The 142,173-nt window shown below is 50.8% G+C and overlaps 2 protein-coding genes across 4 annotated transcripts; both read right to left on the bottom strand.

The window, feature by feature from the left end:
- Positions 1 to 16,698: 16,698 nt before the first annotated feature.
- CMTM7 (CKLF like MARVEL transmembrane domain containing 7) lies at positions 16,699 to 50,942 on the bottom strand. Of its 3 annotated transcripts, none has more exons than XM_058657038.1 (5): positions 50,734 to 50,939; positions 25,067 to 25,240; positions 22,179 to 22,277; positions 18,812 to 18,893; positions 16,892 to 17,168 (listed from the first exon to the last, which is right to left on the bottom strand). In XM_058657038.1, exons 1-5 carry the CDS (start codon positions 50,893 to 50,895, stop codon positions 17,161 to 17,163), a joined length of 525 nt encoding a protein of 174 aa, XP_058513021.1. In that variant the 5' UTR covers positions 50,896 to 50,939; the 3' UTR covers positions 16,892 to 17,160. The 3 variants fall into 3 exon arrangements, with proteins under 3 accessions (XP_058513020.1, XP_058513021.1, XP_012783314.3); XM_012927860.3 differs by having other exon boundaries at positions 16,892 to 17,174; positions 50,734 to 50,938; XM_058657037.1 differs by lacking the exon at positions 18,812 to 18,893 and having other exon boundaries at positions 16,699 to 17,174; positions 50,734 to 50,942.
- An 11,699-nt stretch (positions 50,943 to 62,641) lies between these two features.
- CMTM8 (CKLF like MARVEL transmembrane domain containing 8) lies at positions 62,642 to 119,458 on the bottom strand. The gene is made up of 4 exons (XM_004588254.4): positions 119,172 to 119,458; positions 68,062 to 68,235; positions 63,973 to 64,089; positions 62,642 to 62,941 (listed from the first exon to the last, which is right to left on the bottom strand). Exons 1-4 carry the CDS (start codon positions 119,316 to 119,318, stop codon positions 62,858 to 62,860), a joined length of 522 nt encoding a protein of 173 aa, XP_004588311.1. The 5' UTR covers positions 119,319 to 119,458; the 3' UTR covers positions 62,642 to 62,857.
- Between the last annotated feature and the right edge of the window lie 22,715 nt (positions 119,459 to 142,173).

Below are 142,173 nucleotides of genomic sequence, written 5' to 3'. Positions count from 1 at the left end.
CCACTGCCAGTTTGTTTGTGTTTTATAATCCATAGGCGTTGGCTCTTCACCTGTAGGAGCTGCTTGCTTTTCTGCCTCCTCTATCGGACGGCCGTGGGCTTCTGCTTTTGGTTCTCTTTCCATGGCCTGGAATGTGGGACCCGTTTTCTTGCAACCCTGGTGTATAGCAAGAGCTATCCTCCATGTTCAAGTGAACACAGAGCCCTGCCCAGATCAACACTGTTGATGTTACCAGGAAGTGGACAAACCTATCTCAAGAGACTTCCTGGCTCATTCAGACAATCTAGAAACATTGTCTGTTGCTACCAGGCTGTCTTGGAGCCAGCCGTGTGGAATCCTTGGGTTGGGAGCTTCCTACCAGGGTCATTCACAGGCTAGACCTTCCTCCTGGAGTTTCTTCCTTTGGCTCCAGTGTTAAGGTGATGAGCCACACGTCAGGTCCACTGGTATCTTGGTGGAAGTCTCCCAGGGTAGGTTTTCTCTCTGAACAGAATCATGTTTCTGCTGATAGAATGTAGCAATCCCATCCTTCCACTTTTCTCATCTGCCACGTGTATGCTGGCAGTGGGTTTTCGTGGAGTGAATGTGGCCAACGTGGGCCTCAGGCACTGGTCAGCATGGCACGTGTAGCCGCTGACCGTCTCGGTGCCTTGTCCATTTGTCAGGATTGGGATCCGCCTCACCACCTCTCTGGGAGATAATGAAACCAACTCTTGGATGCTGTTGATGGAGGAGCGTGTCTTCTAAGGAGGATGGGCAGGGTGGCAGGTCCTACAAGAAGGGCAGAGTTTATGATAGGTCAGTTGTAGAATTTGCCACCAAGCCATGCCCTTGCCATTCCACGTGTCCCCTAGACCCATCTATTCACATGCAAATCACTGGGCTACCTCAGGGTCACACCACACGCTGCTGCTGCGTTTAGTGGAGCTCGACAGACCGAGGCTTAGCTGTGTTGGCATTGAACTTGAGATGTGCTTTTTTCTGAGGTTTTACCTCCATTTGTTTCATTGGTGCAAAAGTGGGCCATTTGCCGGCCGCTTACTAATCCTGCAGAAAGGCGGTGAGTTCACTGGTCCCCGTTAGAGCCTCATGCTGTGTCATGGTGGCCAGGAGTGCCAGCTCTTCTCTTCCGTTTTGGGAGGAAGTAGTGAGAAGGAGACTTACCGTGGTAATCTTCTCAAGGAGAACTTGGGACCAGATCACTTTTATGTACGGAAACGGGCAACCTCAGTAGATTCAAATTTAAAATTTAAAATCTTTTTTTTTTTTTTTTTTTCTTAGCAGGTAGGGTGAGTTTCATGTTACATTTTCTGCATATACATTGTGTAGTGGTTCTTAAAAATTCTAAGGGAAGTCATGCACTTTGAGGATAAAAATTTTATATTTACTTGTGTTCTGTCGGGGACCGAGAAGTGTATTTTTACAATTGTTTATAGTTTTGTATAGCCAAAATTGATCCTCTGGGCCTTTTTTTAAAAATCTCTTTTAACTACAGATTTTATAATCATCTTTATAAATGAATCTTGATAAATAAATCTATTTAATGAAATATTAATACGTTTGCAGGTGTTGGTTACAGAAGCGTGGGTAGAGCTGAGCAGTCACTCCATAGTCACCCGAGCTGCCTCTGCAGGCTTGTTGGTTCCTCTGTGGGAACACTGCGCTGCGGGTCAGCCCGAGGCGGGGTGGGCGAGGCTGGGATGGAAGTCCACCTTCTATCCCTGCGCTGATCTTCTTTCTGGAAAGTTCAGATATGCGTTTAAATAGCGTTTTTTAGAGAGCCACGTAGGAAGAGCTACAAAATGCTTCCAAAGACGCCACATTGGCCTTGCCCTCGCGTTTCTCCATGTACCTGACCGTTGCTAAAAATAAAACAAGCACACGTTGTGTTTCAGAAGCACCCATGATAAGGAGAGTGTGACGCCTCACTAGGGTGGTTCCGATAAAGCCACAGTTATTTCTGTCGTCTGCAAAAATCCCTGCCTCCAGTCTGTAGGAGAACAAGTAGGACTGTATCAGCATCCAGAACTCACTGGAATCCGTACATTTTTGCAGGGCTTTGTGTTTTGTGTTGATAAATAACACTGCATCAGGAGGCAGGCAGCAGCAAGCCTAACTCATAAATGTGTCCGAGGCTGCGAGGCACGCTGTCCGCTGGAGGGCTGGGGGAGGCAGCTGCCCGGCTGCTGAACTCAGGGCTCAGGGTGTCCTCCGGGGCTGAGTGCCCGCCGTGTGTCCCTCTCCTGCCTGGAGGTTCACCCTCAGAGCTGACCCTGTGTGAGCGCAGCACCATAGTGGCAGGATCTTCCAAGCATCATCTGCTTACACAACAGTGTGCCCGCAAAAGAAGGAATTCTTTATTCTCTCTCTTACGATGTTCCTTTTTGCTGCAGCCACTTCATCTAGTTATTTTACCCCCTCCCAAAAAATGTGCATTTCTTTTCTTGTTTGTTAAAGATTTATTTCTATTGGAAAGTGAGATATACAGAGAGGAGGAGAGACAGGAAGAAAGATCTTCCGTCTGATGATTCACTCCCCAAGCGGCTGCAATGGCTGGAACTGCACCAAATCCAAAGCCAGGAGCCAGGAGCACCTTCTGGGTCTTCCATGTGCAGTGTCTCAAGGCTTTGGGCCCTCCTCGACTGCTTTCCCAGGCCAAACGCAGGGAGCTGGATGGGAAGCAGGGCTACCAGGGTTTGAACCGGCACACATATGGGATCCCGACACTGGCAAGGTGAGGACTTTAGCTGCTAAGCTACCGCACTGGGCCCCAAATGTCCATTTCTATACTACTAATTGATATACAGAGTGGAATTACTTAAGATGATCACAATGTCCATATTTTAGGTTGTGAACGGGGTCTAGCTTTTTAACATGCAAACTTCTAATCGCTGAACAAAGTTCTGTCAGCAAAGAAAGGACCCTTGCCTTGGGGATCAATGGTGTGTGTCAGCACGCTAAGGATTGTACCTCTCGTAGAAAAAAAATAAAACTGCTGATGCTCTTATGAGAAATGAAATTCCCAGTTTAAAAAAAAAATTAAGTAGGGCTGACTAGGCCACAACAAAAAAATAACTTCAGCTTTATGATTTAGACTAAAAAAATGACTCAGTAATTTATATCATAGAAAATTTATATCATAAAAGGTGAAAAATACTGCTTTTCTCCTAAAGCTTTTGCCTTTGGCGTCTTGTGTCGTTGCGTTTTGAAATAGTCCGAGCACTGCACATGGGGAGGCTAGCCCCTGTGGTAGACATTACCCCACGGTAGCGGATTTCAGGTCATTTTCATTGTACTGATTTTAACCTTTCGTGTCTGAGAAAGAAAAGAAAGTAGTCTTTTATTTTTTAAGATTTATTTATTTTTATTGAAAAGTCAGATATACAGAGAGGAGGAGACAGAGAGGAAGATCTTCTGTTCGATGATTCACTCCCCAAGTGAGCCACAATGGCCAGTGCTGCGCCGATCCGATGCCGGGATCCAGGAACCTCTTCCGGGTCTCCCACATGGGTGCAGGGTCCCAAGACTTTGGGCCGTCCTTGACTGCCTTCCCAGGCCACAAGCAGGGAGCTGGATGGGAAAGTGGAGCTGCCGGGATTAGAACCGGCGCCCATATGGGATCCCGGGGCGTTCAAGGCAAGGACTTTAGTCGCTAGGCCACGCCGCCGGGCCCTAAAGTTGTAGTCTTAAAGTATCTCCACCTTTAATCTTACTCTCTTTTTGCAAGGGTAAACAGAGTATTAAGTTTAGTAGGTATTCTTTCTGTCTGTCTGAATTGTCTGCATACTCTATGTGCAGGTGTATTTATCGATAATGTATATATCATGGTATTTGTAAGATATATATGTCTTCATAAGATATATATGATATGTGTGTATTGGTTTACCTATTTTGAAATGATCTGATGCATGTAATTCTTATTTGTTCCCTTTAAAAATATATTCATTTTTACTTCTTGGAAAGGCAGAGTCAGCGTCTTCCATCCGTTAAGTTCTCTCCCGCTGGCTGCAGCCGCTGGGGCTGGGCTCGAAGCTTCACCCACATGGCTGGGGAGGTCCAAGCCCTGGGGCCTTTTCTGTGGCTTTCCTGGGTGCCTTAGCAGGGAGCTGAATCAGAAGTGGAGCAGTCAGCATTCAGACCGGCATCTGCATGGCATGGCAGCCACTGCGCCATGATGCCAGTCCCCTGGCTCATCCTTTGAAGTGCTATTGTGTATTTAGATGATATATCATAGGTTACTTGCCATTCCCCTGCTTGTGGAATAGATTTAATGTCGTTTTTCAGTTTCGGAGCATTTTAAGCGTAAAAATGAACAGACATTGAAACAGCTCTTTTTGTGCCTGTGTGGGTGTGTGCTGGGGAGGTATTTGGAGTCAGGGTGTGGTTGGCAGGTGTGTGCTGGGTCCAGTGAGCAGGGCTCCGCCGAGGGAGACGCAGCCTCTTCCCGGCCAGCGGACACGGGGGTGTCGCTCCCGGCTCCTGCCCTTCGCTCATTGTCACTTCAACGTAGCAGTGTTGCTTGTGGGAGCTGCATGGTCTGGTATTGTACATTCCCCATGTTCCCGCTCAACACAGCCGTCTTTCCACTTGTTTGTAGACTTTTTGTGTCTTTGTATTTCTGAGTTTATTCATGACCTTTTCCCTTTTTTCGTGGTGAGTTCTTGGCCTATTGTGGGTGTTAACCTTTGTTAGAAATGTGACTGGGAGGCATTTTCTGGCGTTCAGTGGCTGACGTTAGGTTACCTCTGTGTGTGTGTGAGTGTGTGGCTGCCTCTAAGTCAGAAGCCTTTACTTGGTCAAATGTCTAGTGATTTCTGTCTTATTGGTTGGCACTTGATTCTACCTTGATTTTGTGTGTATCGGACATCTCATACGATATAGTTTGTCAAGTGTGTGTATTTGCTTGCGTCTGCTGCTGGCTTTCCTGGGTTATTTTCCTGTAGCTCTATTAATAAAACAGATCTAATAGAAATCTTTATTTTTTTAAAGATGTATTTTTATTGGAAAAATCAAGTTTACAGAGAGGGAAAAACAGAGGGAAAGATCTTCCATCCGTTGGTTCATTGTCCAGTGGCCACAATGGCTGAAGCTAGGAGCCAGGAGATTCTTTGGGGTCTCCCATGCCATGCTTGTACAGGGTCCCAAGGCTTTGGATTGTCCTCGACTGCTTTCCCAGGCCACAAACAGGGAGCTGGGTGGGAAGTGGAGCAGCTGGGACATGAACCGGCGCCCATATGAGGTCCCGGCATGTGCAAGACGTGGACTTTAACCACTATGCTATCGCGCTGGGCCCAAGATTCATCTTCTGCTTAGTGATTCATTCCCTCAAGCACTTGCAACAGCCAGGAGTGGGACAGGTCAAAGCCAGAACAAGATCTCCATCTGCTTCCTGTATGGGTGGTAGGGCCCAAGTACTTGAGCTGTTCTCTGCTGCCTCCCAAGGTGCATTAGCAGGAAGCAGGGTGGGAAGCAGAGTAGCTGAGACCCAGACCAGGCTCCAGTATGGGATGTGTGTATTACAACACCCACCCCAGCGATTTATTGTTTCTTAAAGATTTATTTCTTTATTTGAAAGAGCAGAATTACAGAAAGGGTGGAGGGAGAGAGAATAGATCTTCCACCTGCTGGTTCATTCCCTAATTGGTCCCAATGGCCAGGACTGGGCCAGAGATTAAATCCACTAGTCAGGAACTTTATCGGGGTCTCCCACATGGATGCAGGGGCCCAAGTCCTTGGACTATTTTCCTCCACTTTCCCAGGACTGTTGGCAGGGAGCTGGACTGGAAATGGAGCGGACAAGACTTAATCCGGGTCTCCTATGGGATGCTAGCATTACAGGCAGTTACCTAACCCACAGGATCACAACACGGACTTTTTAATTTCAGGCTCATTTTATTTGAAAGGCAGAGAGATATCCCCGTTTATTCTGACTCAAATGTTGATTGTCCTTTCGCAAGAATTTGAAAGTGTGTTTGTTAAATAGCTAAACTGGGGGCCCAGTGTGATAGCCTGGTAGCTAAATCCTTGCCTTGGATCCATCAGTAGTCCATATGGGTGCCAGTTTGTATCTCAGCTGCTCCACTTCCCTTAAAACTCCCTGCTTGTGGCCTAGGAAAGCAGTGGAGGATGGCCCAAACCATTGAGACCCTGTACCCACATGGAAGACCTGGAAGAAGCTCCTGGCTCCTGGCTTCAGATTGGCTCAGCTCTGGCCATTGTGGCCACATGGGGAGTGAACCAGTGGATGGAACATCTTTCTTTCTGTGTAAATCTGCTTTTCCAATAAAAACTAAATCAACCTTTAAAAAGCAAAAAAAAAGGCTGAGTGTGCACAGTTGTGTAAGTTTTCACCGTCCTATAAATGACACTGGACACCAATGGACTGTGTGCCAAGGGGGATGCTGCTCCGGGGAGCTCCGCATGCTTATGGGGAAGTTGGAGCGGACAGCAGAGCAATTATGCAACTTTATAAGAATGGAAGCTTCCTGGTAGAGGAAGTGGCCGTCCGAGTAAAAGGAACCCTCAGGAGTTCAGGGGCTGATGTCAGTGTCTTTGTCCATTGGGCTAACTCAGAACTTTGAGTCCTTGCTCTGATAAGCTGTCAGAATGAAGGAGAGAGAATGGGCCAGGCCACTGTACTCGGGCAGGTAAGCAAGGAGCTGAGATGGAGTGGTTTACAAGAGGGAAACTGGAGGGCATGGCTAAGTCAGGCCCAGGCACCCACCCACAGGGCAGATCTGGGCTAAATAGCATTGCTCACTGCCTGTGAGCACATGCTAACCCACTGGGGAACACGAGAGCTGAGACTGGGAGAGGGCCAGGCCAGGTAGGGCTGCAGCACCTGTCAGCATTTTGTGTGTGCCAGGTCTGGGGAGAGGCTGGGCTAGGCCAGTCTGCAATACCCGCTATCTGCTATCATGCGTGAGAGCCAGGACAGGGTATGGGCCGTGCACAGTTGGGCTAGGCCAGTGATGGTGGAGACTGTGGGTGAGTCATGCCAGGCTGGGTCAAAGCACCCACCAGTCTTGGGACTCCCCTGCTGGGTTGCAACTCCCACTGGTAAGTGCGAGAGCCAGGGCTGTGGGTGGGTAAGCTTGAAGCACCCATTGGCATATGTGTGGGCTCAGTCTAGGGGCAGACCAGACCGGGATAGGCCTCAGCACTTGCTGGCACTTGTGAGAGTCAAAGTGAATGCGGGACTAGTGGGGCTAGGCCACAGTACCTGTTGGGTCACACAAGAGCTGGGTATGGAGGTGGGCCAGGTTGTAACACCCACCAGTGGGAGCCGGAATGAATGTGGGTCAGTCAGTCTAGGCTGCAGTGCCCACTGGTGGAGGGTGGGCGTGTCAGCTTGGGCAGCAGCACTCATTGACACACACAAGATCCAGGGCTGGAAGCAGGCCTGATCAGGGAACGTAAGGAACTCCCCTTTTAGGCTGTAGCTCCTGCTGTTAAGTGAGAGCTGGGGCTGGATGCAAGCTATACCAGGCTGGGCTGCAACACCCATTGGCATAAATGTGGTCCAGGCCTAGGGACAAGCCAGGCAGGATCAGTGTACAGCACACACTGGTGTGAGTTAGAGCCAGGACCAGGTGCAGGCCAGACTGGGTGGGGCTGCAATTTCCAGCAGTTCACATTGAGGGTCATGGCTGGGGGTGGTCCATGGTGGGCTAGGCTGCTGCACCCACCTGTGAGGATGGGACTGGGACACAGACCGGGCTGAATGAACAAGGCTATAACCAGCAGTGCCTGCTGGCAAATGCGAAGACTGAGTCAGAGCATCTCAGACTAGACCACAGTACTCCATGGCACACATTAGACCCAGGGCTGGGGGCAGACCTAGTGGGAGAGCCTCTGTTTCCACTGGTGAACATGTGCGCTGGGTCTGGGGATGGGCCAGGCTGGGCTAGGCTGCTGTATCCACTGGTGTGAGAGCCAGAATGGGTGTAGGCCAACCAGGCTAGGCCACAGCATCAGCTGGCAAGTGCCGGGACTGGGTGTGAGTCATGTAGGCTGTCATGTAGCATGCCTGGCAGGGAAACTGGGGGCACTCCCTGCTAGGCTGTACTTCCTGTTGGTGAGCACGAAAACCAGGCTAGGGATGGGCAAGGCTGTACAAGCTAGCATCACCCATTGGCATACATGTGGACTGGGTCTGGGAGTGGGTTGGACTGAGCTAAGCTGCAGCACCCATGGGTGTGCACAAGAGCCACATAGGATGTGGGCTGGGCCAAGCTAGGCCACAGCAGAGGCTGGCACATGCAAAAACCAGGGCTGAGGGTAGGCCTTGTGGGGGTTATTGGGGTTCACCCTGACTAGGCTACAGCCCCCAGTGGTATCTGTGAGGACCAGATTTGTGTTTGGCTGGCTTGACTGGACCGCAGCACCCATCAGTTTACATGAGACATAGGGCTGTGACCAGGCAGCTACATCCACCAGTATTTTCATTGGCTGCTGCAGGTGACATAGCGACCCTGACCCTGCAATGGCTCATGCACACAAAAGTCAAGTCTGAGGTCACCCTAGGCTAGGTTTCTTGGGGGACTCCCCAATTAGACCATTGAATTCAGACCCTGGCCACAGGGAAAATCACAGGATGTGTGGTCTGGCCTTGGAGTGCACGTATTGGGACTGGGCCTCCTCAGCTGCTGATGCCTGTGCAGTGGACAGCATGCCCAGATGCACATGGGGAAAGTTGACTACTTCCTCAGGACGGAAAGCAGAACAGGTTGGACAAGTGTCCTGGCCAGTCTTTGCAGCATGTTCTTGGCTCTGTGGATGTACTAAGGTGAACTCCGTCAACCAGTAGACCTTGGAAAGACGTTCTCAGCTCTGGAGCGACAAATCCGATGACATCTCAAGTATCAAAACCACTCTTGGCACAGTGGCTCAATGGCTAAATCCTCACCTTGCAAGCACTAGGATCCCATATGGGCACCAGTTCATGTCCCAGCTGCTCCACTTCCCATCCAGCTCCCTGCCTACAGCCTGGAAAGGAAACAGAGGATGACCCAAGACCTTGGGACCCTCCACCCATGTGGAAGGCCCAAAGGAAGCTCCTGGCTTTGGATTGGCTCAGCTCTGGCCATTGCAGCCATTGGGGGAGTGAACCAATAGATGAAAGATCTCTGTGTCTCTCTTTCTCTCCATAAATCTGAACTGCTTCTCCAATAAAAGTAAATTGTCAACAAAAGAGACATCCTCACATCACTCTCCTACATCAGGGTCTCTAGGGCAGCATCAAAGGACCAGCCCCCATCCCCAGGTGCTGATGTAGTTTGACAACAAGGAGAAGCCCCTACCCACTCCTCCCCTGCAGACACAGGAGAAAAAAAAATATAAAAACTAACATTTATCCCAGCCACCTTTCTCCATACCTGATCGACTCCTCTGTAATCAGAGGCCCACGTGGGCATGCATTCCTCTCAACCATGTAAACAATGTTAAAAAGAAAATGTTTTTAAAACGAAGGATAAATGAACTTCAGGATTTTCCAAATAAGTGTTTTTTTAAAGATTGATTTATTTTTATTGGAAATGCAGTTATATAGAGAGAAGGAGATACAGCGAGAAAGATCTTCCATTCGCTGGTTCAATCCCCAAGTGGCCATGATGGCCAGAGCTGAGCCAATCTGAAGCCAGGAGCCAGGAGCTTCTTCCAGGTCTTCCATGTGGGTACAGGGTCTCAATGGTTTGGGCCATCCTCCACTGCTTTCCTAGGCCACAAGCAGGGAGTTTTAAGGGAAGTGGAGCAGCTGAGATACAAACTGGCACCCATATGGGATCCTGGAGTATGTAAGGTGAGGACCTTAGCTATTAGGCTCCCATGCCAGGCCCCCAAATAAGTTTTAGTAACTCCCCTGTCCCTCGGGGTCCTACAGCTGGCTTAGGTGGCATGACTCAGCAACCTAAGAAGTAGCAGAGTGGTGGGAAGACATTTCAGACACCTGTAAGTTCCACGAGCTTCCCCACAGCCCAACAGGGTTCACCCTGGACCAGCTGAGATCTGTCATTCCCTTCTTGCAGCTGGCATCCCATATTGGAGTGGCAAGCCCTGATTTCCCCACTTCCCTGCTAGCTCTTAGGAAGGCAACAGATGAGCAGGTGATGGCCCAAGTACGTGAGCCCCTGCCAGCCAGGCACGGCACCTGGACCGAGTTCCAAGCTCTGGGCTGTAGCCCCGCCCAGCCTCGGCTCTCGCAGCCAATCGGGAAGGATCGTTCTCGCTCTTGCTGTCACTCACACTACCTTCAAGTTTGTGTGTGTGTGTGTGTGTGTGTGTATCCACACACAACTTATATTTTTTCTTTCATGAGCCACATTTCCTTCCTTTTCCTCCCTGGATCCAGAGATAGACATCTTGTACCATCAAAAGACAGTTGGCAAAGGAAGCTGCCATAGAATCTGAGACAAGATATCCAGGTTCATGTTTTCGTATAGATTTTTTTTTTAAAGTAAGCCATCCATCTATTCATGTGTGGAAGTCAAAGCAGGTGCAAAGCCCTAGTTTATCTTTTTTTTTTTTTTTTGAAGACTCCTTTATTTTTATTTGAAAGACAGAGTCACAGAGAAAGAGATCTTTTATCTGCTGGCTCCCTCCCCAAAATGACCCCAAATAGGCAGAGCTAGACTGGCCCAATGCCAGGAACCAGGAGTTTCCTTCAGGTCTCCCATGTAGGTACAGCAGCATAAAGCCCTTGGGCCATCCTGCACTGCTTTCCCAAGCAGGGAGCTGGATCCTAAGTGGAGCAGCCAGGACCCAAGCCAGCACCCATATGGGGTGTCAGCACCATAGGCCAGAGGCTTAACCTACTACACCACGGCACCAGCCCCCCTTGTGAATAGGTGAAGATGATTCAGTTAATCCTATGGCATTCAACACTGAGGAGTCCGGTATGAGTGACAAATAGTACTCTTTGCAGTTGAGCGACCTCTGTTGCTTCTTACTGGGCGACCATCCTTTACGGTGGTTCCCTACTTTTGGTGGTTTTGAGCACAAGTCCTTTGGTCTGTGGTAAACATGTATTTTTAGCAAGTACTGACTTTCATTACAAAGTTACATGTTTCCAGAGTGTGACACTCGACGTGTGGTACCTTTATTTGTCCACACCTGGTCGGCATGAAGATCTGCCCATACATCTGAGCCGTGAGATGGTCAGTAAACCTTGGCGCAGGGCAGTGAGGCCAGAAGCCCCGCCCTGGGCGCTCCCATTGCACAGCGCCCTCTGCTGGCAACTGGTACTGAGACTCCTGTCGACTCTCCAGTGTGAGATGGCCGAGGTCCTTTGAGGATGGGAGCAGGCTGAGGCTTTAGGGCAAGGTTGCTTTTGCTGCTTCCTGCACAGCTTTTGAGATTGCTTTTGGGGTGCCCCCTCACACGTGGCCGCAGGACTGATGGCGGGCTGAAGGCTATAGGGTTGCTCTGTGCAAAGCAGCCACTTCGGCCGTGAGGCCACTTCCTCAATCTTCAGTGGCCTCCACAAAGCTCGTCCTCATTGGCCTGAGTTCCTACTTGGGAGTGGGAAGCAGCTTTGTCTGCCGTCGTTTTATTTTTGTTCAACATTAATTTCCTTTTTCTTGTTTTTCGATTTAGTTTAGTTGGTGCTGGGGTCTCCCTTCCCATTCCCCCCATCTACTTTTTAAAATAGTTTTCATTTTATTGGAAAGGCAGATTAGCTTGACGGAAGGAGAGACAGAGAAGATTTTCCATCTGTTGATTCACTCCCCACGTGGCCACAACGGCCAGAGCTGTGCTGATCCGAAGCCAGGAATCAGGAGCCTCTTCCAGGTCTTCCATGCAGGTGCAGGGTCCCAAGGCTTTGGGCCGTCCTCCATCCACTGCTTTCCCAGGCCACAAACAGAGAACTGGAGTAGCCAGGACATGAACCGTTGCCCATATGGGATGCTAGCACTTGCAAGGTGAGGATTTAGCCATTGAGCCATCACACCACCCCTCCCCCAACCTTTTCTTGTTTGATCAGCTGTGCTTACTTGGCAGGCAAGGCTGTTTGCTGTGTGCAGAAGCCCGGATGCCCAATGGCAAGTCCATGGTGCACTTGTTTGTCCAACACACTGACACTGCATCGCTGGGGATTCCAAGCAATCAAAGTGTCTGCCCTACTGGGTGAGAAGACAGCTCCCTGCCGGAGCACCTGGGACAGAAAGCCTTGGTGATCTCCCAGGCTTTCACCAAACCCCGGGTGTGACGGCAGCCGCACATCCATCCGCTTTGATGAAGTCAGGCACACGAGCTGTCGGACTCCAGCCATTTCTTCAGTCAGTGTTCCCGGTAAAGTTCCCAGCATTGGTGAGCCTGTTGGGGATGTTCCCTTATAGCAAGCTTTGCATAGCTTCCCTGTCTGGGCAAAGCCTCCTGTGAAAAGACCAGGCATTTTTAGAAGTTTATTTTCATCGGAGACAGGATGGTTGGAGTTGCTGATAAGCTTTCTCGAGGAGCACTCTCCTTGGTTAGGCATCTCATTGGTTCCTCCTGCGTGCCAGCCACAGGGTCACGTGAGTGTTATCCAGTGAGCAGCTCATTGCTCAAGCCAAAGCATGCACAAAACTGCAGCCAGTATCCAGTAAGTTTAGGAATACCTGCAGCTTCTTCCTGGGCGGGAGTCCATCCGGGGACTCCATCCTGCATTTGATTGTCATGTCTGCTGTGGTTAGTTCTTTGCTGCACGGGAGAGCTATAGAATCCACTTCAGGTTTTCCATCAGCTCACGTGCTGTGAGCCCCTTGCAGCCTTCTAATTAGTCTAGCTCGCCTGACCCTTGAACTCCAGAGTCCCCTGGCTTTGAGTCATAAAGTACAGGCACGTATGCAGGCTTTGTTCTGAACTTTAAAAAAAAACTGGCATTCAGCGGTCTCATTACTCAGAGTTTCCACTTAATAGAAAAAACCAGCTCCTGTTCAAATGAGTTGCTTGTTTGGGAAGTTCAAAGGTTGAGTAAAAGTCCATCTTACCCACGTCTCTGGGACCCAGAGATCTTCCTGTTTGCAGAGCCTTGACCTATTGGCCAAGCCATTTCCTTCTGGCTCCCCTGAGTCTATATGTTGCTTTTCCCTGGGCCACTTCTACCCAGTACACACTGCTCTTGGAATGTATTTCCTCTTCCCTGCCATTTTGCAAGGCCGCTCCTCTTGAAGGTGGGTAGTACACCTGCCACACATTCTGAGCTTTACTCCTCAGATGAGGCTGGACCGTTGTTGTTAGGAAAGGGCCAGGTCTAGAGAGGGAGCCAGGAGAAGGATGAACTGGCCAGCACTGTGTGCCCATCCTCTGAGAGGACAGTCTATCCTGGGAGAGAAGGGGATGTGTGTCCACAGCCTCCTGCCTCTACTCTCCTCACAGGCAGGGCACGGGCTCCCCTGCACCTGCAGCTTGCCAGGGAGTCGGGGCTGAGCTGCACCCACGGAACGCCCTCTGGTGGGAGCCCAGAGAGCAGCTGGATGGGCGGGTGCAGGACTAACCCGCAGCTGCACCATGAGAGGTGGGGCCCTGAGGATGCACAGGGTTGCGTAACAGGAAGAGGGTAAACATCCTTTCCATTTGTTTGGAGGCCGTGTGTTAATATATACAATTACAACACAACTATATAACATATATATAACAGAAGTAGGTAAGAAAAGCAAGTTAATGGTAGTGCCAGGTTCTGGGGGTGGTTGCTGTGTGTGCATATGGCAGGGGCGGCGGGGCAAGTGGGAGTAACGTGGTGGGGAAGCTGCAGGTAAGTCAATGCAGGCTTTTGTCAGGATTCTAGCCTCGGTGCTGACCATACCAGCAGCAACTCATCAGAAGGGAGGAGGGGGGCCATGCCTAGAGATTGGAAGAATGTTATGAAATGAGGGTTTTCATGAACACCTGAGGGCCCGGCACAGTGACTCCGTGACTAAATTCTCACCTTGCAAGCGCTGGAATCCCTTACAGGCATCAGTTTGTGTCCTGGCTGCTCCACATCCCATCAAGCTCCCTGCTGTGGCCTGGGAAAGCAATCGAGGACGGCCCAAAGCATTGGGACCCTGCACTCATGGGGGAGACCTGGAAGAAACTCCTGGCTCCTGGCTTTGGATTGACTCAGCTCTTGCCGCTGGGGCCACTTGTGGGTGAACCAGTGGATGGAAGATCTTTCTCTCTGATTATCCTTTTCTCTGTAAATCTGTCTTTCCAATAGAAATAAATCTTTAAAAAGAAACAAAAAAATATGTACACCTGAGATTCTAACAGTGCCAGTGGCGCTTCTAATTCAGACCCCCAAGGGCTTTCCAGGGCCAGGGCTGCAGTGCTTCCCGCTGGCCGCCAGAGGGCAGGCCCTGACAGGAGAGAGGGCCCTTGGCACGGCCAGCGGCCATAGTTTTGGCCATAGGGACGCTGCACCAGGCTTGGGGCAGTTGGCCGCAGCCGCGAGCTGGCACAGCTGTTTGCCCGGGGGTGGGCTGAGGGGAAGGGTGTCCCAAGAGAGGGCCTTCTCCCGGCTCGCTGCCTCCAGTGAGGGAGGAAGCAGCTGCCAGCCCCGCACAGCTTGAGTGCCCCCTGGCCACAGCCCTGACTTCCTTTTGCTGGCCAGCTGGTGAGTTTGGTCACATGCGGGGTCAGAGCTGTGTCCAGGGTGGTCTCAGTGGCCGCTGCTGCCCGCCACTGGCGAGAACCGAGCCTGTGAGCACACTTCCCACCACGACAGTGCTTCCCTCCCTGCACAGGCGTAGGCAGTTAGGGTAGGATGAGGCTCGCCGCAGTTTTCCATGTGGTTTTCTGTTGTTGTTGCTGTGGACAGTAAGCAATCCTGTCTGTCCACCAGTCGTCTCAGCCTTCCCCAGGTCCTCCCGGTGGGCAGGTGCTAAGCGGGCAGGCTTTGGCCTTGGGGGGAAGCCCCCCTGGGTGGCAGACAGCTCCCCAGCCCTTCCCAGGCACCTGCTCTCTTTAAGCACAGGGGTTTCCCAACTTTGGCTTAGAGCAGAAAAATCCCCATCCCCAATCCATCATCCATGAAACTGCACCATGTACAGCAGGGAGCGGGGATGACTGCGCATGGCTAATGTCTGGCTATACCCTTGCGTGCTCACTCCAGGCGCCTGGCAGAGCAGCGGGGTTAATGTGAGAAGCCCGTAGTCAGGAGGACTTTCTGTCCTCCATCTGGCTTGCTGGGGCAGGACTGACATCGGTTTCTCTTTTTTCCGTTTTGGTTTTACTTGAAGTACACAGAGCGACGGACAGCCCATCTGCTGGTTCACTCCCGAAATGCCTGCCAGTGAGCCAGGAATGGGTCAGCTGTAGCTAGGAGCCAGGACGGGACTCCGTGCTGGGATCCACAGCAGTGGAAGGCACCTAACTATACTCGCGGCACTTGCTGCTCCCCAGGTGTGTTAGCAGGAAATGGGATTGAAACCAGAAGGGCTGGGACGCAAACGAGGCACTGTGACCGGGATGTGGGCATCTCTCCAGAGGGCCCCCACCTTGTGGCAGGATATTCAGCACCTGGCTGTGCCCACCCCGGCCTGGCCTTCACCTCAAGCAGGCGGGGCACAGGTACTGTGGGGGCAGGCTCAGGGACTACACAGGCTATCTCCCTATCCCTGATGTTTCCTGTTTGTTGGGATGGCTGGGAGAGGAGGTTGGAAGAGGTTCGCATGAACTTGAACTTCGACACAGTCAGGTGTTGGTGAGCCCCGAAGCACCCCCTGGGAGTTAACAGGATGCAGCAGAAACCGCCAGAGGCTGGGGGTAGGGGCAGGGAAGTGGTGGCTGCTGGGGACGCCCCCCAGCAAGTCCTCCTGTGTTTCCACGGCAGGTGGACAGGGGCCTGGGAGCTTGTAGGGAAGGGGAGTCCTGGGCTTGGTCCCTTCTCCCTCACCTCTGCCCTCTGCCTGGGATGGTGGCCTGGCTGGTGACCCAGGAGGTGGCTGGGCCCAGCCGCTGTCCCAGGCCCAGGTGCAAAGCCCAGCTCCTTCACCCACTTCATGTTTATCCCCCATTCCTTTGGCGGAGCTCTGCTGGCCGCGGCTCGCTTATGAGGCTCTCAGGGGCAGGCGGCTCCGTGGCCGTGGGCCACAACCATGGAAGCTTCCTCCAGGCCCCACCAGCTACAGGCTCCACGCTGGAGGGGTGGTCCCGGCCCGGGGGGGGGGGCTGCATCTCCTAGAGCTCCTTGTGCCCACAGATGCCAGCACTAGGAACCTCAGGTTGCCGTAATGGGCCAGAGGAGCTGCTGGTCCCTAGGGAAGGCCCCTTGACTCCCTTCTCTCCCACCTTTGCTCAAGCCCACCTGTGACTGCCCCCTCCTCCCCGCCACCTGCCGGAGGTGGATGCTGTGCCAGGCCACTGGGCGGGGCTGCAGGCCTCACACTGGCTGAGACAGAGCCGTGGGGCTCTCCTGCTTCAGCTTGGGTCTAATGTTTGTTCTTTCAGCACCTGGGGTCCTGCACTGCTTTTTGTCCACCCCCCCCAAATCACCATCAGGTACATTTTTTTAGGTAAACCATCTATTTTTAGGGGTGCAGTGCAGAGGCATGACGTATGCCCAGCTTGTCATGCTCTCAGCAACATGTTTACCAAAACCCTAAAGCCCAACCCATGACCATCACTCACAAGGGAGAAGACGGTGGGCGTGTGACAGGTTAGCAAGGTGGGTCCCTGGAGCTTGTGTGCAGGAGAGCTCGTCCCTGGCAAGGCCGCCTTCTAAGACTTCTTCCGGTTGCCTAAGAAATCTTCTGCCGTGGGCCAAGTCAGTATTTTATTTAAAAAAACAGACTAACAAAAAACACAATGAAAAACACATCAAGTCCACAAATACAGAGACAAGGAAAGGAGATGAGAGGTCTTCGTGTGGGTAGGCAGGCCACGCTGCACACCTCACTCCTGGCCCAGGTGAGTTCAGGCCTGGGGTCCAGCCGGAGGGACCAGGGGCCTGTGGGATGCCTCAGGATCCCTGTGCTGTTGGCACTCCGAGGTGGGAGTGAGGACAGTGGATTTCCATGGCAATGTTCTCCAGTGGCTCTGGCCAGCGGAGGAGGAAGCTGCAGGCCCAGCTCCCTGGCACCTGCCGGCCCGGCTGATAGTTGAGCACAGGAACTGTCCAGAAGTCTTGCCTGGGGCCGCCAGTCCTCCTGGCTGCTGGCCGCCCGTGCTGCAGAGCCCCCGGTGCGGGGACTTGTGGCCTTGTCAGACAGCTGGATCTTTAGAAAGAGAACAGCCAAGTCAGCACAGCTTCGAGCCCACCACCTCCCCCAACCCTGCCACGCCAGCCAGCTTCCCCTGGGGTCCCTGCTTCCTATCCCGCTCCCTGCTACTGCGCGTGGGAAGTGAAGGAAGACTCGAGAGCCTGGACCTCGGCCACCCACGCTGGAGGCCTGGAAGGAGTTCCTGGCTCCTGGTTTTGACCTGGCCTAGTCCTGAATGCTGCTGGCATTGAACCAGCAGATGGAAGATTTTTCTTTCCACCTTCCAAATATAAATGAAAATTGGACACAAAAATTTTTTTTTTTTAATTAAGCATCCAATTTAAGGTTGGTCTTAGTGGTTAACCAAAAAAAAAAAAAAAAAGTATGAGGCAGGGTGAGGTTGCTGCTTGGGAGAGCCCATGTCTCCTAGCAGGGGCCTGGGTGTCGGTTCCAACTCCCCGTCCACCTTCCTGCTCCCTGCCAGCCATGGGGAGATGAGTTCCCAGCTCCTGGCCCTGCCTGGGCTGTTGAGGATGTTTTGAGGGGAGAATCAGAGAACTGCACACTTCTCTGTCACTGTCTCTCCAACAAAAATGCATAAGAATGAAAGAAAAATGAGAGAGAATTGCTCACAACAACTGGGAGATTGTCGATGAGAGCTGAGTAGCAGAAACCCATCAAGTTACGGACAGACGCCCCATCAGAGAACACCCCGTGGGGGCCGGCATCGTGGCGCTGTGCGTTAGGACGCTGTGTGCGATACAGGCATCCCATATTTGTGCAGTTCTGGCTGCAAGAAGCAGGCATGGCAAGGCAGCAGTAGAGAGCTCAGGTCTGTGGGTCTTGGCCGCCCATGTGGGAGTCCTTGGTTCAGGGCTGCAGCGTAGTTCAGCCAGGGCTGTTGTAGTCATGTGGGGAGTAAACTAGCAGATGGAGGATCTCTCTCTCTCCCTCTCTCTCGGCCTTCAGAATCGATCAATCTTTCAACATAATAGTGAAGCAACATGTGTGTCTGTTTCTCAAAGAGGAACTACTGGGAGGCCAGACACCCAGGTGTTCTTTCTGTGTAGGGTTTTTAATAAAAATATATATACATTTTTTCTTTCACTCTTTGGCAATGTTATTTTATTTTTACTGGAAAGTCAGATATATAGAGGCAAGGAGAGACAGAGAGGAAGATCTTCCATCTGTTGATTTACTCCCCAAGTGGCTGCAATGGCCATAGCTGTGCCATTGTGAAGCCAGGCACCTGTAGCCTCCTCCGGGTCTCCCATGCAGGTGCAGGTTCCCAAGGCCTTGGGCCATCCTTGACTGCTTTCCTAGGCCACAAGCAGGGAGCTGGATGGGAAGCAGGGCCTCCAGGATTAGAACTGGCACACATATGGGATCCTGGCACGTGCAAGGCGAAGACTTTAGCTGCTGGGCTATGGCACCAGGCCTTGTCTTTGACAATCTTAAAGAAAACTCCAGAGAGGCCTTCAGAGGCTGAGATGTCAATACACCCCCACACAGGGCACTCCCTCATCCCCCAGTGTGAGGAGGTGGGACCAGGGCAGGGTCCACTGTCCTGCGCTCATACAGCAAGGGGGGTTGGTCCCTCCGTGTGCATGTGACACCCCCAAGTGCAGTACACCTGCACAGACTCAGCTCACCTGTGGACTGCATCACACATGAGATCTTGTAGGACAACCATACGCTGGCTGTGCAGAGGAAGGTGGCCATGAAGCCGAAGACCTGGAATAGAGAGGGGAGGTGTGTTGGCTGCCCCATCTCTTTGCCGCTGTTTGCTGTTTTTCCTGGCTGTGGCCAGAAGCTGGGAGGGAGCACAGTGTTTGTAGGACCTGACCAGTTTGTCCTTGCTCTGGGGCATAAAGGAAACCCCAAGGGGCAGGTGCCCTGCATGGGGTTGGGTTGGGCCAGCAGCCAGGCCTGAGTCTCAACCCTTGGCCCTTGTCTCTCTTGTCCAGGCCAGTGCCCAGGTTTGGGTTTAGAGCTGAGTTGGGGCCAATTTAAATTGCAACATCCCAGACTAACCAGAAAGAAAAACAGGGAGGGAGGGAGGGAGGGAGGATGTTCAACTGCTGTTTCCAATGCTGAAAGCCCATCTGGCTACCAGTTCAAGTCCCAGCTGCTCCACTTCTGACCCAGCGCCCTGCTAATGCACCTGGGAAAGCAGCAGCAGATTGTCCAAATAGGTAAGGCCCTGCCAACCACACGTGAGAGCCAGATGGAGCTTCTGGCTTCAGCTTGGCCCAGTCTGGCTGTTCAGGCTATTTGGGGAGTGAACCAGAGGGTGGGAGAACTCTGTTGCTCTGCCTTTCAAATCAGCCAGTCAGTCTGAGAAAGGAAAAGGAGGGATTCTACCTTTCGAGTGTTCAGAAACAGGCATGTGGCACAGCAGCCGAGATGCCACGTGGGACTGCTGCACGAGGCCTTGTTCGAGTCCCGCCTCTGCTTCTGATCTAGCTTCCTGTTTACACACACCCTGGGAGACACAGGCGATGGCTGCAGTCCCTGGGTCCCTGGCACCTCTGTGGGAGACGTGGATAGAACACCTGGCTATGGTCCGACCCAGTTCATGCTACTGGGGGCATCTGGGACGTGACCCAACAGATAGGAACTCTGTTCTGCCTTTGAGAGCAAGTAAACATAATAACTGAACATTTTTCTCCATGTTCAAGTAGGTTTTATCGGCATGGCAGCATGGTTCACATCTCTATCCTGGCCTGATTCTGGAGTTGTGTGAGAACCCAAAGCTGGGCCTCTCTTAGTTCTGTGGTTACACAGATTTGCATAGTAGGAGGCAAAAAAAAAAAGTTTGAGGCACTGTTCTTGCCCTGTCTCAGGTCTGCCCAGAGCTTAAGTGCAAGGGCAGCTGGCCTAGTCCAGCTTGGCACGGCCTCCTCACACAGAAAAGGGTGTCTGGGGAGGCAGGCACAGACAGACACAGGAGTCCTGGGGACTTGGTGGCCAGCAGTTACTTTCCTTGCAGTGCCCACGAGCAGCCACAGAGTAGCTAGGCCCTCCGAGTACGCGCTGTGTGCCCACGGATGCTGCGTGCTTTCCCGCACTCTCACAACTCTGCAAGGTGGGCGCTGACTCCCCAGCCCCCTGCACTGACAGCCAAGCTGACAGCAGGCCCACACGGCAGCCAGAGCAGGGAGGAGTCACACCCAAAGGCATCTGGGTCGCCCATGCCACCACCCACCCTTGTGTGACTGACACCTACAAGACGGCTTTGAATAGCTGTTGGGAGGGGAGATCAGCTACACGCCCAGCTCCTTACCCTAAGTCAGCCTGCTGGGTGACACAGCAGCTGCTCCTGGCGGCCCACACCCATCCTTCCCTAACAGCATCCTCTTCCCTTTGGTTCCTTGGGTACCAATGCTCTGGGACACAGGGTCGGTGTGGGCAGCCTGTCAGCCAGTCCTGACCCCATGCGGCCCAGTTAGTACCCTGTTCACCAGCCCGTCACCCAGCTGTCTGCGCTGCATAATTGAACAGCTCATTTCTGCATTGCTACATCATGCGACACCAGATGGCAATGCGCTGTGTGTTCATGGCTGCCACATGCCCTGCCCTCGTCTCCTAAGTGGGGGGACCATGTTCTCACAAGGAAGAGGCTGCATCTTCCAGTCTCCTCACAGCCCAGCTGTGGTCTCTTGCACAAAGGCAGTGCAGGACCAGCGTGAGCTGCGGGGATACCAGGGGTGCCTGCAGTTCTGGGCAACATGAGCTGCAAGTGGGAGTCTTCATGCGTGGGCCCTGAAACACAATGGGCAGGGGTTTCCCCATGCCTCCCCCACCCACCACCCCACAGCCTGCCCTGTCACCTGCGGGTGGTGGGGGATGGCGAGGGGGCTGTGAGGAGGGAGGTATACTAGGGCCATCAGCATTCAGGCATTTAGACATCTTCACAGTGACACTCGGCCACATGGCTGTCCCAGTGCCAACCTGGGCAGGGACAGACTGATCCCTTGGTGGAATTCCAAGGAGCTGATCCGCTCCAGGGCCAAAGTCTGTAGGATTTTGCTAGTGTGTGACTGAAAACTCACTCTAAAGGTCCTGCCTGTTTGCCAGTGAAGCAGATCAGTAGCGGGCCACAGGCAATGAACCGTGCACGGTGAGTGAAATCAGAAACCAGGGGCGGGTGTTGGGCCTGGTGGTTAGGCCCCTGCTGGGGACACATGCAGCCTGACCCAAGCTCCCGTGTTTGAGTCCCAGTGCCAGCTCCCAGCTTCTAGCTTCCTGCTCATGCAGACCGTGGGAAGCAGCAGGGCAGGATGGCTCAAATGGCTGAGTCCCTGCCACACAGGGGGGTGACCCAGCTCTGAGTGCCTGGCACACAGCCCGGGTCCAGCCCAGGCACGGCGGCTGCAGGCATTGGGGGTGGATGAACCAGTGGACGGAAGCATGGCAGACCTCTTACAAAAGGCAAAAAAAGTTACAGGATGGCTTGGGCTGCATATCTTTAAAACATAATGCATAACATACCTGTCTCGCAGTATCTGTGTGTATTTTTGTTCATGTCAGTCTACCCATGTTCATGGTTACCGCAGCATGGACCAGGTTGTACCTCTGACCCATGCAGGAGTATTATTTTATGGCCCGGCTATTGTTAAAAATCACAAATGGCAAAGGTAGGACAACACTGATGGTTCGGAGTTCCTCTTTCCTGGGGCCCACAGGGGGCCCCTGCTTTTTTTTTTTGAGCAGCTAGCTACAGGCAAATGCTCAGTGTGGGTATGTGGCTTTCAGCCCACTTCCCCCGCAACTGAAGTCATGCCTGTCACAGACGGGCCAGGGCCACTCAAATTCACCCCCAGCCCTGACGATCCATCTTCTGGGGCCCTCTGCCATGCACCCCTAGCTTTAGGTTCCTTGGCTGGGTGTGAGCAGGTGTGCACTGTGCAGAGAAAGGCAACTCCAGAGAGCAAACCTCCCACCTCTACCCCCCAGTAGGATGAGGAGCAGCCTGCATGCTGAGACCCCTGAAGTCCCCCGGGGGTACAGCCTCACCGTTCCAGCCACCAGGCTGCTGTAGCTGTCCCTCCTGGAGGCGACCACGATGCAGGCGATGAGGAGGAGCAGGGTGCCAATTAAATAGTGCAGGAGTTCCTGGGGGTGAGAAGAAGGCACGCAAGTCAGGGAGGGGCTCGGCTGCCAGAGGAGAGGAAGGCAGACGATGCTGCCGCCAGGGGCTCGGCACAGCTCGCAGCAAGCAGGAAGAGGCCGTGCAAGGGAGAGGCGAGGCCAGGCAAGAGAGCCACTTGCAGACCGGCCGGACCTCTGGCTCAGCAGCGCCTGGCAAAACCCGGGCTGCAGGATTGAATCGCAGTAGTGGAGCCAGCAGCTCCAGCAGCATCTGAGGGACAGGGGCACCTTTCTCTTCTGCTTCACAGGAAGTTCCTGGCTGCCCAGCACTTCTGTGGGTGCAGGGCCCAGGGCTCGTGCCTCCTGCTCTGTTCTCATGCTGCGGCTTCCTGTCCTCATTGAGCCCAGCTTAGGCCATGCTCCCTGCCCAGGAGGCTGCCAGCAGGGCTGGCTTTCTCTCGCCTGGGTCTACCGCCATCCTGGCCACCCCTTCCACTGCCTGTGATGGAAACAGGCTGAGCTGGGCAGGGACTATGTCAGAAGCAGCTGGAGGCTTGGCATCGTACGGGTCAAAATAGGTCCATATGGCCTTCAGACCAAATGGCCAACAAGTTCCTGCAAGATTACCGCCATCAACAACCTAGCCATGTAGGACTCCTGGTGTCTCCCTAATCCTGGGAACTGCTCCAACTGGAAGTGGGAGAAAGGTCGTACAGACAACGGTGCAGCCTCAGCACGGAATCACAGGAGGTGGAGACTGGCGAGACAGGACCTAGGGCTACGGAGACCACGGTGGAAGTCTAACATAGGAACCCAGACCTGAAACTCGCTGGAGGGAGTGGCACAAGTGACTGCAAACTAAGAGCCGTGTACCAACCACAATAAGTAAAATCAAATTGTAGACTGGTGAGTGACACAACCTAGTAACCTGCCCCAAGGAGAAGAATCTGCTAACCAGAAGTACAATGAGCAAGAGCAAAAGAGGAGACAAAGGCACAATGAATATTACTGAAGACTCCCCTGCGAAGGAGCTTTTGCCAACCTGAGTTAACTGAAGAAGACATTGAGAAAATGGGGGATACAGAATTCAAAACACTTGTTTTACAGCTTCTTATCAACAACGAGTGGCACGTAAAGCCAAAGTTCAAGGAATTTAAGGACTATGTCACACAGGAAATGAATCAAATGAAAGCTGATCTATCAAAAATGAAAAATACAGTAGAGCAAATTAAAAGTGCAGTGGAGAGTCTCCAAAATGGAGAGTCTCCAAAATAGAATGAAGGAGGCAGATGAAAGAACCTCAGAATTGGAAGATATTTCCTGTCACCAGGAGGCAACAAACAAACACCTGGAAGCAGAGCTGGGTGAAGCTAAGGAAAGTATTCAAGAACTGAAAGACACTATTAAAAGGTCAAATATCGGAGTAATGGGAGTCCCAGAAGGTGCAGAGAGAGAAGCTGAGCTTAAAAAATGTATTTAATGAAATATTAAAGGAAAATTTCCCTATTCTAGAAAAACAACTGGGAAACAACATCCAGTTTCTTAGCAGAAACTGATAACAGAGAAACGCCAAGAACACACAGAACTTTTCAGAAAACTCTGAAAAGTTCAACAAAATCAATATACCTGTGGCTGGAGATACTTCAAGGACAAGAGGTGGCAGGGAGGGGACTCAAAATGTCAAACTTGTACAAAGACACTATGAACAGCTACAGACAAGACAGATGCTTAACTACATTGCTGAAATGGGGGCCTGTGCTTGGTCTGCTGCCTGCACGGTCAGCATCCCACAGGAGCATCAGTTAGAGCCCCGCTTTCAATCCAGCTCCCCGTTAATGCCCTGGGAAAGTAGTGGAGGATGGCCCAAGTTCTTGAGTCCCCATGACCCACGTGGGAGAGTTGGAAGCAGCTCCTGGCTGCCCTGGTTTCAGAACACCCCAGCTCTGACTGTTGCATGCATTTGGGGAGTGAACCAGTGGATGGGACGATCTCTGTCTCTCTCCGTCTCTGTCTCTCCTCTGTAACTCTTTCAAGTAAAAATAAGTAGATGAGTAAATCAATTTTATTAGAAAGTCAGGTAAGGGGGCAATGCCGTGGCACAGCACAGTAAAATGCCACTTGGGATCCCTACATCCCATACTGAATAGCCTGCCTTTGGTCCGGCAGGGGATGGATGGTGGCCCAGGTACCTGGGTACCTGTCACCTGCATGGGAAACTTGGATTGCATTCTGGGCTTCAGCCTGGCCTGGAAGTGGACACTGTAGCCATCTGGGGAATAAGTCAGTGGATGGAAGATCTCTCGTGACTCTCCGCCTCCTCTCTGCCATTCTACCATTCAACTAAATAAATCACCCTTAAAGCAAAAGCTCAGATAATAACAAATATTAGCAGGGATATGAAGAAACTGGAATCCTCATACACTGTCCAGAAAAGAAAACGGTACAACCAATTTGTCCCGAAGTCCCAAAAGCCAGACATGAATATTCATAGCAGCACTGTCCAAAGGGGGGAAAAATCAAATCCTGAACAACTGTTGATGAGAAATAAAATAAAATATTGTATATCCATAAAGTGGACCATCGCTTCATTGTAAGAAGGAAACTTATTCTTTTTTTAAGCTTAATTTTTTTTTTTTTTAAAGATGTACTATCCATCAATAAAGGTGGTAACTTGTGACTTGCCTCCTGGGCAGCTACCAGTATGTTTCACTGGCAAATCTCATTCAAGGCCAGTATTCCCATTAGCTCAGCCAGCTACAATACCTCCCCCATACAGTTCCTCCTCCAAGGTCAGGACACACCAGCTCCCTTACCGACAGGGGCCAGCTGATACAGGTGAGCACTCGGTGGAAGCGGAAGAGGTAGACCAGGTAGAAGGCCAGTATCATGATCAAGTCGCACATGGTGACCACTTCAAAGAAATTGTAGGCACTGTAGTGGGTCCCGGGGGAGCTCCGCACACACAGGAAGGCAATGAGCAGAGTGACCTGAAATACAAATTATGCCACCACCATCAGAACAAGGCGCACTCAGGGCGGACGCACCAGGACCCAGCCGCAAGACCCCTGTGGCCAGCAGGGAAGGATGGAGGCTCACACACAACCGGCTGCGACTCGCGTCATTTCTGCACAAGTTGGAACAGTGTGATGCCCTGTGGTATCAGACTCCTTTAAAAGCTGTGCCGCCTGTGAATGCTGCAGCCACCACCCTGCAAAGCTGGTTACGCTGCGCCAGTGGGGACGCCTCCCTAGGGCAGAGAAAGAGACCACGTGGAACCCTCCCGTTTACTTGCCTGTCCTCCATGGGGCGAAGGCTGGAGCTCGGCGTGAGGCTGGGCCTCGGGGTTCTCCAGCAGGGCTGTGAGCTGTGGCCTAGTTTCCCAGCACTCAGACCCACACAATGTAGCCTCCTCAGTTCAAGGAGGCCCCTCGGAACTCTGCCAGGCGGACAATACCATCCCTGTTTTCATCAGGGGAAACCAAGGAAAGGGGTTCAACCATCAGTCCAAGCCTACTGCGTTCATAAGCAGCGGGGGTGGGTGGGGAGGTGGAGCTTGAATCCGCGTCTGACTCCAGACGCCCCTTCTCCCACGTCTCGTGGCTTTCCCTTAAAACAGCTATTCTCAGGACACAGTAACACCCCCAACACACACACACACACACACAGAGCTAGGCACTTGACCTCATGGTGAAGATGCTGCCATGGACACTTTCATTCTGCATTGCAGACCCTCGTTCAAGGCCTGGTTCGAGTCCCGGCTCCACTTCTGACCCAGCCTCCAGCTGACATGCACCCTGGCAGGCAGCAGATGGTGGCTCAAGTCCTGCTGCCCCTGTGGGACAGCCAGACTGAGTTCCATGTATCTGGCTCCGTGCCACCCCGCTGGCTGGTGCAGGAGTGAACAAACGCAAGGAAGATCTGTCCCTCTGCCTTGCAAAGGAAATGAAAACATTTAAAAATACTCCAAAGGAAGCCACGCTTGCTTACTGCTGGGCAGAGAGAACTCGCACCCAATTATTGGGAGAACAGATGAGTTCAAGTGCAGATTCAAGGCCTTCCTGTTGAAGCTAACAGGCCATGAAAATGTTCCTGGTAGGGCATGTGCCCACATGCATGTGTGTGCGCACACATTGGCTGTTTTCTGAAATCCATACATAGGCTTTTACACTATGCATTCCCACTTTTTAAAGATTTATTATATTTGAAAGTCAGAGTTACAGAGACAGAGAGAGAGAAAGAGACAGAGAGAGATCTATCCACTGGTTCACTACTCAAATGACCACATGGCCAGAGCTGGGCTGATTTGAAACCAGGAGCCAGATGTCTGTGCTGGCTCTCCCGTGTCAGTGCAGGGGACCAAGGGCTTCAGCCATTCTTTATTGCTTTTCTAGGTTACAGGCAGGCAGCTGGATCAGAAATGGGTCAGCTGGGATTCGAACCAGTGTCAATATGGGATGCAGGCAGAGGATTAGACTTACAATCCTGCCAGTCCCTCCACCAACTTTTTGGAGATGGCAGATACAAGAGTGGTCCTCAAACTATGTGTGTGACTTTGTGTCCGATAGGACTTTTGGCAATGTTTAGATTCACAGTGGGTATAACGAGTGGGGATTTCGAGCAGTGGGTATAACGAGCAGGTAGAGGAGGAAGGTGCTGTTGAACACCCCACAGGCCTAGGACAGCTGCCAGAGGATGCCAGCACCTGACCCCAGTGTGGCTCCCAAAATGTCAGGAAGGAGAATTTAATCACAACATGAATCTGGTTCTGGTGACGGCAGTCAAGGCTGAATACAGTCTTAGTGCATGAAACCTTCCAGTCCCATCCAGCACCAATCCAGATCCTTAGGGACAAACACAACGGCCAGCAAAGAAACTCCCACAGCAAGCGGGGCAAGGGCCCGAAGGGCACGCTGCCGAACGGGAGGAGGGAGGGGTGAGCTCCAGATGCCCTGCCACCCCCACGGCTGCCTATTTCCCTTTTTAAGGGAGCAGCGCGAGTATTCTCATGTTCTCAGTTCCCCCTGGAGCCAGCCAGCTATGGTGACAAAGGCTTCTGCTTCCACATTGCTTCACAGAGCTGCAAGGGAGTCAGGCTTTGGTGGTCCAGTCAGTCCCGTTGGGCAGGCCTTTTTGATAGGCCTTGGGTTGCGTCTCCCCACTCCCATGCTGACACTGACACTCATCTGCAGTGGGGCAAGCCTATCTTAAAATGCAAATATTGAGTGCATGGTACTGTGACATTGCAAGTTAACCCTCTGCCAGTGGTGCCAGCATCCCATATGGGCACCAGTTTGTGTCCCAGCTGCTCCATTTCTGGTCCAGCTATCTGCTAATGTGCCTGGAAAAACAGCACAGGATGGCTCAAGTCCTTCGGACCCTGCTCCACATTGGAAACCTGAAGGAAGCTCCTAGATCCTGGCTTTGGATCAGCTCAGCTTCAGCCATTGTAGCTATGTGGGAAGTGAACCAGAAGATGGGAGATCTCTCTGTGTGTCTCTTCTCTTTCAAATAAAAATAAATCTCTATTAAGAAAAAAATAATTATTTCATTCCTTTGCAAAGAGGGAGGGACAGAGAGAAAGAGATCTCCCGTCCCACTGACTTCATTCTCTGAATGGCTGTAATGGCTGGTGCTGAGCCAGGTTAAAGCCAGGTAGGAGCTTGGAACTTCTATGGGTCTGCCATGGGGGTGGTATGGACCCAAGGACAGGTCATCACAGCGCTTTCCCAGGTGTGGAAGCAGGGAGCTAGATGAGAAGCTGAGCAGCTGGGACTTGAGCCTGGGTCCTTTCTAAACACCGTTCTGTGGGCTTTCCATCCAGAGAGATGACTTGTGTGCAAACAGGAGTAGGTTCCAACTTCACAGGAGGCACAGTAGAAACAACAGGCCCCTGAGGACTCCATACCCAAGCCAGCCCGGCCTTGGCCCTCGGGGGACGATACCAGCCAGGTGTCCCAAGGGCTGGCCTGGGGCCTTAGCCTGGGAGTGCGGCTCTTGGGAACAACAGCAAGCATGGAGATTTGCTCAGTAGGCCTGAATCCTCACCCCTGCCAAGTCTGGTCCACAGAGCAAGCCTGGCTCTGGCTGAAGATGCCACCAGGTGCTTTTTGGTTTGGGGACACCGGATGCTGGTCAGTTGCTCTAGCCTGCTTCTCAGTCCAGACGCTGGGATGACGCTTTCCCTTGCTGTGTCAACGAACAGCCTTCCTACTGTCACCCATGGGACTGACAGCCTAGACACCTGCTCACTCGCCAGCATCAGCCTGGCCTGGCGTCCTCCCTGCAAGCACAGAGTTTTGGATGCAGAAAGAAAAATCCCGTGCAAGCACGAAGCAGAGAGCACAGCCTAGAGAACTAAGCCAGGGCGCTGGGCCTGAGGCCGGCTAGCGTCTGTAGCGGCGTGGCCAAGTCAGCAGGTGGTGCCCTGAGAGGCACAGCGCGTCAGAGTCCACACAAGTGGAGGAGTGGAAGGCTGCTAAGCAGGCTGCCTCCGTGGAGGGAAGTGAGATTTGGTGGTTTTTAAACCAAGTCACTTGCATGATCAGGATCACAGCTGAAGTTTGCAAAGAAAAGGCAAATTTTAGATGACACATTTTTATAGCATTTTCATGTCAACTTCACAGGTTTGGGCTGGAGGGCTTCACCTTCTCCCTCTAGCTCCAGTGGCCCACGAGGTGTCCAGATGCTGTCCTGTGGGTGAGCAGACTGTCCCTGGCCGCCATCCACTATGCAAACAGTCCTTTATGGATGGGCATTTAGCACAGCCCCAGTTTTTGACTAAAACAAATAATCCTTCCAAAACCCGGAGGTGAGTGTTCATCCTGGTGGTTAAGACCCCTCTACCCTATGTTGGAGTGACTAGGTTCTATTCTGGGCTCCACCTCTGGATTCCAGCTTCCTGCTGGTGTAGACCCTGGGAAGCAGTGGGGATGGCTCAAGGTCCCAGGTGCTTGCCACCTGACGTGGTAGAATGGGACTGTTCCCAGCTCCCAGCTTTGGCCAGGTTTACTCTTGGTTGTTGTTGGGCAATAGGAAAGTGAACCAGAAATAGGAGCGTTCTCTCTCTCTCAATAGCCATAAAGACAGGAGAGGGAGAAGGAAAAGAATTGAGATTTGTAATGATCACTCTTCCTGTTAAAAGCACAAGGTTAAGTTAGAACATCATTCCTTTTTCTTTTTAAACTTGCAGCATAATAAACCCCATGTCCTCAGGTCTGGGGCAGCGTGCTGCTTGGGGGCTTCCTACACCAGCAGGCAGCCAGTTTTGGTTTCTTCCACGTAATGGAATGTGAAAAACGCAACCGTTCACCCCCAACCGCAGCCACACCTAGCAACGGGGGCTCCCTTGTTTGCCAAAATAAACGAACAAATAAATAGAAAAGCTCTTGTGCCAATACCATAGTGGCCGAGTCAACCCTGATGGACGTCAGACCGGGGCGTCAGGTGGGCAGCTGTGTTCCGCAGCCTCCCCGGAACCCTCAGGGTGCAAGGTGCATCAGTGTCTGCAACCCAGGCCAGAGGAAAGCCCCCATGGGGGCAGGCTCAGCTGCACAGGGAGCGGAATCACCCCAGGGGCTGAGGTGCAGGGAGTTGTAACTCAGCACCCAGGTGAGCTGAAAAGGGGTGGTCTCCGGCCCCCTCCAGCCCACGCAGGCAGCTGCCACAGACCACACAGCTTCATCCCTTCTTAACCTTTTCTTCTACCTGAGCCTCAGTTTCCTGCTCTCAGCAGCCTGCCCCTGGCCACCTCTCCCACTGGACACTTCGTCAACACTCCCACTCATCCACTGTGTTGCATCTACATAAGGCGCCGGCAACCCGGGAAGACCTAAGGCCAGGCAGGTACTCCAGGGAGCGCTGAGACGCCTTCGCCTACTAGGGTCCATGCAAAAGGCCACGGGGCATGTTGGCAGACCCTCGTGACAGGTGCCTCTCACATCCTCCGCAGGGCATGCCCCTACCAGACAATGACTCACTGACTCACTGAGTCACCACTGCAGCCAAGAGACCATGCAGTCTCTAGCCCCCGCTGAGTGATGAGGACTCCCCAGTCTACACTGATGGCAGGTGGCACCTGGAATAACCCTAGGCGCCCTCTCTGTTTTACTTTCCTGTGACCATGTGGGCATCCTCACCTCAGGATGCCACAGGCCACTGTCCTTTCACTCTCATTCCCCCTGCAGACCCCTGCCTGGAGGCAGGATTCCAAACTTTCATGACAATGGAAATGGCCCACCTGCGGTCATGGAGTACTTGTTAAGGAACCGCAGTCCTCATTTCAACAGCCACAGGTGACCAGTGGTGCCACAATGATGGATTCTAGACACTCTCTGCAAATCACTCTCTGCCCTCGTGTTCCCCAGTTTGAGAGTGTCCACTACTCATGCTTCCCTCCCCATGTCCTTCTGGTTTTCATGCCCTCAGGGACAAGAGATATTTATGCAGAGGTTCTCAGAAAAGGAGCTTGCTCTGCACATGTCCTAGCTGAGGGGACCAAGCCTCCCTCCCTCCTTGGACTAACAGCTGGGCCTCTAGAAGGGATGTTGGTGTGGTCCCAGAAGCATAGCGGCTTTCCACAGAGAACGGCCAAGGAGGCTTCTGGCTCGGCTGCGGCCACTGTGGTCATTCAGGGAGTGAACCAATAGACAGAAGGTTTTTCTCTCTGTAAATCTGCCTTTCTAATAAATTAATAGTATTTAAAAAAAACAATCATTGGGGGCAGATTAGGCCACTCGCAGCAGTGCCAGCACCCCAATAAAGGGTGATGGTTTGAATCCCAGCTGCTTCACTTCTGATCCAGGTCCCTGCTAATGCATTTGGGAAAGCAGGAAATGCTGGTCCAAGAACTTGGGCCCACGTCATGCCATGGAAACCCAGAAGAAGCTCCAGGCTTCTGGCTTTGATCTGGCCACTAGTAGTCATTCGGGCAGTGAACCAGTAGATGGAAGATCTCTCTCTCTCTCTAACTTTGCCTTTTGAATAAATAAATCAATCTCTTTTTCTCCCCCAAAGTAAGATACCACCAAGTGCTATAAAAGTGGAAAAATTGTAAAAACTCTAAGCATGCAAATTGGAAAAATTCTAATCATACAAGTTGACTAAATAAATTACAGCTGTTATATGTATAGTATACATATTTATAAATACAGACATTTATAAATATAAATGTAAATATTTATATTTATAGTATAAAGCCATTAACAAAAAAAGCAGGTGGAAAATCGTAACTGCACGCTCCTACCACCCAGCTAAGGCACCAGACAATGAATGTAAGGGCCACAGCCTGGATGAAATGTTCCCTAGGAATACTGTGGAATGATGGATGGCTTCACAGTGTTCCCACCTCCCTTCTGAGCTATCTTAGAAACTTACGTACCCAAAAACAGGATCACTTTAAAACAAAAATCACAAAAATCATAGTGTCAGAAAATGCTGCCTACATAGCCCGGGAGGATATTCACAACACAGTACTAAATATTTAAAACATCTTAAGAAGCGAGTCATAATGTGAAAATACACCCACGAGTGTACTGGGGGTGAAAAGGGAAGAAGCTGCGGCGGTGACCTCGGGCTGTAACTCACGCTGTGGGTTGGGGGACAGATGGTCTCATTGGTTCTGCATATCCAGGTCATGCACACAAACCCCCAGAGCCCGGCCAAGAGCTGCACGTCTCAACGCAACAGCCCCTGGAGGTGGTTTCTGGCCCTGACTCCAGCTTCTTGCCTGTGCTGGCAGGATGCTGGAGGAACACGTGATGGCTGGAATCACTGAGCCACGTGGGAGGCCTGGATGGAGTGCTCCCTCCCAGGCACTGGCCCTGCTCTGGCCTCTGAGCGCAGTTGGGGGAGTGAACCAGTGGATGGGGCACAACCTTTCAAAGCAAAACAGTCAGACACCCAACCTAACTGAAAGAGGTTCTGACAACTGACATCTTGGCACAATGGGATAAAGCTCTGCCTGAGATATCCGCATCCCATAGGTGTGGTATATGAAGTCCTAGCTGTCCCACTTCCAATCCAACGCTCTGCTAATGTTCCAGGAAAAGCAGCAAGGGTGGGGTCTGCATTCACATGGGAGACCCGGAAAAAGCTCCCTAGCTCTTGGCTTCCGGAAGGAACCAGTGAACAACAGTTAAATAGATCCTCATATTCCTGTTTGTGTTTTCTAGGGAGTAGGACAGCACCTGCCTCTGTTCTCCTTCGTGCTCCTTCCCCCACATTTGAATGCTGTTGAGACTGAGTGGGGCTCTCCCCCAACCCCCAAGAAGTTACACCATCAGCGGTCAGAGTTGTGGGACCTTAGAGTTGAGGAAACACAGCGTGCTAACTTAGATACGGGGGAAATACACAAGATAATTAAATGCTCTCGGTTAAAATTCTGAGAGCCAGAGAACCGAGTAAAATCAGATGACCGAGATGCTGTGCAGCCAGGGTCCTTCCTGGGGCCAAAACCCAGGGCTTCCCAGAAGCATTCTGATGAAGCAGCTGAAGAAATGAGAGACTCGGGGGCTGGGGCAGGCCCTCCAGGGCTGGCCAGGATGCATGTGTGTGTCACAAGAGGCTGCGATGACCCCAATGCTGGCAGCTCATTCTTACCACACCTGGGTTGCTGGCCTCAGGGGTGAGTGCAACTACTCAATCTACAGATGGGGAAGCCGAGGCTATAGGGCAGCACACCTGGGATTCGGTCTCTTCCATCTGGATCTAGAGTCCATTTAAGCAGCTTCCTACCTCTTGTGTGGTTGAGACTTTGGGCTGACTGCTGAAGCTGTCCCCGGGGACTCAATCGTCCAAGGGGGTGGGGTGGAGGTGCAGCAGAGGCTTTGACAAGCTCCCTGCAGCCGCACATGCCAATTCTCTTGGCCTTGGGAACAGGGTACAAAAAGCATGTCCCAGTGCGTTAAGCTGCCACCTGCCATATAAACATCAGTTACAGATGCTGGTTCAAGATCTGGCTGCTCCACTTTCCATCCAGCTCCCTGCTTATGTCTTGAGAAAGCAGTGGAAGAGTGCGTAAGTGCTTGAGCCCTTGCGTGCCCTTGGGAGACCTGGCTCTTAGCTTCGATCTAACATAGTTCTGGTCATTTTGGTCATTTTAGTCATCTGGGAAGTGAGCCAGAGGATGGAAGATCTCTTTTGTTCTCTCTCTGTAACTCTACCTTTCAAAAAAAAAAAAAAAAGTGTCCCTCTCTAAGAATGCCTCATGGCTGGTTCAGTTTTCCACAGCCAGTGCCCCATGCAACATGAGAGAGGGGGTGACTTTGATATGACCCTTGTCCCAGCTGAGGCCCCCCACAACTGTGCAGGAAGGACCAGCCAACCCCACTGCACCCTGATCAAATTGCAAACCCACAGAAACAGTGAGAATAAGTGAGCGAGGGCACGCCCCTCGACACTGGAGCAATCTCACACATGCCAGGTGCAGGGACCACCAGCAGGCCGGAGAGGCCTTTGTACTGAAAGTGACACATGTGCTGCTGTGGGTTCCACATCTGGATTCGGAGCTCTGTCCAAGAGGAGTGTGACAGACGCAGGTGACGGTGACAATGCACCTGTGGCCTGCACCTGGGACTCTGGCTTGCAATGCACCCCCACTCTCCGCAGCAGTACTGCTCCTGGGAGTGGGCTCAGGGGAAAGGCTGTCTTTGCCTTCGAGAGGGGAGCCACCGGTGAGCTGGAGAGCAACCTGGGAACGCCAAGCCTCTGGGGAAGGGCTGCTAAGGGGCCCTGCAGTTAAGGACCCCGTGTCCACACCTGGCACACCTGCGTTGAATTCTGGGTCTACATTCCAGATTCCAGTTTTTCTGGAAGCTTCTGGGAGGCAGCAGGTGTGAATGGTTCAAGCATTGGGTCCCTGCCACCTACTAGATTGAGTTCTCCGGCCTTGGCCTTGGCCCAGTGCTGACCACTGTGGGCATCTGAGAAGCGAGCTAGTGGATGGCAGATCTCCCTCTCTTTCTCTCCTCTATCTGCCTTTTGAACAGCTACAAAAGAAAAGAAAAGAAGTAGGAGGGAGAGAGAGAAAAGGAAGGGAGGGAGGGAGGAGGAGGAACATACGTGAGCTCCACCTGGATGCTTGCTTGGAACCGTGCAGGAAGGTTTAGCACTGCTGGGCCCACAGGGACGTTTCAGCATGGAAAAGGCCAGTGACAGTGTGGTGTGGGGAGTGGGGGAGGAAGGTACCTGTGCAAAGCTCCTGGTTTTGGCTTCCCAAGAGCCCTGGAGGCCTGGAGGGAGCAACAGGAAGACACAGAACTGCTGCCTCCCCGACCCTCCCCACCATCAACACCATGACAGGGCCACTTACTCATTTACTGGAAAGTTCCATCTGAAAGGTGGCTCCTGCCCTCCTCAGACACCTTCTATAAAGTTTCTTTTCATTTTTAATTTCTTTGAAGGGCAGACAGACAAGAAGGAAAAACAGAGGGAGCTCCTGCCTGCTGGTTCCCTCTCCAGATGCCTTGCACCAGCCAAGGCTGGGCCACACCAAAGCCAGGAGCCAGCCTGGAACTCCACCTGGCTCTCCCACATGGACGACAGGGGCTCAAGAACCTGTCATGCCATGACTGCCACCTCCTGGGACACACCTTAGCAGGAAGCTGGACTGGAAGCAGAACCAGGACTCGAACCTGTGATGCACTTGTTTCAGTGGTAGCTTAAGCCGCTGCACCAAACACCCACCCCTGAAACTCTTGCCATAAATGCACAACTCTTCACAGTGCCACAGTCCGGGCAGCTCTTGGGTGGCATGTGACAAGGCCACTCTTTCACTGCTTCCTCATGCCACCAGCTGCTGGTCCCAGAAGGGCGAGACACACAGGGACAGTGCCAAGGCAAGCCTTTGTGACTATCTGTTTTCAGTTTCCCTGGCTTCTCCAGTCAGGCCACCCCAGCTCTTAAGAAGGAATGATGAACAGTCATTCTGCTGCTGCTGCTTTGCTGGGTACCAGGTACATGCCAGTCCTGTGCTTGGCACCAGGAACACCAGCCTACACTGGTGCTCATTTTGCCTCTCCCTCTCTCCCCGAGAGTCCTAAGGCAACTGGGGATACAGACGGACTGTCAGGCTGCCTGCCCGCTGGCCACCAGCCTGGAGGGCCAGGGGGAATGAAGAGCTGTCAGCAAGAGGCCTGGCACTCGGCCCTGGGCACCTGCCAGCAGCCAGTGCCTGCTGAGTCCTACCATTTGGGAATGGGACTTAGAACCCCCATGTGCCATTCAGAGTAGGGCCAGCATGGGGCAGAAGAAATTAGTCTGGGCTCAGAAAAACACTGACAAAGTCAGGACACTGATTAGTACCTTAAAGTGTTTGTAGGCTTATGTCTGGGCTGAAATCCCAGATTGCTAAAACAGCCAGTTTCCCGGAGGGTGCAGAAGGAAGTCTGTGGGCTGAAAGCTGGAAGAGGAAGGGCATGGGAACTCCCAAGAAGCAAAAGAGGCCATTTGCTAGGCACCCCCTCCCCACAAGTCTTTTTCTTCCCCTTTCTAATTAATGTGGGGCTTAGGGTTAGGGGAGCCAGGAAGGGAGTCAACCCAGAAACAAGATGGAACCTTACAGAGCTGAACACCTGGCAGAAGGCAGAGGCTCTGGATTGCAGTGTGAGAAGCCCTTGGCAGAACAGCAGCAGTGCAAACACCTGACCCAGCCCCGGATGGATACAGATGCAGAGACCACAGCCGGCAGAGTCCTCCGGGCAAGGGAGAGAATGGGTGTGAGGTTCCCCCCGCGACCCACAGCTGCCTGTGGGACAACATGGTGAGGAAAGGCGTGCCCCAGCTCCACTGCGCAGGAAGGGACGCCAAGCTGGAGGCTGACGCTCAGGTGGCAGGGGAGCCAAAATTGCCTTCTGCAGGCTCCTCCCACCTACTCATGGGTCCTTGTGGTGTGGACTGCTCGTCCTCTGGCTCACCTCTCCTGCGGCCACCCTCTCCCGGCCTTCTGGCATGTTCTTAGTTCTGACGCATCACAGCTGTGACCTGCGCGCCCAGGTCAGACAGGCAGTCGCCTCAGCTGACAGGCATGGATGGAGTCAGCAGCGTGCCAGGGGGAAAACAAAGGGTGCCCTTCACAAAGCTGCCCCGCCCCCCTGGCCTTTGCTTATTAAAAATAACCTGGCACTGCGAGAACCGGGCCACTCCCCATGTTTGCCCTCAGCCAGCCTGTGTGGCCATTCTTAGGGCTCCTTGTCCCTGAAGAAACCGTCTGGGGCCACGACAAAGAGGGCCTTTCAAAGAGCCCACAAGGGCCCTGCCTCTGCCCTGACCATCATCCACCTCCCCTGGGAGCCCCCACGGGGATGCGAACAAAAGGTTCCTCAACAATGCCAACTGTCTTGCACCTGCTAATCTGCTCAGGTAACCACACACACATCCATGGCCCTCCTCCACAGGGCCGGGCATCTAGCAACACCTGGTTAACGTCCTGGCCAGTGAGCCTGAGTCTAGCTAGGGGACCCAAGAGTGACTTCCAAAATCCTGTTTTCTAAACTGGGCTGTGTCATTTCCTGCTTTTTGCAAGGTGTGCGCAAGAGTGAGAGCTGGGTAGAGCCAAAAAGAACAGTGACCTTAGGAGGAAGGAAGGGAGACAAGGATTGGCCTTGGATATCAGTACATGGCACTCTCACAAGATCCAACAAAAACAAGCAACAAATCCCACCACAAACAAATCCCACCACAAATAGGAAATGCAAACACCACAGCTCAGGTTTACTCCAGCAACGCCCTGCTGGTTCAGTATTTGCCTTCAGACACACAAATAGAAGAATACATGTGGGGGAAGGCAGGAAGACCAGGCACACACACTAATGGACACAGGAAAATCTCTGGCCAAAATTTCAGAATGTATTCAAAATAAAGATCCAGAACACACTAGGAGAGGGACTTCTTTCCTGGGGTGAAGGGCCTCCATGAACAACACATGGCTAACACCGAGTAACACCACTCACGGAGGCTGCTATAAGGTAGGGGAAAGCAACGCATGGTATACACATGACAAGCAAAACCATCCATTGGACAGGCTGATCACCTAGACAGAAATCTACAAAGGATCTTCAGAAAAGCTCTGAGAACTTAACAAACACAGGCAGGAGATCCAGGGACCAGAACAGGCCTGGTAGAGGAACTGTGGGCACTCCCCTGCTGGAGCATGAAAGCCAGGGCTGGGGGCAGGCCAGGCTGGTCAAGGCAGTAGCAGTCACTGGCATACGTGTGAGTGGGGTCTGGGGCTGTGTTGGGCTTAGCTAAACTGCAGCACCCATGAGCATGCAGGCAGGCCAAACTGGATGTGAGATGGACCGGGCTTGGCAGGAGCAAACATCAGGCTGGGGGCAGGCCTGGTGGGGGCTATTGGGAGTTGCCCTGAGCAGGTTGTGGTACCCCCTGGTGTGTGTGAAGGCTGGACCTGTGGAAGGTTGGGCTAGGCGGCAGCACCCGTCAATTCGCATGAGATGGGGCTGGAGGCAGAACTGACCAAGCAGCTGCATCCACCAGTAAGTGTGCTGGCTGATGCAGGACACAGACCGAAGCTGAGCCCACATTGGGTGGCACACAATAGGAAAGTCTGGGATAACCCCAGATGAGGTTTCTTGGGGGACTCCCTGACTAGACCACTGACCTAGAACTCCAGCCACAGGGAAAAAAATCACAGTATTTGTGGTCTAACCTTGGAATACATGTATTGGGACTGGGCCTCTTCAGTGCCACATGCCTGTGCAGTGAACAGCATGCCCAGATACACACAGGGACATGACAGCCAGCAGAGGATCTGGAGTGCCTCATCAGAGGATGGCAAGCAGAACAGGTTGGACGACTCTCCTGGCCAAGCTTTGCAACGTGTTCCAGGGCCTGGGGATGCACTCAAGTGGACTGGGTCAACCAACAGACCTGGACAGGTTTTTGTAAGCCTGGTGAAATGATGCCAACAACATTTCAGAACTACCAAAAGCACTCAAGGAACACCCCTTGAACACTCCCGTATCGGCGTCCAAAGGCGTCATCAGAATGACTGTCCCCCATTCTCAGATGCTGATCTAGTTTGACAGCAAGGAGTGCCCCCCTCTCCTTTTCCCCTCCTGCAGACACAGGAGAAAAAGAAACTGAAACATCTGTCCCACCTTCCTCTACAGCTTGGCCGCCTCACCCTCATTGGAAACTAACATGGGCTTGCATCCCTCCCAACTATGTAACAACATGAAAAACAAAAGTTAAACAAAAAGATACTTGTAGGAAAATTTTGCAAATCATATTTCTGACCAAGTGCTTTTATCCAGAAGGTTTAAAAGGGCACTCAAAATTCAACAACATGGAGCTGGCACAGTGGCGTTGCAAGCTAATCCTCCGCCTGCAAGCACCAATTTCCCATATGGGTGCCAGTTCACGTCCTGTCTGCTCTACTTCTAATCCAGCTCCCACCTTATATTCTGGGAAAGCAATAAAGGATGACCCAAGTTCTTGGTCCCCTGTACCTGCATGGGAGACCTGGAGGAGGTTCCTGGCTGAGAATCAGCTCAGCTCTGGCCATTGTGGTCACTTGGGGAGTGAACCAGCAGATAGAAAATCTCTCTCTCTCTCCTCCTCTCTGTAAATCTGCCTTTCTAACAAAAATGTCAATAAATATATCTAAAAAAAAAAAGCTGCAGACACAACGGGGGACAAGATTCCAGGTTCTTACTGGGACACTGAGCCAGGAGAATAAGCAGGATCAGCTCAGAGCTCCACCCGATCCTGGGAACCAGGTAACCACTGCACTCCCATTCCCCAGATGAGGAAACGGAGGCACGCAGAAGGGGAGAATGGCTTACCCAAAACCCCGCTTCCCTCCCGTGATCACAAGAGGCAGACCAGCAGGACATGGGTGCCTGCAGGGCTGCAGAGGCACTGCTCCTGGTCTCAGCTGGTGGCCAGGTGGTCCGAGACTCTGGGGGGCGAGGGAAGCCACAGGGGTGGCTGCGGGAACATTTACATCTGCCATTCTGGCCCTTTCAAGAGTGCAGCGGCCAGGGGCAATGTGTGAAATGCAGAATCCCACTTTTCTGACCCAGTGACCTTTCCCCACACGACAGCCTCTGTGTGCCCACCTGGAAAGTGGGGGCCGATCGAGTCCCCTGCTCTTCCCAGACTGTAACTGACACGTAGTACAGATCCTGCAGGAGGTGGGTAAACATACAACAGAACCCTCCCGGGGCCCACTGGCTGCAGGCCCACAGGACATATGCTTGGACCATCACTACTTCTTCCATAGTAGCTGAACTTTCTGGGAGGAGTGTCTGCGCAGGAATGAGAAATGCCACAGGAGGCCACGCCCCTGCCTCGCCATGATTGGTCAATGGGTTTCCTCACTCCTCTCCCATTCCCAAGGCCCAGACTGATTCTGCCTTAACAGTGGACATCTGTCAGGGCAGATGGTCCCTTGCCATTTCAATATTTATGATCTTTGCAACTCACCTCTTCCCAAAGCAAAGAGGCCATTAAGGCAGCTCGGGAAGAAACGTTAGAGGTAAAGATTAGAGACTTGCCCCACCCAGGTGGAGAGCAGTGCAAGCTGAGCAAGAAGGCACTGAGCTTTGCTAAAATGTCAGAAGAAAGGTATCGTGAACCCAGAAAGCCAAGGCTGCTCACTTGGGTTGACGGCTGGGCGGGGCAAGGGCAGTTGCCTGGAGACAGACTGTGGGATTTGCATGCACTCAGACAACTAGGGGGGAAGGACCATACATGCAGAGTGGCAAAGAGGAAGGACACAAAGAGCTTGCAAGGAGATCTGGCGTTGGCATTGTTAATGCAGAACTTCCCCCATGGAGGTCCTAGAGGGAAGGTCTTTGTTACTGGATCCAGCCTACCCCAAGTTTGCAGCCCCTACAGGTGCTCAGTGTCAGATCATCTGCAGTAGCTAAAAGCTTAGGTAAAAAGCAAATGGCTGGGCCCAGTGCAGTAGCCTAGTAACTAAAGTCCTCGCCTTGCATGAACCAGGATCCCATATAGGCGCCAGTTCTAATCCCGGCAGCTCCACTTCCCATCCAGCTCCCTGCTTGTGGCCTGGGAAAGCAGTCAAGGATGGCCCAATTCCTTGGGACCCTGCACCTGCATGGGAGACCCGGAAGAGCCTCCTGGCTCCTCACTTCGGATCCCACTTGGGGAGTGAATCATCGGACAGAAGATCTTCCTCTGTCTCTCCTTCTCTCTGTATAGCTGCCTTTCCAATAAAAATAAATAAATCTTAAAAAAAAAAATAGTGCAGTGCCAGGGTTTAAGTCCTGGCTCCACTTTTGACCCAGTTTCCTGGTAGTGTGCACACTGGCAGGCAGTAAGCCGGGCCAGCTATTAGGGTCCCTACCACTCACATGGGAGACCCAGACCTGATTTTGGGTTTCTGTCCTTGGTCCAGAGCAGCTCTGGCTGTTCTGGATATTTAGAGTAGACCAGCAGATGGAAGATCTCTCTGTCACACTCTAGCTTCCAAAAATAAAGTCAGGGGCTGGCTTTGTGGCATAACACCTACGACACTAGTAACCCATTTGGGCAACAGTACATGTGCTGCCGAAGCGAGCACCCATTTGGGCAACAGTTTGAGCCCCTTCTGCTCCACTTCCAATCCAGCTTCCTACTAACAGTCGGGGAAAGCAACAGGATGGCCCAAGCCCTTGGCTCCCTGCCAGCCATGTGGGAGATCTGCATGGAGTTCTTGGTCTCCAGTTTCGACCTGACCCAGCTGCAGCCATGGCAGTCATCTGGGAGTGAACCATTGGATAGAAGATCAACCGATCTGCTCATCTTTCCTTTTCCCTCTGTAACTCTTTCAAAGAAATAAATCTTTTTAAATCATAAAAGCAAAATGAAAATCAATGTTAACAAGTGTGTAACTGAATGGTGACATAACGATTCTGTCTACTGAGATGAGCGTGTGTCGTGTACGGTTAGGATGACGTCATGGCAATGGAACAGCATCTCGACTGCAAACAGCAGGCTTGCAGCTCAGCACCCGAGAAGGACCAAACACTGCCCTGGTGACCATGCGGGTGAACTCTGGCTTTGAATAACTCCTAGATTTCATTACATTCATGTCACTCTAAGCACACTCACAGAATAACAAGATCTACCCCCCCCCCCAAAAAAAAAGGCAGATCCATACAAATCCTTGTGTGGAAGATGCCAGATGAGTCTGGCAAGTGAACACCCTCAATGCATCAACCAACCCTCCAGGAGTTTCGAATGAAACAGAAACCGACAAAGGTGAGGAACTGAAATTGACAACCTCGAAGGAGTGGGCAAAGCCTGACAGAACCTCCAAACTTCACCACCCCCTCAGAACCCCTCTCATCAACTGCGACAAGCTCTCAGACCCTCGCCCTTCTGACTCTGCCCCTGGCCCAGGCTGCTCCCTCCCCCGGAACACCCTACCCACTGTTTCCTCCTGCCTGTCCCCCGTTCTCTGCACCACGCCTCTGCCTGCAGCCTCCTTGCCCGGGATGGTGTGACCCCAAAGCAGGAGGACCCTAGCATCTGTGCCCTGAGCATCACACACTGGATCTGTCATCAGGTGCAGTGCCCCGACACTAACTTCCCTTCACGGACTCACTCCTTTTTAAAAACGCTTTCAATTCTTTAAGATACATTTTGTTTATTTGGAAGGCAGAGTTATGGAGAGCGGGAGGCCTTTCACCTGCTGGTTCACTCCCCAAATGGCCAGGTCTCCTAGGTGAGTGCATGGACCCAAGCACTTGGGCCATCTTTGCTTGCTTGTCCAGGAACATTGGCAGGGAGCTAGATGAGAAGTGGAATAGCGAGGACTCAAACTGGCGCCCATTGGGACGTCAGCACTGTGGGTGGCTGCTTTACCCGCTCCACCACAGCGCCATTCCCTCACTCACATTTTCTCCTCTGAGTCAGGCAGCTCTTTTACAATTGCCACCGATAGACAGCTGGGGAGTAGTTTTTGCTGTGCATACCTGTAACTTGCCTCAAACATGTCAGTACTAAAGAACTTGAGGTGTGTGGGTGCACATTTGGTCTAGCACTTAAGACAGAAGTTAACATGCCCACACCCCATATGGCAGTGCCCAGCTCAAATTCCAGTTCAACTCCCAATTCCACCTTCCTGCTTGTGTGCACCCTGGGATGCTCAAGCAGGAAGCTCAAGGCGATGGGGCTCGGCCATGCCCATGAAACATGCAGCTTCACTTCCCAGCCTCTGGATAGGGCCTGGCGCAGGTCAGCCACGGTAGGTATTTGGGAAATGAACCATAGATGGGAGTTCTCTCTGTTTCTCTCTTTCCTTGACACTTATATAACAGGTGCCACCATCAGGGAGGAAAACTGCAGAGGCAAGAGTAAAAGGCTCAACCCTGCCTGCGAGACAGTGGGGACGATGAACGAGGAGTGTGGACCTGCCAAAGCAAAGGTCAGCCACCAGCCCAGGAGTTAACTGCAATGGCTTTCAGCTTTCTCATGGATTCCAGAAGCGCTGCATGGCTCACCCCCTTGACGCAACAAAGGATGGGACTATGTGCAAAACACTCTTTAGATGAGCAGATTTAGGGCCCGGTGCCATAGCATAGTGGTTAGGAGTCCTCGCCTTGCACGTGCCTGGATCCCATATGTGCGCCGGTTCTAATCCTGGCAGCCCCACTTCCAATCCAGCTCCCTGCTGGTGGCCTGGGAAAGCAGTCGAGGACGGCCCTAAGCCTTGGGACCCTGTGCCCATATGGGAGACCTGGAAGGGGCTCTGGGATCCTGGCTTCAGATCAGATCAGCTCCGGCCAATGCGGTCACTTGGGGAGTGTATCAGTGGAAGGAAGATTTTCCTCTCTGTCTCTCCTTCTCTCTATATATCTGACTTTCCAATAGCAAATAAATAAATCTTAAAAAAAATAGAAGCATAAAATCCATGGGCCAGTGCTATGGTACAACGGGTAAAGCCACCTACCCATAGTGCCAGCATCTCATAGTGGTGCCAGGTGATGTCCCAGCTGCTCCACTTCCAATTCAACTCCCTGCTAACAACCTGGGAAAAGCAGCAGCAGATGGCCCACTTATTTGGGGCACTGCACCCATGTGGGAGACTAAGATGAAACTCTGGCTCCTGGCTTGGCCTGGCTCATCCCTGACTATGGTAGCCATGCGGGGAGTGAATCTTTTGATGGAAAATGTCTCTCTCCCTCTCTGTGGCTTTTTCAAGTAAATAAATAAATCTTGGGGGGTGGGTAACCTTTTCAATAAGCATAAAATAAAAATCCTGAAGGACAGAAGATTTGCATTGGCATGCAGTTTTTTTCCTTCTTTCTCTAGAGGTGATGAATACGCTACCTACTCAGTGTCTACACTCCCAGCCAAGGGACAGGCCGGAGCTGCCACACTCGGTCCTTCAGGCCTAGCAGCTGGCACCAGGCTGGGGTGGGCAGGCACTGAGTCAGTATCTGGCAGAGTGACTTGAAATGGAGCCCGAGACTTGAAACGGGCAGAGGGCCCGGGCTGGGCTGCCCCACAAGGGTTATTAGCACTTGAACTAGAAATGGAGCTGTAAGCATGATCTGCCGCTTCTGGCATTCGGCTCTTGGAGCCTTTAATCCGGGACAGCCCGTTTCCTGGCATGGCCTTCAATTAGCGCTCCTGCCCAACAGCCTGATGAACCCACACACACTTCTCTCTTCCCTCCCTCCTCCCGTCTGTTGGCCTTGGCGTAGGCACCTGCTGTGTTTGGACTCTGGGAGTCCGAGGAAAGCTGTCAACTGAATCCAGCGCAACGCCAACGGGCTGGTATCCAGGATAGAACGTGCATCCTTATCAGAAATGCCAGGGGCTGCTATGGGGCAGGTGGCCCAGCCTCTCCTTGCAGGGGTCTCCACTTGCGCCTTCTCCTGGCTTCCCAGTCTGCCCAGGGCTTTGTCTGGACCAGCAGAGGGGCCCCTCTCTTAGGCACCCCTCCGTAGGCACCTGCTAACACCACACTGATCTCTAACAAGGAAGACCCAAGTCTCTGGGGCACTTCATTCACTCTGGCTGCTGCTCTACAAACAAGGAATTCAGAGCCAACAGGCAACAAAAGCCAACTAGGCAAAACAGGACCACATCTAGCCAAGACGCTTGCAACCAAAGGGAATAAGCAACACAGTGAAGATACATACAAAAGGACAGGAGGAAATACTTGCAAGCCAGGTATCTGCCAGGAACTAAGAGAACTCTGCAACCAAAACCTCACAGTCCTATTAAGAAACAAGGACCTGATTAGAGACATCTCAGGAAAAAAAAAAAATCGCCAACAAACAGGTGGAGAAACACTCAATGTCACTAGCCACAAAAGAGATGCGTCAGAACTCCAGTTAGCATGGTGGTTACCAGGGGCTGGGGCACTGGCTCAATTGGGCACCAGTTTGTATCCTGCCTGCTCCACTTCCCATCCAGCTCCCTGTTTGTGGCCTGGGAAAGTAGTAGAGGGTGGCCCAAATCCTTGGGACCCTGTGCCTGCATAGGCGACCAAGAAGAAGCTCATGGCTTTGGATAGGTTCAACTTCGGCCATTGTGGCCTCTTGGGAAGTGACCCAGTAGATGGAAGATCTTTTTCTCTGTCTCTCCATATCTCTGTAAATTCTGTCTTTCCAATAAAAATAAATAAATCTTTAAAAAAAAATAGCTCTGGGATGGACCCCTAGAGGAAAGCCTGGTGGCTGGGAGGAGATGGGCCCAGCGCTAAAAGGCCAGGGTATGGAGCTGTTCCCAGGGGTCACCTCACCTGTAACCTGGGACTAGCAAACTGGGATGTGGTAACAATGAGTGAGCTCTCGCACGGAGAACACACAGCGCGGTGTCCACAGCCAGTCCCAAACAGGTGGTTGAATGTGCCCCGTGGGAGTGCAGTGACATGTTAGCGCAGTCTGCTTTTAAAAGGCGGCCACTGAGCTTCGTCTCCCACGCTGATACCAGCGGACCCCCACCTCTCCTTACCAAGGGAGTGGCCATGACAGCTTCTGCGGTGACACCCATGGGTGTGCCACTTACCCATGTGACAAATCACCGCTAACTCACAACGGCTCTGCTCACTTTGTGTTGCAGTGTCTGGGCTCGAGTCCCAGTGCCTCTCCCGGTGCCAACTTCCCACTCAGGCACACACCTTGCAGGCAGCAGGTGGTGCCAGCTCCGGGACCCGGGAGACCCAGTTGGGGCTTGCTGTTGCTGGCATTTGGGGAGTGGCCCAGAGCATGTAAGATGGACCTTCAACTGTCTTTCTGCCTTCTAAATAAATAAACTTTATTTTTTTCTTTTAGGTTTTCAGATTTTCCATTTGCTGGTTCACTGTGCCAATTGGCTGCAACAGGGCTGGGCCAGGTCAGAGACGGAGCCTGGAACTCCATCAGAGTCTCCCTCATAGGTGGCAGGAGCTCCAGCACTTGGGTCCTCTTCCTCTACTTCCCCAGCTGCATTCGCAGGGAGCCGGATGGGAAGTGGGCAGCCAGGACTCTAACCGGAGCTCTGACATGGCATGCAGGCTTGACAAGCGTGGCTTAACCGGCCGTGCCACATCAGCCCCAACAATACATTTTTGAAAATCTATCTTTCCATTCCATTTCCCTTGAACTTTTCAAGGTACCCATGAAAACTGCTCCAATGTGCCAAGTTAGCAGGAGCGAGAGGGAAGGCCCCAGGCAGCCAGAGGAATAGCCTGTCCAGGCCTTGCTGATCCAAATCCGTACCAGGTGCCCCTCCAGCGGCGGGAGGCCGCCCAGACCCCACCCTGCTGTGCAGGGTGTGGGGTGTGAAGCAGGAAGGTGCTGGGTGGACCCAGGGCGGAAGATCAGGGTCAGGGAGGGAGCAGGAGAACAGGGAACCAGCGAGCCCACAGAGGGACAGGGAGGAAACAGATGTAGACCCCAAGCTGCACAGGAAGCGCCAGGCAAGGAGCAAGGGAGAGGGGGCCGCTCAGAAACAGGCATCTGGGAGAATGTACAGGCCCACACCGGGAGCACCCCAAGTGCTCCCCAGACTCACCCTGCACCCATGACTCCCTGTGTAGCCCGGTGACCCCTTGGGTCCAGCATCATCTCACCACTCCTGCCCAGCTCTGCCCAGTGTGGCAGCAGGTAGTGGTCTGCAGTGCACCCTTGCAAATACCACCAAATCCCTCGGCTTTGCATCCTGGCCATGAGAGGGTTTCCCCGTGGACAGCGGTGTCATCAGCAGGTGCCCACAGGTGCTCAGGCCATCCCTCAAGCACAGGTGCAATTGGAAGCACAGCTGGACCACTAGGGGCCAAAAACACCATGATGACTCGGAACACCGCCCTCCCACCCCCCACTCAGGCCTCGATGGAAGATGAGGGGCCATGCACTCACTCCCCCTGGAGGCCTGCTGGGTGCCCACCCCCCAGAAGGGCCAGGGCACCCCATTCTTGCCTAAGAGACCAAGGCCACCTATCCTGAGGACTGAGTTAGGGAGTTGTCCTCCACAGGATGTCTCTACAATGAAGGCCTGCACTGCTCCCTCCAGCCTTGTTTGTACCTGGGCACAACATGGGAAGCCATGGGGTAGCGGACGGGGTCACAGTGCCCACAGCACCTCATCCAGCCACACCAACATTGTGGAAAGCCACACACAGCAGAGCATGAACAAAAAAAGTTTTAAGTCTACTATAAGATCCCATAACATGGGGCCAATGCTGTGGTATGGCCAGCGAAGCCTCTGCCTGTGGCTCCTGCATTCCACATGGGTACTGGTTTGAGTCCTGGGTGTTCCACTTCTGATCCAGCTCCCTGCTAATGTCCCTGAGGAAGCAGTGGGGGATGGCCCCAGTCCTTGGGCCCCTGTACTCCCATAGGGGACCCAGAGGATGCTCCTGGCTCCTGATTTGGCCCAGCTCCAGCTGGCGAGGACATTTGGTGAATGAATCAGTGAATGGCTCTCCTCTCTCTTTAACTCTGCCTTTCAAATAAAAATAAAGAAATCTTTAAAACATTTCTAAGAAAAACACTATAATGTGTTATCTAAGCATTGCTCCTGGAGAGAAGCAGCAGGAGCGTCTGCTTTCTTGTGCCTCTCCAGGTTTCAGCACTGAAGAGGCATGTTGGTGAATGTGCAGAAGGAACATGCAAGGGCCAGCACGGTGGCGTAGCAAGCTCATTCTCTGCCTGTGGTGCTGGCTTCCCATCTGAGTGCTGGTTCGAATCCCAGCTGCTCTATTTCCCATCCAGTTCCCTGCCACTGTGCCTGGAAAAGCCGTGGAGGATGGCCCAAGTCCTTTGGCCCCTGCACTCACATGGGAGATCTGGAAGAGGCTTCTGGTTCCTGGCTCTTGAACTGGCCCAGCTTGGGCTGTCACAACCACTTGGGGAATGAACTAGTTGGATGGAAGATCTCTTTCTCTCTCTCTCTCTGTGATTCTTTCAAGTAAAATAAGTAAATATTGGGAAAAAAAAAAAAAACCCAACCCCCAGGGGACCAGCATTGTGGTGCAAAGGGTCAAGCCAGCACGTGGGATGCTGTCTCCCAAAGAGCGCAGGTTGGCGTTCTGGCTGTTCACTTCACAAGCCAACTCCCTGCTGATGCCATTTGGGAAGCGAGCCAGAAGATGAAAATATGCTCTCTCTGTCCCCATGTCAGGGTCCTGGCTCTGAGGGTGTTGACTACTATTCACGCCCTGGCGTGCGGGTGTGCAGATCGCCCTCAGGGGCAGCCCAGAGGCCCCCTCCTGGCCCACCTCCACGGGGACAGAACGCAGAACATAAGGCAGGGGTTGGCCTGGAACACATAGGGCCCCTCCCCATTCACAGAGCTGTTCTCAGCCAGGATGGAGGCTGGAGTCCCCTAGCCCCCTCCTGGGCTGTGCGTTCCCAAAGGGAAACCCAGACTGGCCCTGTGTCCTGCAGGTTCTGTGAGACCTTGCCTCACGCCCATCCTCCCACCCGGTGCCGCCCAGCCTGGGTGGATGTGTGCAGTCTAGGTTCACACAGCACTTCCTGACAGCAGGTGATGCTTCTTCACCTGTCCAACACGCTGCTCTGAACTTCAGGAGACGGCACATCAGGGTGCATGGCTATGCAGTTCCTACGAGCTCACCAAGAACAACTCCTGGGCTCCAAAAACACAGTCATTCAAAAAAACCCCACAAAATTCCTGGAGCCAGCAGCATTGTGGCACAGTGTGCTAAGCCACTGCCTATGACACTAGCTTCCAATTCACTAGTGCCGATTGTGGAGTCCACCTCTGGACAAGCTCCCTTCTACTGTGCTTGACAAAACCAGCAGCAGCTGGTCCAAACATCCGGGTCACTGTTATACATAGGGGAAGCCAGGGTGAAATTCTGGGCCTCCCAGCTTCAGGCTGGCTTCGGCCCAGGTGTTGCAGCCATGCGGAGAGTGAAACAGCGGGTAGTCCCTCTAGCATTCTTCCCTTTAAGTAAACAAAATAAATACAAATGAAACTTTTTTTTTTTTAATTTAAAATAATTACACCTGGAGGGATTGGCATTGTGGTGTTCACAATCAGCCACTGCCTGTTATGGTGGCGTACCATCTGGGTACCGGTCCCAGTTGTTCCATTTCTAATCCAGCTCCCTGCCAGTGCACCCAGTGGAAGATGGCTGGAGTGCGTGGGCTTCTGCACTCACACGGGAGACGTGGGTGAAGTTCTGCCTCCTACTTGGCCCCGGCTTGGCCACTGTGGTCATTTGGGGAGTGAACCAACAAATGGAATTCCTCTTTCTGTCTTTCCCTCCCTCTCTGCAACTCTGCCATTCCTATAAATAAATCTTTCATAATAAAAAAGAATTACACACGGGAAAGTGGCCGATCAAAAGTCAACACTCGCTGAGAAACTCCCTTTTCTTCCCGTTCTCTGTTCCCGCACAGTCAGGAACAGGCCAAGGGGGGGCAAGCTGCTCCCCAAAGCAGCGGCCTTTTCAATGAGACCTGCTAAGAGTGCCCAGAGGATGGCACTGTGCTGGCAGCTTCTGCCTCTTCCCCCACATTAAAGCTTGGCGTGGTCAGAATGCTTGAGCAGGTGCCCAGGAAACAGTAGGCAGGGGAGAGACAAGAACGCACACAGCCCTAAGGGATCTCTCTTCTAGGGCCACGTCCAGGGGGTCCTGGCACACGGCTAGCCTGGCACGCCCGAGGCAAGGCAGAGGAGTACCATAGCATGCTTTCAAAGGGGGCACCCAAGGAAGCTGTTAGATGAAGTCCTTCTGCATGCCTACACCCTCCGTTTTTCAGTACCAAGGCCCACAAGCCTGCCCAAGGGCCGCACAGCCAGGCCAGCCGGAGGGGCAGGGGGCTGGGAAGCGGCCTCTTTGTCCACTGAACTTATAAACACACACAGCAACTTCTGACCTCGGGCTCTACCCACAAAGCCCCTCACTTCTCATGCTCTAGTGGGGTCTGTCTCCCCCAGCCCATGTGGACTGGTGCTCTCTCTTCGGCCGATTAAATCTCTTAGCCTGGACAGGAAGAAAAGGCCCAGCTGAAGCTCGACAGCACCTCTCATCACCAGACCTTTTTTGGGGCCTGTGGCTAACATGCCTTTAGTCCTAAGTTTGGGTCCATTCGGAACCAATCTCTGTCCCCTTTGGAGACTTGGGAATACAGACCCTTCCCCCCTTCCCCTCCGCTCTGCCCCAAGCAGGAACTGAGACACACTTTTCTGTCCACTCAGCAACTGGACTCACAACGTTGTGGCCACTAGGACAGCCCAGCACCTGGGGGTACTTCCCCTCTCTCTGTAGTTGGGTGGGTAGGGGGGAGTTGCGACCTTATGCCTCACCCCCCACATTCCTCTTCTCCCACCTCTTTTCAAAAGAGGAATCCACACAGCAAACATTAACCACGAGTGAACGGCAGCAGCCCAGCCATGGAAAAGGCATTTAAGATTAAAAACTGCAAAGGAAGGGGGATGGAAAAAGCCTGGGGAACAAGGAACGAAGGTAGGCAACCCGTGTCTGCCCTGGTGGGAGACTCGGTGCACCGGCTGCTGTGGGTTACTCCAGAGTCCTCAACTCTACCAGCCACCCAAGAGGCCTTCCCCAGTCCACCATCTACCCAGAGCGCAGGTGACCAACACAGCCGGCCCAGGTCCCACCCAAGAGCCGCGCGGGACGCAAACCCTCGGGGTTCCTCCGCGGGAAGTAACTGCGTCCGCAGCGGGAAGCTCCGCGCGCTGGGAACCGAAGGCCGCGGAGGCCGCAGCCCGAGGGCCGGCAGAGTTTCCATGCCTCAGCACCTCCGCGGGGCTGCCTTCTCTCTCCACCGCCCGCTCCAGCTCGGGTCGAAGCGGTCGCCGCAAGAGGAAGAGGGAAGCGAACTTTGGCTGGCGGTTTGGGGCCCCCGCGGACGGCAGCAGGGAGAACTCGAGAGCCCAGCCCCGCCGTGGGGAAGTGGGGGAGTCTTCGTCGAACCCGGCTGGCTTGAAAACGCTGGGGTGGGGGGTCCCGGACACTACCCTCCCTGGCCCCACGAGGAACCCGGCCCACGTCCCCCCACGCACCCTTCCGCTCTCTCTCTCTCACCATCTGCGCCACTTTGAGCAGGGCCGCGAGGGTGCGGGGGTAGCCCTGGTCCAGCAGCCCCTCCGAGGGGCCGGCGCACCCCAGCTGGCCCGCGCCGGCCCCGGGTCCGAGCGCGCTGCCGCTGCTGCACGTGGTGCGGACGAGCCCCGCTCCGTGCGACATCGCGCGGCCCCCAGCGCGCTGGCCGCGGCCCCGGGGGCCAGATAAGGAGAGGCGGGCCGGGCCGGGGCGGGCCTGGGCGGGGCGGCCACGGGCTGCGGCCGGCGAGCGCCGAGGGAGGGCGGGGCGCCGGCGAGCCCTGCCGTCGCCTCCGGAAGGGAGCGCACGGCCGCCGGCCTGGCGGTGTACGCAGGGGTCCCGGGACGAGGACGCCGCGGGCCCAGCTGGGCTCTGCGCCCCCAGCCCCGTGGCCAGCGAGGACGCCTGCTCCGGGCACCTGGTCCATGTTCGCTAACCCAGAGCTGGTTTCTTGCCCGACGGGTGCTCCGGGCGGCTAGCATAACCTGCCACAGCACTGCGTAGAGGTTCATGGACTGCCTGTGTTAGAAATAAAGTATTAATTACCGTTTGTCTTGCTTCCTCCACTCAGCGTTGAGGCTTCTTAAGATTCAGACTGTTGCCAAGCCACGTAGTTCCTCTCCCCAGCTCCATCCTTTTTATGGCTGAGTAGCTTTCCTCTTAGTGAAAACACCTTTGCAAGGTTCCATCATTCACCTTGTTGATGCACACCTGGCGCTCTCTTTACTGTCTCCCCCTTCTGCCTGTTACAATGAGAAAATGTTCATTTCTAATAGAACCTGCCTACCAGTCATCCAAGTGACTTTCTTCGTGCTAGTCCTTCCGGATTGTTTTCATGTGTTTCTTGTATTCATCTAGACATCCATACATGCTCCAATTGCCTGCAACAGCTGGGATGGTCCAGGCCCAGGCCAGAAGCCAGGAACTCCATCCAGGTCCCCCAACGTGGGCGGATGGCAGGGGCCCAGCTATTGAAGCCATCCCCGCTGCCTCCCAGGGTGTGCATTCGCAGGGCGCCAGAATGGGAGTCCTTGCTAATGCATCCTGGGCGGCCGCAAGGTCAGGAGTGGAGGAGCCAGGACTTGAACGAGGCCCTCTGATACAAGCGGCAGCTCAACCCTCCACAATGCTACAGCAGCCCCCAACCAATATTTTTTGGAGTTCCTGAGTGATTGAGGTCCCCTGTTAGGCTCGGAAGCTTCCTGGTCAAAAGGAGGCCGACCATCAAAACAAATTATTTGGATAGGGAATGGTGAACTCCAAGCCTAGAGCAAGAGTCAGGTGCTGGGGAAAGACACCTCACCTGCCAGGTGTGTGGTAGGCAGGTTTCGGGAGGAGGTGCCATCTTGACCACACAAGGAAGAATGAAGAACTGTGAACCAGCCTTCGGTGGGTAGAGTTGGAGTGGAGTGCGACATGGCCGCGTTGCCTGGGGCTGGAGAGGCGGCAAGACAGCCTCATTCCTTGTGTGCCCCAGCCTGGCACCCCTTGGCCGTGAATGACACAGCACACCTTCAGCCTGGTGGTCTCTTTTCCAGGTGGGAATTCCTAGAGATGACATGTCAGGTGGCATTTTGCAGGAGGCATCATGCCGCCTTGAGTTTAAACCCTCACTACTGCCCACCGGCCTGGTGAAGGTGGGAAATTCCTAACCCCCTCTGGGACTTAGTTTTCCATCTAAAAAATGAGGACAAAAACTCATATACACCTCCTGACCCACTTATCCTCCTGTGCTGCCATCAAATAACCCCCAACGGATTTTAGTTTCAAATGATATATCCTGTGGGTGGTGTATATTGTATATTGTGTTAACCCATGACCCATGGTGCCAGCATCCCATCCGAGTATCAGTTTGACTCCCAGCTGCTCCACTTCCAATCCAGCTCCTTGCTAATGCACTTGGGAAGGCAGAGGATGGCCCAAGGACTTGGGCCCCTGCCACCATTGTGGGAAACCAGGATGGAGTTCTTGGTCTTTGGCTTCAGTGTGGGGCAGCCCTGGCTGTTTGGGGAGTGAACCAGCCATTGAAGATCTCTCTTTCTCCATTTCCTCTCTCTAACTCTGCCTTTCAAATAAAATATATCTTTAAGATAATGTAACCTCTCTTGGCTCTGATGTGGCTGGGCTCAGTGAAGCGGTTCTCTTGGAGCCTCTCCTGCTGTGGCAGTCAGATGGCAGCTGGGCTAGCCTCCTCCTCCCAAGGTTCATTTGGGTTGTAGCAACCAGATGGATCTCTGACATGGCTAACAACCAGAGTGTCTACTTGGGCTTCTCTGCAGCGGCTGTGCTGGTCACAGCATTCGTCCCTGAGGCCTGTGTGCGCTCAAGGGGTGTTTCATTAGGAAGCAGCATTCTTCTCATGGTTGGGACCACTACTGGAAAACACTATTGTTCAAGCCTTCCGGGAGGATTAAATCAACCAAGGCATGGACAGCCCATGGCGCAGGCCTGGCACTTTTTAAAAAAAAAAAAAAAAAAAAAAAGATTTATTTTTTTTTTATTGGAAATGCAGATTTACAGAGAGAGGAAAGACAAAGATCTTCTATCCGCTGGTTCACTCCCCAAGTGGCCACAATAGTCGGATCTGAGCTGATCTGAAGCCAGGAGCTTTTTCCAGGTCACCCATGTGAGTGCAGGGCCTTGGGTTATCCTCTACTGCTTTCCCAGGCCACAAGCAAGGAGCTGATGGGAAGTGGAGCAGCCGGGACACGATTTGGCACCTATACGGGATCCTGGTGGATGCAAGGCGAGGACTTTAGCCACTAGGCTATCCCGCGCCAGGCCCCAGGCCCAGCACTCTTGTCCTCAGCAGTGTAATGGCTGCCCACAGGTGCTGGTGTAGTCTGACAGCAGGGAGTGGCCCTCTCACCCTCCTCCCCTATGGACGCAGTAGAAAATAAAGACAGGGTCTGAAGGATGTGTCTCCCCACCTTCTTCTGTGCCTCACCCTCCCCACTGCAATCAGAGGCCCATGTGGGCATGCTTCTCCCTTAACTATGAAAGCAATGTTAAGAACAAACATTTTTAAGTAAGTGCACAAGCTGTCCTAGGCGTCATCTGACATGCTTGGCACTGGCCACCATGCCCGGCATGTAACATTTTCCAGTTCAGCAGTGGAAGAACTGACTGCCATGGGATTATGCTTAATTACCATGCAGGCCAAGATAAACGTGACTATGATTGAACAAGTCAGATCAACTTCATTGCTCTGTTAAATTAAGACTGTCAGCATGAATGTTCAGGCTGTATTAACTGTAGTGCCTACAGAATAATCCTCGGTTGCAAGAGGGCTCGGGGAATGGAGGGAGTGAATGAAAAGAGCATTGGAAGCAGTCACACCTGCCTGATGTCTCAGACATTTGGAGGATCAGCCACCGCGTCTGCAAATGGGGCTGGTATTGCTCACCCCCGGGGGTCGGGAGGGGACCCCAGGGGACTGTCCTTGCTCAGGTATGCACACACAAACAGGTTAGGATGAAACATGGCCAGGCCTGGCATATTGGGGCCCCAAAAGACCAAAGTGCAAGAGCACCTGAGCCAGGTCCTGGCAAAAAGCAAAACCAGGTCCAGGGTTGCCCGGGGTTTAGACCTGACCCCTGTCCAATGTCTGTGCATCACCCGCTGTGCCCTCCCAAACTGGAAGGGGCTCTGCGCACACCTGCAAGGACAGGAAAAGTTGCTGACGTGGCTTCCCAAACACAGGCCATCTGTCCTGTGTTGGACCCTGCTCGCATGAGACAGTAGGGCACAGGCTCTCCTCTAACGACCTCTTGTCAGTCGGATTGGCGTCCTGCGGGCAGGTACTGGCTAATGTTCGCCTGCTTCAGCGGGGCTGGCAGGAACGGCAGGTCCGGCGCTGGCCATGAGGACACGGGAGCGTTTCAGGCAGTGAAGCTGTGACCATTGTCACACATTTCCAGGCCTGTCCTGTGCATCTGCGTTCTGTCTCAGCAGACCGTGGGCTTCCAGAGGATGGCCTGTTTGGAGGGTACCTTGCAGGTGAGTCACTTACCCGTACTCCTGGACTGTCCTTCTAGAAGGAGTAGGTAACAGGAAAACACACTAAAGGCCAGTTTTGTGTTCCTTGGCCTGGAGAATAACCAAGGGATGGTCTGCCTGTCCCCGAGGCCAGGTGGATGTCACTGTCTCCACCTGTGAAAGGCTTAAAGAGGAACACGCTGGGAGTCGCTGAGAAGGCTGTTGGCACACCACCCAGATGGCAGCCATCGGCAGTGCTTTGCGCCAAGGCTGTCTGCCAGCCTTTCCCCAGGGAAGTCACAGCAGAAAAGGGAGGGGAGGGGATGCTGAGAGGGGAGGAGAATAGAGACCAAGGCGGACAGATGGACCGACACGGGGAAATGCGATTCCGGGGAAAAGAAAGCCTCGCCATTTGTTAAGAGCTGCGCTGTGTCTCCTTTCCCCAAATCTAGATATTCAGAAAATTTCAAATCATAAAAATGTCCCATAATACACATATACACATTTTACATGAACTTTTGGCAGATTCTTCATATGCATGAATCTCAAAATTTTTGCACCAAAAGGCACACTTTTTAAAAAAAAAGTATTTGGGCCTGGCGCGGTGGCCTAGCAGCTAAAGTCCTTGCCTTGAACACACCGGGATCCCATATGGGTGCCAGTTCTAATCCTGGCAGCCCCACTTCCCATCCAGCTCCCTGCTTGTGGCCTGGGAAAGCAGTTGAGGACGGCCCAAAGTCTTGGGACCCTGCACCTGTGTGGGAGACCTGGAGAAGGTTCCTGGCTCCTGGCTTCGGATCGGCGCAGCACTGGCCATTGCAGTCACTTGGGGAGTGAATCATTGGACAGAAGATCTCCACACTGCAGTGCCTGGCTTGAGTCCAGACTCCGCGTTCTCACCAGCTTCCTGTTGACACCCACACGCGCGGCAGCAGGTGCCAGCCCTGAAGGAGACCCGGATGGAGTGCCAGCCTCCTGGCTTTGGCCTGGCTCAGCCCTAGCTGCTGTGGCCATTGGGAGGTGGAGCAGTAGAAAGAAAATTCTCTCACTCTCCCTTCTTTCCAATCAAATGAAAATAAATAAGCCACCTCCCACCTGCTGTTGCTGCCCTTGGTGACCTGGCCGGCGCCACCCGCTGCGGACTGCACCCTTGTCCTGTAAAATCCGCAGGAATACATTCTAGTGGCAGGGATTGTGTGTGTGTCTGTACAACTTGTTTTTCTCCATTACCTATTTTCCGAAAGACAGCCCTTCCACAGCTGGTCTTGAGTTTCATGACAAGTCTTGTTGTCAGAGCTCAGCATAGCCCGAGACACTTGGCTGTTACCAACGCGCAGTGAACCCATCCATGACAGGGCTAACTGACCCTGATTCTGAATACCCAAGGGACAGGGTGTGGCTGGGGGCTCAGGGGAGTATGTTACTTTCTTTGTATTCTTAAAAAAGAATTATTTTTTATTGGAGAGGCAGATATACAGAAGGAAGGAGATACAGAGAGGAAGATCTTCCATCCACTGGTTCACTCCCAAAGTGGCCCCAGCAGCCAGAGCTGAGTCAATCCAAAGCCAGGAGCCAGGAACTTGTTCCGGGTCTCCCATATGGGTGCAGGGTTCCAAGGACTTGGGCCATCCTTGTCCCAGGCCACAAGCAGGGAGCTGGATGGGAAGTGGAGCTGCCGGGATATGAACCACCACTTACTTGGGAAACCAGTGTGACACACAGAGGATGAGCCTGTTGAGCCACCATGCTGCCCCTTTGGGTTACTCTCTAACCACACAATTACCCATGCTGCTACACTCTCAGACTGGCTCCCCGTCTCTCCTGTTTCAGAGAGGCTCTACCTTCAACCCTCTGCCTGGGAACCTTCGATTCCTGGGTAGCACAGACACACAAATCCAAACAACCAAACTCATTGATACACATCCATATTTTATTTAAAAGGCAGAGAAAAGATCTCCCAATGTAGGCCGACTCCCCAAATGCCAGCAATAGCTGGATGAGGCTGAGCTGCCACCCGGGGCTCCATGTGGGTGGCAGGGGCCCGAGTCCCTGAGCCATCACTGTTGCCTCCTAGTGTGTGTATTAGCTGGAATCAGATTGAAGCCAACATTCAAAGTAGGCACCTTGACACAAAACCCACACATCCCAAGTGGGATTTTTTTTTTTTAAAGATTTATTTATTTTTATCTGAAAGGCAGAGTTCCAGAGAAAGAAGAGAGAAACAGATCTTCTGTCTGGTTCACTCCCCAAATGGCTGCAACAGCCGGAGTCAGGTGGATCTGAAGCCAGGAGCCGAAGCTGGGCTTCCCACGAAGATGCAAGGCCCCAAACACTCTTAACCATCTTCCACTGCGTTTCCAGGCACATCAGCAGGGAGCTAGATCAGAAGTGGAGCAGCAAAGATTCGAACCAGCATCTGAGAAGGTGCTGGTGCGTCAGACAGAGGCTCAAGGAGCTATGCTACAGCGCTGGCCAATCACGCAACGTCTTAGCTGCTGCATCACATGGTCACTCACAGGGACAAGCACGTTTATATTAACCAAGAGGCTTCTGGAACTGGTGTGCTATCTTGCCCCCTGCTCAGTTTTCACCTGATCCCTTTCCTCACTGTCCTGAGGTCGCCAGGACACCGGACTGGAGGGAACCGGAACCAGGAGTGCAGCCCGAGGCACTCCTGTTACTCCCTGTAACCTTGGACAAGTCACTGACCATGTCACTGGGATCCCAGTTGTCCCTGCCACATGAAGGAGCTGTGGACACTTGAGTTAACTTCCGGCTTTTGGCTTTAGCTTGCTCTCTCTCTCTCTCTCTCTCTCTCTCTCTCTCTCTCTCCTTCATTTTTCCTTTTCCTGCCCTTCTGGTACTGGTGCTGACTCAGCCCAGCATTCCTGGACCCCATGGTGACTGCCTTCTCCGAACCAGCCAGAGACAAGAGCCCGAATGCTATTGGCTGGGATGCCTCCGTGCACCTGTTAGAATGATGCTGCTGTTGAGTAACAGGAATTGGCTACAGTGATGTTGGCAGACGTCTGCATTCCTTGCAAACTTCATCTGGCAACACTTGGGGTGACATGCTGACAGTGGCTTCATGGCATCCTTCAGGAAGCGCCTTCCGCCTGGCTCTCCCTGCCAGGCATCACTATCCTGTGCCCTCCTGCAGTCACAGACTATTTGTCATCAACTCGGTGCCAACTTTTTCCCTCCGCCAGCATCCAAGGAGAGGATCTTTGCTCCTAGTCCTTCTATGGAAAGAGGAAAACGGGAAGGCATTTGGCCTTGCAAGTTAAGACTCTGGTCACATCTCTGGCTCCTCTATCAGAATGTCTGGGTTCGAGTCCTGGACCTCATTGCTGCGAGGGCACCCCTTGGGACAGTGAAATAAGGAGGGCTCTGGGTGGGACTCCCCCTCCTGGTTTCGGCTCTGCTCCCTCTGGGCCATCGTGGACATCTGGGGAATGAACCAGGAAATATGGGAAATTTCTGCCTGTTACGTCTGTGTCTCTAATAAATTTTTTTGTTTTGTTTTTCTTTTTTTCTGAGATGTATTTATTTTTATCTGAGTCTGATGTACAAAGGAGAGGTCTGCCATTCCCTGGTTCACTCCCCTGATGGCCACAGTGGCCAGAGCTGAGCTGATTCAAAGCCAGGAGCCACGAGCTTCTTCCAGGTCTCCCACGCAAGCGTCGTGTCACAAGGACAAGGGTCATTTTCTCTTGCCTTCCCAGGCTCTTTAGTGGGGAGCTGGATTTGAAGTGGAGCAGCTGGGACTTGAATTGGATAGCAGCACTGCAGGAGGGGGATGAGCCTGTTAACCTACTGCTCCCACCCTTCCAATTCTTCTTTTTAAAGGAAGCACTGACTTAATCACCCTACAATATAAGAGTATCAAAACATCACGTTGTACTTCCAAAACACACACTTGTCTATTGAAAAATAAAATTCAAATGGAAAGCATTTATTGAACACCTACTTTGCCCAGGTGCTTTCAAGACAGTATTTAATACAGTCCTCAGAGTAACTCTAAAGTGGCTCTTGGTGTCTCAGTCCTGCAGGATTTTTTTCTGAGCTACATGAGATCATAAATGGAAACCCGTAAAGCACAATGCCTGGCAGACACATCAGGTACCATCACAGACACAGAGTGTTCAGCAGCAGGCCTGGGTCACATGAACTTCCCTGAACCAATCAGCGAGGACAGGGGGTGGTGTTATGTTAATTAGATCTGGCTACGCACAGCGAATTCCTAATAAAAACCTAGAGGGAGGAGAAAGCAAGGTGAAGAGCCATCAGCTCTTCACATCCCAGGTTCATCTGCCTGTCCTGAATATTCCAGCAAAAAGAAAAGAAGGAAAAAAAAAAATCCAATGAAAAGGCATGAAAACTTTCCTCAAAGTCTATCTTGTAGTGCAATTCTCTCCTCAATCAACAACTTTCTGATTCTCTTTCCTAAGTTTATAAAAAGCCAGCACCCTTTGATGCCAAGTCCTTTTCCAGACACACCAAACACCTCCAGTGAGAGTGTGTCCACGCTCCCACTGGGCACAGCAGGCGTGCTCTCCTCTGCTCTGTGAGCCCTGGGCTTGGCACCGGAGAGGCCAGCAGACCTGGCACTGCTGCCTACACTGCTCACATGACAGCAGAACATTGCCAGCCCCCTGAGGCAGGCCAAGGGACAAATGACCACCTGGCAGACGTGTGTGCACCTGCGGGCATGTCTGAGGGCGCACACGTATGTTCACATCCTACTATGACAGACCCAGAGTAGCTGTTCCTGTGAAAACCCATTTTCCCCATGAAATGTCCATAGAATCTACCTCTTCTATGAAAATCCAGCTTATTGGTGGAAATAGTGATCGTCTAGGAGACAGAAATACGGACGTTAGAGTGAACTTCCAGCCGTGGCTGTGCTTTCCGCTAGCACTTCTCAATGTCTGCTCTCCGAAGATGTTTATGTGTTTAAAACCCTCTGCCCGCTGACACCCTAAGGGGCTTTTTCTGTGAAAGGAGCCATTTAAAAATACAAATACAAATGATTGATACATAACAGGCTTGTCTCTTGATCTTCCTGTGTTTCCACATGTTGGCTAAATATTTTGGAAGGGTCGGTGCTGGAACAGCAACGGAAAGAGATGAATTACCTGAAGCATTGCACTGATTTGCCATGAGTAGGCAAACACATCAAATTTAAACGCCCTGCAGCCCCATCCACTGGGACGTGAAGGGCTGGGGGTGGCTGCAGATGTGAGCACAGCTGGCAGAGAGCCTCGTGGGAAGATGCTCCAATCCTCAGCCATCTAGTCTTCATATGTCAGTGGTATTGTGTATGGATTTATTGCTTTTGCTTCCTTATCAAACTTACATTTCTTCAGAAATTCCACCTTCCTCTGATGCACTGAGAATCCCTGCGTTGTCTATAAACTCACACTTAGGGGATGACATGGTGACACTGCGGTTAAGCCGCCACATGCAGTGCCGGGAGCCCATGTCTGAGTGCTGGCTTGAGTCCCGGTTGCTGGCTTTCTGATCCAGCTCCCTGCTAACGTGCCTGGGAAAAGCAGTGGCAAGATGGTGCCTGGGCCCCTGCCACCCATGTGGGAGACCCAGATGGAGTTTCAGACTGCTGGCTTCTGCCTGGCCCAGCCCTGGCTTTTGTAGCCACTTGGGAGAGTGAACCAGCAGACAGAAATTCTCTTCTCCTCTCCATGTCTTTCAAACAAATAAATCTTTATTTTTTAAATCCTACATTTAAAAATATTTAAAATGAGAAGACTCAAAAGAAAAATAAAGCCCTCTGTCATTTCAAAATAAATGTCACTGCCTTATGGTAATGAACTCTTGGGACAGTGTGCAAGTCCTGATCCCAAAAACCGGGGAGAAAGACAAGCCAGCGGGCCTACCTGTGTGCACACACCCCGATCTCTATTCTTTTGGAAACCAATCTCGTTCATGCGAGAAGGACCTAAGTTTGCAATCTGCCTGGAGACTTTCTCCTAGGTGTGCTTACTCACTCTGAGCACTGAAGTCCCTTCCTGTGGAGCTGGACATGATTACACATGGACACAAATGACACATACTCACCTGCACACAGCCAACAGCAAGCAGCCTGGTTCTTCGCTCTTTCCAGAAACCACCCTCTTGTCAGCTTCTGGCTCTCTGTCTTTCATGAAGACTTGGCTGCCATGTGAAGGATTTTAACAACCTAGAAGCTAAGTGCAAAGCTGCATTTGCGTCTGTGAATGGAAGACAGAGAGCTGGACAGGCAGGCAGGGCACAGGAGCGCTGACGAGTTCTTCTGGTCCTTTGCCAAAACCAGCAGGTGGGGGGCGGCCGGCTGGTGCCATGGTCCTGGTCTCTCGGGGGGAAACCATTGAACAAGGTTCACAGCACCCACCACCTGCAAGGCTATGTAGGGAGAACCCAGCCTGCTGTGGCCCCATTCCCACAGGCCAGGCCATCCCCACACCCACCTGCCACTTTAGGAGCCCATTTCCCACGGTGAACCAAGGGCAACCACACTAACGTCCCTGTGGTTTTTCTGTTTCTCACAAGAAGCTTGTGCTGAAAGTCACCCAGGGTACACTGCGACCTCAGCCAGTGCATCCTGCCTGCAAACGTTTCCTCTCCGTGCACACCACACTGGCTTGCATTTTTCCCACCACCTGACAAGACAAGGCTGCCATCTGTTTGTGCTGGAGATTCGAGATCCTGAGACCTTCTGGCCCAGAAGTTTCCATAAAATATGGGACTCGCCACTTTGATCACCCAGATGAAGCTGTCAGCCAACATTCCTCCTTTTCAAGGCTACACGCTGTATTACTGACTTCTTAAAGATGATGTCACAATTTATGCTTTACTGGACCACGGGCAGAGGGAGAGACAGAGGAAGATCTTCCAGCTGCTGGTTCAACCTACAAATGCAGGCAAGCAGCCAGGCTGGGTCAGGCCAAAGCCAGGAGTCATCTGGTCCCTCTCAGGTGGCAGAGGCACAGGCACGAGTCCAGCTATCCGGCTGCCTCTGTGGGTATCATTCAGGCGAGGCTGGAGTTGGGAGTAGAGTCCAACCCAGGCATTCTGACATGAGCATTACAACGGTCCCTTAACCACTGTGCCCAACAGCCTCCTCCACTCTCCCTCCTTTTCTTTTTTTAAGGTATATTTATTTTTATTGGCAAGGCAGATACACAGAGAGAATGAGAGACAGAGAGAAAGACCTTCCCTCTACAGATAGTCCCACTATCCAGAGCTGAGCTAAGCCAAAGCCAGGAGCCAGGAGGTCTTCCTTGCCTCCCACGTGGGTGCAGGGGCCCAAGGGACTCGAGCTGCTTTCCTAGACCACAGCAGAAAGCTGCATTGGAGGCAGAGCAGCTGGGGTACGTACTGGCACTCATTTGAACTGGTGCCAGTTCTTACAGGTATAGAATTAGCCTGTTGAGTCATCACTCCAGCCCAGCCTACCCTGCTTTAAAATGTGTCAGAGAAAGCATGAGCACATTCGGCATCGCTTTCAGGAGCTGTGGCCTCATTAACAATCTCCATGGCCAGGTCTCAGTAGGGGCTTTCCCGGGCCTCAGCGCTGGCCGGGGCAAAGCAACGACACTGGGCACCCCCAGCTGAGTGAGCTGATGCTTCCGGCCGCCCAGCCCTGGGGCTGTGCCCACCCACTCACCCACTCTGTGACAGCACGCTAAGTACCTGCACACCTGTGATCAGTGTCCGGTGGCTGGGTCTCCTTCCTCCAATCACACACAACACTGGCTGGGGATTTCGCAACATTTAATCACAAAAGCAAATCTGGCATGTGAAGAGTTAGGTTTACAAACATGTCACATTCTGCAACATATTAGCAACATATCTATCATCTGTACGTGGTCTACGAAAATACTCTCCGCGAAGACATCAGAAAAGACGAAGACATCAGAAAAGACACCGAACGAGTGAATGCATTAGAGGCTGCAGCGTTCTGCAAATCAGGATCCAGTGTAATTGTAAACCAGCCACGGCTGGCCAGTTGAGCTCAGTATACAAAAATGTTCATTAAATACAGTTCTCTAGGAATATTGTACATCATACCTACAGCTGCTGGGACAGTGAGATTCTTCTTTTCCTTTTAATGTATCCACATGGCCCATCACTGCGCAGTCCTGGACCTCCATGCTATAAAACTGAAATAGGTGTTTCCAGCGTAGCAGATGGTGACCAGGAAGGCAAAGAACTGCAGGAAGCAAAGCATGCCGGGAGCTGGGGTTACAGCCCATTCTCACCAATGCCAGCGAGCATCCAGCCTCCAGGGCACTGGCTGCCCTCAGCCTGCCCGTGGTTCCGGGTTCTCTCCATGGACACTGGCCTTATGGGCTCGATTGCCTCCTTCCTCAAACACTCCTGGCAATGCTACTTGCCTCTCATTTTGCTCCAATTCTCTCAGGCTGGTTCACCGAAGAGCAAGCATGGTGGCTCTACAGCAGAATAAAGTGTCAGCATTTCTAGTCCGGGATGGGCCACACTCTCTCACAGGCGATCGAGTGGGCTGGGGCACTCAATGCATACCACGTGGTTGGTGCCTGTGGTGGTGCTGGGGGAGCAGGGGGCAGCTGCTGCCAGTTCTGGCTGCAGTTCAGCTATGCCCTGTCCTGGCCCAAGCCTGTGGTTTCTATCCCCCCCTATCACTACAACCCAAAAAAGGGATTTTCAAAAGTAAATGAAAGGGAAGACTGTAAGGGCCTCTCTCCCCTTCAATGTCCCATCATGCAACTCTGTCACTGCCGTTCCGGCATGGGCAGATGGGATATTTTAAAGCCAGTCTCAGAGCAGACCTTAAACTTGGCCTGTTTGAGTTGGCTAAGTGATGCGCCTGGCCTGGGAGTACAGGCAATGCAGAAGGGGCCGCCTTCCTCTGCCCTTGCCTCCCTGGCCCTGTCCAGGGCAAGGAACCTCCCTTGGGGTGAAGTCCTCTCGTCCTTCTCAATGCATACATTACATCTCCACTTCCTGAGAAAGCCCTGTCGAATCATCTTACACTCACTTCCAGCATCCTTTCCTGCCTTCAACTCCGGGCAAGCCCCAGTATTCCTGGGATGTCTCTCCCAGCATGCCTCCCTCCCCATCCTGTCCAGGCCTGGTACTGAGGCCCTGCCCACTTTGGACGTCTTCGAACCAGGCAGCCAATCATCTGCAGACAGCCTCATCTTCCTCTTTGATCCCAAGAAGGCCCTGGGAAGGAGGGGAGGGTCCTCGGGGTTCACTCACCGATGAGGCAGCCCAGCTGTTGGAGTTGTGACTGTCCCTCTCCGGGGAGACACACGAGGCATCAACGACGGCCGCCGAGAGGTATAAGATGAAGGCACTGCTGTTAAAGCACAGGCCCTGGGGAAGGTGGAGGGAGATGGCGGTCAGGGAGGGTGGCCCGCAACAGTGGACAGAACTGCACCCGGAGGCAAGAGGGAGTCCACGGGTTACAGCCAGAGGGCCACGCTGAGATGTGCCTGGCTTGTAGCCCTGCTTGGAGCCAGGAGAGACCTCCCTTGGTAAGACGGCTGATCCCCAGCCGAGGTAGCAGGCTTCGGTGGGCCAGCAGCCTTGGGCGACAGGAATGCTGGTCTGCCACTGCACCCCAGGGCCAGGAGCTGCTTCACACACCGCTTCCTCTTCCATCCTTTGCTGAGCTCAGTCCCCAGCCATTCTTGTGGCGCAGGGGCTCGTAGGTATGGGCAGACACAGTCAGCTGGCCACAGGCCTGACCAAAAAATTCTGCTACTTGGGAAGAAAAACGGATTCTGCAGAATGCAGGGCAGCCCTGGTCCTCGTATTGGGACGGCTGAGAACAGAGTGTCTCCTCCGAGGGGTGACGGGGACCCCTTAAAGAGTCTGGGTGCAGCACCTGCCTCCCTAAGCCTGCACACCAGCAGCAGGGAAGTACTTCTTCCTCTTGTTCCCCTACAAAGTCACCTGCTCTCCTTGGTAGCATGTGCTCACTGCCGCTCTGTTTCAGCATCATCATGAGTCTTGCACTGGCCTTTTCCCCCGCCGCACAGCTCATGACCGCTGGCCCCTCCGGACCTCCAGTCTCCATTGCTGAGTGTCGTGGGAGAGACACTGTCCAATGGAGTAGAACGTTCTGGCAAAGGCTGACCCTCCCACCCCCTTCTCTATGCCGCTGGTGACCAGTCGATGCAGTAAGATCCTTAGGTGGGCGGCTTCGAGATCTCTTGCAAATCTGCCAGAAGGCACACCCCTGGGTCTCACTGTGCCAGACTGCCTGGGGACGTTCGTGTAGGAGGTGGTCTCAGCTGTATACAGGAAAACAGGAGGGGAATATGACCAGCAAGTAGGAGAAAGGCTGCAGGTTGCAGGCGTGGGGCCACAGCTGGCTCCTCCCATGCTGGCCCTCTCTAGCTCTGGGACTTGACTGACCTTTCTCTGGCCTGGCTGCTGGCTGGCCCTGCTGCCTCTTCTCTCCTGCTTGAACAACATCTTGAGGTGAGCACCTGGCTACCCAGGCTCTCCTGGGAGGGGACATGGTCACACGACCACACTGAGGCTAACTGAGGGTGGACAGGTCAGCTATCATATCTCAACATCACGCCTTAAAGAAGCAGATGCGCTCCTCCTGGTCCTTTTTCTACCTTCTTCCCTGTTGACTAGAACACAGACGTGAGGGCAGAGCCACAGACGGGAGGAAGACAGCGTGGATCTCACAGAACACAGACTCCTCTCTGGCCTACCACAGGAGACAAAGGTATGTTTAAAACCAACGCTACTTCAGGCCTGTCATGGGAATCCAGCCTGTAACCAGACTCTACTCTTACAAAATGGGGAGAACCACACCCCTCCCACTAGCTCCAAGCCAACAACATGAGTGTTAAGGAACATGTCTACCACGAACTGCTCTGCTTGTGCAACCTGCATTTACTCCTGCTTAATGATGCTATTGGGTAGAGGCGGCCCTTTAGAGCCAGACTAGCCATTCCAAGTAAGTGACATGGCAGACAGGAAGACTTACAGATGCCCATGTGACATGGTGTTACCAGGCAACAGCAGCCCACCTGCACCTGCAGGTGCCAGGCAGCAGCATCAACTGGCATAGCAGAAGCCTTGGGTATATGGCTTAGCCCTTGCTGCTAAGTCATGCCCTTGGTCTGGGTACCAACTTTGGGGGCAGAGGGACTCTGGAGCAGCTGTGCTGAGGAGATTGCCAAGATGCAAAGTTTGGGCTGGCACTTCCTGTCCAAGATGCTGCATCACACACAGCCACTTCCAAGAACAAGAGAAATGAGACTATCTGTGGACAGTAGCGGCCAAGCCGACTTCAGAGCTGACACTTGGGGCTGGCACGAGGTGACTGTACCCCCTCTGCAGCTAACGAGCATCCTCTCGTGGCCTTACTTTGTCCCCTGAAAAAGGGAATCCTCCATTCTTTCTTGGGCGAATGACTGGGAAAAACTAATGACATGAGGTGAACTGCCAAGGAGCCAGCAAATACAGCAAATACAGACTACAAACAGACCAGGTTCACAGTCATACGAAGACCCCAGCCCAGTCCTGGGACACCAGCACTTCCTCTCAGAGTACTGGAATTTGATACCGAGCCTCTCACTCAACAGGTGATCACTCAAAAAGTGGTTGGGTCCCATGAGAAACCTGGACTAAGTTCCCAGCTGCCAGTTTTTGGTCCAGCCCAGTCCTGATGGCTGTGGGTATTTAGGGGGAATGAACCAGCAGATGAAAATAAAACAAAATAAAAACAGAAACAAATAAAAAGATCACCTTTCTCTAACTTGACAATACTGAAATCCACAATTCACCCTGAGTTCCCACAGTTAGTATGACTTCAAGCAGTAACTCTCTTCGTATTCCAACATCCAGGTGAGTCTTCCCTTCCCCAAACTGATCCTTCCAAGGCAGCTTCCCTGCCCTGGTGGTCACGGCCAGGGCGTGGGGCTATCTGCAGAACCTGAAGCACATTCTTAAAAACCGCCATGGGGAGCCGTCACCTCCAGATGTGGGGACCAGCCAGGCAACAGGCAGTCTGTTCTCTTGTGGCGCTTATCTGAGCTCTCAGGGCTACTTAGGGGCACTGTGAGGAACGCTGGCATTGAAAACCCACTAACCCCAGCCCAGGCTACGATCCGCCGTGGGCCTTGTTGCACATCCAGCCCTGCACCCTGGCTATTTTGCTGATGCAGGAATGGAAAACGTCACACAGCGTCCCTTCAGAGGTCCCTTTACACATGCATGCGGCACCGCTTGGAGGTTATCTGCTTTTAAACTGACAGGGACACTTCAAATTCCTCCACTAGATGGCCAATGCTGCACACAGAGGAGCCTGTGCTACGGCTGGTATAAAGCTACACATTGCCTGTCTCTTTGAGAAGAGCTGCCTCTGTCCCAAGCTGAGCTGGTGGCTTTGGTCCACAGCACATGGCTCAAGGTCCATGTTCTCTCTCCACATGGCCTTATGCAACCCTATCCCCCACTCCCGACTGCACGTTTGCCTCTGTGTAACCTGGACCTGGCATGGAGAAGGACATCTCTTTGCTTTCAAGAGCAGTCTTCTTCCAACTCTCTGTACACATCACAGCCCGGCATGCAAGAGCTGTGATGTGCAGAGGGTCGAGGAGATGGCAGTATATGTGTTTGTTTATTTAGTTGGCAGGGAGACAGAAGGAGACAGGGCTGCCCTCTGCGAGTGCTCTACCCAAATGCCCACGGATGGACGGCCAGGGCTGGGCAAGGCCGAAGCTAGGAGTACAATCTGGGCTCTCCCACGTGAGTGGCAGGAAGCCAAGCACTTAAGCCATTTCTGCTGCCTCCTGGGGTCTGTATTCAGAAGGAAGCTGGAATCAGAAGTTGGGGCAGGGGAAGGAACTCCAGTACCCTAATAAGAGATCCTAACCACTAGGACCAACACCCACCCAGCAAGGAGTTTGAAGGAGACTCGGGATCTGCAGAGGCTGGTCCCTGACATGTCTGTCCCCATTTCTACATCTTTGAGGGAAGTGACCATACAAATGTTTTCGTTAGAGAGCCCAATTCTTCTTGATTTGGTCTTCTGAGAATTGGTTTGAAAACATTGGCCGGAAATGGTGGCCTAAAACATGAGCCAGAAAAGTTGCAAAACTTGGCAATGAAAACATCCCCGGCTCTTCCAACGCAGACCAGGGGCACCTTTGGGTGTGAAACACGCGGAAGGCAACCAGACCTGACGAGCAGCTCTGCTGTGTTGGCTTCTCTGCAGCTTGGCCCACTCTGCGAGCAAAGGAGAGCCATACCCCACCCTCGCCCCGCCTCCCCGCTGCGGCGGGCATGGGACAAGAGCAAGACTGGTAGTTTCCTTACCACTGTAGTCCAGGGCACCTGGGGAATCCTGGTGTAGGTCATGGTTATGTAGAGGATGAGGAAGAAGACAGTGAGCACCCAGTAAAACACAGCGACAAACATGACCCAGCCAAACGCTGGGACCCGGAAGTACTCCGTGCCAGCAATCAGTGTCCATACCAGCAGTCCCAGGACCTGCGAGGGGGTGATGTGGGAAGGGAAGGAGAGAAAAAGAAAGAGAAAAAAGCATAGTCATACAGTAGCCATTAGAATTAGAATGCTGCTGCACAGTGTACGGATACACACACACACACACACACAAACTTCAAAATGCAATGCTGGGCGGGTAAGAGAAGCCAGCAGAGCAGCCAGGGCAGCGGCCACGGCCAATGCGAAGACCTTGTGTCTTGTTTTAAGGGTTGCAATCTAATGGCGGCAGGAGAACCGCGCCTGACCTCCGTACCCCACACCAATCCAGGAAAGCCGAGAAACGCCGAGTTTGTAGTTTCTCATCTTGCCCTTAGACACAAGCACCACTTCGGGGTCTTAAAAACCAAACAGGACAAAGTAACATCTGTGGCTGACAGCTGCTCACGGGCAGACGCTTGGCAAAGAAATGCCACTGCAGGTCCACTTGGAGGTGGACCCTGGGCCCACTGGGCGCTCAAGGGACAGGCCTTTGGGCACTCCCCAGCTGCATGGCTGTCCTGCTCACTGCTGGCCAACGGTGTGTAGCCTGAGATGGCCACCGTCAGGAGGGGGGATGACCCAGGGCTCAGTCCAGGGAAAAGACACTGTTTGAACACAAGCAGTGGTCTATTCCCGCAACAATGGCAGAGACTGCACCAAAGTCAAACCAACATCCCCCTGCTGTCCACAGGAGGGCGTCATTGAGACAAAGACACTGCGGCTGAGTCTGAACACAGGAAAGCCAGGTGCACTTGTACCGTAGGGACCAGGAAGACTTCACCCCTAAGGCATGAAAAAGTACCTGAGCTGTAACTACAGGAGACAGCATCGGGCTCCAGGCCGGGCCCTGCTACAAGGTCCACTTTGCCGTGTAACTTAGCATCATGCGTTTCACTTCCGCCTTAGCTTTCTTAATGCTAATCCCAAGGCTCCTAAGACAGATTCCACTCAGTGGTTTGATCGCTGAGCACCTACAATATGCTGTGCTTCCTGCCACCCTGCCTGAGGATCAAGACAGGATACAAATCCTACGTTTCCCTGCCTGCAGACAACGTACAATCTAGTGCAACGATGCAATTGGCTCATCACAGCTGTAAAAAAAATATGTTCTGCAGAAAAAAATAAAGGGCACCATATGGTTCCACAATGGGGGTTGTCACCTTGTTGGCTGCCATGAATCAAGTTGGCAGGGCTATGGTGAAAGGCAACTGGAGGCCCAACAGCAGGTGAGCCAGATGGAGAACAGCACTACCACTAAGTGCATACCGCTAAGAGGAGTTGGGGGCCTTCTAGAACCTCTAAGAAAAGACATTGGTGCGCAGTGTTTTCTAAAGCCAAGGTTTATTCATTTACTTATTTAGGAGATGAAGCACACAGAGAGAGAGAGAGACAGAGCCAGAGGCACACAGAAAGAGAAATCCTCCATCCACTGCTCAATCCCCACACGGCCACAACAGCCGTTTGTGGTCAGGTTGAAGCCGGGTGCCTGGAGCTCCATCCAGGTCAGGGCCCCAAGTACTGGGTCATCTTCCACTGTTTTCCCACAATCAGAAGCAGGCATAGGGCCTGAAGCAGAGTAATAGCTGGGACTTGAACCAGTGCTCATGTGGGACGCCAGCGATCAGGCGGCAGTTTAACCTGCAGTGCTATGCTGGCCCTGATGCAAAATGTTAGAGGGCTTGCAGACTATCGGATTATATGAGCCCAGGAGACCTTGACACTTTGCCCCAAGGCTGATGGGAGAGCTTTAAAAGAGAATGGGGATCCGGCATGGTGGCCTAGCAGCTAAAGTCCTCACCTTGAATGCGCCAGGATCCCCTAAGGGCGCCAGTTCTAGTCCTGCCAGCTCCACTTCCCATCCAGCTCCCTGCTTGTGGCCTGGGAAAGCAGCTTTGGGACTCTGTACCCGCGTGGGAGACCTGGACGAAGTTCCTGGCTCCTGGCTTTGGATCGGCGCGCACCGGCCGTTGCGGTCACTTGGGGAGTGATTCATCGGATGGAAGATCTTCCTCTCTGTCTCTCCTCCTCTCTGTATATCTTTGTAATAAAAATAAATTAAACTTCAAAAAAAAAAGAGAGAGACAATGGGAAGATCAGGTTAGGGTTGGAGGAGCCTGGCCGGAGTGGGAGAGAACACACACATACTCCCTCACTCACTCCCATGGTGAGGTGAAGGTGGGTGTGGCCAGGCAGGTTCAAAGGCCACAGGAGAAGATGCCTCCCAGACCAATATGGGAGTGGTGAACATGGAGCAGTAAGTGTCCAGCACACAGCCCAGCAGACAGCATTAGGCACAGAGTCAGACAGCAAGAACGTCAAGTAGAAGGACCCCACTCCGGGTCTCTGTTGGATTAGGGCTTTCACTGTCCTGCTGAAAGAGGATGTGGGGTAGGTGGGGGGAAGGGTGGGTGTTGTCCCTGAGCTCAGCTTGCAACCTCCCCAGCTCAGGGAAGAACCAGGGCCCTCTGGACAAGGATTTTGAAGAAGTGGTTCCTGCAGGGAGAAGATTCCAGGCCTGTTTTTGAGAAGGAAGATTGCGTGAGATCATGGAGCCTCAGACAGGGAGGGGCCCACCACTGGACCAGCGTCTGCAGCAGAGTGGTCTCTGCCCCACGAGAACTGTGAGGTCTGTCCTGGAGGGCAGGTGACAGAGGCTAAACAGGGAAAGAGGTTAAAGGTCCCCTCTTTACAGCCCGCAGCTCTCACCTGCTTGCCGCTTAGCAAGAGATGCTTAATGGAGATGTGTTTTTGTGCTCACGTCTGTAGCAACAAGATTTATCGAAAGTGAAGTTGCACCAAATGGGCTGTAATTCCAGAAAACACAGAGCCTCACACTAATGGAGTTTTGGGGCCGAGTTCCCCATATTTGACAGGTAATCCATAGAGACACCTGCGTTTGACATTCTGCTGGATTGGTGGGGCTGGAAACAGATGAGATGGGGCCCAGCCATGTCTGGAACAACATTTTGGGCTTCTCAGTTCAAATGGATCCAGATGGGTGAGAGTTTCCAGGCCACGCTTGGGTTTAGTCACAGGCTCAACCCCTCAGCCTTTGCTCTGACCGTGGAGGCATGAATCATGCCTATCGCTCAGTGGGGAAGTGTCAAACTAGGTACCGACAGCGTGGAACTAGGCTGTCTTACAAAGAGCGCGCTCACTCAACTCACAGTCTTACCAGCCACCCTCTGAAAACAACAGCCCTATCGGCAGGAAGAGCATCCCACCCAGGTACATCTCCGAGGTAACAGAGCCTCATCTGGAGGCAGACGGCACTTCTCCCACTGCAACCACTGTGGATGGAAGTCACTCTATGAAAATGTCCTTGGACGCCCTGCTTGGTGCGTTGTGCGCACAGATTTCAAACCAATCCAAGTCCTTTACTTGCTTAGGTTACAAAAATACTCTTTTACTTTTCCCCTAACCGGTATTTAAAAATATGTATTTATTTGAAATTTTGAGATACAAAAGGAGAAGGCAAAGCCATAAACTTAACAGAGGGCTCCCACGTGGCTGGCAGGAACTCAACTACTTCAGCCATCGACGGCTGGCTACGGGATGCACACTGGCAGGAAGCTAGAGTCAGGAACTTCAGCTGGGGACTGAACCAAGGAACCCCGATTTGGAACACAGGTAGGCATCCCAACCTGGGGCTCTCACTGCTGGGCAACACACCAGCCCCTCACCCGATGCTGTTTCTAAATATAGGGAGTCTCTGCCTTACAAGTATGTTGTGCACAGCAGTTAATTGGTGGGTCTGTAACCTACCCGTGTCTCTCCTGAAGGGAGGTCCTTCTCAGAGCAAGATTAGACAAGATTCCCCCACATGTGTTTAGCTTTCAAGAGGCCTTCAAAAAGTCCATGAAAGAAGTGTGTACTATGGAAAAAACTAGGCAAGGATGTCAAACTTTTCCTGCACCAAAACTTACTTTTTAGTTCTACTTGCCCTCGAACTTCGTGCAACTGAGTTCTGCGTATGGGGCAAGGAAAGGCTAATTTTATTTTTTTCTAGCAGATTGAGGTAATATCAGTCATCAGTGACTTTCCACATACGGGGTCAGTTTCTAGAATCTTTGTTCTATTTTATTCATCTGTGGTTACTGTTGGGTCAGTGTCAAGGGCCTGCGGCTGCCACACGTTCTTCATATACTTGAGGTTTCTGGGTAAGATAAGAAATATCAGACCGAGGGACCAGAGCCACGCATAGCTAGCTACCTGAGGCACCAGCATCCCATACGGGCACTGGTTTGTGTCCCAACTGCTCCACTTCCCATCCAGCTATCTGCATGTGGCCTGGGAGAGCCAAGGAAGATAACTTAAGGCCTTGGACCCCAGCACCCACATGGCAGACTTGGAAGAAGCTCCTGGCTCCTGGCTTCGACTGGCTCAACGTGAGCCGTTGTAGCTGTTTGGAGGAGTGAACCAGTGGATGGAAAATCTCTCAGCCTTTCCTTCTCTCTGTAACTCTGCCTTTCAAATAAAAACACAGCCTTTTACCCTTTCATCCAATAAGCGAGGTAAAAGGGAATTCCAAAGGTGACCACGTGGGAAGCTCTCCTGGATGGAACATGAGGGGGCTCTATTAGCCAATGGGCCTGGCCTCTGCGGGGAGGCTCCTGGGAAAACATGAGACAAATGAGCTGCAAAGGATACCCGGCCCATTCAATATATATATGTGTGTATATATACACAGTATATTATTAACCTCAGTAAAACCCAAAGGAAATAATCATTGCTCATTGCAAAACTCGGAGTGAATTAACATTTGCATGAGGATAATATACACACCACATATGGCCCACATTCATCGCCACAGTGAGAAGGGCAGCCCTACAGATGAGGCTATGCACAGAGCAGCTCCTCTCCCCACATTTATACGTTGAGGCCTAACACTTTCACTCCGACGGTTGTGGGGGGACAGGACATTTGGGAGGTCACTGGTTTTGGATGAAGTCAGCAGGATGGGGCACTCGTGAGGGGACCCTGGCCTTGTGAGAAGGGACAGTGGATGTTTCTCTCCTACCCCCAGCCCTGCAGCCCTGCAGGCAGGGCAGCTGGTATCAGCGTTACCAGGAGCGAGCTCCTACCAAACTTCTTGGACTTTGTCTCTGGAATCAGCAGAAACACATTCCTGTTGGACCTGTCCCCCCACCCCCTCCCCCGTGAACTCCTTCACCAGAATTGAAACCATTCACTACATGAAACAGCATTGGAAACGCCTCCTGCAGATTTGTTTTTAGGTGCCCTGCTAGGAGGGGCTCCATCTGCAGAAGCCCCACCTGGGGCAGCTTTAACAGGGCCAACATGTGGTCGCCCTGACTCATCATAATGCTGAGTTCTCACCAGCAGCGACAGGAAAGGAACACTGACATGGTCTGAGGCCCCAGCAAGCGAAGCCAACAGATACATGAACTGTGATAAAACGTATGAAAACACACAGGGCTGACCACCAAAGTCAAGCACCAGAACCCAACCAAGACGGCAGGGCTGCAGGAAGGTGGAGTTGAGTAGGCGAGATTTCAGGTGGTAGAAGGACCGCCATGGCTCTGAGCTGGACGCTTCTGCTAGGCACGTCAGTCTCCAGGGTGGTGGTGGGAGGCTCACCCTCAGACCAGGTGCAAGTCCAGTTGCAGGGCAGGTGGACAGGAGGCCTGCACTAAACACTGTTCTCCAATGACAGAAATTTCTCTGGAAGTCAAGACATATTCCGCAGTTGTCTGAGCGCCCAAAGATTGTCAATGCTGGGGCCACCAATAACGCCAACCTCCTACTGGGTGCTGTTTTGAGAGCTGGCTGCTCTACTTGTAAGTCAGCTCGCTACTACTCCAGCTGGGAAGGCAGTGGGAGATGGCTCAAGTCCTTTGGTCTCTCTGCAATCTGCACTGAAGATCCGGATGGAGTGTCAGGCTCCTGGCTCTGGTCTGACCTACTCTTGACCACTGTAGCCCTTTGCGGAGTGAACCAGTGGGTGGATGATCTCTCTCAATTTTGTTCTCTGTTGCACCCCGTCATCTTATCTTTCAAATAATAAACCTTTAAAAAAACCAAACCGAGGGGCCCGACGGCATGGCCTAGTGGCTAAAGTCCTCGCCTTGGAAGCCCCGGGATCCCATATGGGCACCGGTTCTAATCCCGGCAGCTCCACTTCCCATCCAGCTCCCTGCTTGTGGCCTGGGAAAGCAGTCGAGGACGGCCCAAAGCTTTGGGACCCTGCACCCGCGTGGGAGACCTGGACAAAGTTCCTGGTTCCCGGCATCGGATTGGCGCGCACCGGCCCGTTGCGGCTCACTTGGGGAGTGAAACATCAGATGGAAGATCTTCCTCTCTGTCTCTCCTCCTCTCTGTATATCCGGCTTTCCAATAACAATAAAATCTTAAAAAAAAAAAAAAAACAACGAGTAGAGTACATGGCAACTTGATTACAAAGCCTGCAAAATTTACAATCTGATCCCCACCTGGCTGGAAGCTGCTCCCCTCGGCAGGCGCGGCGACCACCCGCCTTTACCCACTAGAGGGTATCCGAGCACCACTCACGAAGGTGGGTAAAGGCAAGACAGCCAGACCGCGTTCCCTGGAGAGAGACGAGACTGCCATCTGTCTGCAAGTTCCTACACGTGAGACGCATTGTACAGAGGTGGTGGCACGTGGGAAGACAGAGATCTCAGCACCCATAGCAGACGTTGCCTGGAAACCGATCTGGCCAGCAATGTAGCCAGCTGGCTGAGATGAGGATGAGTTCATACAAAGACCCAGGGAGACAAATGGAATCCCAGGACCACAGTCTCCTCCTTTGGGCCCTGCAGAGTTTTCAGTAAAGAATGCCAAACACACACGGGCAAAAAATGTGCGGGGTATCGGCCAGTGGGCTTCAGGCCACACTGCTTTCCCAGCCGGGTCTTTGGCCCTTAGGGGCCTCTGCTTCCAGTCTGGTAGACAGGGTAGGGGGAGAGGCAACTCTTAAATCGACAGTGGGGCCCAGGAGGGACAGACCTGGGTCATCGGGGGACTTCAAACCCCTTGAATCATGCCAGGAGCATGGGGGTTTGCACGTGGCCCTCCCTGACCCAGTTGCAGGTGTCCTGGCAGTGCCTGGGTACTATCTGCACAAGAACCACACTTGAAGCCAATGCTCAGGACTTGTTTTGCTCCAGTTTGCACTTCCAGTCTGACTTCTTTTCTTTAAGACTTATTTATTTTTATTGGGAAAGTCAGATTTACAGAGAAGGAGAGACAGAGAGGAAAGGTCTTCTGCCTGCTGATTCACTCCCCAGGTGGCCACAGCAACTAGAGCTGAGCCAGTTCAAACCAGGAGCTAGAAGCCTCCTCCAGGTCTCGCATGTGGGAGCAACCCAAGGCTTTGGGCCAATCTCCTCTGCTTTCCCAGGCAGGAAACTGGATGGAAGTGGAGCAGCTAGGACATGGGCCAGTGCTCATATGGGATTCTGGTGTGCCCAAGGTGAGGATTTAGCCCGTGAGCCATGGTGCTGGGCCCCCAGTCTGGTATTCTACATGACACCACAGGATCCTGAGAGTGCCAGCAGGCAACATGATGGAAATCTGCAGAACGGGCTGGGCTTAAGAATGCCCATGATGGGAGGCCAGTGCAGTGGCATAACAGGCTAATTCTCTACCTGCCATGCCAGCATCTCATACGGACGCTGTTTCATGTCCCAGCTGTTCCACTTCCCAGTCCAGCTCCCTGCTTACGACCCGGGAAAGCGGCAGAGGATGACCCAGTCCTTGGGCCCCATTACCTAGGTGAATACCCAAATGGAATTCCCAGCTCCTGACTGCAGTCTGGCCCAGCCCCAGCCACTGCAGTCATTAGGACAGTGACCCAATGGTTGGAAAATTTATCTTTCTGTCTCTTTCCTCTTATTTGTAAGATAAATGTGTCAGAAGCAATGAATTGGGAGGGTGTCACAGAATCCCATCCTGCTTGCAGATCAACTGTAGCAGTTGCTCTGCAGCCCCTGTCTCCACACCAGCAGGGCTGCCTGGTGGAGTCCGCTCTTGCACGCTGCCGTGCCCACACTGCATAGGCACCTGCGCTATGCCTCGGTTCCCATGGCTGTTTGCATGGTGCCCCATTTCCTGGGAAACAACACTTGGCAGCTGCATGATCTGGTGGAGAAGACAGCATTGACTCCTTAGGGTTATTTTTAAATTCTGCTTGCTGAGCTGTATAAACACCAGGGCCGAGGGTGAGCTGATACCCATACTTTAAAAAAATTTTTTTTGCTTAGTTTTTAAAACCAGAGCAATTTCAAAACAAAAAGAAAAAGTCATTGACCGCTGCCCAAAGTATAAAGGGCTTGCTCCTTGCTTGCTCTGCAGTAAGTTAATGGGGTTGCTGTCGGAGAAATGGCCGCCCTCCCTGCATTGAGGAAATGAAAGTAAAATGAGATCACAGTGCAAGCAAGGTCCCTACTGTTTCACAGGTGAGTACGCAGAGAACTGAAGTTGACACAGGATTTCAAAGCCAAAGGCAGTCACTTCCCCCTCCCCAGCGTGCCATCCACCCTGGTGCTGTCCCCTCCTCAAGTCCAGGAGAACAGACAAATGAGAGGAAGACACGTGGGCATGCCCTGGGGCCTCTTATGAAATCCAGTCTATTTCTTTAATAGCAGCTTTATTGAGGTACAACCATTTAAAGCCTAACTGTAAATAGATTCTAGCACACTCATAGGGTTGTACAACCATGACGCCATTCCAGAACATTGCTGCTGCCCTAAAGAACCCCTCTGCTCACCAACAGTGAAGCTCTGTCCTCTGCTACCACAATCATGGCCGGGTGCCTCTCGCCACCAATCACTTATCTGTGTTTTTCACTACTTTGGATATCTCATGTAACTGGGACTATACATTGTGTTATGTTTTTATTTTTTAAACATTTGGGCAGGGCCCAGCACGGTGGCCTAGCAGCTAAAATCCTTGCCTTGAACGCGCCGGGATCCATATGGGCGCCGGTTCTAATCCCAGCAGCTCTACTTCCCATCCAGCTCTCTGCTTGTGGCCTGGGAAGGCAGTTGAGGACGGCCCAAAGCCTTGGGACCCTGCACCCGCGTGGGAAATCTGGAAGAAGTTCCTGGTTCCTGGTTTTGGATCTGCACAGCACCGGCCATTGCGGTCACTTGGGGAGTGATTCATCGGACAGAAGGTCTTTCTCTCTGTCTCTCCTCCTCTCTGTATATCTGACTTTGTAATAAGAATAAATAAATCTTTAAAAAAAATTTGGGCATATCTAAAAACTTATTATTTACTTAAAATATTTAATTTTTTTATTAGAAAGGCAGAATTATAGAGGGAAGGAGAAGCAGAGAGAGATCTTCCATTCACTGCATTACTCTCCAAGTGGCCTTAATAGCTGGAGCTGAGCCAATCCAAAGCCAGGAGCCAGGAGCTTCTTCTGGGTCTCCCATGTGGGTGCAAGGTTCCAGGGCTTTGGGCCTTCCTCTACAGTTTTCATAGACCACAAGCAGGGAGCAGGTTGGGAAGTGGAGCAGATGGGATATGAACCGCAGTCCAGATCGAGTCTCCCACATGGGTGGCAGGGACCCGAGTATTTGAGCCATCGTCTCATGCCTGCCATTCAGGAACAGGGCTGGGAACCAAGCAAACCCAGGCATTCCAACACAGAACACGGCATCCCGACCAGCGGCCTAACCGCTAGGCCAAACGCCTCCCCCAAGGTCATTCTTTTTGAAAAGAACAGAGATTAGTTCATTTCAAGGGCACCGTACCATGACTGTGTGGGGGGCAGAAGGAAGGAGGGGGTAAGGAGGAGGAGATCGAATTTAATCCAAAACCACACATTTAAAAAATATTGAAGGAATTTCCTGTTAGGGCTACATACTAAGACACATCCAGCCGAAAAGATACGCGTGTCATCTAAGTGTCCTTCAGAGTCCAGCTGGAGGAAGATGGGCAGGAACAGGGACAAAATCAGAGCGGCCGGAAATGAACCATTACTGAACCAAGTGGGGAAATGGTCAATGCTTATGAAAAAAAAACTACATGAATTTTTATTTTTATGCATACAGATATATATATGTATATATATATGTAATTTTTTTGCAGCAACACAAACATCTTTCATTTCATTATTCCACGAACTTTCTGAAGTTTTCTTGCATGTATTCAATCTGTCTCAGGATAAATTTACATGGAAATATATACTGGGTCAGAGAGTAACCATGTTTGGCATAAATGACGGCTGTGGCTAAACTATCCCTCGTAAAAGGGAGACTAATTCACTTCACCACCAACCCTGCAAACTAAAAATAAAACCCACAAGAGCACAGCCATCTCCGTCCCCCACCTCCCTGAGCGTTAAGTCTGCTGCAACACAAACTTTTCTTTTCCTCCTAAATGTCACTCCAAGCAGGATGGACTCAGGCCAATGTGCAGAGTTGACTTTGGCAGAGTAATCACAGCTGTCCGTGTTCCATGCTTAATCTATCTTAAGTACCTACATTAAAAGAAAAAACCCAAACGCACATTGACCTAGTAGTCCTGTGGGAGCCACAAGTGTCCCTCCGGAGCCATTCCCAATGTAGCAACAAGCCTAATCCCTGCTCAGCCTTGGGGCCACGGCTGCCACCCAGGAGGACCGTGCAAGCAGGAAGCAGGGACAGGAGGCGCCGCCCAGGTCCCAGAGCCTGCAAGGGAGAAGCTGAGGCCAGGCGTCCTTCAAGCTCTCGCTCTGCTGCCTCTCTGTGTACAGACCATACTGGTCAGCCATAAACACACAGATTTAGAGCCCAATCCACTTTCTCATATGCAGTCCTTTGGAAGTAATACTCAAGCGCGGGGGCCGCTGTGGTGCAGTGGGCTAATGCCACGACTCCTACTGGATGGAACACAGGTTCAAGTCTTAGCTGCTCCATTTCCAATCCAGTTCCCTGCTAATGCATGTGGGAAAGCAGCACAAAATGGTCCCCATGCTGGAACCCCTGCCACCCACACGGGCTCAGGCGTCTCCTGACTTTGGTTTGGCCCAGGCCTGTCTGTCGTTGCCGTCTGGAGAGTGAACCAGTGACTTAAGGGAAAAAAAAGAAAAAAGAAAGAAACTCAGTCATCAGGAGTTATGATGCCCTTGTAACCAGTTTCTAAAAATGTTCCTGAAAACAATGGAGCTTTGAACTCAAGTCAGTCTGCCTGCGAAACTTCCCACCTCACCCCAACATCATGCTTTTCCCAGAAATCTGGAACCTCCACGGAAATCACTTCCGTCCCAGGGGAGAGAAATTCAAAGACAAGTGAGCCAGCACTCCCACACTTGGCTTTCATCCCACCCTCGGGTGTCGGGGAGCGCTGTGGCAGATTCCACATCCCATATGGTCCCATGCACTTAGCACACACCCCTCAACGAGAAAGGCCACATTCTTGTCAGGCTTGTCAATTGTTTCACAGCCGCCCTGCGAAAGATGCCATCTGCCAGGGCTCGGTGAGCGAGCAAACACGGGCTGACTGGAAACGTGTCCCACAAGGCAGAGGAATTTTACAAGACAATGAATGGACCAAGAAGTCATCAGCTTTGCTGCTCCAGTGGAAGGAATGGCTGTGGGTGTTGGGTAGAAATGTAGCTTTCAGCCATTTTATTTTGCAACTTCCTTGAAAATGTCTAGCTATATTTGGGGCATTAAAAGTTTCTCAAAATAGATCTAGTTCAGAAAAAAAAAAAAGAGTGAGAAATAGTTGCCTTGCTTCAACAAGACTAAAGTACGAATTACCAACTCCAGAATAACAGGTAGTAGAGGCCTTAGCACCTAATAGCTTAAGTCCCGGGAGTCCATAATCACATGCTTTATAGCACGGTCTCACAAATCCTCCACAAAAGAGAAATCCCGTGGGCCGGTTAGTTGGGGAAAGATTGGATCCTAGCACAGCTTGCAAGTAGGGTGTGCCCGATAAAATTCATCTTTTGAAACTCTGGCTTCCTGCCACCTGCCCCTTTTAACTTAAAAATTACATCTTGCGGTGGAGGGTGAGGGATGGTAAGAGGGAGAGAGAAACAGAGAGAAAAATAAATAATATCACATCGTGAAGATTGGCTGCAGGAGCCCTCTTGGGGTACCCCAGCAGGTACCCCGGGAGCTCACCTGTCCTGTCCAGTGACTCTTGCCGCCCGCTAACTAGTCTGGGCTCAACCCCACCCTGCCCCATAAATAACTTGATTGATGGGCAAGTCACTGACAATAAGCTGCATCTGCATATAAAGTGAAGTTACAGAAGTTTTGTGTGGCTAATCTCTCTTTGGTGGGGTTGGGGTGGCAGATGGTTTGTCCTCTGTCCCATAGGACATTTTAGCAACAATCTGTCCTGTGCCGCCCTAGAGAGGCCAACAGCTCGCTCCCAGCTGTGATATGATCACACCTGGCTAAGAACCGCAGCCCTCAATGACCAGGCCACACAAAGGTATAGTTCCTCAGGCACATTCACTGTGTCTGGAAGCAACAGTGGTTGAGGTGACTAGATGCCACCATTTAGACCTAACATCACTGAGGACTCCGATAGGGCTTCCCCTTCTGGAAGAGGCGGCTCTTCACTTACTGCACAACAATGTTTCAGCTCACCACTCTGGGGGAAAGGCAAGACTCACTTGAGTTTTCACACCCACCAGCCGTCCTCCTCACAGAGCCCACGGCCAATGTGATGACTCTTTCCATCACGTATCACGGCCATTTCTCCATGTGGAGCCACAGCAGCTGCCACCATCCCTGTCCCACGCTAGGAACTAAATAACGCAGGTTACATCGAGCTAAAATAGTCCGCCTTGTCTATCTTGTGTGCGCCACTGGGGCAAACATAGGGCATTTTAATAACCTTGTCCAGACCTTCAGGAACCATTGTCTGCTGCTGAGCCCGGACAAATATTTGTCTAGCACAGACAAGTCAACTGAGCTGCTTTTGTTCACGGAGATGGACTATAACAATTCAAAAAATGCCTAGAGCTCACGTCACTCCTCTCTTGGAACTAGACAAACACACGGGCCTGGGAGAGGGCCCTGGCCTCATCACCTCTGCGACCAAGGATCCTTTCTTCCCCCAGAGCTGCCTCCGACTAGGGGCAAAACAAAGCTGAAAAGAACAAGAAGCTGGTGTTCACGATGAGTGTGGGTAAAAGGCTGTTGGGAAAAAGTCACTCACACAGCCTCAAAATAGGGCAACCACCCCCCACCCCCTGGAACTTCACAAGGGAAAGAGGGGACATTTCCTAAGGTCTGGATATCCCACCCAGCGCCCAACTCCAGTAAGATTCGTCCAGAGCAAGCTGGCCTTAAGGGTCCCTACTGTGAACAGTCACACACACACAGAGCCCCAGGCTTCTGTACGCTTGTCCAAACTGCTGAAGCTAAACCTCAGTGTGAGACTGACAAGCCAAGCTATGGTGCGTCTGGAAAACCACTGGTTGGGCTCTTGTGCCAATATCAGCAGGAAGAAAAGGCAAGGGGGACTCTTCTAGATTACAGGTCCTTAAAGAGACACACCAACCAGGAAGCACGAACTGGTCCCTGGCTGAGTCCTCAAACCACAAGGATTAGAAAAGGTCAAAATTGGACATTTTAGGAAATGTGACATGGTATTATATCATTATATATATAATAGCATTGACTTGATGCCAACATCCTTTGTAAAAGCTACTACACATTCATTCATTTTGTTTCTCTCTCTCTCTCTCTAGCAGAGGAGAGTTAAAAACAGAGATCTTCCATCTTACAGCTCACTCCCCAAATGCTTGCAGCAACACCCAGGGCTGGGCGGGACCAGGCTGAAGCCTGCCTCCCAGGGTATAGGCAACTGGTCACCATATTCATAATAAGCCCAAGTTACACACTGTGATGCTCAGAGTCTTCAAAAACCCTCAAACGTTTCACTGGTGTGACAACAGGCTTGAAGGTACACACACACACACACACACCGCAAAATTACAAGCACAACTATTAGAGCAAAAGCTTTATCACTTGTTAGCACCTTGGCTCTTGGGGGAATACTCGGAGCATTTTCCAGCAAGGGCCTCCACTTCCTGGAAAGCAGTGACTGGCAGCAACTGAGAATGTAAAGTCAAAACTCATTGGGTAAGGCCCAGCGTGGTGGCCTAGTGGCTAAAGTCCTCGCCTTGAATGCGCCAGGATCTAATATGGGCGCCAGCTCTAATCCCGGCAGCCCTACTTCCCATCCAGCTCCCTGCTTGTGGCCTGGGAAAGCAGTCGAGGACAGCCCAAAGCCTTGGGACCCTGCACCCGCGTGGGAGACTCAGAAGAGGTTCCAGGTTCCCGGCTTTGGATCGGCGCAGCACCAGCCATTGCGTTCACTTGGGGAGTGAACCATCGGACGGAAGATCTTCCTCTCTGTCTCTCCTCCTCTCTGTATATGTGACTTTGCAATAAAAATAAATATATCTTAAAAAAAAAAAAAAACTCATTGGGTAGAAACCTTACTTGCTGGCAATGTAAACTTATTCTGGCTCTGAGCCCCCAGGTGATTCGGACATTCAATGCAGGGCACCTGAAACGGCAATCAAATATACTGGGCTGAAAATGCTTTACTCCTGGGCGTGTAGCTCTGAGACCCAGCCACAAGGTCAGCTACCAAATGCGGCAATTCAATACATCAGGTCAGGGGTTGCAAAAGATCCTGGAGTTAGGAGCCAAATGTGGGGACGGTAGCTCTTGTCTGTTCTCAGCAGATCCGTGCCCTGCTCCGTCCCCTGCTCCGTCCCCTGCCTCCTTTCCCCCGCCCCTTCTCCACCCACCCCGCCACTGAAATGTAAGGATCAATGCCTGTGCAGTAGGCCAGAGAGGCACGGGGAATCTCAAAACACCCACGAGTGAGCTGGTACATTCAAAAGGGCTCCTCATGGCTGGTCTTTTATTTCCATCTGTCTTAGCACCGTTTTGGCTGGTCAGAGTGCCAGGCTTTCCCCCCCCCCCTTTTTTTTTTAAATTTAATTTTCAAGATTAGTTAATTTATTTGCTAGGCAGAGTTATGAGAGACAGGGAGAGTCAGTGAGATCTTTCATCTCCGGGTTCATTCCCTAGGTGACTGCAACAGCCGGGCCAGTTCAAAACCAGGAGGCAAGAGCTTCATTTGGGGCTTCCGTGTTTGTGGCAGGGGCCCAAGGACATGGGCCAACCTCCGCTGCTTTCCCAGGCGTACTGAGCGGGCAGCTGCATCAGAAGTGGGGAGCCAGCACAGGGACTGGTGCCCACATGGGATGCCAGCGTCACACAATCCACTATGCCACAACGCCAACCTCCAGTCCCCTCCTCATCTTATCTCATCTCATCCTGGGTTAGCCAAAGAGATCTTTGCTTTCAGATTTAAAATTAACTTGGAACAAACTGGTCCTATGGCGCAGGGAGCTTCAAGAGCCTATGAAAGGCACATGGAACATAAATTAAACAGCAGCTGAAGACAAACAGCACCGTCCTGGACTTTTCTACCACAACCATGGCAGAGACTTAACTGCAAGTGGTGATTTACATATTATTAAGTGCAATCATTTCATCCTTTCCATAAGTCAAGCCTGGAAGGGGGCAGGGGGAGAATATAAACACATTTCTTTAGGATCTAGGAAACCAGCCATCAGATATCTGCTCAATTCCACCAAAAGCAACGTGAGGGTATTTTTGCTACAACATGACTCGCATCAGAAGGCATCCTAATGACTACACAGTTCAAGCATTTCATTTTCCACTGGCCCAAACCCAGGGCTGTGGTTTCAACACACCGGGGCCACACAGACCCCACACCAGGAAGCTCCTGACTCCTCAGCGGTGTTACCTGGGGCATCACTCAGTTTCATCACATTAATACTTTCTGGAAAGTTAAAAAAAAATACAAAGTCTTCTCCTTTCGCTTCTTTGAAAAGATACCATCAACGAGAAGAATTGCCAACTGGATGCTGAAATGATTCATGGGAAAAAGTGTGACATCCAGAAAGAATCCCTGAGGCAGGACTCATCCAAGGCTGTGTCCCCGCACCCACCTCCAAGCTCCCTTGCACCCATTACATAGGGTGCAAAGATAAGGTCTAAACCTCTTTAAAAAAAGATTTATTTTTATTGGGAAGTCAGATATACAAAGAGGAGGAGACAGAGAGGAAGACCTTCCGTCCGATGATTCACTCCCTACAACGGCCGATCCTGAGCCAGGAGCCAGGAGCCAGAAACTTCCTCCAGGTCTTCCACGCCGGTGCAGGGTCCCAAGGCTTTGGGCCTTCCTCGACTGCTTTCCCAGGCCACAAGCAGCAAGCTGGATGGGAAGTGGAGCTGCCGGGATTAGAACCGGCGCCCATATGGGATCCCGGCGCGTTCAAGACAAGGACTTTAGCCACTAGGCCACCACGTCAGGTCCCAGCCATCCACTTTCACAGGGTACACAAGTGAAGAAGGATTCTTGTGTTTTTAAGTGGTTGGGAAAAAACGAATCTTTCATAACATGGCATATGTGAATGACATGAAATCCACCTTTCAGTGTCCATAGACTCAACTTCACTGGAGCACGCATTCATTCACGTTTCACTTGTGACCATTTCACACTACAGTGGCAGAGCTGAAGGAGTCAAAGAGTACATGCTTTGGCCTAGAAAGCTCAAAACACTGGGGGCTGGCATTGTGGTTTATCAGATCAAACAGCTGTCTGCAATGCTGGCCCTGTTCCAGTCCTGGCTGCTCCACTTCCCATCTAGCTCCCTGCTTGTGGCCTGGGAAAGCAGTGGAGGATGGCGCAAAGCCTTGGGAGCCTACACCCACGTCTGGGATCTGGGAGAGAGGCTCCTGGCTTCAGATCAGCTCAACTCTAGCCACTGTGGCCACTTGGGGAGTGAACAAGCGGCTGGAAGATCTTTCTCTCCATCTCTCCTTCTCTCTGTGTATTTACCTTTCCAATAAAACTAAGCAAACCTTAAAAAAAAAAAAATACAGGGCAACCTAAGCCAGTATTTGCACCCATTCAAAGTAACACTCCCAGAAAGGATGGTGAAGGAGCAAGCTGCTCCCAGTGTCACATGGTGCCCTGACCTGCTCACTTCACACCATGAACACAGGCTCCACGGACTCCAGGAGAATACTGCAGGACTCTCTCCAGTGTGAGCCCATGAGCAATTCAAGGGAGCAGTTGGACAGGGGACTGGAGGTTGGCCGAGTGAATGCAGCAGGAAGTCAGGATTGCTGTAAGTTAATACGCACAAGGGGGCTGTGGGGAAGACACCTGGCTAGGGTCTCCCCGGAATGCCCCAAGGGTCTCCATTCTGAGAAAGTTTTAAATGAGAAGGAACGATTTCAAAACAAAACAAAAAATTAAGCCATTAGTGTTCACAGCATCTTGGTGCCTTAGATTTCCAAATATTTATTTTATTTTTTTTAATGCTAGTAAACCTTTTAAAAAAACAAGATATAATTTTTATTTGAAAGTTAGAGTTACAGAAGGAGAAGGAGAGATGGGGAGAGAGAGCTTATATCCACTGGTTCACCCCCTGAATGGCTGTGATGTTGAATTGGCTGAAGCCAGGAGCTTCCTTCTGGTCTCCATGTGGGCGCAGGGGCCCAAGGACTTGGGCCATCTTCCAGTGCTTCCCCAGGCACATTAGTAGGTACCTGGATCAAAGCTGGAGCAGCCAGGACTCAAATCAGGGATTTCGGAGCTGTACCCGCCCCTCATTTATTTAATAACTTTATTACTTTATTTGAAGAACAAAACTACAGAGAGAGGAAGAGACATGAGAGAGTTCAGCCAGTTCGACATCACAGCCAGGGTTGCGCCAGGCTGAAGCAGGAATGTCTTCCAAGTCTCCAACGTGGGTGATGGGCCCAAGCATTTAGGCCATCTTCCAACTACTTTTCCCTGATCAGGGAGCTTGATCTAAAGAGGGACACAACGAACACCCAGAGGGGCTGCTGGCATCTGGCACTTTAGGTGGCAACTTTACCCGCTGTGCTTGCCCCTAAACAAATCTTCGAATGAAATTTAGTTGGGAGATGCAGAGTTGTGCTGGAAAGCTAAGAGCTATGAACGCTGAAGGCTGAACGCTGCCCGTGACCTTGGGAGAATACAAACCAGACCTGAGTGAGCTTGCCCTTGAACTTCTCACCTCTGAGAGGTGTTACAAACTAACCCTTCCAGTCCTCAAATGAGATTCCAACACTGTCCCCAAATGCTTCCCACACACAGACCTCGTTTCCCTACATAGAACCCTTTGGCTTTAAACTGCCCAAGACCACTCAGTTTTAAAACTTGAGTTTTCCTTAACTAACTACACAAGTGGTAATGAAAAGTTCCTCCAGATAAGGTGGCTGAACAATGGCAGAAACTGTTACCTTGCACCACTAACATTTTTCACAAGATGCTGTGCTGACACCCTCCTTGGGGCAAACAGGGTTGAAAACCCCACATCCTCTGGAGGGGCGACCACCTCATCCCAAAGGGCCAGGGCTGGCACAAATACTGAGTCACTGGAAAGAAGAGCCAGGCACAGACTGTACACAGGGTGAGGAGATGGATGAGCTTGCTTCAGATCTATAAGGCAATCTCCCTAACTCTATCCAATGGTTAGACCACAGGCACTCCAAAAAGCAACCTTTTTTTTTTTTTTTTGATAGCAGGCACTTAGGGAGGGAGCTGAAAATTACCATGGCTAATTGAATGAAAACGGGGACTTCTTGGTGGATGGCTCTGCTGCCCCCTACTGGGTAGGCCAAATATCATCAACCACACACATGACCATCAACACACTTAACCTCCATCATATCAATATATATGACCTCTTCCTTCATCATCATCATCACATACAACCTCCTCTTCTTCATTATCATACATGACCCCCTTCGTCATCATCATCATCATCACCCCCACAACCACCTATGATCTCCCAGGTAGTCCTCCCTTCCCCATGTGGTTCAATTGGCTACTGTAATTCCCAAGAGCAGGAGAAAGACAGGAGGCCTCTCCAAAGAACCACAGATCGGACCACCTACTGCAGCACGGGCTCATGACACAGTCCCCACAGTCCCCACAGTCCCCAGCCAAGTCTCCGGAGCTAAGTCATCCTGGGGGCCCCAGGCTGGGAAACATCCGGAGAGCGAGCATTTGGCTCCAAGGCAAAGACACCCACATTCTATACAGGAGTACTGGGGGCTCAAGTCCTGGCTCTGCTCCAGCTTCCTGCTAACGCACACCCCGGGAAGCCAAGCAGTTGGGTTCCTGCCACCACATGAGAGACCTGCACTGTAGTTCAGGTTCTCAACTTCGGCCTGGTCCAGCCTCAGCCACTGCAAGCATTTGGAAACCTGCCTGGAAAAAATGCAATGAAAACAAATGGCCCAGAGGGTTAGGTGATCTTATGTGGGTTACCAGGCAAGAAGTACGCATGTGTCTGTCTCAAAGGAGCAGCCAAGGGCAATGGTTTCTATAAAGGAAAACTGGCTCCAACTGGTCTGCCCCCCAGTAGAGTGCCAAGTCAGAGCATCGTGTACTTGGAGGACCCACCCTCTTCCCACCTAGCCCTCACTGTGTCAGGCACTCATGGCAGAAGCTCCTGGATGACAGACATGCACCTGATCCTGAGGTCTCACAGTTGGGGAGACTGAGACAAGCCAATTGGCAGCTGCAATGTAATTTTGTGAAGTCCGGTGAGAAGTTACTGAAGCACAGAGGATGGGCACGTGATTCCTAAAGCAAACAGCTAGTGAGGTGGGCATGGAGGCAGTTCCAGGTCAATGCAACCACGTGAGCAAAGGGGTAGAGCTGAACCTGCAGATCCAGGAGAGTCCGAGGCTAGGGTCCAGGACTGGGGGATGGCCAGTCACTGACAAGGTTGCCCAAGTCTGGAACACTCCCAGAGGGCATGAGGGGCTGCTTGAGGGGCTAGGCCAGGAAGAGACCAGCAGCGCTGGGTGTGGGTTTGCTCGGTTGTACAAGGCTTTGAAGAATGCCATGAATAGAAGGCAACAGTCCATTCCCCCACCTCAAAAAAAACTTAAAGCATATAATAATTAACAAGAAGACAGGGGTCCAGTACAGTAGCCTACTGGATGGAGTTGTCGCCTTGCATGCTGAGATCCCATATGGGCACCAGTTCTAATTCAGGCGGCTCCATTTCCCATTCTTCTCCCTGCTGTGGCCTGGGAAAGCAGTTGAGGACAGCCCAAAGCCTTGGGACCCTGCACCCACGTGGGAGAACCAGAAGAAGCTCCTGGTTCCTGGATTCGGATGGGCTCCAGCCATTGCAGCCAAGTGCGGAGTGAATCATCGGACGGAAGATCTTCCTCTCTGTCTCTCCTCCTCTCTGTATATCTAACTTTCCAATCAAAATAAAATAACTCTTAAAAAAAAAACACATCCAAGAAGTCAGCACTGCGATATCAGAACCAACAGCACATGCGCGGACCCATATTCATGCCGCATCCTTTATCTCTTCCATTCTAAGTCATCCTAGGGGATGTAAGCTCCACCCAGGCAGGGGTTCTGTCACTTTCAATTGCTAAACTCTCTCTTCTAAGAGCATTTCCTGCAACAGAACAAATGCCCAGATAGGAGGCCAACTTACCACCTATACAGGATCTTTTTTAAAAGATTTATTTGAAAGTTGGGAGAGCCCTCTAGAGATGTTCATCTACTGGCCAGGCTGAAGCCAGGAGCTTCATCAGTGTCTCCCCACATGGGTGGCAGGGACCCTAACAACTGTGCCATCCTCTGCTGCTTTCACGGGCTATTAGTGGCGAGCTGCATCGGAAGTGGAGCAGCCAGGATACAAACCAGCACACATAAAGGATGCTAGCGTCTGGACTGGCAACTTAACTCATTACCTACAACGCCAGCCCCCCAGTCTGGATTGTTAAAGAACAGATTCAATGTAGTTATTTGCATTGTGCAAGGGCACATGACACACAATACAGCAAGCAAACGGCCCCAGCTCAGATCTGCCCTCAAGGAGGTGGACGCATGTTAGATGCCTGTCCACCGCGCATGCGCCGTGGACGCCTGTTTCTTCTCCCTGAACCAAGCAGGGATGTTTTATGCCCATTTTTACAGCTGAGTAAAGTAAGAGATCTGTCTAAAGATGCTAAGTGGCAGACCTGGAATTGAAAGATAGACCTGTCCCATGCCAGGCTCCCAACTGCCTTTGGGCAACAAGACAACCATGTGGCTGGCCAGAGCATTCATCAGGGGCCATGACTGTAGCGCACCTGTAGGAGGAAGCCAGGGCTGGGAGTGAGCACAGAACTGAGGGACAGCGAGCTCCTCCAAGGAGACCGCCCCGAAGGTGGACGAGAGTTTGAAAAGAGAGAGTGCAAGAAAACACTGAGCCCTGAAACGAACCAGCGTGGGACACAGCCCTGGCCAAGTTCACTCAGGCCAAGTTCACTCAGCCGTGCATTAAGATGGATAAGCTCTTTTCCATCAGTGCTATGCAGCTCTGGAGGAAACAAAAGGCATTTCTCACCAACGAGACTGGCAAGAATCCCAAGGTCTGATAATTCTGTTGGTGAGGTCACAGGGAAACAGCCTTTCAGATCACCCCGGGCAGGAGTGCCACGGGGCAATGGCCTCGCACGGGGGGAAACCTGGCACCAGCAACCCACGAGTCACATGTTTACCCTTGACCCAGCAAGTCCAGTGCCAATGAGCCATCCCACAGCCGCACACAGCTACGGGCTTGGCTCACTCCCTGAGCAGGTGACACCAACACAGTGGGGCCAGTGCCCGCAGCAGGGCCTTGTTCCACCAACTTGGGTGCCATCACACCATTGGGGACAGCTCTGTGCACTGACCAGAGAGTTCCAGGATGTCTACATGTGTACCTTCTAAAACAAAAAGTGTGTGTAGACGTAATACATAGATAAAAATAAATACTTCAGTGACACACATGTCAGGACATATCTTACATAAACTGACACCTCAACCAGTTCATGGAGGGGATCAGCTCAGAGGCACAGCGTGAAAAGCTTCCGTCTGCAGTGCCAGCATCCTATATGGGCGCCAGTTCATGTCTCAGCTGCTCCACTTCCCATCCAGCTCCCTGCTTGTGGTCTGGGGAAGCAGCAGAGAATGGGCCAAAGCCTTGGGTCCTGCACCCACATGGGAGCCCAGAGCAAGCTCCTGGCTCCTGGCTTTGGATAAGTTTAGCTCTGGCTGTTGTAGCTACTTAGGGAGTGAATCAGCAGATGGACGAGCTCTCTCTGTCTCTTCTCTCTTTAATAACTCTGCCTTTAAAAGAAACATAAAATAACACTTAAAAAAATTAGGCTTCTTTGGGTGCAAATAAATTTGAAATGTGTGCATACTATTTTCATAATACATTTTCTTTTTTCAGATTTTCCATCCACTATTCACTCTCCAGAGAGATGCATTAGCCAGCGCTGGTCAGGCCAAAGCCACAAGTCAGGTGCTTCACCTGGGTCTTGCACATCTGTGGCAGGGTTCCAAGTACTTGGGCCGTCTCCACTGCTTTCCCAGGTACATTTGTGGGGACATGCATCAGAAACAGAGTACCTGTGACAGCACCCACATAAGGGATGTGACGTTACAAATAACAGCTTTACCCACTAACGCCACAACACCAACCCCATCCTAATACATTTTCCATGAACCCTGTAAAGGCTTCATGCAAGTGAAATACACATGAGGATATTCATCATATATTGAAAAATACAGATCTGGCTATGTGGCATACCTCTTAGGATGGAGATAGTAACACAGTTTCAGAAACACAGTGAGGAAGAGGGGCCGTGCAAGGAGACTGCTACTTTGAATAACAAAGGGGCAGAAGACAGAAGGGGCTGATGTGGTGCAGCAATAACTTAAGCTGCCAACTGTGCCAACAGCATCGCCCATCACAGCACAAGTTACTGTCCCGGCTGCTCAGCTTCTGATTCGGTTCCTGCAGGTGCACCTGACAATGGCCGAAATGCTTGGGGATGGAGTTCCTGGCTCAGCCTGGCAGTCGCAGGCAACTATTGCAAGAGTGAACCAGCAGGCAGAAGATTCCATCTCTTTCTCACGGAAAATTTTTCTCCCTGTCTCTTCTCCTTTCTATATATATCTGACTTTGCAATAAAAATAAGTAAATCTTAAAAAAAAAAATGTAAGGAAAGGGGAGTACACGGGGTCAATGCTATGGCATAACGAGTAAAGCCAGCATCTAGGATACCATCATCCCATATGGGCACCGGATGCTGTCCCAGCTGCTCCACCTCTGATCCGGCTCTGTGCTAATGGCCTGGGAAAAGCAGTCAAAGACAGCCCAAGTACGTGGGTCCCTGCCACCCATGCGGGGATCCAGAGGAAGCTCCTGGCTTTAACCTGGCCTAGTCCCAGCCACTATGGGCATCTGGGGAGTGAACGAGCAGATGGAAGATCTCTTTGTCTCTCTCTCTCTTTCTGTAACTCTTTCAACAGACTGTGTGACACATTCTAAAGGTTATGACACCTGGCAAACAGGAGAGGCTCAAGGCCAGTCCTGAGGAGTCTGGGTCCTTCTCACCCTGAGGCATCCAACCCAGGGCACCTCATGGTGTCTTTGAAACCTTCCATTTGCAATCTCCTCTGATGCCAAGTTGCCCTGCATGACGTGGGGGGCCGCAGTCCAAGATGATGTGACTTGAATACGGGAGGTGGACACTTCACCACCCACCCACACAAGCCCTGATTCCTTCAAGTATTCTCCCTAATGACATACACTCAGCTTCCCAGATCAGGCTGCGTTTTAAAACTCATCCCACAGGGCACATCCAGAGAGAAGGGGGTGAGAACTCAGACCCATCAGAGAAGTTTATGGAGAAAGAATCTGTTGACGTCCTGTTCAGTTGCCACGCCACAGCACTGCACAGAAAGGCAGGTCAGCCACAAGCTGCACGGAAGAGGAAGCAATGGCTTCTCTTGGGTTCTAGAACCCTGGTGATAGCAGGCAGGTGTGCGGCTCAGGCCTTACTCCACAAGGCGTTGACCTCACTCCTGGGCACGTGCTGGGCATCTCACGTTTTTCACTGGGTAAGGGATGACCCAACGCACGTTTCCAAATTCATTCCCTTCTGTGGATCCAGCTGTGATGGCTCCAGTGTGGCCATTGCTCAGCCTGTATTAACATCACTGTCTAAACTAAAATCCTGCCTGCTTCCTTCAGCCTCTCCGTGGCTTTGGGTAGGTTCATTTTCCTGAAGCCTCGCTGTCCTCATTTACCAAATGGAAAAATGAATCCTGATAGGGGGCTGTTTAGAAGGGATTAAGTGCCTCATGACTCGCCAACAGCTGATCTTCAATGAACACTCTTCTCCACCCAAACCCACTTTTGCCTCTCGCTTCATCTCTACCCTGCAAGCTGCCATTGGCAAAACCTTAAAAATAAAATCATATACCACCCCAATTCACACTTCCCATGGCCTGCTGCAGGACTGTACTTAACTAGTGTACAGTGAAATAACTTCTTTTAGAAGAGTTATTTGAGAGTCATAGTTACCGAGAGAAAGAAAGGGAGAGAGACAGGTGGCGGTGACAGTCAGGGATGAGCCAGGTCAAAGCCCCGGGACTCCCACATGGGTGCAGGGGCTCAAGTGCTTGCATCACCTTCCGCTGCATTCCCAGGCCATTTCCAGCACAGAGCTGGATCAGAAGTGGAGCAGCCAGGACAAAACCCAGACTCATATGGGACTGCTGGTACTGCAGGCAGAGGCTTAAGATGCTATGCAGCAACGTCAGCCCAGGTGAAAACAATTCTTAGGAGGTTGGCGCAATGGTTCAATTGGCTAATCCTCTCCCTGCCAGTGCCAGCATCCCATGTGGGCTCCGGTTTGTGTGCTGGCTGCAACAGCCCCCATCTAGCTTCTGGCTAGTAGCATGTGAAAGTGGTGGAGGATGGCCCAGAGCCTTGGGACCCTGCACATCTGAGGGAGATCTGGAGGAGCTCCAGGCTCCTGGTTTTGGATCGACTCAGCTCTGACCATTGCAACCATTTGGGGAGTGAACCAGCAAGTGGAAGATCTTTCTATCTCCCTCTCTCTCTCTGTAAATTTGTCTTTCAAATAAAATTAAATAATAATAACAATAAAAGAAAAAACAATTCTTAAGCCTGACGACCAAGTCACATCACATCAGTATACTCAAAAACGCAAAGCAGAACTTGGGTTACCATGCAGCTCAAGATTCACCAATAAAACCACAAGCCAATTGGAATTCCCATCAAGAACATTACTTATGTTTAAGAAACTGGACCACTGTTTGCAACCAGGAGACAGGACCAAGAACACACACACAGCAGCAGGTTCTCCGGGTTTCCCACGTCCACACCATGGAACCTCTGCAGTAGTAACACATCCGGTGCCATTCCAGCACGGGACGCTGGCAGCTGCAAGTCCTTGCCGGGCTGTGACATTACCTGGCCTGCACTTGGTTTAACCAGATCATTACATAACCAGTCCTCTCTGTTCCTGTGGCACTAGCCCATAACAAACAGCAATTCAATCCCAAGGTGACTGCAAACACAAACACAGGGGTCTCCCCTGACAGCGTCCTGCAGCTCTAAGGCCAAGTTACACTTCCAGAATGTATATCAGCAGAGGAACACAAGAAATGGCTCGAAGACCTGGAAAACACAAATACTGACCCCAACCTGAGACACATCAGCACATCAGATCATGAAGGAACTCCATATTCTGGCAGCAACCTTCTCCAAAACTGGCCTTGGTTTATCTGATCCGTATGCAGCTGGTAATATAATACTCATTTTTATGATCACTTACACATTGTACACACCAAAAAAGGATTGTTTTTGTAAATACATATTTGTTTATAAAGATTTGTAACCAATAATATTAGGTATATTACATGGCATGCGTCAATTTGGGGCAGGACAGACATCTTCACTAATTCCCACGCCTGAACGTGACAGGGCTTTCCATTCATTCAGCTCTTTCTCTTTCAGTGAAGTTTCTTAGTCTGGCTTCATAAAGGCTACATGTGGCAAGTCTCTGAACTGGCACCTCTTTGTTATTTCTATCATGCATAAAGACAAACTATAAAACTTTACTAGTAGACTTCATATTACAATGTCTTTAAATGCTATGAAAATAATTCACCCAGTAAACATTTAACAGGATCAACAGCCTAAGCATTGCAAGATTTTATGGGCAAGGGCAATATCACATAGGTCCCTAACTTGTTTGACAACAACAGAAAGTTTTGAGTGAAACTTTGGAAAATAATTAGTTTATGCCTCCATGTTGTGCTCACCCTAACAAACACCACAAAAAAAGTGGGGAAAATGCCACTGTGAATTGAGCCACCTGGATGGTTGTAGGTGTGTTTGCAGGAGGAACAGAGACCATGTCATATAACCCAGATGCAAATATTCTAGAAGGAGCTCAATACCAACGGCAGTTACAAGCTAAGCAGCAGAGTAGGTTTGTCTCCTAGAAGCAAACCTGACAATATTAGGTCAGTATAGCAATGTTAAGTAGAAACAAAAAAGGGCTTTAATAGAGATTAGCTAGCCCCAAATGAAATAAATGAGACAGCCACAAACATGACTCTGTTTTTACTGCCCAGATACCCACAACAACCGGACTGCAGCGATCAAAGCCAGGAACTTGGAAAACCTTGTGGTCCAAGCCAGGTTTCCCATGTGGGCAGCAGGCATTTAAGCCGCTGTCTCCCAGGAAGCTGAAATTATGAGCCAGTTAGGACTTGAATCCAGGCACTCAGAAAACACGGGCATTCCAACCAGTGTTTTTCAGGGCAAGGTCGAACACCTGCTCCAATTCTGTTCCTATTTTGAAAGGGAGAGAGACAGAAACAGGCTGATGGAGAGAGAGCCTTCCATCTGCCATGCCTGCAATGGCTAGACTGAGCCAGGCTGCAGCCAGAAGCCAGGAGCTCCATGCAGGTCTCCAGTGTGAGCGACAGGCACTCAAGTATTTGAGTCATTACTTGTTTCGTCCCCAAGCATGTATTAGCAAGAAGTTGGATCAGAGAAGAGGAGTGGGTGGGACTCCAACCAGCATCTCTGATAGAGAATGCAAGCATGCCAGGCAGTGACGTAACCACCACCCCATGTGTTCACCTCCAATTCTCCTTTGAAACTAGGGGACACTGGGTTTCTGGGGGCCTGAGAGACTTGCACAAGCTCAGAGCTGGCCACTCAGGGTCTGACAAAAATTCATCTGATCTTTGCTTAGCCAAGCACACCTAGAGAATTCTACAGCAAGGTGCCTAGAACTAAGAATCTTTCTGCTAAAACTTCACATAGGTAAAGAGTACAACGCTGCAAAGCATCTGTTGGGGAAGCCAGGGGCTGGCCCCACTCGAGCGTTAGGGGCAGGCTTCCAGCCAGCCGGAGAGGAGCCCAGGCCTGAGACCCGTCTGCATGGGGAATGCCAGGCTTGCCACCCACGTGCAGAAGTTTGCCTTAAATGGGGGGATGAGTTCCAGCAACCCTCAGGGGACTACCGGCATTGCTGTGCATCCATAAACATCCAGGAGGAAGCCAAATGGATAAATTGGTAAGAGATGAACAACAATGGAAAACAGCTGTAAAAATGCGCCGAAGTTACATGAACATGTTCTAAGAACATCTTTTTTTTTTTTTTCTTTTTTTTTTTTAAGATTTTATTATTACTGGAAAGCCAGATATACAGAGAGGAGGAGAGACAGAGAGGAAGATCTTCCATCCGATGATTCACTCCCCAAGTGAGCTGCAACGGGCCGGTACGCGCCAATCCGATGCCGGGAACCAGGAACCTCTTCCGGGTTTCCCACGCGGGTGCAGGGTCCCAAAGCTTTGGGCCGTCCTCTCCTGCTCTCCCAGGCCACAAGCAGGGAGCTGGATGGGAAGTGGAGGTGCCGGGATTAGAACCGGCGCCCATATGGAATCCCGGGGCTTTCAAGGCGAGGACTTTAGCCGCTAGGCCACGCCGCCGGGTCCTCTAAGAACATCTTACATGTCCTGTATGGACCACAGATACAGCAGAAAGCAAGCCAGCGGCTCCAGGTGCCCGGCTGTGCCTCAAGCCCCGGCTTCTGCACAGGGGACAGGTTTGACAAGGCTGGTGGTCCCGCTGTAGGCCGCAGGCCGCAGGCCACATCCCACCCATCACAATTCAGGAGCAGAGTGATTTGTATATATTTAGACAGTTGCAAGGAAAGAATATTTGTGCACAAGTTCAATGCTGATCAAGATTTTTAGAGATTTAAGATCTCGATTTATAATTTCCTATCTCAAAGAGCTGCCCTATTTACTCCCATGGTTCAGTCCTGGATAGCTCCTGCAGGGTGGGTGGCTGGCTGCCACAAACAGCTTCAAGCCTTGCACCCCCAGTGCTTCCTCCAGCAGGTGTCCCCAAAAGAGGCTGCAATGCAACGAAGCAACCACAGGTCAGCTCAGAGAAGGCTAGGCCACCTGCACCCACCAGGATTCTCTCACTGGAACACTCAAGTGCAAGATGTGATGCCAGGTCTGGTAGCAGAAATAGGCAGCCAGCAGTGAACAAAACAGGCTGGCATGTGCTTTCAAAAAAACCAAAAATAAGTCACAAAAATAAACGAGGGGAGACTGGAAGGGGACAGCAGCTCCTGTGTACATGATGGCGTCACCCAGCGTGTCTCCCTGGGATCCTCGAACCATGGGTCAATGCATCACCACTCATGCACACAGGAACAAACAGGGCAGACAAGCAAGATGCGGGTATCCCCACCTGCTCTCCACCCAAGACCCACTCCTGGCTCTCTTGGGAATGACCCTGCCCCAGCTGAGTGAGTAGAAGCCACGTGTACCCAAAGGCTCCCGAACAGCACAACCCAGCTTTCCCAGCTCTCCCTACTTTCCTGAATGGGAAACAAATGTTCTTATGCTGGCGCCAAGAAATGTTCACAGGTCGACAACCAGAGGCATGTCGAGGAGAACAGAACTCGCAGGGAAACTCACCTTTGTACTCAAATTCCTACGATGGTAGAGCTACAAGAGATCTGCCAAGTATTGATCAGGATTCAGCCTTCAGGTTGTGTCCACACAGAGGTTCAGGCCCAAGCTAATTCTCTTCAAAAAAAGCTGGGTGTATGCAGCACATGAAGAACCTAGCAGGTGAAGGGGCCGGCACGATGGCTCAACAGGCCAATCCTCCACCTGCTAGCACCGGCATTCCATATGGACTCCGGTTGATGTTCTGGTTCCTCCACTTCCCATCCAGCTCCCTGCTTGTGGCCTGGGAAAGCAACAGAGAATGGCCCAAGTCTTTGGGCCCTTGCGCCCACATGGGATACCTGAAGGAAGATTCTGTCTCCTGGCCTTAGATCAGGCCATTGCAACCATTTGGGGAGTGATCTGGCGGATGGAAGACATCTCTCTTTCTGTCTATCCTTCTCTCTCTATAAATCCACCTTTCAAATAAAAATAAACTTTTTTTTAAAAGGAAAGTGACAGAGAGCAAGCAAGCCTAGCAGGTAGAATCAGCAGGATTTGGGTCAAATCTGAATCCCACTTTTGCCACTTCCTATGGTTGTCACCATAGGTCACTGTCATCTTCAGCCTCCACAGCCTCATCTGTGAAATGGGATGAAGGACCCTCCCAACATGCTTTTGCCTGATTTCTTCCTCCCTGGAGACTGATCAACCTTTCAGTGTAGGTCTGATTCCACCCCAGATGCCCTGAGTGTGGCCGGAGTACTCTTATCCCAGGCCACACTGACCAAACCAGGAGTGACCATGTGAGCCAAGTCACGTCAACCAGAGCCTTCCTCAGCTCTTGGTCTACACTGTGAGGAAACCGACTCATGTTCTTTCCTTCTGATAGCAGTAACTTTAAGTAAAATACAGACTGTGGGTGGCATCTTGGGTCAGCGTGCAGAGAAAAACTTCTAGAGGACCAAGTCTACCCAGAAGCAAGCAGGAGCAAGAGGCAAAGAGCAAGCTTGGCTGTCACTTGAGTTGTTCTCTCCAGTCATAGCCAAGTTTATACCTAGTCCTCATCCTGCCAGATGCATCAAGCCTCCTTTTTGTTGTGGCTCAAGTTGGTTCAGCCAAGTTTCCATCATCGACCATGACAAAGGCAACAGCTAAAGCACCAGTTCATGACTAATACACTACTTCACCCCAGCTAATGTTTATCTGAGTTTTGCAGAGTGTTTCTGAATAAGCACTCAGTCAATGATACCCATCATTAGTCTCTTATGGACCCAGTGCTATGTCAGGCATCGAGTCTATAATGGAAATAAATGAAAAAGGCATGATGCAGGAATAGCAGTTTATGTATTAAAATGGATCAAGGTTAAAATAATCCAATTGGACAAGGGAAACAAGTGTTGAATTATAGGCAGCGGTCAGCCAGATCCAAAAGAGAGGTAGGAGCCCAGAATAGGCCATGGAAAGTTTCCCACTGGCACACATTCAGCATGGGTCAGGGGCAGATCAGGCTGAATCAGTCCATGTCATCCACTGGCAAATCCGAACACCAGAACAGAGTGTGGGTTGAGCCGAGTTTGGTTGCGACAAAACCAGTACACATTATGGAATGCCAGGGTGAGGTTGCCTGTACTGGATATGACTGCAGCACCCAACCAGCACACGTGAGATCCAGGAAGGGAGGGACAGAGCTGGCAGGGGGATTAAGGGGCTGGTCCCCTTGCCGGACAGCTACTCCCACTGGAGAGCGTGGGCTGGGATGGGGACAGACCAGACTAAGCAAGGCTGCAACACCTGTGCGCTGCATGTGGAATAGATCAGGGAAAAGCCAGGCTGGGCTGATTATTCCTACTGGTGCAAGCATAAATTAGAGCGGGTGAGGGATGTTTGGGCTTGCCCGCAGCATCAGCTGGCAGAAGCTGGCACTGGGGACTAATTCTGTCAAGTCAAATCACAGAACCACCTAAAGAGTGTATAAACCGGACTGAGAGAGACCTGGGAGGGAAAAAGTGGGTTCCCCCTTCCCGGGTCACTAGTCCCGCGGGAGGGCATGAAAACTAGGATGGGGGCTGGGGTGGCTAGACAGAAAGGCACTCAACAACATCTGTGAGGGCTGGATGGTTGAGTTGGTTAGATGGAACTAAGCTTTAATACCCATTGACAAGTACAAGAGCCAAATGGGATGGGAGACAGACTGGTCTACTGCTACACATACTGGCAAACCCGGGTAGGGGGTGGGCCTGATGGGGGTTATCGTGGGTTGCCCCGACTAGGCTGCAGCTCCCACTGGCTGATGTAAGGGCCGAACCAGACTGGACTGCAACACCCATTGGTTCCAGTGCAACTCAGGACTGAAAACAGAACCAACCCAGCAATTGCAACCACCAGCTGATCGGGGTGATGGACTATGCCAGGCCCTGTGCTTGCTAGAACATACAAGAAACTAATCTGGGAATACCTCAAAGTATCTTGGGAGATCTCCCCAATTGAACTGCTGGACTCAGAACTCTAACCAAGAAAAGACAGAAGACAGAACAGGTCAATCATTCATCTCAGCTATATGTTGGCAGCGAAATATGGGGCAAACGGTGACTTTATGATGGACCATATCAATCAGTGTAAGACCTCATCGAACAAAAATGGCAGTGATCCATAACTGGAGAACTATTAAAACCACTCGAGCAAATATCGCAGAGCATGCCCCACATCCGGGACTTGGGGTGGGCGGGAAACCGGGTGGGGCTTCACCCTCAATATCCCCCTTTACCTCAGATACATGATGGAAACAATATGGACATAATAGTATTAAAAAAAAGAGAGAGAGAGGTAGGGCGATTCTCAAAGAAGTGGCCATATAGAAGCATATAGGTACACAGAAAGACATCACCGAGGCACAGTGACCTCAAATCTATAAGGACCAGGTAAGTGACATAACTAAAGTAAACTACATCAAGAATAAGGCAATGGAATACAAGAATTCTGGGCCTCAGCTACAGGTAGATAGGACACAAAGACTGCATCATATACAAGGGCTCTTAGCCAAGTTCATGAAAACTATGCATTCTTTTTATTCTACATTCCACCCACTTTTTGAAGTTTCCTTGTTGGCAAGCACAAGGCCCATGGCAGCACAAAACACAGCTGTCTCTGCTACCCACTCCCACGTTTGCTTTCAGTAAGCAGTGGGTTTTCAGGGGACAAGCGCCTGATGGAGTGGTCAAGATACTGTTTTGGACACACATCTCATACCAGAGTGCCTAGGTTCAAGTTCTTGCTCCACTTCTGATTTTAACTTCCACAAATGTGTACCCTGGAAGCATCAGGAAACCGCTCCATACTTGGGCTCCTGCCCCCACGAAGGACATCCAAGCGGAGCTCCAGGCTGCTGGCCCAGGTCTGCCTATTGAGGCCGTTTGGAGAATGATCAAAAGACAGATGATCTCTCCTCCTCTCCCCTTTTCCACTGAAATACAAATAAATATTTAAAAAATAATAATAAAAGAAGTAAATTGGGGGCCGGTTCATATTCCAGCTCCCATTCAGTTCCCTCTTGTGGCTTGAGAAAGCAGCAGAAATGATACAACACCGTTGGGCCCTGCACCCACATGGGAGACCCAGAAGAAGCTCCTGGATTCAGATCAGCTCAATTCCAGCCACTGTGGCCATGTGGGAATTGAACCAGCAGATGGAATCTCTCCCCCTCTCTTTCTCTTTCTCTCATCTCTCTCTCTCTGCAAATCTGCATTTCAAATAAAAACATAACAATTCTTTAGGAAGAAAAAAAATGGATTGTAGCTCCTCTCATGGCTGCTCAAATACAGACCACATTTCCTGAGCTTTATTTGCAGCCAGACATGGCCACAATAATATGTTCCTGGCAAGAAAGAGCGTGGACAGCGTCCAGGTGCATCTTAAAGGGTTGCACCTCATTTTCCCTTTGCTACTGTATGCCAGAGCAGACAGGACGATGGAGATAAAGCAGCATCCAGGACCAAAAGAGGGGGTCCCCTGCAGAGAACAGAGAGCTGAAGCAGAATGCATTTGCCTGGGGCCCTAGCACCAGGACTTACCCAACACCATGGCAATATTTTGACTGCCAAATGAGAAAAAAACAAGGCTCCACCCTGTGTAAGCCTCTTACCTTTGCCATGGCTATGACAGCCAAACACACCCTGTAGCTAGCACTCTCAAAAACCCAGAGACAGGCGCGTCCTGACTCCACGTGGAAATTGCCAGGAGCAGCTGCCTGCTCAATGTCTCACATTCGCTTAGTCTTCCAAAGAACATGGCAGTCAAGCCTTTTCTTTTATCTGACTCTTATCTATTGGCACTCATTCTGATTTTCAAACTTTACACACCAAAACAACTGCTCTGGGGGAACGGGACCATTTCTGTTCAACAGACTTGTCTGAAACACAGACTTGTCATCAGTATAAGGAACACAGAAACCTTACAAGTTTGGGCATTTTAAGACCATCCCTGCCAACTCTCATCACCCTCAAATACAGTCCCAGTCCCTGGAGACCAAGTCCCCATAGATCAGCATCAACAACAGCCACACAGCCCCATGCTGGTCCTCCCTGGACGCCCCATACCAGATGAACACATCAGCTTTCTCTTCTTCCCCGCTGCCTATTCTTTTGAGGATTAAAGGATTTCTCAGGAAACAGCTGGGTCATAGTAGCATGGAAATGTCAGTCATTTTTGCAAAAATCCAGCAGGTGAAAAAGACATTCTGCAGTTTCAGGTGAAGCTCATTACGGCCTTACCAAACAAGTTCACCCAGATAAACATCTCCCTGGAAAAGAAATGTGGGTGGTGAAATGGATCACACAGAAAAGTGAGACACCCAGCGCTCCTTTGGTGCGTACCTTGATGGATGCAAGGTCCCAGTTTACTCACCTCCAAAAAGTACAGATGCTGAGCCCACCTTTCCCCAAGGCTGTGGTAACACACCTCTGCAAATAGCATGACTCGCCACAATCACTCGAACAGCCAGGTGGGCAGTGCCTTCAACAAGATATTGCCAACACAGATCCCAACCATCTGCTAAGCTCTCAAGCCAACGCAAAGCTAAGGAAAAACACAGGGAATGACTGTTGTACAAGGAGCACAATGAGCAAACTGTCCCAGAGAAAGAAGCTCCTGTTTAGGAAACCAATTGCCCTCTAGGGAGCCAAGACCTTTGTCCTGAAGCATCCTCAATAGGTTAAGATCTCTAGGGGATTCCAAGAAGTTTATGGAAAGTGGAAATAAAAGGTAAGTGCATTTTTTGGAAATTTTTAAGATTCATTTATTTATTTATTTATTTGAAAGTCATGGGGAGACATACACACACACACACACACATACACACACACGAGACAAACAGAGAGAAAGAGAGAGAATATCTATCTTCCATCCACCAGTTAACTCTCCAAGATAGTTGCAACTGCCAGCACTAGCCAAGCCCAAAGCTAGGAGCCAGGAGTTTCACGTAAGTCTCCTAAATGGGTAGAAAAGGCCCAAATGCTTGGGCCCTCTCCTAATGCTTTCTGAGGCCACTAGCAGGCAACTGGAACAGCAGAGGTGCAGACAGGACACAACTAGCGTCGTTATTGGGAGGTTTGCATTGTACATAGCGGTTTTACCTGCTAAACCACAACACTGCCTCAAAAGGTAAGTGAATTTTGAAACCCATGCATAGCTTTTTCAGAATAAACACTTTTCAGAAACTGTTTGAAACCCCTTCTTACATATGAACCTCAAAAAAATAATTTGCATCAAAATAAACTTGCAATCCCACTTTCCATGAATTTTCTGAAATCCTCGTATGTAAGTTGGGGAGTAGCAGGTGAAGTGTTTCCTTGTATAATTGAGGGAGAAGGACTTGGAGGTGAGTGTGAGGAGGATGAGTCACATCGGGGAAGGAGGTGACAAAACACAAGCAGTGATGAGCAGAGTGGGATGTAGGTGTGCCTCTGTCCCATCACTGGCCCACACCTAAAACCAAGCCAACCCTTGGGGTGAGTGGGCTTCTTGTGGACACTGCAGACAGGCAGCAGTGAAGGGGAAAGGAGTGGAAGTAAGGTAGAAAAGGCCATGGCTGGGCCCGGCACGGTGGCCTAGCAGCTAAGGTCCTCACCTTGAATGCCTCGGGATCCCATATGGGCGCCGGTTCTAGTCCTGGCAGCTCCACTTCCCATCCAGCTCTGCTCCCTGCTTGTGGCCTGGGAAGGCAGTCTAGGACGGCCCAAAGTCTTGGCACACTGCACCCGCGTGGGAAATCTGGAGGAGGTTCCTGGTTCCCGCTTTGGATCGGCGCAGCACCGGCCATGGCGGCTCACTTGGGGAGTGAATCATCGGAAGGAAGATCTTCCTCTCTGTCTCTCCTCCTCTCTGTATATCTGAATTTGCAATAAAATAAATAAATCTTAAAAAAAAAAAAAAAAACAAAATACTCCTAACAGCGAGATTTGGGCCAGGGCTAAGCCAAGAATCTAGAACTCTGTCCTGCTGGTCTCCCACTCGAGTCCACATCACGACGTCTCAGGCTGTGCAAGAGCAGGAAGCCGACTCGAAGCAGACCTGGGACGTGAGCCCAGGCATTCCAAGCTAGGAGGCAGGTGTCCCAAAGCAGCAGACTAACCTGTTGCACCACAACGCCCACTCCATTCCAAACCATGCTGCTGAGTTAGGATCAAAGAAGTCTTAGAGGCCAAAAATGAAATAAAACAGGAAACATGATGAGTAGCTGAATGCCAAGGCCCGTTTCCACACTGTGAGTTATTAAATACTGGAAATCCCTAAGTTTCCATCTCTGTTGAAATACTGTAATCTCATACAAATGATCTTCTAAGTAGTTAACTCATTAATAAATCTTATTTGAAAGGTAGAGAGACAATAACACACCCAGAGATCTTAGCTGGTTCATCTCCAAAATGGCTGCAACAGCCAGACTCATGCCAAAGCCAGGAATCGGGAACTTAACCTGGGTCTCCAGTATGAATAATGGGGACCCAAATGCTGGGAAAGCACTGCTACTTTTCAGGGTGCACATCAGCAGAAGGCTGGAATCCAAAGCACAGCGGGGACTCAAGGCCAGGCACTCCAGTGCTGGATGCGGATCTCAAGCTTCAGCTTAACCGCTGTGCCAAACACCGCCACAGAGTGACCTTTGCAAGCGTGCCGCTCAGTGATTTCTGGCTCCTCCCGAGCGCCATGTAACCATCACAACTAGCTCATTGCGGAGTAGTTCCCTCATCCTGAAAACAAGCCGCATGCCCATCAGCAGTCTCCGCTCCTTCCTCTCACCCAGCCCCTAATCTGCTTTGTTTCTGCAGGGTTGCCTATGCTGGGCACTCCACGGATACAGAACCCTTCAATGGGCAGCATCTATGTGTGGCTTCTTTCCCTCAGCAGAATGTTTTCAACAGTTCTCTGTGCCATGGCACACAGAGCTACTTCACTTAGTTGCCAAATAATATGCCACTGTGTGGATATGCCACATTTTCTTTATCCATCAGTCAAAGGATGTTTGAACTGTTTGCAGCTGTTCGCGATCACAAACAATGCTGCTTATGAATATCACTTGTGGGTTTTCTTCTATAGGAACACGTTTTATTGAATTCTCTTGGGCATATATACCTATGACGCAAATGCTATGACAAATTGCTTTCTTACGTGAACCTTGTACAATCCCAATAGCAATCTGTGAGGGTTACAATTTCTCTAAATCCTTGCCAACACTTGTTTCTGTTTTCAATGACAACCACCCTGGTGGACATCAATGCAATGCCTCACAGCGGTTTTACTTACAAAAAAACAAAACAAAAACAAACAAACAAACAAACAAAAAACCCATGTGTCTGTTGGCCATCTATAAAGAAATAGCTATTTAAACTCTTCACCAAGCTTCCATCTAGGAGCTGGATGGTGGAAGACAAAGCCACGGGCCCACCAAGGTAAAAATCTCACAGAAAACTCCCACCAAGCCCATGTACAGTTTTGATCTTAAAAGGCCACACTTTAATATGAGGGCAGATAAGGTACATTTTACCAACCAGCAAGAACAGCAGAATGACAAGGGTATCTCAACACTGGCAATGAGCAAAAAGAGTTAAAAAAAACACCCAAACTAACTTCCAGTTTACAGCCACACGTAGTCTAATGGAGGGGCCAGCACTGTGGCACAGTGGGGTAAGTCGCTGCTTGCAATGACTACATTCCTTTCAGGCAGATTCAAGTCCCAGTTGTTCCACTTCGGATCCAGTTCCCTGTTACTGCTCTTGGGAAGTCAGTGGAAGATAGGCCAAGGGCATGGAGACCTGCACCCATTTGGGAGAGCCAAATGAGGTTCTTGGCTATTGACTAAGGCCCTGCTCAGCCAACTGTTGCAGCCATGTGAGAATTGAATCAAAGACACTGCTCAGGATGCCTGCATCCCATACTGGAATGTCTGAGTTAAACCTAGGTTCAAGTCCACTCCAGGTTCTAGTTGCCTGCTAATGCCCATCCTAGCAGGCAGAGGCAATGGCCCAAGTATTTCTGTCCCTGCCACCTATATTGGAGACCCAGATTGAGTTTCTGGTTCTTGGTTTTTGCCTGGCAAAGTATCAGCTGCTACAGGTATTTGGGGGAACAAATCAGTACATAGGAAGTCTCTCTCCCCCGTCTTAATCTTTCAAATAAATAAAAAACAAAATTAAACAGAAAATGCAGGAAGAATAACTAAAAGGCAGCCCAAGAACCCAGAGTTGGAAACTATCAGTTTACAAGACGGTGTTTGAGAATCTAACATACATCTGATTGATTATAATTTCAGAAGACAAACTGGGAAAGACAAAATATCCAACCTTTTAACAAAAAATTCCTTTACTGGAATGGCAGATCAGATTTACAGCGAGAAGGAGAGACAAAGATTTTTTTGTCCACTGATTCATCCCTTAAATGGCCACAATGGCCAGAACTGAGCTGACCGGAAGCCAGGAGTCAGGAGCTTCCTCTGGGTTTCCCATGCAGGTGCAGGGTCCCAAGGCTTTGGGATATCCTCAACTGCTTTCCCAGGCCACAAGCTGGGAACTGGATGGGAAGCAGAGCTGCCAGGACATGAACCAGTGCCCATATGGGATCCTGGCTTTACATTCAAGGTGAGATTTAACCCCTGAGCCATTGCACCAGGTCCAATGGCTGAGAAATTCCCAACACTGTTGAAAGACAATTAGATCAAAGTATCCCAACTGAACTCAAACATACATAAAAAAGCATCCTGGACTAGACCGGTCTGTATATACAAAATAAAGGCAAACAACATTTTGAAGGTAAAGCAACACATTGAAAGAAGTGGTAATTTACAATTTGACTGTCAACTTGGACAGCAACCATGGAAACCAACACAGAAGAACGGTGCCTTTGATGTCCTGGGACTGAAACAATGGTCAACGCACGACTCTACCGCCTGTAGAGTGACCTTTCAAGAACAAGGAAACAAAAGGGCTTCAGACAAACACACAGACGGGAGCGTGAGATGTCAGAACGAACAATGAGCAAAGGCAACAGGCAATTCCAGGCCCTGGGGCATAGCTGAATTAATTGCTGGCTGCACACAACAACTGAACTGCCTCGTCTGCAGGTGGAAGAGTGGAGAGAACCGAACAACCAGGGAACGCAGACTGTAAAGGAAACCATCTGAGTTAAAACTGTGAGGTCGTTCTATTCAGGAACAGTATAAACCATGTGGAGGTAGCTAGGAAATTCACCGACAAAATGACTCCCAAATAAAATAGCAGAAGAGGAATGAGAAAAAATACTCAGCCCAACAGGTGGGAGCCCGGGAGATCACCAGTATAGAAGGTGCCGATTATGGCACATTCGTGAAGTGGAACAGGACGACTTCCAAAGTGAACAGGCACACGGCCTAACATGGAAGATGTTCAACAAACAATGAAAGAAGTCACAGAAGGAAATATCGCGTGACTTTGGATTCCGCACACTTCCAAGTGAGTCATGGCTGACACTGAGAGAACACTTTGCACTCCACAGAGTTTATATATATGATATAATATATAATGTACATATATATATATAATCAATAGACAGAGGAAGATCTTCTGTCCATTGATTCACTCCCCAAGTGGCTACATCGGCTAAAGTTGAGCAAATCTGAAGCCAGGAGCCCAGAGCCTCTTTCAGGTCTCCCACGCGGGTGCAGGGTCCGAAGGCTTTGGACCATCCTCCACTGCTTCCCCAGGCCACAAGCAGGGAGCTGGATGGGAAGTGGGACAGCCGGGATTAGAACCACCTCTTATATTGGATCCTAGCATGTACAAGGCTAGGAGCTTGGCCACTAGGATACTTCTCCGGGCCCATGGGCTCTAAAATTTGATAATGTTCTAGTTTGTAAGCTCCATGATCACTGTGATGGTCTCCACGTGCATATTCAAATTCCCGCTTCCAGTGTTGGGAGCTGGGACCTTTTAAGGTACATACTGATTGCGTCCTCACAGACTACTGCTGGTATAAAAGAGTTTGATGAAAAATTTAGCCTTGTTTGCCAAGATCTCAACCTCAGCAATGACCCTACCAGCAGCCTGACCTTGACTTCCCTGTCCCTCGAAGTCTATAAACTTCCCAGTCTCAACTTTTCTATCACAGCTTATACCAATGGACTAGGGCAGTTAGCACTGGGATTACTTATTTTATTATTCTTTAAGTTGTATGTAGGCTTTACTGCTATGTGACACTCCACCCAAGTATTAGTTCAACAAGCACAAGTCTTAGTATGGGGAAGCATAAAGCCAGTCTGCAGAAGCTCCAACTCTGCCTCTCAACTCCCCAATTCAGGAGCTAAACCCATGGCTCGCCTTGACAATTTGCAGAGCTTCCTTGCAAGGTGGGAAGTGGAGGCATCAAGCCCCATTTGACCTCTGGCTCCACTGCAGCAGCCAGGCCAGCCCAGCATGAACCAGCGACCCAGTGAACTCAGCTCCGGCCTTCCATCCTTAACTCAATCAACCTAATCACATACAGGGAATGGGAAAGAAGAAACCCAGCAAAAACGTCGTTGGGCAGAAATACGCATTAACACATGGTTTGACATCTAACGAATAGGAAATTCACTCCAGATTCATGCCATCGTTAAAGGAACTTTATGTATAACTGCTGGTAAATGCAGCTAACAGAATATTCAATACAGTGAGTACAGATCTCTTCAAACAGCTCCATCGGGGCCTGTAAAACCAGAAGGTAGCCAGAGTTTCATAAGATACAGCCCCCTTTCTCCCTAGTAAACCCAAAGCCCAAGGGAGATCCACTGACGAGTCCCTAGGGGTGTTTATTTCCTGACTGCTGTTCCTGGTGTCAGGCAACACAACCGCCTTCTGGCTCCAGGCCTCTCCAAGCCTGCTCAAGATTTGGGCAATGGGATCAAGGGTTCCTTTGCTAAATTTATCTTAGATGCCTTTCAAACCTGCATTGATGCAGGTTTCTTGTCAACTGAAAGATTTCTGTTCCGCCCTAAGGTCTGCTTGTAAACAAGGCGGATTGTATGCAGTCAATAATGACCTCTGTCTCCTCTGAATTCTTTTTCCCCCTAGAAAGTAACACTTCTTGGAATTACATACTGTATGGAGGAAGAAATGGGAAAAACAAGGAACAAGGAATGAGCTTTTTACCTTGTTTTCCAACAACTTGGACCTCTGGAAATTTTTACAACCCCCCTTGCCTGTTTTAGAGATTCCTTGAATAAAGTCTATAGGTCCAGTAATGACTGACATGTAGAGGAACAAGGGTATCCCCAGTCACCACCGCCACATCAGGGGTAGGCTGAACCCCAAAGTAAAAAGACCAGTGCTAGAAGTTGTCACTTCACAACACAAAGGCCAGAGAAAGTTCAGTACCCTGGATCCAGAGATTTTAAACACAGTAAGTGTACTAAACTCAGTAGTAGTAGTCAAACTAGACCAGGTTAGGAGCAAGAATGTACTAGTTACCCTTGAAGCCCCAGGGGGCGAGGGGAGAGACTCACCTATCATGGTGTTGGATGCAGTAAAGGCACCCAGGGAAATGAAAGATGACTCACCAGGGTATAGGTCTGGGCTGGGCGGAATAGGTTCCCACAGTGGCTCTAACCCCGAGGTGGGGAAGCCAGGCAGTGGGAGAGCTGATCCAAGTCATGGCACCAAATGTTAGGGGAAATAACACTGCAAACCCAAGCACCAGACATAGGAAGTCACACAGAAGGTCTTTATTTTCCACACAGAGAAATGGAAGGATGGAGAAGCATGAGGAGAGACAGAGGGAGGGAGAGAGAGAGAGAGAGAGAGAGAAAGGAAGGAAGCATGCTTTTATAACGTAAGGGCGAGTATTGGGAGTACAGGATTGCAGGGCTCTCATCAGTCTTTGGGCTGATGCTCGAGCCATCCCTCACACCTACTGTGAGGAGTGACTGGAACAACAGCCCAGAAGATCAATGAGACCCCTTCCATTTTAGACCTACTGCAGTGGCTTTAAAAGTAGCTTTCCTGGGCCCAGCGGCGTGGCCTAGCGGCTAAAGTCCTCACCTTGAATGTGCCAGGATCCCACATGGGCACCAGTTCTAATCCTGGCATCTCCACTTCCCATCCAGCTCCCTGCTTATGGCCTGGGAAAGCAGTCGAGGACAGTCCAAAGCCTTGGGACCCTGCACCTGCATGGGAGACCCGGAAGAGGTCCCTGGCTCCTGGCTTCGGATTGGCACAGCACCAGCCGTTGCACTCACTTGGGGAGTGAATCGTAGGATGGAAGATCTTTCTCTTGGCCTCTCCTCCTCTCTGTATATCTGACTTTGTAATAAAAATAAATAAATCTTTAAAAAAAAAAGTTTACCAACTTCAAACTTTTAAAAAAATATTCAGTGAGGTACTGCCAGCAAAATAAAGAAAAGTCAAAAAAAGTAAATGACATTCGGGTAGGAATGATGGTTAAGGGGCTGCTTGGAGGGGCAAGCTGAGTCCCAGCTCCACTTCTGATGCCAGCTTCTTGCCAACGTACTTCCTAGGAACAGCAGCGATGGCTCAAGCACCGGAGTTCCGTCACCCTCATGGGAGACCCTAATGAAGCTGAAGGTTGCTGGCGTCGTAGGCATTTAGGAAGTGAACCAGATGATGCAAAATCCTCTGTGTATGTGCTCTTCAAATAAAACAAAAATTTTAAATGTAAAAAAGGAAATGACACAAAAGAATAGCATGGAAAAATTAAACTTACAGCTAACTCTAAATAGCTACTCAGCATTACAGGAGTGAAACTGATGGTATCTCCGAGAACTCGTGTCTTGGAAGTAGCCCAGGCGTTGCACAATGGGACAATCTGCTCCGGAAAATAGCCCAGCTAACAGTTAAATGAAGAGTAATTACATAATAACACCAAGTCCACTTGCAATATATTAGTGTACAATTTAAACAGTTAAATCTATATGCCCAGACAAAACCTCATACCTCAATGTTCTTAGCAGTATTGCTGATACTGTTTAAAGTATATAGAAAACCCAAGTGTGCATCAGCTAATGAACAGATAACAAGAATGTGATGTGTGTAAATTCACACAATGCCCTAAGCATTAGAAATGAAGTACTAGCACATGCTACATTACAAATAAACCTTAAAAACACTGTGCCAAGTGAAAGAAACCTTCAAAACAAGTCCCAGGATTTACAGGATTCCATGTATATAAAAAGCCCAACACAGGTAAACTTATAGAAAAGAAACATATTACCCAGTGGTTACCCAGCACTAGATGGGAAGAGTTGGAGGATAAAGAATGATTACTAATGAGCATGGAGCTTTTTTCTGGGGTGATAAAAATGTCCTGAAACTGACTACAATGTCAGGTGTTATCTCAATAAAGCTGTTATTTTTCGAAAATATATATTTAAAAAAATGGCCAACACAAGGTATCTGATTGGGCAAAGATTTTAAAGTTACTTGAAACAAAATAGACATAAAATTTGTAATTCTTGATCAGTAGGGGAAAGCCAAGAAGTCTAAATAGGTTATCGCAATAAACATGAATGTGTAAAATTCCCATATTGAAAGACAAATCCTCACACTGGGCATAAAAACGAAATGCCCCCTATATGATGGATATAGAAGATGTACACAGAACAAGATGACAAAGAAAAGTTAAGAGGGTGCGAAGGTATCTGGAACAGCACTTGGGATGCCCACGTCCTATGATCGGAGTGCCTGGGTTTGAATCCCAGCTCCAATCTTGACTCTAGCTTTCTGCTGAAGTACACCCCGGGAGGCAGCAGCTCGGTCCCTGCCATCCACTCGGACTGAGCCCCCAGTTTCTAACTTCTCCACCCACCATGGTCACTGCACACACCGGGGAGTAAACAAGCACACGGGAGTGTCTGCTCATTCTCTTCCTTTTAAGTGAACAGTGAGAATATAAAGTTTTAAAGCATAAATGAAACAAATAAGAGGGTTGTTCTCTTTCGGAGAAATGAAACAGCTTAATACTACACAGGGGCGGAAACTGTACAGCATTTTTAATGTACTCTCAATTGTTCATTGTAAACTAGTTCCTGCCATTCATGTGGAAGGTTTGGCTAGGCTTCCTGGTTCTCAGCTCTGGCCAAATCTACCCTCAGCCAAGGCAGATATTTTGGGAGTGAACCAGTGAACAGCAGTATTTCTCTCTTCCTCCCTTCCGCTCTCTCACATAACTTAAAAATATAAGCCCATTTGTCGAGAGTGAATCAACAGGTGGAAAGATTTTCCGTCTCTTCTCTCTTGCTTGCTAACAATGCTTTTCAAGTAAAAATGCTTGTAAAGAGTTTCTTAATAATAAAATGCAACTGACTGCATGTGTACACATCCACTCAGCTTTCACATTTTTAAAAAGGGCAGTACTCCGTAAATTGATCTACAGATTCAATGAAATCCCTACTGCTTTTTAACCAATTTCACAGTTACTGATAAGTTATCCTGGAATTCATAGACCAATGCAAGGATCCAAAACAGTGAAAACAACCTTGAGAAAGAAGAACAAAATTGGAGATTTAATTTTCTAATTTCAAGACTTCCCTCAAAGCTGCAGCAATCAATATAATCTGCTGCTGGCAGAAGCCTTAACATATAGACCAAGTAGAATTGAAAATTCAGAAATAACCTTCATACTGATAAACCATTTGGTTCTCAACAAAGGAAAATTCAACAGAAGAAAAACAGTCTTTCAGGAAATGGTGCTGGCCGTAGATATCCCTTCCTCACACTACACACAAAATGAAATGAAAATTCAGCTCACCTGCATACATTAAAGACCTCACTCTATGAAATTCTTGGAAGAAACACACTAGCAGTGCAGACCCTGGGATGCGGCAGTGATGGACCAATGGATCAAAACGATGAGTTCCTCCACCCACCCGGGGGATCTGGATTAAGTTCCTGGCCCCTGACTTCAGCCTCGTCACTTTGGGCATCTGGAGAGTAAATCAGCAAATGGTAGCTGGCTAGTTCATGCTCGCTTAGCTCTTTCTCTCAAATACATGTCTAATTAACAACAATACTACTACTACTAATAAAATCCCTACAGAGTGGCCACCTGGCCTAGCAGGTGAAGATGCTGCTGGGGACGCCTGCACCTCCTCATGGAGTGCCTGAGTTTGAGTCCTGGCCCCAGACTCCAGCTGCCTGCAAATGCACAGCCTGGAAGGCAGCACACAATAATGAACCACGTGGGTGGAGACCTGGCTACAACAGCTTCTAGCTCCTCCAGTTGGCCTGGCCCAGCCCCAGGCTGCTGCAAGCAACGGAGGAGTGACCCACTGAAACGGAACGAATGCTCCATCACCCTGTCTCTGCCTCTCTTTCAGATGCATTATAAAATAGAAAAAAAGAATGTCACATGAAATTAATCATTGATGAGGAAAGACAATATATCAGGTCTCAGCAGGAAGCCAGACACATTCAGATGGGGTAATCTGAGTAGAGCTTAATAAAGGGGTTATTTACAAAGCAGGGTACAGGAAAACCCAAGCGACAGCACAGGGGAGAGCTACAGCTCAGAGCTGGAGGAAGGCAGCCGCGGCGAGGGCTGTGGACCAGCCGGGCTTCATGGGGAACCCAGACAACCTGCCCAGTCTCACCAGGGCAATGTTCTCTCCACTGGGAACCCCTCGCTGAGGCTACAGCCAAGCCGTGGTGGGGTCACAGCCTTGCCACCATCCACACAGCTCAAGCTCGGAGGTAGCAGCGGATCTGAGGGGCAAACGCACAGTCAGTCATATTAAGGAGCAAGAAGGGTTTGCAAGGGACTAGATTTAAAAACAAAACAAAACAAAATAAAATAAAAGTAATATAACAGGGCCCGGCGCAGTAGCCTAGTGGCTAAAAGTCCTCGCCTTGAACGCACCAGAATCCAAAATGGACACCGTTCTAATCCCAGCAGCCCTGCTTCCATCCAGCTCCCTGTTGTGGCCTGGGAAAGCAGTCGAGGACAGCCCAAAGCCTTGGGACCCTGCACCGGCGTGGGAGACTCTGAAGAAGCTTCTGGCTCCTGGCTTCAGATTGGCTCAGCTTCAGTCATTGCAGCCACTTAGACAGTGAATCATTGGACATAAGATCTTCCTCTCTGTTTCTCTTCCTCTCTGTATATCTGACTTTCCAACAAAAATAAATTAAAAAATTTTTTTAAAGTAATACAACAGTAATATACAGCCACTTAAAAACTTCTGGAACAATCTACTCTCACAGACTGATTCCACAGTGATGCTACTGACCAGTGGTGAAGCAATGCTTTGTGGCCGGGAACCAGCCCTGCTTTTCAGGACTTCTAGCATTCCTGGCCTCCAGGGCACTGGGCATCAGCAGAAACCGCAGGCGTCATGATAACCCCACAGCTCTTACACCTTGCCCACCTGCCCACGGCGTGGGTTGCACCTGCACCACCGAGGAATTCCATGCTGTTGTTCTGATGATCCTACAAAGACTGTGCATGGCGTCCCGGAGACGCAAGCCACATTCACTGTTTTTCAGATGAACTCAACAAGATAACAATTTAGATTCCAGCTCACAGTACACCCTACATCCCCGCCTCAGCCGAGTCTGCCCACGACAGTGAGTAAATAAAAGGCCGCCCAACATCATTGCATGGGCGCTTTAAATGATTTTGAAATCACCAGGAAGGGTGCCGTAACTGAGCTTCTTAACAGTGACTTTTATTACTTCAAATGCTTACAATCGTTATGAGATCATCGCATTCTACAGATCACGAGTCAACTACTGGATTGCTTCTAGTTGGTCAGAAAACCTTGGGGGCTGGCACAGTAGCACAGCACGCTAAGCCTCCCAAAGTGCCCACTTCCCTATGGGCATCGATTGGTGTCCTGGCTACTCCACTTCTGATCTAACTCTCTGCTTGTGGCCTGGGAAGGCAGCAGAGGCTGGCCCAAGTCCTTGGGACCCTGCACCTACGTGGGAGATCCCGAGGAAGCGCCTGTCTTTCGATTTGCTCAGCTCCAGCTGTTAACAGCTATTTGGGGAGTGAATTAATGGATGGAAGATCTCTTTCTGTACCTTTCCAATTAAAAATCTTAGAGACAGAGAGCACCTTATAAGCAAGGAAAAGACGTTACCTTGGCACAGCATGGATTTTAGTAGGTATAGCCACCACTGCTCCTCGCGATGGGAAAGTTAGACAAAATAGTGCCTGGAAAATCCCTTGTTGTCAAGCTCCACAGGGCCACGCAAGAAGCTGAGTTCTTGGCAGCTCTTTCAGAGTTTTGTTTTTATAAGGCAAAAGTAACACTTTCCCAGGGGCAAAAATACATCCTCATTTCAGGAACCAGACGGCCAAGGTGCAGCCAAGGTGCGAAAGACACACACCAGTGGTATCTGGATGGGCGTGGCACGGAGTTAGTGAACCAAGGGCTTCAGAAGCTCCCAGCAGTAAGTGCTGCATCCTTGCACTGCTGAAACTCCACCCGCTTCCATGCCAGTTTGACACACCCGCCTTCCCATGATGCACCTGAGCCCCCTCCATCCTGCAGAAGACTCCACAATAAACATGTATATACTGAACTCCACAAAGTCACATGAAGACGCTGTGAAGCCTTCCCACAGATCACCAAACCCAAACTCCACTGCATCTGTATACACAGTTAGGACACCAAATCCTACTGAATAAAAGGCACAGCCAACATGGGGTGGCCATGAGTCTCCTCATGAAGTTGTCTGCACTCACTTCAGGGTGCGTACTATCTCTTCAAGCCTTAAAATTAAGCCCTGCTCCCATGTGTGCACCTTACCTGTATGTCTGCTTTGAGTTCATCTCTCAGGGAGAGACAAGAACTTGGAATAGACCCACCTGGGGGTCCTCGTCCCCATAAGAATATCATATTTCAGGGCCAACATTGTGGCACAGTGCTTAAATCAGCACCAGCCATTTGATTATGAAATTCCATATGGGCACTGGTTCGGGTCCCAGCTGCTCCACTTGCCCAGCTGTTAGGTACCTGTTAAGGTACCTGGGAAATCAAAAGATGGCCCAAGCCACTGGTCCCCTGGACTCTCTGGGAGATGAGAATGGGTTGAGTTCTAGGCTGCTGCTTTTGCCTTAACCCAGGTCTGGCTGCTGTGACCATCTGGGGGAGTGAACGGAAGATTTGGGGAGCAAATGGAAGACCTCTCTCTGTAACTCTGCCTTTCAAATAGTAAAACCTTTTTTTTTTTTAATATCATATGTCAGAGTCAGCAAATGGCTCAACTTGCTAATCCTCTACCTCTAAAAGCTGGCATCCATGTGGGTACTGGTTCATGTCCCAGTTACTCCATTTCCAATTCAGCTCCCTGCCACTGGCCTGGGAAAGCAGTGGGTAATGGTCTATGTCCACGGGACCCTGCACCTATTTGAGAAACCCGGAAGAAGCTCCTGGCTTTGGATCAGCTCCAGCCACTGTGGCTATTTGCAGAGCGAATCATCAGATGGAAGATCTTCCTCTCTGTCTCTCCTCCTCTGTGTATATCTGGCTTTCCAATAAAAATAAATAAATCATTAAAAAAAGCTTATGAAAAATGAGTATTAGGAGACAAGTATGTGTGGATTGCAAATTGTTTTGCACCAAAATAAACTTATGCTTTTATTTCACTGTTCTGTAAACTTGTAACAAGCATCCCCACTTTTTTACCTCCATAGGTTCATACTATCACTTTGCCAATTTAAACTAGTAGGACTTTGGGGGAAAATAACATATTGTACATTACAAAATCCTCAAACTAGCATACCCTTTGGCTCAATAATTCTATATTAAGAAACCTCCTCAAGAAAAACCACTGGACAAAGTAGACAAACAAGAAGATTGTGACAGAACTAACTAAACCCTAGAAGTAGATTCACTTTAAAATAAATGCAAGGCACTATGGCCTAGAGGGTTAAGCCACTTTCTGTAATACCAGCATCCCATATTTAGGTACCAGTTCAAGTTCTGGCTGCTCCCCTACCAATCCAGCTCCTTGCTAACGTGTCCAACCTAAGAAAGCAGCAGAAGATGGACCAAATGTTTGTGCCCCTGCACTCACGTGGGAGATCCAGAAGAAGCTCCTGGCTCCTGGCTTTGGATGGGCCCAGCTGTGCCATTGCAGCTATTTGGGGAACAAACCAGCAGGTGGACAATTTCGCTTTTTTCCTGCCCTCTCCAACTCTTTCAAATAATAATAATAATAACAATAAATAACATTGAGGAACTGAGTACGGTATTCCTTTCTCCCTCTCTCTCCCCAGAAAATGCAACAATTTATCACTAGGCTCTTAACTCAGTACTGTGAAATAGATGAGACTTGTTCACCTCATGTAGGAGATAAATGCTTCCAACATTCTGAAGACACAATCCGCAACCCAACCTTCAGTCTACATGTAACCAGATGAAGGCATGTCCTCTGATGCCCTCATTCCCCAGAGACCACCAGAGCCTGTGTGGGTCACTTGGAGTGACACAGGAGGACACTTCACTTAAGAACCAGGTGCTCCACCCCAGGGGAACAGGGAGGACAGACTACCAGGCAGGTGGGACTGGGTCAGTGGCTCACCCTTCCCCCGTCCCCAGAGGTGGGCCATCCATCCAACCGCCAGAACACCTGCTGTCGCTCAGCTAACTGGGAGGAAGTTTCGAGATCTTGGGTTGAACTAGTACCTAAATACCTGGAGAACTAAAACTCAAGAATGAGACAATGACATCAGAGAGAACCAGGAAAGGAGCCCGCAGGGTGTTGTGTGGCCCAGTGTGACGAGTGTTCTGAGTGTCCCAGGCAGGCTGTGGCTCTAACCCAAGGCACCACTGAGAACCGTGGGAGGTAAACGGAGCATACACAGGCAGTTCAAAAAGATCAGAGGAAAACACAGTCGGAATATAAAGCTACTTCGGTGGGAAGAAAATTTGAGACTCAGGCATGGTTTGCTCTTAATAGGCACTTTCTGGGATGCCTTGAAGACTACTTAATGTATAGTTGCAGGTAGGAAAAAGGTGGCCCAAGGGAGCTAGCATGCCCTGTTGTTCAAGACGGGAGACAACAGATGGCACCCACAACTGAGAACAATCATTTGATGTGTGCCACCGCAGTATGGATGCCAGTACCACGGGAAGCACACAGTTGCCCACAGTGCTGCTGGACTCTAAAACCTTACGAATTCTCTCACCCCAGGGCTCGTTTTTTGCTTAGGTGCTTTTCCAGATTTCCTGAAATTGAAAAGACATACCCACACACAACTCTTTCTAGTGATGATGGGAGATTGGGCTGTGGACACATCTTCTCTCCCCCTTGACATTTTCTAAACACAGTTCAACACGGAGTGTGCCCATAATAAATCAGGAAGCTAAAGGCATTTGGACTCCATGCCTATCCCAAACCTCCCCCCTAGGGTAGAAAGCCCAGTCTGCGGCTGTTTGCCCAGCCCAAGCACCACAGCCTGCCAACTCCTTTATGCACACAGCAAATATTTGTGCAGCTCCTGAGATCCAGGCCCTGGAACTGGCTGAGAGGACCCCTGGGAAATGGGCTAAGCCAACACTTCTCACAGTCTCCGTGCTCAGGCAGCAGGAGGACAGAGGCAGTGGGTGTGGACCGGTGTCTAAGGCTACAGCAGCAAGCTACTTGCTAGAGACCAGTTTGGGCTGAAGACTTCCCAAAGGGAAGTCACTTGGGTCACCAGGAGAGCTTCCGTCTTGGGCTTCCATGCTGGCTAGATGTTGACAGCCAGAAGGGATGCTCCTTAAATCCTTAGTGAACAGCAGGGAATGACACGCGGGAAAAAGACAAGTGCCGGGGGATCCCACCCGTCACCATCCCTCCAGAGGTGTCACTGACTTTCCTGATGAAGGCTTTGGCTTACACCCAGGTAAAAGGGCAATGACAGGCGCTACCTTCAAGGGGGAAGGGCAGGCAGGTGCAGGAGACTCTCAAGGGGAGGCGGTGAACCCCTCCAGCTGCTCACGGGGCTCCAGGCCTCCTACCCCTGCAAGGACGTGGAGGGAAAGTGGTGGTTCTGGGCACACCCCCTGAGCCCTCTAGACGGGTATGGCATGCACCTATCTCCCTTCCAGGATGTTCTGAGCACATAATACGGATGTACCCAACACCAGGCAGGAGATGGGAGGCCGAATTTGTCCTGGTTCCCCCTCAATGTTATTACAAGTGAGATAATGGGGAAAACCAAAGAAGCACTCCTTTCTCCCCACCCACTCCCCACCCCCCGCGCGCCCCTTGAGGGCTCAACTCCCCCGCGTTGTGATGCAGTCAAGAAAGTACCAGGTACCCTCAGTAAACTCAGAGCCCACCAAACCCTCCTGCCACTGGGCTCCGCCACCGCCTCCACAACAGGGCCTTTCTGGCGCCACCGACGTCCTGGGAGTTCCAACCGGTTCTCCCAGTCACAGAGCCCAGGTGGGCTGCACCTCCAAGCCCACCCAAAGGATCGCGCAGGCTCCGCCGCGAGCAGCACGGCGGATGAGGGCAGGGGGCCCAGTGGCGACGTACACACGCACGCACGCACGCACGCACCTCTCCCCGTCTCCCGCCCTGGCCCCGGCCCGCGGGCCACTCACGATCTCGGCCACGATGAGGAGCCCCGGCGCGGTGCGGAGGAACTCGCGGTCGTAAGCGAAGCTGCTGCTGGTGGTGGAGAAGTTCTCGGCGAAGGAGCTGGTAGTTGTGGTGACGGTGTGCGAGCGGCCGCGCTGCGGCTCCTCCATCGTCTCGCCCCGGCGACCCCCAGCGCGGCGCTCCGGGGAGCGGGGGAGGACACGGGGGCGAGGGGAAGGAGAGCGCGGCGGTGCGCTGAGGGGACTCGCGCTCGGGGGGCCCCGTCCAGGCGCACGCGCTGCTCCTACGAGTGCGCGGCACGGCGCGCGGATCCCGGGTTGTGCGGGGAGCCCCCGAGGGAAGGCGGAGAAGCAGCGCTTTGGGGAGGCCGCCGGGGCCGAGGCGGGCGGCGGAGGCCGGGAGGAGGGGAGGGGGCGTGGAGAAGGGCGGGCGGGAGGCGGGCGGCGCAGGGACCGCCCCGCAGAGGCGCCGCGGGGCTGGCGGCCACCTCACCTGGTGCCGGAGGCCGGAGACCCAGAGGGCGTCCGGGTCGCGCCCGAGGTCTGGGAGCGTCCGTCAGGCTCCGCCCCTGGGGAGGGCCGGCCCCGCGGCTGACCTGTCCCCTTCCACCTGGCTGGGGCGAGGGCCCCGGTCACGGGGAGCCCCGCACGGACACCCTAGGCCTCCCGGGCTGGAGACTGGGCAGTGACTGGAGCGGCTAGAACCCCGAGCCGGCCCGGAGCGATGCGGGGTGGCGTTTCTGCTCCCATCACCGCGGCCGCCACCGTGTCCCGGTCCCGTTTCCTGCCCCTCCTGTCGGGAACAATTCGAGGAACCCACTAATCTCTGAGCTCTGACGGGGAGACGCTTCCTGGAGCTCCCTCGCCGCTCTGTGACGGGCGCCACGGGTGGCAAGGGGGCAGAGGTGTGGGGTCGCCGGCTTGCGAGGTCTACTGTGTGACTGTCCTATCATCCCCTGAAGGGCGGCGGGGACGTGGGGGTGGGAAGAAGGTGATTTCGGAAGAGCTCGGAAAATGTGGTTTGTTGGGAGGTGGAGATTCCACAAGTAGCCCGTCGTGCTTTTCTGGGACTGAGGAGGAGATGAGGCGCCGTGTTGAGGAGGGGCCGTTGTGGCACCTGCTTGGATCAGCCAAAAAGGTCACAAACAAGTGGCTTTGGTCGTGACACCTGTAAGACACAGTTTGGCAGATGCCCACGGGCCAGAACTACCAGTGTTATCAGGGCTCCACCAAAGGGAAAAACGGTATGCCCTTTTCCACAAAAAGAGGGTAGTTTTGGTTTCACTGAAGAGCTCCTGTTCTCCCTGATGTATTATTCCAAGTCAGGATCCTGAGAGAGAGTCGTGTCTAAGCCAGGATCAAAATCAGAGACAGATTAGAAAGGACAATTCTTTCTTTCTTTTTTTTAATGTACTTATTTTTATTGGAAGGCAGATATAGAGAAAAGAGAGACAGAGAGGAAGATCTTTCATCCGCTGATCCCCAAGTGGCCACAATGGCCAGAGCTGAGCTGATTCGAACCCAGAAGCTGGGTCCTGGAGTGTTTTCCAGGACTCCCACGTGCAGGCATAAGCCAGCACCCATAAAGAATGCTGGCTTCGCAAACAGTGGCTTTACCCATTGTGCACAGTGCCAACCCTAAGAGAACAGACATTTCATCTGCAATGTCTTACCAGCTGTGCTGAGGAGAAAGCAAAAAAAAAAAAAAAAAAAAAAAAAAACCTGTGAGGGAGTAGAATAAAAATGAAGCAAAAAGTGGAGGGCCTGGAGGAGGACCTCCCAAAAGCTTACTCAGGGTGAAGGTTTGCAGAAATCGGGTGTCCACACATGTGACTGGCAACTTGGGCTGGCTGGTGAGTGAATACATCAGAACTCAGCAAGATTTCACTTTGTCCCCATTCTCTGGGAATTTGCCAGAAACAAAGGTTCTTAAACCCTGGTCAGAGGCTGTACTGAAACAAGCCCCTCAAAGGCACAGAGGCAGCCCCGAGTTCAGAATGAATGGTGAAGACAAACTCCAATGCACTTGGGGGGAAGAAAAGAAACAGGTGCACAGTGATTGGGGCATGCTAGGCATCACTGATGACATTTAGCAAATTCGTAAGACAGGAAGGATGTCTGAACAACTCTATTTTTGTAACAAAAGACAATCCTTCCTTAAATCCCTTGGGACCCAGTGGATTTCAGGATTCGGGTTTATTTTTGCTTGTTAGAACTGTAAATTATGCATATGGCATGTATTGCTTAACATCTTTGTGAAGGGGGGAGTGACACTGTAACCAAATATGCTTCATATTTTGGTAGTGAACATATAGGAAGAACTGAAAGGTTCCCTATTACATTGTAATAGATAGTCCCAAAAGTTAGTGGCTGAAAAAAGTAATTTGCTCAAGAATCTGTGGATTCGGAGTTTGGGCAAGGCTTGCCTGACGGATCTCTGGGTTCTGTCGGTTGGAGTTGTTCCCTTGGCTGCTGGGTGACCCAGATGAGCAGCCAAAAATACAGCAATCTTTTAATCTCCAAAGGGATTTGAAATTGCAAATAAAGAAATAAAACTTTTTAAAAAGATTTATTTATCTTTTTATATTGGAAAAGCAGATTTACACAGAGCTGGAGAGACAGAGAGAAATAGCTCCCATCTGCTGGTCCACTCCTCAAGTGGCCACACTGGCCAGAGCTGAGCCAATCAGGAACCAGGAGCTTCTTCTGGGTCTCCCACGCGGGTGCAGGGTCCCAAGGCTTTGGACCATCCTTGACCACTCTCCCAGGCCACAAGCAGGGAGCTGGAAGGGAAGTGGAGCAGCTGGGACATGAAGTAATGCCCATATGGGTTCCCGGTGCTTGCACAGTGAGGTTTTAGCCACTAAGCCATCGCACCAGGCTCAAGAAATAAATCTTTAAAAGAAAGAAGGAGGAGAAACATAGAAGTCATGGCTCAGAATTCATCAATAATTTAAAGATAAGCCAGCAGCTGTGACTTCTGAAAATGAAGAAGGGAGCTTTTCATTCTCTGCAGAAGGCACTCTCCATAGGCTTGCCAACTGAATGTTTCTCTTCCTTGTTATTCAGTTTGAAATAAATCGTGATTTGGCAAGGAATACCAATGGTCATTAAAATGATCAGACAGAAGTATGATGAAAAAAGGAATAGTACCATCCTATCCAGATCTCTCCAGAAGGCTCCATTTTCCCTTTGAAATTCATGACTGTGTCAGGGAAGCCTATGGCACGCAGCTTTTGTGGAACATTGAAGGGCACTTCACCCAGGTCAGGTACCATATCCCAAAGATCCAACATCACCTCTGCAGACCAGATTGACTCATGAGGAAAGAGCAGACAGACAGAAACCAAGAGGTTTAAAAAATTATTGTACTGTATTGTATTGTGTTGAAAGTTACAGAGCGAGATCCTCCATCGGCTGATCCACTCCCTGAGAAGCCCGAGGTCTGGGCCAAGCAGGGGCCAGGAGCTACTTCCAGGTCTCCCATGTGGGTGTCAGGGGCCCAAGCACTTAGGCCATCCTCTGCTGCTTTCCTGGGCCATCAGTAAGGAGCTGAGTCAGAAATAAAACAGCCAGGACACAAAACTGGTGCCCATACAGGATGCCAGCCCCGCAGGCTGTGGCTTTACCTGCCATGCTACAGCACCAGTCCCAAAGCTAAGTGGTTTTTTATTGTCAGCTTCATGAAGGGCAGACACTGAGGAACTGTTTTACGCTCAAAGTAACCTAAGGGACCTGCCGAGGGATACAGTGTGAAATCTTGCACTAGATTCTGTGCCAGAAAATGAATATTCATAGGCCAATCAGAAAAATCTAAATCAACTGTGTAGGTCACATGGCAGCATTGTATGCAGGTTCATTTTGTGATTTTGATCTTTGTATTCTGGTTAGTTAAGGTGTTAAGCCTTAGGGAGTCTGGGGGATAGTGTATGGGATATCTTCTGTTTTTTGCAGTTTGGTTGTACGTCTGAAATTATGGCAAACATGTAAGAAGAGACAAGCATTTTGAACAAACAGTTAAATCAGTCAGTGAATATACCTGCGTCCCTTATGAAAGTGCCTTAGTTCAATACCCAGCTCCAGCTCCTTACTGCAGCTTCCTGCTAATGCAGACCCCGGGAGGCAGCAGGCAATGACTCCAGGGATGGGGTCCCTGCCACCCACCTATGAGAGCTGAATCGTGTTCCTCATTCCTGACCATGCCTCTACTTCTGATCCCAGCCCAGAAGATTGTGTGTATTTCAGGAGTCAGCCAGTGGACAGAAATCGGCCTCTTCCTCTCTGTTTCCTTGCCTGCCAAAAAAATAAATAAGGGCTTTAACAAAAATTCTTTAAGGTTGACTGGACATAGAGTAACGCCAATGCAGCTCGCATTTCTCAAGCATATTGGATTCTGTGGTTTATCCATCCCAGAATTTCCTGCCTCCTGTCTTCCTAGTAATATTTGTCTTGCAGGGACACCAGGAACTTGGCCGAAAAGGAAGTTCATTCTTCCTACTCCGTTTCCGAAGGCCCCAGCCAGTCTGCTCTGGCTTTCAGTGGGAAGCAGGCAGAGATAGACCCCTGGCCCTGTCCGGGCAGTTTCTGGGCTGGGATTTGTTTTGGTCCCAGGGACTCCAGGCCCAGGTGCCCATTGCCTTGAAGCCCCCAGAAATCCCAGGGTCAGGCAGATGAGATATTGTATGAATCAGACCAGAGCACTTTCTGAGTAGCTTTTGAACCAGACACATTTGAGCTTAAATATTAACTGCACACACCGTTCTGGATGTAACACAGGGAGGACCTTTACTTCCATCTTTCTTGGAATTTCACTGAGGCTCAGTGTCGCTTGGCTGCTTTACTCGGAGACACAGGGGACAAGAAGTACTTTACAAGGTTGGTGCGATGGCTCAGTGGCTAAACCCTCTCCGAGCAAGTGCCAGGATCCCATATGGATGTTGGTTCATGTCCTGATACAACTCCCTGCTTATGTATTGGGAAAGCAGTGGAGAATGGCTCAAAACCTTAAAATTCTGCACTCACATGAGAGACCTCGAAGAAGCTCCTGGCTCCTGGCTCCTGGCTTTGGATCAGCTCAGCCCTGGCTGTTATGGCCGTTTGGGGAGTAAACCAGCAGACAGAAGATCTTTCATGCTGTCGCTCCATAAATCTCATCTGCCTTTCCAATAAAAGTAAAGAAATTTAAGAGAGATAAAGAAAGAAATACTTTTCTTTCCTCTTGCTAAAAAAAAGGAAAAAAGCAGTGTTTGGAGAATCTGATGGAAATGTGGCAAGAGAAACCCATTTACCTGCTAAGCATTCACTGAGGTGTGCTTGGTAAGGGGCGAGAGTGCGTAAAATTCCATCAGTGAGCGTTTCTGGGGCTGAAGTCACACCATCCTTGTTAGCGATTTGGGCCAGAAAACCACATCGCACAGCGGAAAGCATACAAAAGATTTATTGTCAGTAGCCAGGGGCCCACTGGAAGAGGATGAAAGTGGTATGAAAGCGATTGGAAGAAAGAGCGTCTTTTAGTTTACGTAAAGGATTTTATTCATCAGGGGAGAGAGTCCAAAGCACTACTCCCTAGTGGGAGACTGCTCAAAGCCACTTCTACTTGGCAGGGTGACCATGTGGGGGAAATGGCCGCCCAGGGTACACAGCACTGGGCTTTTCTACATCTTAGGCACAGGGAATGGGAGAAGGTAGCAGTTCCTCGGTTGCACCTGCCTATGACTTGTAGCACAGGGTATTCAGCATGGCTGGTGTTGACCTGCGCAAGGTTAGAGTTAGGATGATGTGACATTCTGAACATTCTTGGGTGGGAGTGTCTGCTGGAGTAGTTTCTGCTCCACCTAACCTGACAATCCTCGCTGAGAGGGAGCAGGGTGCAGGTGCGCATGTGTCTGTGTGTTCTGTGTATGTGTGAGTGTGTATGTGTGTGTGTGTGTTGTGTGTGGATGTATTCATATATGTGTGTATGTACAGTCATCCCTCAGTATCTGGGTTATAGGATTACCTGGTGGACACCAAAATCTGCAAATGACTAAGTCCCTTCTATAACATTTTGCAGCATTTGCATATAACCAATGCACATCCTCCTGTATTTTTAAGACATTTATCTATGTATTTATTTGAAGGGCAGGGGGTGGGGGGGGTCTTCTGTTAACTGGTTGACTCTCCAAATGGCTACAATAGCCAGCCCCAGGGCCGAGCTGAAGTCAGAAGCCTGAAGCTCCATCCTGGGAGGGACTCAAGTACTTGAACTACCCTCGGCTGCTCCCCAGGCACATTAGCAGGAAGCCAAATGAGAAGTGGAGTAGTTGGGATTCCAGCTAAGTTCTCTAACAGAGGGATGTAGTCATCCAAAGTGGCAGCTTAACTCACTGTGCCAGGGTGTCCTCCTCTTCCATATTCCTTAAATTACTTCTAAAGTGTTTATAATACCTAACACAATGTAAATGCTATGTAAATAGTTGTATGGAATATTTTGAAGGGAATAATGACAACGTACATGTTTGGTACAGACACTGTTTTTTCCTGAAGATTTCTGACCAGAGATTAGTTGCATGTATGCTTGAAGAATCCAGGTTCACAGAGGGCTGACTGTTTATAAGCCTAGAAGGCTAAAATACCTGACCCTGGGACCAGCACTGGGATGTAGTGGGTTTGTTGTGTCAGGATTTTGAGATTCCCAGAAATCACCAGGAGTCTGAAGTCAAGCCAAGTGCACAAGGATGGTTTATTGAAGCTAAGCACATCCGAGCCTGGGTCTTGGTTCCGACTGGCCAGGACAAAAACCTACAGGCTCCACTATAGGACCAAAAACTCTCCAGGCCCCTTTAAGAGGACTTGCAATGGAGCTGCCTCTGCAGGCCCTAATGTCAACTCCTTTAATTCTTTGGGGATCATTAGGCGCCCACATGCAAATTCCTCTGCCCCAGGTGCTGGATGAGCAAGGACCTGCCCTTCCAAAGCCAACTGTGTTTCACACAGTGCCAGGACCTCCAAAACGCAGTCAGAAGACCACCCAGAATGGGAAAGGAGCATTTGAAGAGAGCAGCGTGGCGCTGGTGTGATGATCCACTGGCTAAATGCTCACCTTGCAGGACCTAGGATCCCATGTGGGCACTGGTTCCTGTCCTGGCTGCTCTGCTTCCTACCCAGCTCCCTGCTGTGGCCTGGGGAAGCAGTCGAGGACGGCCCAAAGCCTTCGGACCCTGCACCCGCGTGGGAGACCCGGAAGAGGTTCCTGGCTCCTGGCTCTGAATCAGCACAGCTCTGGTGATTGTGGTCAGTTAAGCAGTGAGGGAGGGGTGATTGTGGCCATTTGAGCAGGTGGAAGATCTTTCTCTCTGTCTCTCCTTCTCTCCGTAAATCTGATCTGCCTTCCAATAAAGATAAAGAAACCTTTAAAAAAGAGAGAGAGAGAGAGAAAAGAAAGAAAAATAAAAGAGAAAGGGCCCAACGCGGTAGCCTGGTGGCTTAAGTCTTCACCTTGCATGTGCTGGGATCCCAGATGAGCACAGTGTCTAATCCTGGCAGCTCCACTTCCCATCCAGCTCCCTGCTTGTGGACTGGAAAGGCAGTGGAGGACGGTCCAAAGCCTTGGGACCCTGCACCAGTGTGGGAGACCTAGAAGAAGCTCCCGGCTTCTAGCTTCGGATCAGCTCAGCTCTGGCCATTGAAACCACTTGGGGAGTCAATCATCGGATGGAAGATCTTGCTCTCTGTCTCTCCTTCTGTGTATATCTGCCTTTCCAATAAAAATAATTAGATCTTAAAAAAAAAAAAAAAAACAGCGAGAAAGCAGTTTAGGGAGTGGCTGTCTACTTAACATGCACTTTTGCGTTGGAAACAGTTAATTGGAGGGTTCTTTGCACCTAAGGGGCTGACAGACATTTAAGTGCTTCCCTCACTGGAGGAGAGAGGATGGAGCTGGGGACTTTGAAGATCGCTCAGGTCTTTAGAGTCATTGCCAGGAAACATCACACAAGTAGAAAAGATGTAGGTAGGGGTGCATACATGAACCCGTTGCTGCAGGTAAAAGGTGATGTGTATCCCGAGGTTTTGCAAAAACACCATCCCCTGCTTATCCCTTGGGTTTTAATTCCCAGGTGCAAATCCACTTGGCTGGAGGTAAGTCTTTGTTTTCTGGGTCCCAGCAGGCGCCTGCTTTGGGAGTTGGGGGGAGGGGGAGGAGCATCAAGTTTCCTGTAGAATGGCAGAGTGCTTTCAAACTCCTCCCTTCTTCGACTTGGGGAGTCTGTAACCAGAAAAGCCGGTTGGCTCTCTCAGCACAGCAGCACGGGTGGGGGCGGATGGCAGAGCAGGAAGACCCCCTGAAGGGATCCGTGTTTTCCCAGCTGGGTGCCTGGCTTGTGAGAGTCTTCCGTGGTGTCACAAACTTGAGAGAATTATCCCACTGCCCAAATAAAGCAGACGTTCCCCGCCGACACACACCCAGAGACACCTTGCCTGTGTCCACAGTGCCTGGCAGGCGCCAAGCGTTCGGCAAGTCGTGGGAAGAGAACAGGGTGGAGAAAAACTGTGCTTTATCATAAAACAAGGGTCTTGTGGTCCTGCTGAGGGGTCCTCAGGGACAACCAAGATGCATCCGGGCCTGGAGCCTCGCCCGTTATTGTTATTGCATTCTCTCCATTTCTCGGAATTGCTGTGTTTCACCACAGCACACAGGATGACTTTTAGTAGTGAGACCATCCAGGCCTGCTGAGGTCTTGGCCACACCTTCAAGTGGACGGCACAAGCATTGCCCACCCATTTCCTAACTACCTGTAGGTTCCCACCTAACAAGGAGGGGTCAGAAAATGCTCAAAATCCCAAGACCTTTTGTTAGTTATTTTAAAAAGATGGTAGAGTTCTAGTTCATACGATATTACGATATTATTACGCTATTATTACGCGCAGCTAATTCCCACAACCTGGTTCTTTACCGTGAGCTGAAACACACCATTACACGCAGCTAATTCCCACAACCTGGTTCTTTACCGTGAGCTGAAACACCAGACGCAACGAGGTATCTTAGGAGGTTTATTTCAACGGGGCAGGAACGGGTAGAGGTGGTGAAAACCAGGAGAAAAAGGGGAGAGCAAAGAAAAGCAAGAGAGAGAAGAGGGAGAGAGAGAAGAGAGGGAGAAGAGCGGGGTAAGAGGGGGAGGGATTAGAGCGCGAGCCGCACCTGGGGGAGCCTTTTTGTCAGCCAGGTATAGGGGGTGGGGATTGGGAGGGATTGAGGGCAGGCCCCCAGGGGATTGGCGCCTGCAGGTGAATGCCTAGGGATGATTGACAAGTGGGTGGAGTTGGGGAGGGGGCTGGAAGATTGGGAGGTGGGATTCAGGTGGAAAGCCAGGTTACATCCGATTGGTGGATAGCTAGGCCGGCGCGAACTTCATGAGCTGTGAGGAAGAAGGAATGGCGCCGGGTCCAGGGAAGGCTATTGGAATAACTCCTTACACCTTTCCTCAAACCATTGGTGTCTCTCCTTCCACTTTCGGGAGGCACCTGGCTTGCTTTCCCCTTCCCTCTCCCTTCCCTGGTCCCTTCGCGAAGAAACTTTTCTGTCTGCAACAGATTCCCCGGCTTTTTATTTCTATAATCAGCTGAGGAAGGAACCCACCGGACTTTTCTGGTAACAGTAGAATGTTTATTTGAAGATTTCTTTATTTGAAAGGCAAACTTAGTGAGAGAAAAGGAGAGACACAAAACAGAGTTTGGTTTGCTCTCGAGTGGCTGCAGTGGTCAGGGCTGAGCCAGTCTGAAGCCAGGCGCTGCTTTGGGTGTAGGGGTCCAAGGGTGTAGGCCATCCTCTGGGGCTTTCCCAGATACAGTAGCAGAGAGCTGGATCAGAAATGGAGCATCTGGGACTTGAACCACCAACTGCATGGGATGCCAGCACCTCGGGCGGAGGCTTAGCCTGGTACACCAGGGTACCAGCCGATTGTTTTTTGTTGTTGTTGTTTTGTCTGTTGGTTTTGGTTTTAAATATATTTTCTCCAAACTTGGTTTATGGTGTGTGTGTGTTTGTTTTTTATCGTTTACATTCTCTTGGCAGACACAGAGCTGTGAGCTTTTCACCGGATCAGCTCCTGCACTCCTTTTGGTCAGACTGTTTGATGAGAAAGAAGGAAATCTCTGACTTTAGCCATCTTGTGTGGAGAGGAAAGGTGTTCTCTGCACAGCACCATTGTAGCAGGATCCATGCCACCTTACAGAAGGAAGGACACACAGCACCTGCTCCATCACCAGTGTCTTTGGCTTTCTCTCTTTCTGTCCACGAAACTTCTGCTGCCTGCGTCTTCACTGAAAACTGTGAGCCCAGGGGCAGCTCAGCAGGTTGCCTAGGATGCCACAAAGGCAAGACTGGCTTTTTCAAAGGTGTTTCTTCCCCAAAGAGCTTCCTTCTCCATCCTCTGCAGCAATGCCTGCAGGAAGTGATTCATGCAGTGCAGGGATTGCTACAACATCCGGGTCATGATTCATATCCCCTTTATTAGTTCTTCTTCAAAGCCATTTGGTCGTAGGGGAACCCTGAGTTCCGTTTTAAACATGAAGGGGCAATGGGTGTGATAAGCAGTTATACCCCAAAGGTCAACAAGGGGCCTGGATTTAAAAGTCACAACTGGAGAAAACACTCAAGGTCAGTAGTTCTTCTGCAAATAAATCCAGTTGAGTCCTCACAAGTCCTTCTGCTTGAAACTGCAAGAAATCTCATCTTGCATAGGATGTAAAACAGGAGGATGAGGCCCTAAAGCCTAGTGGCTAAAGTTCTCACCTTGAACGCACCTGGATCCCACATGAGCACCAGTTCATGTCCTAGCGACCCTGCTTCCCGCCCAGCTCCCTACTTGTAGCCTGGTAATGCAGTCGAGGACAGCCCAAAGCCTTGGGACCTTGTACCTGCATGGGAGACCCAGAAGAGGCTCCTGGCTCCTGGCTTTGGATCTGCTCAGCTCTGGCTGTTGTGGCCACTTGGGGAGTGGATCAATAGATGGACACATCAATAGATGTGTCTCTCCTCCTCTGTGTATATCTGCGTTTCCAATAAAAATAAATAAATCTTTCAAAAACTTTTTTTCTCAGGTGGAAAGAGGTTGGTGACACCGTGGTATAGTAGATTAAGCCTCTGGACACAGCACCAGCATCCCATATGGGCACTAGTTCAAGTCCCAGCTGCTCCATTTCTGACCCAGCTCCCTGCTAATGTACCTGGGAATGCAGCAGAGAATGACTCAAGTCCTTGGGTCATTTACACCCACATGGGAGACCCAGGAAAGCTCCTGGCTTCAGATGGGTTCAGCTCTGGCCATGGTGGTCATTTGTAGACCCAGGCTGGGCAGGGCTACAATACCTGTGGGCCTCATGTGAGCTGGATCAGGGAAAAGCCGGGCTGGGTTGACTGTTCCTACTGGTGCATGCATAGTCAGAGTAGATGTGGGTTGGTTGGGCTTTGCCACAGCATCAGTTGGCAGAGACTGGCACGGGGAGCTAATTCTGTCAAGTTAAACTGCAGAACCACCTGGAGAGTGTAAAATCTGGGAGTGGGTCCAGTAGGGAAACAGTGGGCACCTCCCTCTGGGATTGCCACTCCCTTTGGTGAGCATGAGAACCAGGACTGGGGCATGCATGGCTTGAGAGTGGCACCTGCCAACATGTGTCTGGGCTGGATAGTGTGGGGTTGGTTGGACTGAACTAGACTTCAGTACCCATTGACATGTATGAGAGCTGAGTGGGATGTGGGACAGACTGGACCAGTCTGCTGTGTATATTGGCAGGCACGGGAACCAGGTCAGGGGTGGGCCTGGTGGGGGTTATTGTGGGTCGCTTCGACCAGGCTGTAGCTCTCACTGGTTTATGTGAAGGCCAAGTATGTGGTGGGCAGGATCAGGCTAGATTGCAACACCGTTCGTTTGTATAGAGGACAGGCTGGAGGCAGAACTGACCCAGCAATTGCAACCACCAGCATGTGCATAAGCAGATTGGGGCAACAAACTGCGCTAGACCCTGTACTGACAAGCACACACAAGTATCAGGTCTTGGATCACTTCAGATTAAGTTTCTTTGAGGATCCCTCCAACTGAACCACTGGACTCAGAACTTCAACCATGGAGAAAATTACAGGTTCCGTGGTCCGACCGTGGCGTACATGTATTAGAGCTGGGCCTCCTTAGTGGTTTAGTCGGAGCAGTGGACAGCATATGCAGGCGCACATGGAGGATTTGGCAGCACATTGGAGTCTGCAGAGGGCACCTTGTAAGAGAGAACAGAGGACAGAACAAATTGATCAACTACCCCAGTCATGTGTAGGCAGTGAAAATCTGGGTAAACAGAGACTCTAAGGCTGACTATGTCAGCCAGTGGAGTCTGGAGAGATTTCATCATGCTTGGAGTGGCGAGATTGGCAGCAATTCAGAACTGTTGAACTCTCAAAACCACTTGACCAATGCCCTTGGAGTATGTCCCACATCGGGGACCCTGGGATGGTTGGGAGGCTGGGTGGGGCTTCTCCCCTTATCTCCCTGCTTCCCCTAGATACAGGAAGGGGAAAAAAAGAGAATGTGGAAACAATGGTCTTACCCACTTTTCTATAACCCTTGACCCTTTGTGCCCTAATTAACCATGTAAAGATCATAGATAATAATAATAAAATAAAGTAAAATAAAGGGCACTCATGAGACAGTGCCGTACGCAGGTGTGTGTTACAGGGTGAGGAAGCTTGCAGCCGTAGTATCTGCCTGGAAGGGTGACAGTCATGGAACCAGGGTGCCACCTCTTTCCTGACAAGAGCCTTTTGGATCTGTCATGGGTGGTTTCACGTGGCAGTGACAATATGGCTTCTTTCCTGGTGCTCATTCAGATATGGAATGCCTCTCCAGAATGTCCATGGCCTGTGCACACCCAGCTGTCCACCTCTGCTGACACCACTTCATGACACCTTGAGTCCTAGGTACTACGGGGCTACCTCCCAATTTCCTGCTAGGGGACTAAGAAAACTGACAGCCACAGTTCCACAGTGTATTTCCGGCTGGGCATCCAACTTGAGCTGGAATCTGTATCTCACACCCAGTCCCCAGGTAAGAGCCCCTTTTTGATAGCTTATGTTACCAACAATAGCCAGTGTTGTAAGACGTGGATTCAGGATGAGGCCGTTGGCTGCACAGGAGCCTCACTTGGGGAACATACAAAAGGACCCTCATGTGAATCCTCCCTAGAGCGCATGCTCCTTCGGAGTTGGGCGCAGCGTTGTCTGGGCAATGCTTTTCTATCAGACATGGTGAGATGCTTGTAGCTCAGTAGCAAAGGGAACCCTTCCAGAAAGGGCTGAAGCAGGGTGCTGAGTGTTCTGGGCAGCTGCCTGCTCTGCTCCCTGGTGAATCAGCGGCTCCATCTCTTATGGAATGGGAGACCCAGCTCAAGGTTCACTTAGGGAAGGTAGGGCCCCAGACCAAGGCCTTGGCACCACTTGCCAGCACCACCAGGTCCAGCAAAGTCTTCCTGAAGACCCTGGTCACAGTGCTAGGTACACTCTGGGGTCACCTGGAGAGGCCGGCTCCCCCTTCCAGGAATCCTGATGCCAGGGCTCTGGTGTAGGCTTTGGGCACTGTGCCACTTGGTGAATGTACTGGCAGCCAAACTGCAGAGCTGAGGCTGTAAGGGTTTTCCCCATGCACGCTCCCTGTGCTGGGCCTCTCTCCTAGTCTCCCCTTCTCCAGGAAAGCAGGAGAGTCAGCATGCAAAGTCCGCTTTCTACCAGCACAGCAGATTCCAAGAAAGCAATTATTCTGTTATGTTATTTGATTTAGGCTTAAGGATGGTCAATAGCTCCAGGCAAAGCTATACTTGAATCTGTGCATACAGCAATTGACTGGCAAACCCCACGTTTGTCGATTTCTCTCTGCCCTATCCTTGTGTCTTCAGAATCGCACCCATGGAAGTCAGTCTGGGTTTGCCTTCCTCTTCCAAATCACTTTTGGAAGCCAGGGAAAGGGGAAGATTAAATCTTAGGTGTCCCTTGGTGTCCATTGGCTATTGATTTCATGTCTCCACCTGGAGAAGCTTTGGCTTCAGCCTTCTAGGGCCGCGCTGTGAGCAGTGAACAGAGTTGCTCAGCCGGTGAAGCAGCTTGGGTTCAGTTTCATCAGATAGCATCACAGGGAAACCCCTGGAACAATCACCCATTCATGGAAAGGCTGGCCAGGCCAGCCTCCTGGGAAGGGGCCCCTTGGCTTTTTATTAGCCTCAGAAGAGGCCTCTCAGGGGAGGGTCCGAGTTCCCCCTGGCACTTAGTGCAACGCCTCTCCTCCTGGGCTCCCCAATATCCTGCAAGCCACCCCCACATCTTCTCTTGGAGAAGAATCTGTTTCCTACAATGTGGGTTGAGGCAGGTGACGAAGCTCCAAGTCAGAGGACTTTAGTCCACAGGAGGCAGGTGGCCTCCAGCTGTTGGTGACTGGTGAATCAGAGCAGAGTCCAAGAGAGAAGACAGAAGAAGCTGACACCTCACCCACCTCCCTGTAGGGGACTGTGAAAAATCCACCACTGATGCTCCATCTTGTTATTGAAGATCAAGTTCATGCAGCAAAGGCTGGGGTTGAGATTTTTCTCCCTTGCAGCTATTGGAACCCCCTACCCAGTTCCGCAGATGGATCAGGATCTGTTCAAAGCAAACCACTCTTCCCTTTGCCATACTGGTTGATACACCATGACAGGACGCTAATGAGGGGGCCAAGCCAAACCTAGGAAGGACAACTGAGCTGACAAAGAAAAAGTCTTGGAAGCTTCCCCAGCCTGGACTGGGCTCATTAGAGTAGGGGAGTTTTGTAGGCTTGCTGCTCTCTTCCTGAGCTCCAGGTGCTAAGTAACCTAACAATGCTCTCTTTATGCTACCTTTTCTCCCTGTTGTCGCTTCCCGATTCTCTTCCCATGTTCCCTTCAGATTCCAAAATAAACCACTGTAGTTCAAATCCTTCCCTTGGGTCTGCTTCCAAGGACAAGTCTACACTAAGACCAGCTCTGTTCGCGTGGAGTTTTTTGGAGACGATGAGCGGCTTTCTCTTTGTGCATGTGCTGGTTATATTTGGATCACTCATGTCAGGACAGTGTTACAAAGCAGAGACAGGAAGCAGACTCAGCCATATTGAATTTATTCAAGTTAAATTCCAAGAGGTGACCAGCTACCAAGGTGCAGATGGAAGAAGCACATGGCAGATGCCCCATGTTTCAGCAGATGTACCCAGCAGCAGCTTCATTCTTCAGCTTGCTTGCTTGCTTTTTTCTTTTTTTTTTTTTTTAAGATTTATTTATTTTTATTGGAAAGTCAAATATACAGAGAGGAGGAGAGACAGACAGGAAGATCCTCTGTCTGACGATTAACCGGTGCTGTGCATATCCAAAGCCAGGAGCCAGGAACCTCCTCCAGGTCTCCCACACGGGTGCAGAATCCCAAGGCTTCGGGGCTTTCCCAACTGTGTTCCCAGGCCATAAGCAGGGAGCTGGATGGGAAGTGGAGCCGCTGGGATTAGAATTAGCACCCATATGGAATCCCGGTGTGTTCAAGGTGAGGACTCTAGCTGGTAGGCCACCGTGCCGGGTCCCACTCTTCAGCTTTCTAAGTCCATCTAGAAAAATGTTTGCTTTTGGGGATTGGAGATGTTGAAAAAAAAGCTTCTGAAATATTTTCCTTTGCAACCCTAGCAAGCTGTGGTTTCTTATATACCTTGGGATATTTAGTGCTAATCTAGAAAAAAATTATATACATGTAAAATAGAATTGTCTGTGGTATCGATCTTTGGGGAAATTATATGCACAATCAATTTACTCCTTAAGCCAGAAAAGCTTATCTAATTATCTGCTGTGGCTAGGATTGAAGTCTTGGGGAAAGCGGTGGATGGGAAAGGGAAGATAAACACAGGAGATTTCAAATAATGACCCAATTAGAGCTGGCTTATTAGCTTCTGATATTAAGTGAATATATCGAAGCCCTCCTAATTCTCGGGACAAATTATGTTTAACCTTCTCCAAGTACCCAAGCACTCATACAACCTTCCCAAGCCGTGCTGGGCAGCCTTGCTTTTGAAAGTGATTTTCACACCGTGCTTCACAAGCACAGACTTGGAAAAGCAGTGTCTGTGAATTTCCTGAGGGAGCTGAACTGGAGGTCGGCCATCTTCCTTATGGGCGTTTGGCTTTTGCCCAGCTTCCACTTCTTTGTTCCCATGATGCATCACGCAAACTTCCGTTAGAGCCAGGGATAGTCTGAACTGTCTTACCCACACGCCATTCCAACAGTGTCCCTTCAGACTCCCCACACCGCCTCATTTTAGGAATAAATTCCTAAGTGCGCTCATTCTTATTTTATTGATTTTATTTTATTTTCATCGAAAATGCAGATTTACAGAGAGAAAGAGAGAGATTCTGAAAAATACAAAGTCCCAGTGGTTGTTGGCACTGTAGTCTTAGCAGCTTAAAGCTGTCCTATGCCGTGCCAACATCCCACAAGGACACCAGCTCACGTCCCACCTGTTCCACTTCCAGTTCAGGTGTCAGCTAATGTGCCTGAAAGGGCAGCAGAGGATGGCCCAAGTACAGGGCCCTAGCTTGAAATCAGCCTAGCTCCAACTGTTGCAGCCATTTGAGAAGTGAACCAGTGGATAGAAGATCTCTCTTTCTGTAACTCTGATTTTCAAGTAAATACATCTTCAAAATCTTAAAAAGAGAGGTCATTGGAAGCCATGTGAACAAAAAGTGTGTTTTACGGGGCTGGTGGTGGGCCCAGTGCAATGGCCTAGTGGCTAGAGTCCCTGCCATGCATGCACCGGGATCCCATGTGGACATGAGTTTATGTCCCGGCTGTTCCACTTCCCATCCAGCTCCCTGCCTGTGACCTGGGAAGGCAGTCAAGGACGGCCCAAAGCCTTGGGACCCTGAATCTACATGGGAGACCTAGAAGAAACTCCTGGCTTTGGATTGGCTCAGTTCTGGCCATTGCGGCCACTTTTGAATCTTAAAAAACAAGCAAGCAAACAAAAGTTTCCATAGTCTGGATCCTGAAAATCACAGCCTTTGTTTCCCCTCTCAGTTTAGGCTTCAACAAGCAAAATCTAGAATAACGTTTTAGGTCTGGCCTTGGGGTCCAGCAGGTTAAGCCACAGAGTCAGTCCCTGGCGTTTCCATGGCTCTAGTCACATGAATACATAATGAAATAAGCATGTTAGAAACAAATTATGCCAATGGGGATATACCCACTCTACTGGCTGTCATCTGCACACTGGCCAGATGGACCCACTCTGCTATTCCCCGTTCTTGAAGGAGGAGAAACTGGACCGTGTGAATGCCATGTCTGATCCATCTTCAGCCTGCCACAAGGCATACTCTAAAACAGCTGCCCAAGGTCCACAGAGACATCTGCTTACCCATTTTGTTCTGGACTGTACAGCCTTGCACTGGTCAGGAAGATTCTATTTTTGCTCTCATTGTTGAGACAATCAGGTAACAACAGGAAGGCTGGGAAGCTCAGATAAACCCGGACAGAGGCCTGCTCATCCAAGGCCACTGCCTCGAAAAGCCCATCTTGAGAGCTCAGGAATGGGGTGGTGGTTCTCCCAGCCTGGAGCTATCTCCAGTCTCCAATACTCTGCACATCAGAAATTGGAGCCTCATCAAGGATCCTCTGACATATGAGGAAAGCTGAGATACAGGGTAGACCTCACGTGGACCGGTGGGTTCGCCAGGCTGGGCATTTAAGCGTTAGGCCATTCAGCTGCCGTGGGAAGAACAGTGATGTGAGGCTGGTACCGTGGTGACGGCCCCGTGTGTCCCAGGAAGCAGCCAGCCGAGCGGGGTGGCTGCTTGGAACCGGCTCACAGTGCAGGGGGCTGCTTCTCTCTGGGTTCTGAAGAGGGACAGCGCGTTGTTTATTAACTGAAGTGTGGCACAACTTGGGCCACCTGAACCTCGGTTCCAGGCCTGCTTTGGCCTCCCATTCCAGCTTCTTACAAATGCAGAGCCTAGAAGGAAGCAGCAGATGCGTTGCCACTCACATGGGAGACCTCAGAGCATTCCGGGCTTGTGACTGTACCCTGGCCCAGACTTGACAATTGTGGGCTTTAAGAGAGAGTCAATGGTTACAAGATCTATTTTCTGTCTCTTTGCCCGTCAAATACAGTGTTTAAAAAAAATAAAATTAGGGTCTAGTGCAGTAGCCTAGTAAGTCTTACATGCGCCAGGATCCCATGTGGGTGCCGGTTCATTTCCTGGCTGCTCCGCTTCCCATCCAGCTCCCTGCTTATGGCCTGGGAAAGCAGTTGAAGACAGCCCAGAGTCTTGGACCCTGCACCCTCATGGGAGACCCAGAAGAAGCTCCTGGCTCCTGGCTTTCATTGGCTCAGCTCCAGCCACTGCGGCCACTTGGAGAGTGAACCCGCAGATGGAAGATCTTTGTCTTTGTCTCTGTCTCTCTCTCTCTGTGTAGACCTGCCTTTCCTCTGAAAATAAATAAATCTTTAAAAAATGAAACAAAATAAAAATAAGAAATTTTAAAAATTAAGGGGCTAGCGCAATGGCTCTACTGGCTAATCTCCTTCCAGTGGGCCTGGTTCTAGTCCTGGCTGCTCCACTTCTGATCCAGCTCACTGTTTGTGGCCTGGAAAAGCATTCGAGGATGGCTCATGTCCTTGGGACCCTGCACCTGCGCGGGAGATGCAGAAGAGGCTCCTGGCTCCTGGCTTTGGGTCAGCTCAGCTCCGGCCATTGCGACCACTTGGGGAGTGAACCGGTGGATGGACGATCTCTGTGTGTGTGTGTCTCTCTTTCTCTAAGTCTTCCTTTCAAATAAAAATAAGTAAGTTTTTTTTTTTTTTTTTTTTTAATTTAAAAGTTTAAATTCAATCCAGTGCTTAGTACTTCTGCATTCCTTAAATGCAAGGGACATTGGTAGTGGTGCTGGTCTCTCATTCACAGAGTTCCTTAGGATTTCTCCGGGCAATCTACTTTGTTTCCTATCAAGGATCTAGCCCCGTCCCATCCATTAAGCTGGTTCTTCTCTTCAGTTTCGTTTCCTCTAGAAATTATCCTTAGCTTCTCTTCTCTTTGGTGATGTTAGAATTTTCAGGAGTAGGCTGGGGTCAGAGGTCAGGGTTCATGAGTGTGTCCCCGCAGGTTCACGTGCTGAATGCCTGGTCCCCAGAGGGTGGGACTTCAAAGAGGAAGGAATCATGGGAGGCGGTTAGGCCTTGGAGGGTGCTGCCCTCCGGAGGGACCAACACTGCTCTGGCGAAATGGGAGGGCAGCATGTTTTTAACACACAGCAAGTAAAATCAAATCAATGAAAGAAGAGTTACATACTTCAGCCAGGCAAGGTCGCCCTGCTCTTCAGGCAAAAACACATGATCCTTTCCACGTTATAAACAAGCTGTGAAAGTAGAACCGCTCTCTTGCTTCCACAGAGTCCCAGGAGAGGCAAGCCAACACTCTGAACTCCCTCTAATTCGAGCCCCTGCGGAGATGGAGCAGCTCCTGCAAGTTGCTGACTCCCGCGTGCGAACGAACTACTTTTACACGCGACGTTTGCAAGGCTGTCGTGTGGACGCTTGCCACAAGCTCGGCAGAAATGACAGCGCTGCAAGAAAATTGCTGGTTTTCCGTCACGAACAGGCAAACTGTAAATTTGGTAGCCTTAGTAATTGTACAGGGTTTGCGTTTAACGACCTGTTGTGTTTTTTATTTGATGAGCAGTTCCTTTTGAAAGAGCTCATATTTCTTGCAAGCAATACCCTTTCCTTTTCTAAGTGTGTTATTTCTGAGTCTTCGATTCACAGATAATTAAATGCAAATTTAAAAAAATCCAAGCTACCATTTTCACCTAGGAAATGGGCACATATTTATTTTCTCAAGACATTTCTCGGTGTCAGGCAAGGAGGCAGCAAGCTGTGTGTTCTTACCTGAGTGCTGGGCAATTGGTCATAACTATAAAGAGATTTTTTTTAAAAACATTTATTTATTTTATTACAAAGTCAGATATACAGAGAGGAGGAGAGACAGAGGAAGATCTTCTGTCCGATGATTCACTCCCCAGGCGAGCCGCAACGGCCGGTGCTGCGCCGATCTGAAGCCAGGAACCAGGAACCTCTTCCAGGTGTCCCACGCGGGTGCAGGGTCCCAAGGCATTGGGCCGTCCTCGACTGCTTTCTCAGGCCACAAGCAGGGAGCTGGATGGGAAGTAGAGCTGCCGGGATTAGACCCGGCGCCCATATGGGATCTTGGCGGGTTCAAGGCGTAGGCCACGCCATTCTTGGCTCATGCAAAGCAAAGGTGTGACAGCTTAGCCCGGCATGACCTGTGCTCCAGCCTGGTTTCTGAACTTGCTGGTGAGCTAAGGTTTGCTTGGCCCTCTCTGGTCTGCCCCCTTCTAAAACCAGCGCACACATTAGCCAACAGTTGGAGCTACCTTGCCTAGCTATTTTTGCCTAGATTTTTAAAAATATTTGTTTGAAATCTTTATTTGAAAGGTTGAGTTACAGAGAGAAGGAGAGAACCAGAGATCCTCCACCTGCTGGCTCACTCCCTAAATGGCCGCAAGGGCTGGAACTGAGCCGGTGCAAAACCAGGAGCTAGGAGCATCTTTTGGGTCTCCCATGCAGGTGCAGAGACCTAAGGACTTAGGCCATCCTCTGCTACTTTTGCAGTCCATAAGCAGGGAATTGGATTGGAAGTGGAACAGTCAGGACATGAACTAATGTCTATATGGGATGCCAGCACCACAGGTAGAGGCTTAGTCTACTACTATGCCACTGTGCTGGTCCCAGTGGTTGAAATTTTGATGTCAAGGCCACATATGCTGGTGGCTGTCAGGGCTAGTGGTTAAGACAGCTGTCCCAGAGCAGAGTGCTCGGCCCCAGCTTCAGGATCCTGCCCGTTCACACTCGGGAAGGCAGCAGGTGATGGCTCAAGGAGTTGGTGCCCTGCTGACCACATGGGACACCTGGGACAACTTCCCAGCTCCGGCTTTGGCCCGGTCCTAGTCCTGGTCACTACAAGCATCTGGGAAGTGAACCAGTATGTGGACATGTTCTGTTTATCTCTGTTGCTCTACCTCTAAATTAAAAAACAAAGGAAATGGGCCAGCACTTTTTGCATACAACATGCTCCAAATGGCAGGTGGTAACTACCACCATTTCTGGGAGGTGGGCTGTGAGCAGGTTGAGCAAGACTCATTCTGGGCTCGGCTGGGCTGGGGATCCTTTGTGGTTAGAGTCCAAGCTCCGGATTTCTTTGTAGCAGGAGATGGACACTCAGGTTGCAAGGGGCTTCACAAAGTCAACCTGCTTGCTTGCTTTTCTTTTTTTGAAGATTTGTTTATTTTTATTGGAAAGGCAGATTTGCAGAGAGGAGAGACAGAAAGTACTTCTATCAGCTGATTCACTCCCCAGATGGCTGCAATGGCCAGAGTTGAGCCAATCTGAAGCCAGGAGCCAGGAGCTTCTTCTGGGTCTCCCTCATGAGTGCAGGGTCCCAAGGCTTTGGGCTGTCCTTGACTGCTTTCCCAGGCCACAAGCAGGGAGCTGATGGGAAACGGAGCACCAGAACATGAACCGGCGCCCATATGGGATGCTGGCACTGGTAACACGATGATTAGCCAATCGAGCCATGACACCCAGCCCCTTATCCCCTCTTTCTGTTCGATGTCATTTCCTGCTCTGGGCTTCCATTCCAGCCCAGCCCTGGTCCCTTGTACCCTTGAGGAGATGAGAAACAGCAGATGGGAATAAGGGAACTCTGCCTGTCTCTTTTTCTACCTCTCAGATCAATGCAAATAAGTACAAGTAAATGAACAACCCCACGGATGCAGCAGTAACATCTTAGTCATCACACCCCCTTAAGGACCAAAAAAGAAAAGGGGTAAAAAAGCCATTATTCCATTCTGCTGACGTTCAGTAAGTCAGATTGCTAGGACCTGTTAATTTCAGTTACATTGGAATTCCATGCAATGTTGCATCCAAGGGGGGTGAGGTAGACATGGTGGTTAGGAGGGAAGAAAGGCAGCACAGGAAGAGGACAGCAAGAACTTGAGACAGATGACAAGAGCAGGAGCAGAAAGGACAGACACCAGGATCCACAGGCATGCTCTCTCTCTCTCTGTGTCTCACACACACACACACACATACACACACACACACAGGGGTCTGTCGCTGCAGAATGCTGTAGCATTAGGAGCTAACAACAAAGCAATCTCCCTGAGCACCGAACACACAGATTCTTGGGCAGCTGCATGGGGTGAGGCGGAGAGAAATGATGTCCACACACAACCCTCACCAAGGCAGCATGCGTGGGAACATGCAGTCTGCAGCGGCCAAGCTCTGACCAGCTGATCTGTGGAGGGGAAAAGCATCACCATGCTAATGGCCCAGGAGCCTGCAGCGGCAACATCACGTGCATACTCAAGCTCCGGAAGGTGGGCGGAGGAGCCTCTGGCCAAGCTCCTGAATTATTTATTGGCATTGTCATTTGCAAGGAGGAAGCCAGTTTCTAAAGATATAAAAGGGAAGTGAGCCAGGGCTTGGCTGGAAGACTTCATTGCTTTGGGCAGGGGATGCTCACAGGTGCAGGGCCAGGACCAGCAGCAGAGAGGCAACAAGGCTGCAAATGAAACCCAAATCCCTAACCGAGGTTCTCACCAGGAATAGTTGCCCAGAGCAAAGCAGGCTCAGCTAGCCTTGGTGGGTGGTGCACACCTGGCAGTGTCCCCCCATCAACAACCCAGTGTCATTCTTTGCACTTCCCAGGTTTGGGATGTCTACAGGGTTGAACCCCTCTGTGACACCTGCTGTCAGTAACAGGGGAGTTGCCCTGATTTCAAATTAGGAAACTGCCAGACACAGGGGGGAAATGGAGCATAAAGCGGGCTCCTTGGCGCAGAGAGTCGCAGATCAGATAAACAGCTCAGTGGCTCAGCTGCGCAGGGAGAGACGCCAAGAAAGCACTTGCAAGTGCCATGCCTGATTAGTGTGTTTCA

This window comes from Ochotona princeps, chromosome 30 (assembly GCF_030435755.1).
Source record: "Ochotona princeps isolate mOchPri1 chromosome 30, mOchPri1.hap1, whole genome shotgun sequence".
Classification (NCBI taxonomy): Eukaryota; Metazoa; Chordata; class Mammalia; order Lagomorpha; family Ochotonidae; genus Ochotona; species Ochotona princeps.
The sequence above is the reverse complement of the archived record's forward strand: the minus strand, read 5'-3'. Positions and strand labels throughout refer to the sequence as shown.

What these genes read in the sequence shown, in the direction of transcription:
- CMTM7 (XM_058657037.1), bottom strand. Translation starts at nt 50,895, where the DNA reads ATGTCGCACGGAGCGGGGCTCGTCCGCACCACGTGCAGCAGCGGCAGC. An exon ending in GTATCAGCTGGCCCCTGTCG is followed by an intron (nt 22,278 to 25,066) that starts GTAAGGGAGCTG and finishes TCTCACCCCCAG; the next exon opens with GAACTCCTGCACTATTTAAT. An exon ending in GCAGCCTGGTGGCTGGAACG is followed by an intron (nt 17,175 to 22,178) that starts GTGAGGCTGTAC and finishes CTCTTTCTAAAG; the next exon opens with ATCCAGCTGTCTGACAAGGC.
- CMTM8 (XM_004588254.4), bottom strand. Translation starts at nt 119,318, where the DNA reads ATGGAGGAGCCGCAGCGCGGCCGCTCGCACACCGTCACCACAACTACC. An exon ending in TCCTCATCGTGGCCGAGATC is followed by an intron (nt 68,236 to 119,171) that starts GTGAGTGGCCCG and finishes ACCCCCTCGCAG; the next exon opens with GTCCTGGGACTGCTGGTATG. An exon ending in AGGTGCCCTGGACTACAGTG is followed by an intron (nt 64,090 to 68,061) that starts GTAAGGAAACTA and finishes CACCTTCCCCAG; the next exon opens with GGCCTGTGCTTTAACAGCAG.